The 129,727-nt window shown below is 32.4% G+C and overlaps 13 protein-coding genes and 3 non-coding genes across 19 annotated transcripts; 7 read left to right on the top strand and 9 right to left on the bottom strand.

The window, feature by feature from the left end:
• The first annotated feature begins 11,022 nt into the window (after positions 1 to 11,022).
• On the top strand, positions 11,023 to 13,358 carry LOC105771068 (putative receptor-like protein kinase At1g72540). The gene is made up of 5 exons (XM_052630931.1): positions 11,023 to 11,646; positions 11,749 to 11,884; positions 11,996 to 12,132; positions 12,226 to 12,349; positions 12,428 to 13,358. The coding sequence occupies exons 1-5, from the start codon at positions 11,266 to 11,268 to the stop codon at positions 12,991 to 12,993; spliced, it is 1,344 nt and encodes a 447-aa protein (XP_052486891.1). The 5' UTR covers positions 11,023 to 11,265; the 3' UTR covers positions 12,994 to 13,358.
• A 2,575-nt stretch (positions 13,359 to 15,933) lies between these two features.
• LOC105771069 (uncharacterized) lies at positions 15,934 to 16,633 on the bottom strand. The gene has a single exon (XM_012592475.2). It carries the CDS (start codon positions 16,568 to 16,570, stop codon positions 16,121 to 16,123), a length of 450 nt encoding a protein of 149 aa, XP_012447929.1. The 5' UTR covers positions 16,571 to 16,633; the 3' UTR covers positions 15,934 to 16,120.
• A 4,632-nt stretch (positions 16,634 to 21,265) lies between these two features.
• Positions 21,266 to 21,347, bottom strand: TRNAS-GCU (transfer RNA serine (anticodon GCU)). The gene has a single exon. It is a non-coding gene; the product is annotated as a tRNA-Ser (tRNA).
• Positions 21,348 to 23,536: 2,189 nt separating this feature from the next.
• Positions 23,537 to 23,618, bottom strand: TRNAS-GCU (transfer RNA serine (anticodon GCU)). The gene has a single exon. It is a non-coding gene; the product is annotated as a tRNA-Ser (tRNA).
• A 502-nt stretch (positions 23,619 to 24,120) lies between these two features.
• LOC105768796 (subtilisin-like protease SBT1.4) lies at positions 24,121 to 26,689 on the bottom strand. Its single transcript, XM_012588974.2, has one exon. The coding sequence runs from the start codon at positions 26,619 to 26,621 to the stop codon at positions 24,315 to 24,317; it is 2,307 nt and encodes a 768-aa protein (XP_012444428.1). The 5' UTR covers positions 26,622 to 26,689; the 3' UTR covers positions 24,121 to 24,314.
• Positions 26,690 to 28,230: 1,541 nt separating this feature from the next.
• Positions 28,231 to 31,043, bottom strand: LOC105768798 (cation/calcium exchanger 4). Its single transcript, XM_012588975.2, has one exon. The coding sequence runs from the start codon at positions 30,741 to 30,743 to the stop codon at positions 28,767 to 28,769; it is 1,977 nt and encodes a 658-aa protein (XP_012444429.1). The 5' UTR covers positions 30,744 to 31,043; the 3' UTR covers positions 28,231 to 28,766.
• Positions 31,044 to 53,479: 22,436 nt separating this feature from the next.
• On the top strand, positions 53,480 to 55,914 carry LOC105771342 (protein NEGATIVE GRAVITROPIC RESPONSE OF ROOTS). Its single transcript, XM_012592775.2, has 6 exons — positions 53,480 to 53,683; positions 53,838 to 53,910; positions 54,555 to 55,114; positions 55,210 to 55,390; positions 55,481 to 55,520; positions 55,596 to 55,914. Exons 1-5 carry the CDS (start codon positions 53,678 to 53,680, stop codon positions 55,498 to 55,500), a joined length of 840 nt encoding a protein of 279 aa, XP_012448229.1. The 5' UTR covers positions 53,480 to 53,677; the 3' UTR covers positions 55,501 to 55,520; positions 55,596 to 55,914.
• A 5,382-nt stretch (positions 55,915 to 61,296) lies between these two features.
• LOC105768782 (sm-like protein LSM1B) lies at positions 61,297 to 64,109 on the top strand. Its single transcript, XM_012588945.2, has 5 exons — positions 61,297 to 61,801; positions 62,519 to 62,587; positions 62,672 to 62,787; positions 62,896 to 62,958; positions 63,779 to 64,109. Exons 1-5 carry the CDS (start codon positions 61,741 to 61,743, stop codon positions 63,854 to 63,856), a joined length of 387 nt encoding a protein of 128 aa, XP_012444399.1. The 5' UTR covers positions 61,297 to 61,740; the 3' UTR covers positions 63,857 to 64,109.
• Positions 64,110 to 65,337: 1,228 nt separating this feature from the next.
• Positions 65,338 to 68,466, top strand: LOC105768781 (uncharacterized). The gene is made up of 5 exons (XM_012588943.2): positions 65,338 to 65,683; positions 66,189 to 67,107; positions 67,190 to 67,285; positions 67,536 to 67,672; positions 68,050 to 68,466. The coding sequence occupies exons 1-5, from the start codon at positions 65,475 to 65,477 to the stop codon at positions 68,225 to 68,227; spliced, it is 1,539 nt and encodes a 512-aa protein (XP_012444397.1). The 5' UTR covers positions 65,338 to 65,474; the 3' UTR covers positions 68,228 to 68,466.
• Positions 68,467 to 69,059: 593 nt separating this feature from the next.
• On the bottom strand, positions 69,060 to 71,744 carry LOC105768780 (exocyst complex component EXO70A1). The gene has a single exon (XM_012588942.2). The coding sequence runs from the start codon at positions 71,263 to 71,265 to the stop codon at positions 69,427 to 69,429; it is 1,839 nt and encodes a 612-aa protein (XP_012444396.1). The 5' UTR covers positions 71,266 to 71,744; the 3' UTR covers positions 69,060 to 69,426.
• Positions 71,745 to 78,730: 6,986 nt separating this feature from the next.
• LOC105775969 (pollen receptor-like kinase 3) lies at positions 78,731 to 80,907 on the bottom strand. Its single transcript, XM_012598450.2, has 2 exons — positions 79,488 to 80,907; positions 78,731 to 79,367 (listed from the first exon to the last, which is right to left on the bottom strand). The coding sequence occupies exons 1-2, from the start codon at positions 80,779 to 80,781 to the stop codon at positions 78,787 to 78,789; spliced, it is 1,875 nt and encodes a 624-aa protein (XP_012453904.1). The 5' UTR covers positions 80,782 to 80,907; the 3' UTR covers positions 78,731 to 78,786.
• Positions 80,908 to 98,754: 17,847 nt separating this feature from the next.
• Positions 98,755 to 103,170, top strand: LOC105768721 (protein TIFY 11B). Its single transcript, XR_008195774.1, has 6 exons — positions 98,755 to 98,791; positions 101,091 to 101,274; positions 101,446 to 101,641; positions 101,815 to 102,128; positions 102,245 to 102,302; positions 102,572 to 103,170. It is a non-coding gene; the product is annotated as a protein TIFY 11B (transcript).
• A 2,060-nt stretch (positions 103,171 to 105,230) lies between these two features.
• Positions 105,231 to 110,565, top strand: LOC105768719 (oligouridylate-binding protein 1B). The gene is made up of 12 exons (XM_012588836.2): positions 105,231 to 105,493; positions 106,881 to 106,942; positions 107,320 to 107,422; positions 107,580 to 107,656; positions 107,733 to 107,794; positions 107,900 to 107,987; positions 108,181 to 108,256; positions 108,352 to 108,382; positions 108,698 to 108,817; positions 108,972 to 109,057; positions 109,472 to 109,648; positions 110,003 to 110,565. Exons 1-12 carry the CDS (start codon positions 105,392 to 105,394, stop codon positions 110,285 to 110,287), a joined length of 1,269 nt encoding a protein of 422 aa, XP_012444290.1. The 5' UTR covers positions 105,231 to 105,391; the 3' UTR covers positions 110,288 to 110,565.
• A 517-nt stretch (positions 110,566 to 111,082) lies between these two features.
• On the bottom strand, positions 111,083 to 113,835 carry LOC105768720 (protein FLUORESCENT IN BLUE LIGHT, chloroplastic). Of its 2 annotated transcripts, none has more exons than XM_012588839.2 (5): positions 113,677 to 113,835; positions 113,203 to 113,363; positions 112,679 to 112,841; positions 111,906 to 112,226; positions 111,083 to 111,497 (listed from the first exon to the last, which is right to left on the bottom strand). In XM_012588839.2, the coding sequence occupies exons 1-5, from the start codon at positions 113,759 to 113,761 to the stop codon at positions 111,295 to 111,297; spliced, it is 933 nt and encodes a 310-aa protein (XP_012444293.1). In that variant the 5' UTR covers positions 113,762 to 113,835; the 3' UTR covers positions 111,083 to 111,294. The 2 variants fall into 2 exon arrangements, with proteins under 2 accessions (XP_012444293.1, XP_012444292.1); XM_012588838.2 differs by having other exon boundaries at positions 113,203 to 113,366; positions 113,677 to 113,833.
• Positions 113,836 to 116,815: 2,980 nt separating this feature from the next.
• On the top strand, positions 116,816 to 125,145 carry LOC105768855 (protein PHYTOCHROME-DEPENDENT LATE-FLOWERING). Of its 2 annotated transcripts, none has more exons than XM_052630782.1 (12): positions 116,816 to 117,367; positions 117,845 to 117,923; positions 118,038 to 118,102; positions 118,190 to 118,258; positions 119,260 to 119,340; positions 119,752 to 119,913; positions 120,001 to 120,099; positions 120,181 to 121,520; positions 121,847 to 122,049; positions 122,158 to 122,315; positions 122,935 to 122,973; positions 123,070 to 125,145. In XM_052630782.1, exons 1-12 carry the CDS (start codon positions 117,239 to 117,241, stop codon positions 124,657 to 124,659), a joined length of 4,014 nt encoding a protein of 1,337 aa, XP_052486742.1. In that variant the 5' UTR covers positions 116,816 to 117,238; the 3' UTR covers positions 124,660 to 125,145. The 2 variants fall into 2 exon arrangements, with proteins under 2 accessions (XP_052486742.1, XP_052486741.1); XM_052630781.1 differs by having other exon boundaries at positions 121,847 to 122,067.
• Positions 125,146 to 126,149: 1,004 nt separating this feature from the next.
• Positions 126,150 to 129,481, bottom strand: LOC105768215 (25.3 kDa vesicle transport protein). Of its 2 annotated transcripts, none has more exons than XM_012588025.2 (6): positions 129,316 to 129,481; positions 128,480 to 128,708; positions 128,188 to 128,348; positions 127,921 to 128,067; positions 127,041 to 127,117; positions 126,150 to 126,601 (listed from the first exon to the last, which is right to left on the bottom strand). In XM_012588025.2, the coding sequence occupies exons 2-6, from the start codon at positions 128,665 to 128,667 to the stop codon at positions 126,518 to 126,520; spliced, it is 657 nt and encodes a 218-aa protein (XP_012443479.1). In that variant the 5' UTR covers positions 128,668 to 128,708; positions 129,316 to 129,481; the 3' UTR covers positions 126,150 to 126,517. The 2 variants fall into 2 exon arrangements, with proteins under 2 accessions (XP_012443479.1, XP_012443480.1); XM_012588026.2 differs by having other exon boundaries at positions 128,480 to 128,732; positions 129,316 to 129,469.
• Between the last annotated feature and the right edge of the window lie 246 nt (positions 129,482 to 129,727).

The following is a 129,727-nucleotide window of genomic DNA, read 5'->3' as shown; positions in this document are numbered from 1 at the left end:
CAGAAACCCCATACATGAATTGTAAAACGGACATAGAAAATACTCAAAAAATTTATACATTGAGAATATTTTCTTATCATTTATTTTATTAAAATATATAGGCTAAAATAATTATATTTATTAACAACTTCAGGAACATAATTTATAACAAGTCAATCTATGCAATCTAATACTTATATTTAAATATTTTATTAAATTAGTGTCACTCTTAATCGGATCACAAATTAAATTAGGAGATTACAAAATATTATTTCTTTAAATTATAATTATAATTATTATATTGATACTTTTTATTTGTTCATACTTTTATATCATCTTTAAATAAAAAATTAAAAATAATTCAGTAATATCAGAATTCATTATTACTCTACCTATATTTGTTATATAATAAGATTTAAAATAAGTTTTTAACATAAATTACATTTTTAACCTCACGAAGACAAAATCTAATTTCTTTAGCACAGGTTATTTATATTAAAAGGTTTGAAGATATTGGCTTCATGGCAAGTAGCAAGTAGCATAGTAATTATTTTAAATTTTAAATTTTTTGTTATAATTTATTGTATAAATATTTTAAAATTTCAAGCTAAGTCACTTCTCGTAGTGTAAAAGTCGATGTAAATATTAATAGCCGCAACAGTTAAACACATAAATGTGATCGAATTATTCAAATTTAAGTGATTATTGTATCTCTTTTAAATTATGAAATTAACAGTGGATTGCATTAAAAATAATTTTTATACATTAGATTAAATATTAAATTAATATTTATGTTAATAATTTCATTTATTTTATTATTATAAATTTATCACTGTACGTTAGTAAGAGGTACGCATGATATTTGATTATTCCATCGTTAAGTTAATTTTTAACGACATAAATGAATGAATATATTTATAGAAAAATAAATTTACTCTTTAATCGAACATATAAAAATTAAGTTACTCATTTTCTAAATAGAAGAGATAAAATAAAATTTAATTCCTATTACAAAGATTTTCATGATACTTTTATCAAAATATTTTAATGAATTAAAACTCTATTTTCAAGCTATTTGACTTAATCAAGGAAAATAAAAATATATAATTGATGATTTTCTAGAAAGGGCAGAATGGGAAATCAACAGTGAAGCGATTTTGTTGTGATGAATTCTTTGAAGAAACTCAAGTCCACGATAAGGACTTCGCAGCTTCCCACACACGATTCCTCCGCATTTTTCTTCCTTTTATTAAAATTTTGGCTAAAACATTGTATTGTGATACTGAGAATTGGTTGGCCGCGCGTGGCGAGTCACCAGCAGCTGGCGTGTCCTCATAGTCAGTTTACGCGGCTGGCACGTGTTGTTTATGCATAAGGTAGGTTGGGGCACGGTCACGTCTGTGACTGTCTGCTTCTGTCCACGTGTCAATTCCGTGAATTTAGGGAGTTCCGTCCAATATCTGGATCTCGTGAAATAAATGTATAAATATATATTTTAGAGCAATCACGAATGTAACAGAAGATGATGCACCCGAAATATTCGATAATGATTATGGTTACAATTAGATGAATAACCCAATGTTTGACCCCATAAGGGAAAACTTGCTTTTATCTTTGAATAGATTTGGTGTAAAGACAAGGTTAGATTTGTAAATTGAGTGGGTGGTTTTAATTTTCGATGGATTAATCTAATTTGGGTTTAGAGCTTTTACTATGGTATTTAATTAGGTTTTATCATGGTGATTTTAATTACCTTCCATGTTTCCTTAACTTCCAAAGGAGCACTTTGCGCGCATGTAGTATCGTTTAGGAAAACAAACCACTTTACGGTAGTTTGTAATTTATAAATAAAAAAAGGTTAAATTCTGTTATTAGTCCCTGAGAATATTGTGAATATAAATCCTTGTAATTTATTTTACCAAGTTTTAGTTCTTACACTTTTTAAATTTCAAAATTTTAATTATCACTAAATGATAACTATTGAATTCATTAAGTTCGCTATTTTAAATATTTGATGCGGTAAACATATTATTATATCTCTATTATCATGTCGACTTATTATTTTCACGTATTACTCACTAAAAGTTCAATCAATGAATTAATAATTACAATTTAAGTTAAGTTTGAAATTTCAAAATTTGAAAAATATAGAGACTTAAAATGATCTAATTGGAGAATACAGACTAAATCTTTGGTGTACACATAATGCATGCCAAGTGATTGAAATTAATTTCTACTATTCAGTTAGGACTAAATTTTCAAAATATACAAGAACTAAAATTGATAAAATTAAAATATAAGAACTAAATCCATAACTTTCATGGAATATAGAGTAACACAAAAATTGTACATAAAATTTCACCATTAGTTTTTAAAAAAGAAAGAACGAAAGAAAACATCGTTGGAATAAGTTGTATGTAATGTGGATGTTGGGTCAAACAAAAGTAGTTAAACGCCGCGAAGAAATGTGATACAAGCAGGAGTTACTTGTGAAACACCAACACTCTTGGGTTTGTTTGGGATCTCCCTGGATTGGGTGTCAAACAACATAAGCCGACCCTCCATGAAAATCAGCTTCAAAATCCCAACTACATTTTCAGTTTGTGTTTAGTAAACCCTCCTATTAATTGCTGATTTCAACTCATTTTCGTCATTTACAATTTTATTCATCACCTGAAGGATTGGACGTTTTAAAGTTGTAGTATGATGAGCCCCTGTAAAATGATATGCTCCTAGGGGAGATCTAAATGGATGGTCTTAACGCCTTTTTATTAGCTATCCAAAATATTGAATTAATTGAAAAATATTTTTTATTAATTTAGTACTTTTGTTAATTTAAGATAAAAATTATTTAATAAAATATAATAAGTAGCATTTAATAAATAACATGTTCAGTTTAATTTATAAAATTTATAAAATTGTATTTTAACATTCTCAAAATTTTATAATTTTACTTTATTCTTGAGAAAAAGTCCTTTTAACTTTTAGGATATTTTCAATCATCCAAAATATTATTTAAGTGACATATATTATATTTCACTTTAATTTAATTAATCTTTTTATTGTAAAATGTTTGACTAAATTTAATGTCATAAATTAAATTATGCGTCATTGAATCAATCATAATTTTGGATTCTACCGGTGTCAAAATAGACCTAATTATCAAGGCAAAAAATTATATTATCCTTTAAATATTAGTGAGCTGACTAGGGAGTTAGTAACAGTTAACAGTTAGTAGTAGCTAGAGTTCACTTTAGTCAGTCATGTTAGTTGAAGGTTTGTTAGTTCTGTTAGCTAGTCATTTATATAAACACAATCATTTTCCATTGTACATATGATTTTTGAGTTGGAAATAATAGGTTCATTGTTTTCTTTGTTAATATGGTTTCTTTGCTTCATTTCTCTGTTAGTAATTTTACTAGTTCTTCTGTTTTCGATTATGGTATTAGAGCTATAGCATAATAGCCAATCGAGTCCTGTTATGCATTGTTTACGTTGATTGATTAGTGTTGTTAGATTCTGAATTTTTTGTACGTGTTCAGATTGGTGTTTTAGGAGATCTGGTTCAATGGCAGTTGTAACTGATACGAGCCAAAATAATGAACATTCTATAAATTGAAATGACCTTGGTGATCATACGACAAGGAGCTTCAATGGACAGCCTTCTTTTCAACCAGGTACAAGGGTGTTGCCTCCTTTTCAACCATGTATAACGATGCCTTCTCAGAATGTTAATGAATCTCCTTCCTTTAATTCATTTTCATGTCTTCTTTTTCGTCGACTTCTTTGGTTCACCAGTTCCCAAAGCATGAGATTGTAAAGTTGAATTAGGACAATTATGTCCTATAGAATCATCAAGTTAAATTGATAGTTGAGGGGGATAAATTGCTTGCTTCCTGGTTATCATCTACTGTTAATGATGATATATTACCTCATTTGATTGGTACCAATACTGCCTTTGCTGTGTGGAATGCTAGAAGTAGAATGTTTGTTGCTCGTTCTTGCACCGAGATATCAAGTTTAAGGCATTCTAAATTAAGGGTAGTCAATCTGTTAAAGAATGTTTGGCTAAGATTAACCTGATTGCTGATACATTAAATGCATCAAGGGGTACAGTGTCTGGGTAGGAACATGTGAGTGTTGTTCTTGCGAGACTGTCAGTTGAATTTGAGTCTATACTTGTTGTTGCTTCTTTTAATCGTGAAAGTTTAACTCTAGATTTACAGATGTTAATTGATTGTGAAAATAGACAAAAGAATTTGCCTTGAGTAGTTCCATTCATGATATCTGGTTTAGCATTTGTCTGGTGTTAAGTCATCAAAGGGTCTGCTAGATTCCTCCTCTCAACAAGATTATTCTTACGAAGGTCATGCTCATTTTCGACAGTCAGATGGTTATCAGGTGAGAGGTGGTAAGAGCTCTTATAGGGATTGTGCACGTGGTCGATATGGCTACAATAGGTCAGAGTGTCAACTTTTTGGGAAGATTGGGCATCTTGTCATTAAGTGTTATTATCGTTTTGATCATACCTTTTAGGGCCAGTATTCCACTAATTCACAACATTCTAATGGTGAGTATCTTAAAGGGTATCCAAATCAATCTATGCAGGTCAATCATTGTCTCCAGTTTCTTCCCTATGTTTTCTCCTTCACCTACCGGTGTAAATGCTCATGTTGGTTGTTCATTACCTATGTTTGCTCCTTCTCCTAGTGAATTTCCAGCTTCTCTAATGATGCAACATGCTACTTCATATTTTAACGTTTTGAAGGATCACCTAGGGCTGGTCAGTCTCAGCAAGTACAATATATTCTTCAGCCTTTGTCTCACTTTTCATCAGGTTTTGCTTCACAATCACAGATGTCTACTGCTATGCCTCATCAACCTTATGGTGATTCTATACCATATAAGAGTTGGCATCCAGATTCTAGTGCTACAAATCATGTCACTAATGATTTTCATAATCTTGACACTGGAATGGTTTATATAGGTAAAGAAAAACTCTTTATAGGAAAGGGTTCAAGTGTCTCTGTTACTCATGTGGGTAATGTTTTGTTGTCTTCTACAGATAAAGTTCTAAAGTTGTGTCATGTGCTTCATGTACCTAGTATTAAGAAAAATCTACTCTATGTCTCTTAGTTTGCTCGTGATAATAACGTATTTTTTTAATTACATCCTTCTTATTGCTTTGTAAAGGATATCAAGACAAAGATGGTTCTGTTGGAAGGGCACGTACATAACAAATTGTACAAGTTTGATCCAGTTCGAGTTATTAAGGTTTCCTCATCTGCTGGTGGTTCTGGTGATGAAATGCGTTGTAAAACAGAGTACCGAATAATGTTGAGCTAAGTCATACAAGTAACTTTTCTATGTCTTCTACTTTGATGTTTGATTTGAAGCATAACAGACTTGGACATCCATCTACTAAGGTGCTTCAAGCTGCTCTTAAGAATTGCAATATTGTTGTACCTGACAATCATAATGCTATTAGTGTTTGTTCAACCTGCCAACAAGGAAAATCGTATAAACTTCCTTTTCCAACTTCTAGTACGGTATATGATGCCCCTCTTCAATTAGTTGTGTCAGATTTGTGGGGTCCTAGTTTAGTGGCATTTGATGGCTATTGGCACTATGTAGCATTTTTAGTAGACATTTGGTCATATATGTTAAGGAAGAAGTCTGAAGTTGTTGATTACTTAGTAAATTCCAAAAACTTGTTGAAACACAATTTGGAACAAAAATAAAGGCTTTTCAAAGGGAATGGGGTCGTAGCAGATGGCAATACATTGACTGTTGAAGATGAGAAACTCTATCGCAGCATAGTTGGGGCATTACAATACATTGTTATCATTCGACCAAAAATTGCTTTTTCAGCGAACAAGCTTTGCCAATTCATCCAAAATGGCAAACATCATTTTTCTGTTGACTACGAGATTGTCTGGGTGTTGTTTCTTTATCCACCTTAGCAGTAACTCATAACATTAAGGCCTCTCACCACATACAAGATCAGGCCAGTGGGTGAATATTATTGAACTGACTAGGATGCCTTAGTGGTAATTAGAGATCAGTTTAATCAGTTATGTTAGTTGAAGTCACCTATATAAAAACAATCACTTTCCATTGTACATATGATTTTTGAGTGGAAAATAATAGGTTTATTGTCGTCTTTGTTAATACTGTTTCTTTGCTTCATTTCCCTGTTAGTAATTTTACTAATTCTTCTGTTTTCGATCATAAAATAGTAATCACAAATATATATATGCGTGTGATTTAATCGAATACTATATAATCACCTTTACCGATCAAATTACATTTTTTTTAAATTCCTTAAAATAAATTAAACTTTGGAATTTGACAAGTTTGAATCGGTTGTTAGATAACTTTTTTCTACTTTTTAATTAAGGTAAATTGGATGGTTGAATGAATTAGTCATCGTCAAAGTATAAAGTATCATGATTGAGCACAGGTTTCTGGTCTAAGCAACTAAGTATGTTTCGCATTTTGTGGGTTCATGACATGGACGACTAACATTAAATAACATACTTCACTACGTCTGAAATGTCCTATAATTAATATGTCGGTATATTACTTAATATTATCTAAAGTAAAATTCTTTCTCATCTGCAATGATGTGTGTTTTCTTCATTATTATTCTTTTAATGAAATATTTCTTACTTTCATTGTTCAAAAATTCACATGTCAAATATCATTTAGTAAAATATACCTTTTTTAGTTTCTTCCTTCATTTAGTGCACCTTTCAAAGATTTTGGTAATCCAAAAATAAAATTTATTAAAAAGATGTAAACGATTATATATCTTGTTTATTTATTAGATGTTTGAAATAAAATCATGATTCCCTTATTATTTTATTTTGATTATTTTGAATGATTTTAGAAAAAGTTTGTAAATATCTATATATTGGTTCGTCAACCAAGATTTGTTGAATTTCATTACAAAATTCAGGTTTACCGTTTACTCCATAGTCGTGATTTTTGTCCAAGACTTGCCTTTTTTTTCTAAACATATAAAGTTTAGAATTTAATTCATTTTAATACATTATTCTCATTTAATAAATGTTAAAATTATTTTTAACAATGATAACTAGAGATACATAAAAAAGTTATTGGATCGAGATGCAATAGAGAAAACAAGGTTAAAATTAAATTGTAATTTTTATGATAGTAAAAATATAATTTCACTATTTTAATAGCTTATATCTTTATAATTTCTAAAGAATTATATTAAAATTTTATCATTTTTAGGGGGGCAAAAATACAATTTTACTTTTACTCATTTAAAATTTTAAAACTTTTGAAAAACTTGGCCAACCCTCGATTTTGCCCATGAGAGAAGAATAAAGTTTGGCCCTCCTTTGCTAATTACTACTATTACATTTCAAGGTTGTTAAATTTAATTGGCTTGATTTTCGGTATTGTTTGTTAAAATTAATTCAATTAAATAAATATTAAAACATTCAATTTAGTTTAGAAAATTTTATTTCTAAAATGGCACCAAATTTACTACTTTATCTCAACTTCTCTGTTACAATATAGTCCAAATGTATAAACAAGAAAAAAACGTCAAGTTTGACTCTTTGTATAAATATAGATTTATCTTTTCTAACCATTAACTACCATTAATTTTGTAACCACCTATATTAGTTTTCACGTTTTCATAAATATATTAGGTACAATATGAGGAACTACTTTGGATGGTGATTTGTACGGGATGAAATTATACTTTTGCAAAAAAAATTTATGGGATATAGGTTATTTTTAGTAGAATTATTTATGGTGTGAAATTTAAGATTGTTTGACAAAAAATCAGGCCTAAATAAGTTTGGGCAAAAAAATTAGGTACGTTTAAAACATGGATCAAGCTTGGGTTTTAACATTAAAGGCATGAACCTAACTTGTAATGTTTTAGATTATGTTATCTTATATATTATATAATTTATAATACATAAAAAATTAAATCTATAATGTAAACATTAAAAATGTTAAGATGACTATATAAAATTTCAATAAATAAAAAAATAAATCATTAAATATTAAATTAAAAATAATATAAATATATTTTAATTTTTTTAAAAATATGAACAAGCCTAAAATAAGTTTGGGTTAACTATTTACAAATATGGATAGACTTGAGCAAAATTTTAGGCCAATTTTTTCGGGTTAAGTCAAGCTTGGGCAAGCATAAAGTACATTGATATCATGCCTAGGCTTAACCCTACCCATTATCACCTCTATCTCTGAGGTTTCTCCCTTTACCTTGATGTTGACAAGTATTTATTAAAGTTAAATCACATTTTGGAGCTTGAACTTGGCATCTCTTCCCACATTGGGGCTTCAATTTTTTATAAAGGAAAATTGTCAAATTCAAGCCCCAAATAATGATTTAACCCTATTTATTAAGGAAAGATGGTTGGGCATGGGTCTCTTCCATTGAATTCTCTACTTCGTGAGTGCCGTGATAGGGCTATGGATATCAAACTAGGGCACAGCTGGAGTCAACCTAAAAGGATTAAACGAGATGCATGTTGGATGAAATGGATTGGCAAATGTTGTAAGGAAATCTTTCCGATATATCTTTTATGAATTGCGTGGCCATGCTTAGGCAAGGTTATAAGGTCGAGCTTTTCTCACGGAGTCATGGTGAGGTTCGTCTTGTTGGGTTTTTATAGTGATAAAATGTTTTAGGGTATGCTTAGTTGGGTGAAAAGTGGAGGGATGGGAGAACGGAGTGAAAAAGAAGATAGAAAATAAAATTTGAGTGTACTTAGTAGGAAAGAAAAGTTAGAAAAAATAAAATAATAGAGATGGTCATTTTCCATCTTAATGCATAAAAACCCGTCCTTCTAAATGTGAATGATAAAAGGACAAAAATATAAAAAATGAGTGAGAGGTGTAAGTTTTAAATTATGTATTTTTCAAATATTTTATTTTATTCCTTTCATTTTCAATTTATCAAGCAATTGAGAGAAATAAAATTAATTCATCTTCCGTTTTCCTTTTCTTATATTTTCTTCCGAAGTATACCTATAGAAAGAAAAAATAGATTTCCTATCTTTCAACTCTACCAAACTAAATCTTAATGAAGAGATAGAAGGAGAAGATATAACACAACTTTAATATTAATAATTTTCCATCCAAGCATATGCCCTATTTTAGTATAATTTTGATTTTGATGTACACTTGTAATTAGAGATATTAAAACAAATTAGCTTTATAACATTAGCCAGCAAACAACTTGTTGAGTGACAATAACTTGTATCAATTGTACAGGTTTTAAGCTCATTGACAACTTGTGTAAAATCTGTATGTCGTTGTTTCGGTAAAAAAGAAGAAAAGAAAGAAAAAAAGGTCATGGTATCATTGGGTATATTGTGATTTCATCAAGTGACCTAACCAAAATTATGAATTCAGAGTCAACAAAGTACAGACCCAACAATTAAAATATATTGATGTCAATAATAGAAACATTTGGTAAATTTTGCGTTGCTGGACTGTAATTTGCAGGAGCTACTCACAAAATCTATTTCAACGACTCAGTTACGCGCACCCCCCCAAAGTTGGCCATATTTAAATTTGTTGCTTAATAACATAGAAATAACAAAAAGGTAGAAGTTACAAGGCAAAAGGCAGAGTCAATGGTCATTCCCTTAGTGCCATAGTCTCCCCTTGTGAAAATAGCAAAAGCGTGGTCCGCTAGATTGATACTTCTTATCCTTGCAGTTGTGAACAATTCAATATTCAACCAAATGTTTCACCGAAAAAGATAGAGAGTTAGGAGACTTTTCTCACCCAAGATATTTGGTAGTATAGAGGAACTGGTGGTAGTGGTGATGGTCTCCATTTATATATTGTCAAGTCACGGTGTTGAAATGCATATTAGCCATAAGTCGATGAGCTAGGTATTCAAAATAAATAAATAAAACAAATGGTGGGGACTTTGAATAGTATCTTCCAAAACCTGACCAATTATCAGCAATTTGAGAAACAAACAATGGAGAAGGTGAAAACTTGCCAGAATTAACGAAGTTGATGAGCTTCACTGTAAACGCAGTTTCAAGTTTCAACCCTCTTGAAAGCAAGGCATTTGCCGTTCTTCAGGGTGGCAAGAAGCAGGAGAGGTTATAATATAATATATTACACAGCCAACTAATAACCTGGTTTTTGGAACTGTGGTCTTGGTTTAAATATGCCACTAAAGCCGTATGTTTTGGAATTAGATAGGAGTTATTGTATCAAAATTACAGGCTGCTTGTTGACGGTTTTCTTAGAATACTCCAAGTGTTTAGGTAAATTATTAGGTGGTTGATCAAGACGTGTATGTATGTATTTGTTTAATTTATAAACAAATTGTAGGAAAATGTTGGAGTCTTCCCTAACATTTGATATATCAGTTAATTAATATAAACCATAATTATATCAAAACATTGGGAAAACCCTCAGGTTTTGATGTTTACCCTGTTTTCATATTTCTACTTCAGTTTCAATAGCTGTGGTTTGGGTATAAGAAAGTCCAAATGGCAGAGATTATGGGGCAAATGGTTGAGTGTGAAAACAGACCCAGCATGCCCAAAGAATGGCTCATTTTTTTGGCTTATGAAAAGTGGAGTTCCGACTTATATGCCCCACACTCCCACCCACACAAGGGACACATGAAAGTGCAGGGAAGAGCCAATAGCCACGCGCCCACATAGGCAAATAGTACGCACTTTTTATAATATTGGGATTATACCCTAACTGTTCACAATCATCAGCTTGTCCAGATTACAGCCCTCCAAGAAACCTGTTATGAAACTGCATATAACCTCAAATTCATGCATGTGCCACAAAGCAAAAAAATTGATGACATAACGCTTCTGTTTTTAATAATATGAAACCCGCCCAAAACCTTTTCTGCTGATAAATTATAGTGTTCTTTTCTGCCAAGTCTTCGAGGCTGCAGGGCCCAAAGTCAATCTACTTTCTGGTCAGTTTTGGGACTCTGATTTTCAGATTTCATTATTTAAATGCAACTTCATTATCCATGAGCTATATAGGAGAGAATACTAAGAAATTTTGGGATCAAAGAAGAGGTGTTGGTTACTGTCTGCTCATCCATCTTTTAATCCAAGCACATATCTTATATTATTATTATTATTATTATTATTATTATTATTATTATTATTATTATTATTATTATTATTATTCTTTCCTATCCTGCTCAGCCTTATTTAAACACCCTTTGAGCTTCAACTGGAAGCCTAACACACACCAAAAGAAACCATTCTATTAAAAATGATCCTCAAAAGGTACTTGTCATGGAAAAATATCCTCCCCAATTGCATCAAACCCCAGGTGCCATCCTCAGGGCAAAAAGTTCATCCTTCCAAACGAAGTCCTAGCCAAAGGCTATCTCTCTCTGATATTAGCCACTTTGGCTCTCCGTTGTCACTAAACGATCTGTCGAATTCTCTTATAAGCCTTCATGTGTTTACCCTCAAGGAGCTGGAACTGGTAACTCACAAGTTCTCCAAGAGTAATTTTCTGGGTGAGGGTGGGTTTGGACCTGTTTACAAGGGGTTCATTGATGACAATCTTAGGCCTGGCTTGAAGGCTCAATCTGTTGCTGTGAAGGTCCTTGATTTGGATGGCACACAGGGACACAAAGAATGGCTGGTGAGCATTTATATGTTTCTATTTCAATGCTGTTCCTAATGTAAGTTGAGTTGCAGATAGTAAAATATGATCAGTAATTCTGAATTTTCTTTTTCCCCACAGGCTGAAGTTATTCTCCTGGGGCAATTAAAGCATCCCCACCTGGTGAACTTAATTGGATATTGCTATGAAGATGAGCACAGGCTTCTGGTATATGAATACATGGAACGTGGCAGCTTGGAAAACCAACTATTTAAAAGTTCGTTTTGCTCTTCCCTTTTCAAAATTTGCAGTCAGCTTTCTAACATTGGAATCAATATAATCTTGTACTCAGAACTGATAAATTGTATAATTCTTGCCATTTATGCAGGATATGGACCACCATTGCCTTGGCTAACAAGACTGAAAATTGCTGTTGGAACTGCGAAAGGACTAGCTTTCCTCCATGAAGAAGAGAAGCCGGTCATTTACCGGGATTTCAAAACTTCAAACATCTTATTAGACTCGGTAAAAATACACCCCTTGGCCCTCCCTTAATAGATTATAATCATTAAAGACTAAAGGAGAAACTGAGATGATTATGGTTTGCTTCATTGTCAGGCTTACAAAGCGAAGGTTTCTGATTTTGGACTGGCAACTGACGGTCCAGCAGAAGAAGAAACCCATGTTACGACTTGCGTCATGGGCACCGAAGGCTACGCTGCCCCTGAATATGTATCGACAGGTACTTCAACAGTTCTACTGACATTAGTCTTGATTTCATAATTGTTTATATGAATTAATGTGGTTGCTGATTTTCCAGGGCATTTGACGACCATGAGCGATGTGTTCAGCTTTGGAGTGGTACTCCTAGAGCTGCTGACAGGGAGACGATCCGTGGACAAGACCCGACCAAGTCGAGAGAAGAACCTTGTGGAATGGGCACGGCCTCTTTTGAAGGACCCTCATAAACTCCACGGAATAATGGACCCAAGAATTGAAGGACAGTATTCAACCGAGGGGGCTAGGAAGGCTGCTGCATTAGCTTATCAGTGCCTTAGCAGCCACCCCAAATCCAGACCAACCATGCGCAATGTGGTCAAAGGATTACAGCCTCTCCTTCACTTAACAGACATCCCAATTGGCCCCTTCGTTTACATAGCCCCAACTCAAGACAACAAGGAGCCAACTGTTCAGAAAATTGAAGAAATATACGAGAAGCAATTCGATGAGGTAAAAATCGAAAAAAAGGAAGACAAAAGCCGAATTCCGCGCCGAAAAGGTCGTAAGCATAGACGTCGGGTTAAACCATCAAGGTCTCGAGCTATGTACTCAGACACTGACTTGTATAGATCTCTAGGGTCTAGTTTGTATTCTACCAAGCACTAGATACACGCAGGCTAAATAACCCATACTTTCAATCACACTGTACATTAAGGTTTTGGTTCTCTTTTCCCTCCCTTCCTTTTAGTGTTTCATCAGTCAGGAAATCAGAGGGAACATACAAGTTTACATTTTTTTGTTTGTTGTTAGATTTATTGTCACGTTTTTGCCATAGGATCCTGATCCAGGCTTTTCTCCAGCAGTTTGTTCTTCATCCCCTGTACCAGAAACATCGATTAGCCCAAATTGTTGGCCAAGGATAAGGTTTGACGATAGATTATGTATCTGTGTACGATTCACGTATAAGCTAAATATACGATGTTGTAAAATTTTCCACAATAACTATTTCAGGGTTTGTAACCAAATTCTCACTTTCCCTCTGAAACTTCTTCTTGAAATTACTTGAATGCAATTCCTTTGTGTTTTCTTGGAAGCTAGTTAATTAGTGCAAACATACCTAAAACTCTTGTGAATTGTATGTTAAATCTTCATTGGCTTCTGCTGTGGAATTGTAAATGGTCAAATGTACAATCCCACCAACCCCATCCTCAGCCTCAGCCTCTAGCCAAATGCATCGCACAAGTTTTTCATCATTTCTTCATCCTGGTTCAAAAAGTTCGGCGAACAGAAGAAATTACAGTTCACTTTTAAATTCTTGATGGCTAATAATTCTTTGTAAAACAGGAATTTGCCGGCATCCAGTAGAAAATAAGACAATGAACAAGCATGAGTTTCATGACTGGCCGGTTGTTATCCACCATTCGTATGAAATCAATTTATGGACAGGTTACCGATAACTTATTCTTAAATCGGTACATAAAATATAAATAAGATTTTTTTTCGCATTTTTTGTCTGGCTTTGCATCATTGTAACTTGAGGAAACTCGTTAACGTCAATATTGTTCGCAGAAAAATATATTCTGCTAAATTGTATTGCGACATTTAATTTGCTAAATCATGTAGATTCTTTGTTAGGCTTATAATGTGATTAAATTCTATTATTTGATCACCAGATAGAGACAGAAGCAACTATTGTGGATGACACAATGAGAATAAGAAAACAATGGTTGCCTGGGCTTAACACTTAGGGTGGGTTTAGATGGGAGATGTGTTTATCTGCGGTTAATGTTGAAACAGAGGTGACGGTAAGATTAGATACTGTAGCGTGAGATAAAAAGTAAATTAAATGCACCGCACTCAATCGCCCATCCAAATCCACCCTTAATTTCCTGTTGAGGAGGAGGTAGCCCAAATTAGAAGCCGGTGCTACAAAGCGTAGAGCAGCAGTGCAAAGATTCACATAGAGCATATAATATAAGTGACACAAATATTTGGGCATTCACCGACAAAACAAAGTAATCTAAGCAAATTCTGACTCGGCTGCCTTTTTCCATTTATATGGCTGGTTCACCTACTCTTGTGGTTAGTCTATATAAAAATCAGAATCTTCAAATTTTAAAAGGAATTTGTAATTTTTATATAGAATCAAGACTAAATTGATAAAAAGAAATAAAATTAAAGATTAAATTTATTATTATATCAATTAAAAAATAGTCAAATGATAAAAAAAGTAATTTGAAAAATATTAATTATCAAATAATTATTTTTAAAATTAAGTGACCAAAATGAAAATTTATATATAAATAACTATTGATGTAGTTTACTTTTCTTTAAATACCTTCTTGTATAGTAAGTATATGTTTATGGATTGTATAAGAAATTCATGGATTTTTCTTTTGAAATTTATAATGTATTGCACAAATATAGGTTTAATATATTATTTCAATATGCTTACATTAATAAATATAATAAAATATATAAAGTAGTCTTAATTGTTCTTCGTGTGGTTTCATATCATCACCAAATGAATTATTAACCGTCAATATTCATACTTTGATATTTTAAGGATTTTATAATATTTAAAACTTAGATTATAAATTTTAATTCTTTATAAAAAGAAAGTGGGGTTAAACTGGATTTCGAAAAGATACTAAAATATACACGTGACAACTAATAATGGAAACAAGGCTAAGATAATGAGGCAATTGAGCAGAATGTTGAGGCTAGCTAGCTGTATGTATATATTGAGTTTATATTCATTGAACCATCCTCAGTGGGATCTGATTTGGAGATAGTTCTATATTTTGTTTTCCTTGGACAAAATCATAAACATCAACATGGTGGTCAGTACTCCATGTGGTTAACAACACCAATATATTGTTTAATGAATATTTATAAGATATATATATCAGCACATGATCATAAAAAGGCATGGCACTTTCTTGATCAAGAAGAATTCAAGGAAGGAATCCATCCATCATGCTGCCTCCGACATTGTCCTCTACGAATTCGTATGAATGTCGGCTTTCACTCGTTATTGTGAAAGTTTTGCTGCTCTAATATTGAATTCCTTTAGCAAATGATGTTCAGTTTTTCACCCTAAATGCAATTAAAGACATTAGGGTTGCGATAAGAAGACGGCATCATATATTTAATAAACAAAGTAAAAAAACAATTGCTAAATACCAATGGGTTTTCCCCCTGACGTAGACGTAATGAATATATGTTTATAAGTTGTCAAGTAATTCTCCATGCCTTGGAATTAGTTGTCAAGTCAAATACTGTTTAAGTTGTATAAAGAAAGCAAAAGGATCCTTAGAATCCTATCAGTACTAACAAAACAGCCAATGCATTGAATTCGTGGGTTTCCACCGTGAAAACAGCCCTGCTTTTAAGCTTTCTTCACTAATCAGTCACTGTAAAAGCGATTTTTTATATATCAACAATAAAATGAACTTGTTAACGTATATTGCACTCATAAGTCCTATCAAACCCATTCATAGCTTGGCAGGCCTTGGAAAGCTAACAACTCTCTTACCCCTTCTTGTTTACTATTAAATTAATTACCAGTAAAAAAGTAACATTTTCTGGAAAAGCAATGGAAAGTAAAACACGTAAAAGCGAAATTATTTTATCTAAAATAAACATCATCGTCACTATCTTCTATAGAGTTTGATAACATGAGATGAGGCTGCGAAAGATCAGAAAGAAAGTTGGGAAAAAAGAGAGTAAAATAACCCCCAAAAGAGGGGGGGGGGGAAGTAGTAGATGAGGAAATTAAATACTAAAATGTTCAAAAGAACAAGGGTCGAGGACGATCTGAGGCAGTAGCGGAAGGGACGGTGGCGAAGGAAACACCCATAACCGGGATAGCGAAAGTGGACTCCATAAACATTCTTTGCTGTAAAGCCTCCACGGTTGAACCTGCTTCAACAATATCCTTGATCAAATCTCTGTAATATTTCTTGATCTTCCTCAACATGCAAGCATATCGCAGCTTCAGCCACCTTAGCCTCATTTTCTTCAAAACCCTGGCTATGGAAAGCCCTCGCCGTGGTTTCTTCCCACCGAGTCGAACTGTGGGTAACTTGTTGTGATGCCTCAGGCGTAGAAAGAAAATCCTCCGCCGTGCCTGGCATTGGAATGCGGTGGCTAAATGGGTCTGAGAGGGAGGTTTGGTGGTTTTATTCTGATCGACAGCCATGTTGGTGGAAGGTTGTGGAAATAGAGAAGAGAAGAACATTGAGAGAGTTTGTTTATATGGGACAAGAGAAAAAGAGTCGACTATATGCAGACAAAAGCATCTCAACCTGGCCTCCTGCTTGAGTTACTATTCACGATTTGCGTCATCATTTTTTTAACCTTTTTACGTTACATTATAATAATATATATATTTAACATAATGTTATAAATTTTAAAAGATTTATATTTAGGTATGAAAATTTAGTTACGAGAGCTTGAATTGATTACAATTAAATGTATTTATTTTAAATATTTTTATGATGCATCAAATCTGATTTAGCATCATACATGATGCTTATGCATCAAATCGTTTTCAAGGATTAATTGTTATCTCAAAATTTATTGGATTAGATTAATTGGCAAAATCGATTAGAATATTAATTCAAAAATAATATCACATCAGTTAATTGTAAATTGATAAAGATTGGTTTAATTAATTAAATCGGCTTTTTAACAGATGTATTATAAATTTTAATATTTTTAATCGAATTAATTGAATTGATCCAACTAATAAATTAATAATCTAACTAATTCAATCATCACTTTAGTTCTAAAAATATTAGTTTAAACGAGTGATTGAAGTAGTATGAGAGAAATCTAAGAGCAAGTTGATGCTTATGATTTTCTTTATGTTTTCTTCTTTTGTGGCTGGCCATATAGGGTGGGTTTGGATGGGCGATTGGGTGCGGTACGGTACGTTTAGCTTACTTTCTGTCTCATGCTACAATATTTAATTTCACCGCCACTACTATTTTTACACTAACCACAGGTAAACGCACCGCCCATCCAAACTCAGCCATAGTCTGTTAGTTTTTATTTGTAAAGACCACCTTTTTGTCATGGCCTTTTCCGTTAAAAGAATCATCATCTTTGTGGACTTAATTAAATGGCATAATTTCAATTTAATCTCTCAAAGTAATTAACTATTTAATCTAAGTTATTTAACTTTATGGTTAGTGAAAAATATCATATTTGTTCCCTTAAAAAAATTAACAATTCAATTTAAAGTTTTTTAAATAAAAACATTTAATTGTGCTTTCTAAATTTTATATCCTAAAAATTTAACTTCAGCTTAAAATTCTCTTATAAATTTAAATATATTAAAACAAATAAGAATTATTTTATATATACAAACCTGTTTAGTCGAGTTATCTAAGTCACAGATAAGGTTGGTTAAATTAAGATAGAATGACCTCTCAAGTCTCTTTTTTTTCTTTTATATACATACAAACTATGCCTAGAACTATCCATAATTCCTCCCTAACTCTTAAATAGGAGAATAAATGAGTTTTAGCGTGCTCAAACACACGTTCTCTTGCATAGACAATAATGCCAATACCAACCGAGATAGGACTTAGTTGATACCTCTCTAGTCTCTTTCAATTTCGATATTAAGCAATTTAAATCTTTTAAAAAATCAAAGTAATTTAATTTCTACTAATTTCAAAAGAAAGAAACTAAGAACTATGGTACAAACGTTTTTTTTAAATATTTATATTGTATTAAATTAAATGCACGAACCTTCGTCATTGTTCTCAGAATCGAGTCGAACCGATCAGTTAGACTTATTGGATCGAGAATCGGCTGGGGTATTAGTCCGAAATAAGAGGTCAGTTTGGTTGACTCGTAAACCGGTCGAATCGATGGTTGAACCAGTTTGATTTTTTAGAATATATATTTTTTATTTTTATTAATTTATTCAATCGAACTGATTGAATTGATCGAACCGGTTGAATCGATAGTTGGTGGTCTGATAGGTTCGCCCCTTAGTCCAATTCACAAAACCTTTAGCTTCATTGATGATATATTATAAATAAAATTAATTATTTATAGTTTGGGATTTGAAGAAAGTGTGAAAGAAGTCTTCATGTTTTTTTTTTTAATCAACTTAGATTTTAAAAATTCCAAATTTTAAAATGGATTCTAAAATTCAAAATTTAACTCTTATGAAATTAGACTTGGATTTACCCAAATTCAAATTCAAATCCAATTTTTTATTTATTACCCAAACTAAAAGTTAGGATTTTCAAATCCAATCTTTTTTTACCCAAATCATGGTTTCCAAAAATGCGACAACGAGATTTCTCTTATTTTATTATTGTCTTATTATGAATAATAATATTAGAAACATAACATGATTAATTGTCACATTTTCACTTTTCATTTGTACTTAGCCCATAAGTAGATACTGAATAAATAAGATAAATACACAAGAATATAACATGAGATTCCCGGAGCACATAAGTACTAGTAATATGGGCACTAGAGTGGTAGACACACTAGTGCAGTAAAACACATAAGCACTTAAATATTTCTACAACATGTCAATTACATCCAACAAATTCAAATATCATCTACATGAACAATCTATTAACTCGAATTTCACATATATTATTGTTTCACAAATTTTCATATTTTCATAACATTTTACTACACTTACAAATTAATGTACTATATCACATCGATAAAACATATATCATAATTTCATAACCTGTTTCACTACTTTCTTTACTTCATTACTTCACTTATTTTTCTTTTCCATTTTAATCATTCATGTAAATATATATATATATATATATATATATATATATATATTTATGTGATAAACATAATTAAGCAAGACATATTTTACACTTTAGTACTTAGGTATCAAGTAGAATTCTTTGAGTATTTGTTTCTTGACTTAAATATGTTACTTGTGTGACCTTTCTTCTCGAATAATATAAAAAAAATTAATTGCTGAAATAGTATGAATTCTTTTACCAAAATAATATGAATTACGCATGAAAATCCCAAATCGATTTTACGGCTGACAACTTGAGATGACGATGATACATTTATTTTATTATAATCAGACTTAGCAACATCGTAAACCCAAATCAACAATTGACATGCCGATTTGTGGATCTCATGCACAACCCAAAATTGTGTGCTTCTTACTAATTTATGCCGTACCCATATTAATTAATTAATTAATTAATTAAAATAATTGACCCGCTGATCATTGGTAGACTACACTTAATTGCCATGTCACCACCTCATCCATGTGTCAACATCTCTATGCCTCCCTTCTAGACAATTTCATGTTGGTTAAAATACACCATAGGTTTCAGTGCTAAATTTGCAGTCCAATTCCTCTACTAAAGGTTATGTACAATTATTAATTTGTCAAAATTATTGGTGTGGCATTGTGAACTAAAAAAAAAAACCTCACTTGATAGTAATGTAACTAAAAAATGATATCGTGTTGAACTTGAATTTAACAAAATAATCTTAAAAACATTAACAGAACCTAAATTTTAAAATCTAAAATGCAGAGGCACAAAATTTTTAGAAATAAAAGTACAAGGATTAAATTCTAAATTTACAAAGAGTAGAGGGACTTATGACATATTTTAACCTTTCATTTTCTCCTAAAAATATGATGTAATTTAACTAAATCCATGGTTTTAAAAACTAGATTTGTGGCCGAACAGGTCAGACCAACGTTTATCGATTTAATCGGTTCGATTATAAATAAATTATTAAAAATTTTAAAATCAAAATAAAATAAAATCGGTTCAATCATCAATCAATTTTTTGTCTTGGTTCAATTGATTTCAAGTAGTTTACTAAAAAATTCAATCCTATAACATACCAATCGTTCCGTAATTATATATTTACAATTCAAATTTAAGAATAAATAAAAATAAAATATATGCTTACAAAAATTAAAAATAAAATAAACCAACTCTTGTCTGCTCCACCTTTGCTAACACAGTTTGGCTATATATATGCAGTATTCTTAAGAATTTTCTCTACTATCATACTAATTAGACGATAATATATAGATACAGAGACGCGGTGTGGGAGCCGAAGACAACAACTTTTTTCCAAGAGCTTTTTATTTCTTGATACTAATAATATTGTGACTAAATGGAGGCATTGCTTTTACGTCAATGCTCCTACACAATTAAGCGGGTAACAAAAAATCTAAACGATTTGAGGTAAACAAGTGGAGCATTGTCGTTCTTTGGGCATGGGGTTTGTAACCATTACATTCATGGATTCTACTCTAATTTCTCTTCTTCATCTTTATTTTTTTGGTGCGGGAGAAGTTTAACATTATATTGTTTGGTTTTAGTGCATATATATTGTGGTTGATAACTGCGCAATTTGTAGGAACTATATCATGGATTTTTGTAAGTATTTTTGTTAGTCTCTTTTTGTTTATTATTATTTTTTAAAATATGGGTTGATTTTTAAACCACGTGTATGTTTTTCTTAATTAGCTATTAAATGCCAAGTCAATCAAGCTAGTGTCACAAGCGAGGAGTGCATTGTTTTATGGGGTATCAAAAATTTCTCATTCGGAAATCCTTTATACAAATATGATCAATAGCTTTCGTGCTTGTTGTTCGTTATTTATTTATTTTGATTCGAAACCCAAAATTGAAGCAAAAAATAGTAGCAAGTTGGAACCAAAGCTTTGTTGCTCTTTAAGTTAACATTTAAAATTTACTTGGATTGCCACGTAAGCCCACCGTTAGGGAGGTAATAAAGCTTAATAGTAGAGTGATCACTTCGTAACAAAACGATAACGTAAGTGACTAAAACGTAATATTTCAAACAAAAATGACTAAAATGTAATTTGAGGTAAACAAAAGTGACTATTTTTATAGTTTACCCATAAAAATTAAAATTAAATAAAAACAAACGACGCCTGAGAGATTCGAACTCTCGCGGGGAAACCCCATGTACTTAGCAGGCACACGCCTTAACCACTCGGCCAAAGCGTCATTGTTGATGGGAGCTTATCTATAAATTTAAATGGTTTATTCCTGGAAAATCCGTGAAAATGTGAAGTACAACACGTTTGCCTATAAATTTTAAAATCATAATCCCCAAATCATTTTTTGTTAGGTTAGATTATGTTTTCAAGTTGCTTCATTTTCTCAAATTATATGGTTCAGTCAATTAGACAAATTTGATAAGGTTTTTAGGTAGCTCTTATTTATTATTATTTATACCCTTCAAAACTTGAACTAATTATTTAGTGCTGATTTTATACAGTTTTAAATTAAATAAGAATAAAATATCACTCAAATCATTTTAAATATTAATTTGTTTGTTCTATTAATAGAGATTGATGTTATTTTTGAGTTAAAGATTTATTCACTTTTTATTATAAAGCCTCCAATGCAGCTTCATCTGTGAGTAACAAGAAATCCAAACAATTTGAGATAAAGAATAGCGCTGTCGCTCTCTAGACATGGGGTTTGTAGTCTAGTTTCTCTTCTTCATCTTTATTTTTTTGGGTGCACAGATATTGTGGTTGATAATTGCACAATTTGTAATAATCATATAATGGATCTTTTTGTTTATTAATTTTCTTTTAAAATATGCTTTGATTAGACATTAAATGTCAAGCTAATCAAGCCAGTGCCACAAGCGAGGAGTGCACTGTTGCATGGGGTATCGGATTTTCCCTTTAAAAAACCCTTTGTACTGATTTAATCAGTAGTTTTCATGCTTGCTGTTCGTCATCTATTTATTTTGATTCGAAACCTAAAATTGAAGTCGAAAACATTAGCAAGACGGAACCAAAGCTTTGTTTCTCTTCAATATAACTTATATTATTAATTATACTTTACTTATTCTACATCGTGTGTTAGTAACGTAGATCTAGCCTCTTACTTGTTGGTTCAGTGCAGGTATTGATGGTGATATTGAGATTGTAGATAAACTTGATATTGTTTTACGAAACTAAACAAATCATGCAGAGCAGCTTGAAGTTTTAATGACTCGAGCTTGCAGGGTTGTGGTTGTTTATCCTATCACGTCAACAATTTCTTGTTCAACTTAGATCAATCTGTCTCACACAATAGATTTGAACCTGCTTCATAACTTTGTGTTGGCATAGGTGTCTGTAATCACGCCTTCCACTTTCACTGTATTAGCAGATGGCCGAAAACTCGCCAAGTTTGCCCACTGGGTATGCATACTCTATTTTTAAAAAATATTTTTTTACTTGATCTGTTAAGTTGGGTGCCTGATGTTTCATGTTCTCGTATTGAAGTTCTGTCTTTGCACAGATAACAGGAAGTTAAAAAGAGGGCACAGTGTATCTTCTATATTAAACAGAAGTCAAGTGTGCAGTTTCCCGAGTGTAATTGATCGGTTTTTTGACGCAAAGTTCTCATCAATTAAAGTTACAAATAGTTTTAATATTATAAATATTAAATTGAATAATTTAACGACCATATTAATTTAAACCAATTAAATGGACTAACTAGAATTTGGCCAACATGATTGACAATTAAGAAATCAATATTAAACTGGATGCACCTCAACCTCTTTAAAAGCAAGAGTTGTGATATTAACCTTTCAAGTGTGGAGTTAAAGCTGATTCAAATTTGCATACCATTATTAATTTCAAAAGATTAAAATTAAATATAATTAGTGATGTCACAGTGCGTGATACGTATGTCACTTAAATCCCATATACTTCATGTGGGCAACAAACTAAAAATTTTGGCTACTTCCTTCATCCAATAGCTGTTAGTCTCCGTTTTCAAACTTTCTTAACCAAAACTATGTGCTATCTGATCTGCATCCCGTCCAACGTTTTTCACAATGCTTTTCCAAACCCCAACCACCTGCAAGCAACCATTCAAATTTTCACTTCATTAATATTGTAGTTTTCATTATCAATATCAATATAAAAAGGCTACTTGTGTTGACATCCCTACATCAGTAAAATTACATTAAAATTTAAACTAAAATCACAATAATAAAAAAACTAAGAGATTTTAATAAATGAAAAATACTTTTATATTACGTAATTACTTTCTCTATTTCGTCAATTAATTTATTTTCACCCACATAACTACCATTGTATAGTTATGCCTTCAATTTTGCGCAATTAACAACAGTCCAAAGAGAAAGCGACGCCTTCTGAGGATGGGATATAAAAAGAGAAGAAAACCGACGCCTGAGAGATTCGAACTCTCGCGGGGAAACCCCATGTACTTAGCAGGCACACGCCTTAACCACTCGGCCAAAGCGTCTTTATTAACAGAAGCTTACATATGACTATAAATAGCTTGTTCCTGACCTTGAAAATGGGAAGTACAACACATTTACCTGTAAATTTTAAAATCATAATCCCCAAACCATTTTTTGGTATAAGTAGTTAGGTTAGATTATGTTTTCAAGTTGCTTCTTTTTCTCAAATTAAATGGTTCAGTCAATTAGACAAATTTGATCACGTTTTTATGTAGCTCTTATTTAATATTATTTATACCCTTCAAAACTTTAAACAATTATTTAATGCTCATTTTATACAGGTTTAAATCAAATAAGAATAAAATATACTCAAATTATTTTGAATATTAATTAATTTATTTTACTAATAGAGATTGATGTCATTTTGAGTTAAAGATTTATTGTTTTTATTATAAAGCCATATTAGAAACATCTCAAATGTAATAAGTGGTTGTGGATGAATGATTGAGCTGTGACATCTCCTATACTCTAAAAAATGAATCCCATTTTTAATGGTGGAAAAACTTGGCAATAAATAACTTAAGATTTTCATTTCAGAATGGTCCTTGGATAAATTATCAACATTACAACCATGGATCTATGAGGATAAAATTGCCAATGCATATTGATAAAAAAGGTACAGGCGCCTCCTCGTTTAAGCTACGGTAGACAAGGGGCATTCCTACTTTATTTACACCATCTCCGACCGAATCCGCAAATCAAATGGAATCCTTGAGTCCCTGAGCCCACCTAACAGCAATCGGACTCCTCACGAGATGAACTCCGTCACTCCACTCGATCGACCCGAATGCTTGCAAGGAATCAACAGCATGCAACCCCAAGCCATCACTTGCAAATGTGATCTCATAGCTCAGTGTTTTGTTTTCACCGCTGAATTCAAGCTTACATGGGGAAACATTGATTTCAACACCAGCTGGAGCATTCACTTTCGCTGTATAAACAACATCGACTGAGGTTCCGACATTCTTCACAGTCCTTTTATACTTAACTACATGATCATTCGAATAAAAAACAACAGAGAATGATGGGTAATTAAGGTCTCCCGGTGTAGCCAATTTCCCTTCACATATATCTGAACCAGTAGGTCCTCTCACAAATACCGCAATCCTGTTTAAGTCGTAGCCGATGGAGCAAAGGAATGCAATGTAGTCGTCGTTGTCGATATCATACACCAATCCCGGATTAAGAGCTCGGTTGGGGTCGACATGGCCGGCTCCATGACCAAAAGGTGATGATTCTTCTCCGGTTGCAAGATCCTTAATGGTACTTCCCGAGTTATCTAAAGTGTAAGCGGTTGTCATCAAGGCAGATTTTATGGCAGCTGGTGACCATTTGGGGTATGCCTTTTTAAGCAAAGCAGCCAATCCACTTACATGAGGGCATGACATTGAAGTACCTGAAATTATGTTGAAATCAACTCTTCTTGGATCGATGTCCAAATCTGTTGGTGCAGCGAAGCCAGTCCATCCTGCCAAGATATTAACACCAGGGGCAATGACATCGGGCTTGAGAATTTCCGGAGTCAAATGGTTTGGACCGCGGCTCGAAAATGCGGCAACCTTTGGGGCTGGTGGTGAAGGGCCAACCACTGTACCACGGAACAAAATTGTAGCTGTTGGAAACGGACTTTTTTTGACGTACTCCCGGATCTTATTACCTGCTATCTCGCCGACCATGGTGGCCGGTACAAGATGAGCATCGGCTATGAGTTCTTCACCACTCTCAGCAGTGTTTGCCTGTATCATTCCTAGCCCACCAGCAAGCTTCACCGCAGCTCCTTTCTCAACTCTAGCGTTCCCTCCCCTGTCACAAAGAACCATTTTGCCTTGGACCTTTGATGGACTTATACCCCCCATATAGCAATACCTGTTTCCAGCATCACCAGCATAAACCAAACGAAGCTTGAAATCAGGCAAAGGGGGACCATAGTACAACGAAACCCCACCGAAAATCCTACCATCACCGAGAACCACATCTGCTGGAAATTCCCGGTCAATCGTGGAAGCCCCTACTGTTATGATCCAAGGCGCAATGTTAACAGCAGTGTACGTTCCAGGACCGGAATTCCCAGCAGAACATGAAACAACAATACCATGAGCAGCGGCACCAAAAGCCCCAATTGCAATAGAATCATGGTCATACTGAGGAGCATATCCAGTGGCTCCCACAGATAAAGAAATCACATCAACACCATCTGCAGTTGCTTGGTCCATAGCCGCTAGTATATCGGAATCAAAACAACCGAAACTCCAACAGATTTTGTAAGCAGCGATCCTAGCTTTGGAAGCCATACCACGAGCCTCCCCGCGAGCAAATCCGAAAAGGCTGGCGTTAGAAACCACAGATCCAGCAGCAGTTGAGGCAGTATGCGTGCCATGACCTTCAGTGTCTCGTGGAGACGTGGATTCTTTCGTTTCATCAATTGAATGGCCAAGATGTGACTGGTAGCCTTTGTAAAAGGCTCTTGCACCTATTACCTTCCGGTTACAAGCTGAAGCAGGGAAGTCAGGTCCTGTTTCACATATACCTTTCCAAGTATCAGGAACAGGAGACAGCCAGGAGTCGGTAAAACTGGGGCGTTCCGGCCATATTCCGGTATCTAAAACTCCGATTATAACACCGTCGCCATAATAGGAGTTTTGCCAAAGACCAACACCATCGGAAAGGCCTAAAAAGTGAGGGGTTCGAGTAGTGTGGATCTGACGAACCTGGTCCGGAATCACTGAAAGGATTCCGGGAAGTCCCCTGAGCTTATCTGCCTGAGCGGCCGTAAGGCGAGCGGAGAAGCCATTGATTACACGTTCGTAGGTGTAGAGGAGCTTGATGGGGTGAGGGGAAGGAGGGAGGGAAGCGAGGATAGAAGAGTACCAGTGATGGTGAGAGGAGAAAAGGGGCGGCTTGTGTGATTTGGACACGTGGATGATGAAGTTTTCTGGACCGTCTGATGAGGGGGAGGAGAAAGGGATGCAAAGGAGGGAGAGGAAGAAGGAGAAGGAGATAGCCATGGGGATTGCTCTTAAGTTTAATTATCTTCCAGGGAAATTGGAGAGATAAGTATAATTGAATGACTAGCCTAGCTCAGTCTCAAAGTAAAGAAAAAGTAGGATGTAGAGTCTAGCATTGTCCACGTTACACAAGCCGACAAAACTTGGTAAATTTCAACGGGATTTTTGTTCTCTTTACAAACAATTTCCCGTGTTTCTTGTAAGACATGGATTTCTTTTGTACTAACCGTATTGGCTACCATTTCGTGGTGGGTCCGTCCACGATGAATATTGCCTCTAAAAACCATTACTTAGTGTAAAAAAAAAAAAAAGTGATATTAAATATTATAATGATATTGAATTGAGATTAAAAAATAAGTTAAATGTATCGTATTGTATTTAATGGTCTATTTAAATTCACTTTAAATAATTATAAATATTTTATTATTAAGTAAATATTCATTATAAATATTTATATTATTATTTTATTTATATTTCTTATATCTATAAATATAATTTTTTTAAAAAGCATTATAACTTTTATCTTTCTTATAACAACCACGTCATTCATTCTAACTGCAAAATTTACGAGGGATAAATTAAAAACTTTAAAAGTGAAATATTAATTTGGTTGAGAAATGGGATAAGATATATTTAAACTTTTTGATGACAGAAGGCAAGGTTCTGGGATGTCAAGTATAATGGATGATTTTTACAGGGAAGAGGACAAATAAAATTGATAGGCTATAATCATGCAAATATCTCTTGGTTAATCACAGAGTTAATGAAAGTTTTAACCGCGACTGCGAATAGAGAGAAGTGCTGAGTTTTGCGTTGAAAGCAGGCGATTAATTCTCAACATCTTTGATGCTTAGAAGACTGATATTTTTCCGGTTGGTTGGTAAGTTCTAAAACCATAATAAATTGTTATCATTAGTAAAAGAAACCCAGAAATTTAGATCAGTTGTGATAGTGGAATAGCTTTATCAACTAACTATGTGCTTTACACAGTGACCATACTTCTGTCGCTTTTATGCAGTTATGGCGTTGGGGAAGGTTGATAATACTTGTGCAGTTGTGGGTCCAAAGTCACCATAAAACAGCTAATATTGCAATTCCATAACCAGTCACCATAAAACTGAAATATGGGCCTCCATTCCATCAACCAAACAGAAAGTTGAGGGTTTCATTAGGATGAAGGAATGAAAAACAACTACTTTCAAACTAAACCAACAAATTTTGCTGCTTGATTCATTGAGATGCAATTAAAGGGGGCGTAGAAAGCTTCTTTGACTTCTTCGTTTGCCCACCCACAATAAATGAGCTAGACTCAATCTTGAAGAAGAGATTACAGATACTCGAAATTGAATCTTATACATGCTTGATAGTACGAACTAACTAATATGAACCTGAAGCAGAGTTTTAACACAAATGAATATACAGCACGACAAGAAGTTATCCTCTTTAGGCACATTTATTCAAGAAGATACTTGTATTTTGTTGTCGGATATGACGTTCTAATATTGGTATAATTATCAGGGATTTATGTCCTCCATCTTGCACCTCTTATTTATGCCGTTAAGCCTAATTTTCTGTAAATGAATGAAAAGGAATGATGGGAGCTTATGAATACGAGAGACAGTCAATTTTCATTCTATTACAAGAAATTTATGCACTAAATACTTAAATACCTGACTCTCTCAACAGAGGATACATGCGAGGAGCAGCTCCCAGTATATCAGTAAATATATTCACTCTACACGGGCTAGTTGAAGCACAATCTTGCCTCTTTCCTTGCACAACCATTAAATCGGTTTATCAAGTGAAAGAACGAGCAATGGGAACAATAAACATGACTCAGCTCAAGAGAAGGGGGAGAGGGACATTTTCCTACAATTACTAGAACATCAAATACAGTTTTAACTCGATGACAGATTTTTCCAGCAAATACTGGGACACGATGAATTCAGCTAGGTCACATGACTCACATCTGTTGCGTTCGCCTGCAGTTGTTGTGTCCAGAGATATAACAATACCTTTGTCTTCCATAGAAACATGACGGTCAATGGTTGTAGGAAACTGGGACATTGATAAGTGATTCAATCTCACCATCTTTTCTAACATGTTGGTAGTACGTGGTCCTTCTATTTACAACCAAAACAAAATTCAACTCAAACCACCAACTGATACAAATCCCACAGCACTGCTCAACCTGAGAGAAAGAAATATCACATAGAGCATTATAAGACCTGCTCCTAAAATCTTGCTAGGCCGCATGTCGCTCCGAGGCAAAACTATAAGTGCCCAGATTAGTCCTGACATGAGGAACCCTATGGTAAAGAACAAGCTGCTATCTACTGGAATCAAGTATGGAGAAGGACTCTTTGACCAAGCTCCGAGCAGCATGGAGATACCCAAGCCAACAAGTGTGTTGAACATGGGACCTGCATAGCAGCCAGAAAAGGCAATCTGCACGCCATCATCACCATTCATTGCTAGTGCAACATTTGAAACCAAATCACCCATTGAATTGCCCCATGCCAGAATAGTTACTCCAAGAATGGATGGATTAATTCCAAAAATTACACCAAATGTTACCAATAGAGCAACAAGCTCATTAGCGATAATATAAAACCACACAATGCTCATAAAAAAGCCACCCAGTACCCAAGGAATTAAAAACCTCTGAGGTGGATGATCAGATAATGTATGCTTATGTGCAAGGATACCAAGAATGCAACCAACTGCAACACCAATACACCATGCAACAACTCGAGTGTGAGAGCCCACATCACCCTGGCTATTCCACAGAAAAGCCATTAGAACAGGAGCCAATGAAGCACTAGCTACAGCATATGGTTTTGACCATGATTCCTGCTCAACTACAGGAATTGTTAGTCGCCTTGGAACTGTCAGTGGCAACTCGAGGAGAGAAATTAACTTGGAACATGAGAATGACGAGCCATTAGTTTCCATGCCCTTTTCTGTCCAACCCCATGGAGGCCTTTCTTCATCGGCTGAATTGATCTTCATGAAGTTATTTGAATATATGGCAACATTTGAAGCCCACATCCACTGTGGAAGGGAACTAGGGAGTTGGGGTGGCTCATTTTCTGTGTCCATTTCAAGCAGAGAACTATAAGCAAACGTCTCCTCTTCGCTTCCTTGTAAAAATGGACTTCCATGTACGGGAAGCAAAGGTGTAACAACATCCAGTTTCAACCCCCGTGCATGTTTTCTCAAAAGCTCATTTGCAGCCACAGAAAATGCATATATCACATATATCATGACAAATGCAATGGCACCAGCAACACTCACCTTACCAATGATCAACATCATCATAAGCGAGATGAGTGTAAACAGGAAGAAACAGATATCTCTAATAAAGCATCGTGTATCAATCTGGATCCTCTTCTCTGCTACACAGAGGGAGACAGTCCCTACAACAACGCAAGTAACAAAAACTGCACCACCCAACACACTATTAAGACCCACTTCACCTGTATCTGTCCCCAAAAATGCAGCTATACTGGCAAACACATCCGGTGCCCCATTTCCCAGTGGAAGGAGTGAAACCCCAGCAACAGTTGGAGGCAACCTAAGCAGATGTGAAAGCTTCTCCAATGAACAACAAAAGTAATCTGCTGCCGTGTTGCCTAACAGATAAAACAAAGCAGCAAGCCAAACACCCAATACCACATACCCCGCTATCCTAAATTCTCCGCAACCACAATAGAAAAACTTAATGTAATCAAAGAATCCATCCGAAGAACATTGGGGATGAGCTTTCAAGAATTCACATGGATTAGCAAAACCCATATGATCTAACAATCCATAACACAAAGCGGGGTTGCTCGAGCTTACGTTCAAATCATTCTCTTGAGCATTCTTATCGGCTAAAGTTGATGAATTTGCATCAAGTTCACTAATTTTTCTACGAATAACACTAAAATGATCATACCCATCAGTGAAACCAGGTCCTTGAGTCACATGGTTAATAAGCCGAGACGACTGGCGAATATGAGGGTTTCTTAAGAAATCAACCCGGGTGTAGAATAGGAAAATCAGAATCAAAGCAGATAATCCATTGAAAATTCCACGAAATTTGGGATTTTTCGGAGCATAGAGACAATGATTCCTCATTGAGAAACTACTCCAAATTTCCTAGAAAGTGGAATTAGACTAGGGTTTTCAACAAAAGGAGCTATGAAACCCCAGCCGTGGAATTAAGAAGAGAAATTGAATTAAGGGATTCGATCACTTACCGATGGCCAAAGCAGCAAACTTAATGATTTTCGAGAGGAAAAAGAAGCGAAGATCCCAAGATTTAAATGTAAAATGAAATTTGATGATTTTTTTTTGGCGGCTTTTAAACGGGTAAGTTCGTTGTTGAGAGAGAGAGAGAGAAATGAAATCAGGAAGAGAAGGAGAGTTGGTCGGTAATTTCTCAAGATTGTGATTTATTTGTTTATTTATTTATTTATTGGGTAAAACAGACCCAAATCCGGTTTACCTGTTAATAGTCGGGTTATTCATAATCAAGTAAATTTTATGTGTATGGCAATGGCATGCAACATTAAACAAGAAAAAAGTTAAATATAATATTTATTTGATAAAAAAATTGTTATAAATATTTTATTATTAAGCAGATATTCATTAAAATTAAAATAAGTTTAACGTACTTTAATATTAATTGGAAGTTGAATTTTATTTGGTTTTATTTTTATAGATTGATTTTAGAGATGCATTATAAACTTCTTTATTGATGAAATCAGGTCTCAAATATTTGCTTTCTCAATATGAAAAAAAAAAAACAAAGACGAGAATACGATTTTATTATTGATGGCTACCAGAATCTTTATTATTGTTACGGATGATAGTGAAAATTGCTTAAATTTTTCTTCTTGTTTCTTTTCTTTTCCCTTTACTTGTTTTCTTTTCATTTTTTTAATAAAATATATCATTAAAAACTCTTAGTCACAAGTTATATCCTCTCTCATTCGATAAAACTCTAGAACTCAAAGCGAATAGACAAACATTGCCATGGTAAACCCCTCTTAAATAAAATTAAAGTACTTCTAGGGTTTTTACTTGTTTCTTTGAGTTTAATTTATGTTTTTTTTTATCAGGCGCCTCCCGCAAAAGCAATAGTTAGTCTCGTGGTTGATGTGTGCTATCTAACCCTAGTCCTCTTCTTTCTCGTCGTTGAAATATAAAATATTTTATGAAATTTTCTTATTCGTAGGTTGTGCTATGCATTATGCAAATCAAATAATAATATATATTTTAAGTGTTTAAATTTATGTTTTGATGGATTAATTAATGGTTAAAACATATTACAAGTTTTTATTATATTATATATTTGGAATTTATCTTTCTTATTTTTATTTTTAAGAATTTAATTATTTTATTTTATAAATTTTAAGTTTAATTGTTAATATTATTATTATCTTTCTTAAATTAAAATTTATTACAACAATTGTTTATTTTGTTACAAATAAATTTAACAAAAATTTTAATCAAGATTACCAATTGGACCTAAATTTAATGATGCATCAAATCAAATCGGATTAATTGGAGTTGGGATTGAAATCGTATGAATGTCGGCTTTCACTCGTTATTGTCTACTCTAATATTGAATTCCTTTATTATATGAGGTTCAGTTTTTCACCCTTTTAAGATGTGGTTTATAAACAAAGTAAAAGAACAAGTGATAAAAACCAATGGTTTTTCCCCTGGGTGTAGACGTATTCTTTTGTGTTGTTGTATTGCTAAGTAATTCTCCATGCCATGGAATTAGTTGTCAACTCAAATACTGTTGTAGTTGTATAAAGAAAGCAAAAGGATCCTATCGGTCCTAAAAACACAGCCAATGCATTGAATTTATTTGTTTTATTAATAGATTGATGTTATTTTTGAGTTAAACAAGAACAAAAAGCAATAATAATATCCTGTTCAGGAGAGGAAGATTTAAGTGGTTTGATAACAGTATCACATTCGAACTCAAAACTAACTTCATCTCAACATTTCCCTTTTGCTTTCAAGCTACCAACTCGTATGGCAACAAGATGTTCTGCGGCTTCAATGGATGCAGTACCATACCCCGTGGCCCCTAAATACAACTCCGACACAAATTGACTCCAAGATAGATTGAAAAATTACAGTTGCATTTAATAAAATGAAGAGAGGGAGGAGACTTGATGTCGATCCCAAAGAGAAGAATCTACCACAGGGTCAAGTAGTCATTTCGAAACGTGAAATCGTGAAGCGCGACTTCCCATACCCCAACCGGATCAGGTGAAGCATTACCAAAATCCAAATGGTTGCCTGCTTTTCACAAGTGCCAATAGAGATAAGCCACAATGATCCAAAAGAGGGGAAAGGAGGTTGAGATGCTATCCCACCATTCTTTAAGGCTAGAGGGTACTGTTTTTCAAAATTAGCAAAAAGTAGTTTTGAAAAGCTAAAATTTATAGCTAGAAAAATCACTTTTGAGCTAAATTATCTGTACCTATCAAAGGTAACTCCATTTCATTTCCCTTTTAAAATTTTGTTTAAAATATTTGAATTTATAAGGTTATATTTGTAACCCTAGCTCAAAATTTAAAAAGAAAAACGCACATTTCAAAAGCTTTTGTTTTTCACTTGCATTTTTCATATGAAAGAAGTATTAAAACAGCAGTTTAAGCAGTAGATGTGCCTAAAGCATCTTGGCTTAGCAAATGCCGAATTCCAGGCAAAGGAATATCAAAAGTTTGTAGTTCCAAACCCATATCAAAGCCCTGTTTTGCAATTTTTCAAAGCAATGCTAAACTGACGTGGGTGTTGGGAAAATCCCAATCTTAGCCTACTTTGTGCTTCTGCCATTACCTATCACTGTTACTTGAGGTGGGTGTCCATGGCATGAGGGTGAACTCCGTAACAGTATTGAATAATCTTTTCAGCTGGGAAAACCTGTTTCCTTGAAACCCCAGCTTCTTGTAGTTCATCATCATTGCCACTGGATAGTTGGGCATTTGAGCTATGCTTGGAATTATACTAACAAAATTCAGCCAAGTCAATATTTATTCGGTGCCTTCTCCCGAAAATCTCAGAATCCAAATACGTTGTCGCTTGAAAACCTTCACCCAAAACCAATTATAAAAGTTCTGTCCAAGGAAAAAGAAAAACCCAAGGTGAGAAATGGTTTTTATAGGTGAAAAAAAGATTCATTTTCGTGAATTCTTCTGTCAGCTCAATGTAAATTACAACAGCTCATGCAAAATACAGAGAAATACAAATACCAACAAATTATGCTTTAATTTTCAGATATCAAGTGTTTGTTTCCCATGGAGGCAAACCCTCTAATTTTCAAGTTCATTATGCTTATCTAAAAAGCAAACTGTATACTATCTTCCTATATAAATATGTACAATTCATGTTTATTGAAAGGGGTCAAGTTTGGGCAGCTAATTAATGAAACTCATCTTGAAGCCTAATTTAATATGGGTGGAATTTGATTGGTATTTCTTTTTTGGGATATAAAGAGAGATGAAGGCCTTGACTCACAAAAATTTATATACAAACCTTCCTCCTATAAGTGATTTCCATACGATCGCTCAAAAGTTTGTTCCCTATCCTCACACGTGGTTGATCAAAGATGAAAAAGCTCGATAATTTAGAATTGATCCAATTAGTCATGTGATTAGCTACTGAATTTGCTTCTTGGTATATGTGTCTAATGATGTCTTTTTACTGTTGGCTTAAAGCTCGTGTAAACTCTTAACTATATTGAAGTTGGAGCAAGTAAACAAGAGTGCTACTATCGGGTTCTAGGATAACTTTCCTATATCTTTTATTCCAGTGATAGGATAAGTCTGGCATAGCACCCTCATAGTTCGGCTTGAGTAATTGGATAGACGCCAAGGTTTCAACTAAAGCTAGCAATCCATTGTCTGTTGAATTAATCTCGAAACAAGCCTCCAATCGACACTCTTTTATAGTTCATTTTGACCGCACCATTTGCATTGATTTTAATCCACCCAAGTTCGGGAGGAATCCAATGATAGGTGGTAAATTGATGTATATAATTACAATCTTTCCATACTTGTTTTAGCTTACTTTTGAGTGAAACCGAATCATTTTAGTATTAAATTGTTTCATGGTTTGCATATAAGTATAGTTGCGTTTTCATGTTTGTTTTAGCATTTTAACGTCATTCTAGTGGTTAGATGGTAAATGGTGCTTAAGGTGTGTGGTTGAATGTGCAAGTGAGTTAGAGGCCAAAGCTTGGAGAGTTGAGCGAAACAGAGAATCACATCACGGCGTGAGGGAGCTTGGCACTGCGACATGAGAAACTGTAACAGCCCGATTTTGGGTCTAGTCAGAACAGTGGTTTTGGGACCACAAATCCGACGATAAAAAATGTAATGACCTGAATTTTTAGAGGTGTCGGAACGGTGATTCGAGATCACTAAATTCGACAAATGGGTAGAAAATATTATTAAATTAGTGAGTATAAGTTAAATGTGAAGTTAGGAAAATTTTTGAAATAGTGAATAGTACACTAGAAATAAATATTAAAATAATTAGAATCGAAAATGAGGTATCGAGACCTCGGGGATTTTAAACCGAGACATAAATATTTTTATAAATATTTATGTAGTGTTAAACAGTTAGTATTAAACTTTCGTTAAGAAATTTTAAAGTTCTGATAATTAATTGAACAAAAAGGACTAAATTGTAACAAATGAAAAATTATGGAAAATGATTAAATAGCTTAAATGATAAAAGGAAGAGGGCTTAAAAGGAAAATAGACCCAAGGTCTATTTGGGCTGGACGGCAAAGACATGAAATCAGCAACAAAGTAAGGAGAATTAAGGGCAAAATTGGAATATTGCAAAATTTACTTAATAAAGTTAGGACCAAAGTGGAATTATCTAGATTTCTCTTTATTTTTTTGCATTCTCATCAGAAAAAACACCATAGAAGGGTTTCCTTAAGCTGGTTCTTCCTATTTTAACTGCAAGTAAGTTCAATTCTTGATTATTTCTTGAAAACTTTATGTTTTTGTGACTTTTACAACTAGGCCCACTTGTTGAATTCATTAGTTTTTGATCCTATGAAAGAATTTGAAAGTTGCTATGAATATGTGCTGGAATTATATGATGATTTAGAATGGAATTAGAGCTTTAAATTATTCATATGCTGATTTTATTGAAAGAATTGAATAGAAAGTGAATGTTTGGGACCTAATAGTAAAAGAGTTTGAAGATAGAGTTATATGTGGAAATTCTGAATTTCAATAGTTGTGTAACAACTTATAATGTCTAGGTAAAGTATTAATTGAGAAAATTATATTAATTGAGGGGTTAATTGAGAAAGGACCGAATTGTATAAACTGTGAAATTTGGGGCAAAATAGAAATCAACATTTTGCACTAAAGCAGTTTTAGACAGCAGCAGTAGTCTAACTTTAAAAAATCACCAAAAATTGTGGGAATTGAATTAGAGGATGAATAAAATATGAAATTAAATTTTGTTGAGTCTAGTTTCTCATAGAAGAAACGTTGTAAGTAATGGAATTGTAAATTTTGAGATATTTGAAGTTTAGTTAGACCGAGTCAGAATGAGTTTGGAATCCCCTGTTCCAACTTTGGAAAATTGTTAAAAATTGTAAAAAAAATAATTATGAGTTATATTTTATATTCTTAGAATCCTTAATGAGTCTATTTTCAAAATAAATAAACAGAAACATCATCCGATTTTTGTACAATGAGATAATTATTTTTTAGTGAAGAGAGGTCAGAACTATCAGACAGCGAAACAGGGGAACTTTAAAGAATAAACTGTACTATTTGGCTAATCCAAAAATTCTGAAATTTTTATGGTAAGAAGATATGTGAATCTAGTTTCAGGGAAAATTTACAGATCTTAATTTGAAGTTCTGTAGCTCCAGGGAAAAATAATTTAGTGACTCTAACTCAGACAGACAGCTTGAATTTTACATACAAGAAAATAGTGAAAGTACGAATAATATTGTTTAAATGTGTTATACACATTAAGGATGAGGAATGGAGAGGAGGTGGAGGAAAATTGAGAAATATATGAATGATTTGTGTATAATTGGTCATATGTTTGATTATAACTGATAAACGATGAAATATGAATGATGCTTATATTTGTGTATTATTGGTCATGGTTTAAGCTCATGTGTGAAAATAAAATTTCACAGTATGTGTGTATGGTATATTCAGTATATGATTTGGCATGAAATAATGTCATGAATGGTTTATCATGTGGTTAGTTCCAAAAAGAGTTATGTTTAAATACACTAGCTTGCACCTATGGTTGAATGATATGTTTATATCTTGTGTGATGTGCATAGGAACAAGTGTGGAAAGATAATGAAATAGTAAGTTCATATGGCTGAAATTTAATGATTAAATGTTAATTTCATGAATTATATAATGTATGATGAAATATATATTTATTGTTGAAATGAGAATAGAATAAAAATGTGAAAACTGAATAAATGATCAAATTGAGCGAAACGCCGGATTTGAGTACTTCTGATCAAGTGACAAAGTGATAAGTGGTAGCTTTAGCTACACTTATCTGATCAAGTGACAAAGTGATAAGTGGTAGTTTTAGCTACACTTATCTGATCAAGTGACAAAGTGATTGTAACAGCCCGATTCTGGGCCTAGTCGGAATAGTGGTTTCGGGACCACAAATCCGACGAGGGAAAATATGGTTATTATTATATTTTTATGGTCTAAAATTTCACGGAAAATTTTTGTAAAAATTTCGTTCGAAAATTTCGACGTTTGGGCACTCAATTTAGTCAAAATGACTAAATTGTAAATAGTGCAAAAGTTGAGTTCTACATCTTAGAGGTGTCTAATTGTTATGAAATTTTAAATTGGAGGTCTTTACGTGGTAATTAGACCATTAGTTAGTTGATGGACAAAAATAGACATAAGAAATGGGTGAAATAGATTTTTTTTAAATGGGGGCATTTTAGTCATTTGGTTATTAAATAGAATTAAATGGGAAAAAGATGGCAAAATATGCTCATCTTCTTCATGGTGAACGAAATCAGCAAGGAGGAAACCATATTTAGGGTTTTTAAGCTTTCAAGCTCCATAGTAAGTGATTCTAAGCCCCGTTTTTAATGTTCTTCGTATTTTTGGAGTCCAGGTAACTTGGTTTAGCTTATTCTACAATTAATTCGTGTTAGGGTTCATATTTGGAAAAATACCCATAGGTGAAATGTGTTTATTTTGCTGTTTTATGGTGGAATATGAAGCTATAGATTATGTTAAACAACTTTTGCTAAGCAATTTTAAGCAAAGCAGGTAAATAGACATAATCGGTAAAAATAATTAATATTCAAAAGTATGTGTTGGAGTGGGAATTTGATGTTGCCATAGAAGGGAAAATGTTCAGCATGTTATAAAACTTAAGAATAAGTGATGAAGTTTAATTTCGAGCTTAGGGACAAAAGTGTAATTATGCAAAAGTTTGGGGCAAAATTGTAATTTTCAAAAAGTTGGGTGGTGGATTATTTTAATAAATGTGAATATTAAACGAGTTAAATTTGCTATTATAGATCAAGAAAGACGTGAAGAGTATATCAAGCGGGAAAAGAAAAGATAGTGGAGTAAAGTGCAAAATTACGATATTTTGCACGAGGTAAGTAAACACGTGACTTAATGTATTATTTTGATATTATTTGATATATGTTGAGATTTATTTGGAATTAAAATAAATGTTTGACAATATCCTAAAAATGTTGTTAAATTGGGAAAGGTGATAAAGGGTTGCAATATATGGTTTATGGGTTGAACACTGGAATAAGCGGAGTATGTTGTATATAAAAGGGGTTGTTGTGTGCTGATTCCCCGATTCATGGGTGGTGCTATGTGCGTGATCCACCATATCTTTGAAATGTGAAAGGGGGTTGCTATGTGCTGATTCCCCCGAGGGGTTGCTAAGTGTTGATTCCCCGATTTCATTGGTGGTGCTAAGTCGATATCCACCATATCTTTGAAATGAAAAGGGGTTGCTATGTCTGATTCCCGAGGGGTTGCTAAGTGTTGATTCCCGATTTCATTGGTGGTGCTAAGTGCGATATCCACCATATCTTTGAAATGAAAAGGGGTTGCTATGTCTTTGATTCCCAGAAATTGCTAAGTCTTGATTCCCGATTCGGTGGTGGTGCTAAGTCGGGATCCACCAATAACGATTAACATTCAGTGTTCAACGAAAAGTGTGGAAGTTGAATATTGCCATATGGTGGAAAATTTTATGGGGTAAATATTGAGTTGAATCTTGAATCGACCCATGTATGAGATGGGAGAAAATATCAAAAACACAAAAGGAACGATTTAATTATAAACTGTGTTGAACAACAGCAATTGGGTAACTTTGAAAAAATCACCATAAATGGTGGAAAATGAATGGGAAGCTGAATAATATATGAAATTGAAGTTGACTGTATCTATTCTTATATGAAAGAAATAGAATAAGCAAAAGAGTTCTATTTTTGGAGATATCTGAATTTTACTGAAACAGGGCTGGATTGATTTCGAGATCCCCTGTTCTAACTTTGGAAAATTACCAAAAATTGTAAAAAAATAATTATGGCATGAAATTTATATCCCTGGAATCCTTATTGAGTCTATTTTTATTATAAACAAGCGAAACCATTTTTCAAATTTTTTACAGAGAGTTAAGTGAATTTTAGTGAGGAAGGGTCAGAACCGTTGGGCAGTGAAACAGGGGAAGGTTTAATGAATAAACTGTACTAATTGGCTGGGTCAAAAATTCTAAAATTTTTATGGTGAAATGGTATATGAGTCTAGTTTCAGGGAAAATTTACGGAACTCAATTTGGAGCCCTGTAGCTCCAGATAAAAATAAATTAGCGACTATGACGCAGAAAAACAGCTTGCTGGAAATTGCCTAAACAATAAAGTTATTCATGAATAAGTTTATATTTTGGTGTAGTTATGGGAGTAATTACTTATTTATCATGTGTTTACTTACTAAGCTATATGCTTAGTCGATTTTATTTTCTCTTGATTATAGTGACTTCCAACAACTCGGAAATTGGAGCGAAGTCGGACAATCATCTACACTATCCTTCACATTTGGGGTATTTTACTACTAGTGTTCAAATTTTATGGCATGTATAGACAATTTATGTAATGTGGGATCATCATGTAAATATATGTTATGGTTCCCTTTTAAATGTAGTGTTTATTAATAGTTAAACTGTATGTGTGTTTATACAAATGAAATTGGTTGGTATATTGGAATGTGTTCTAAATTTGCAGAAGGTTTAAGCAAAAATAAGTAGGAATGCTGTCGAAATTTTTTAAAAATTTAGTAATACCTCATACTCTGTTCCGGTAAGGAATACGGGTAAGGGGTGTTACAGTGATAAGTGGTAGCTTTAGCTACACTTATCTGATCAAGTGACAAAGTGATAAGTGGTAGCCTAGCTACACTTATCTGATCAAGTGACAAAGTGATAAGTGGTAGCTTTAGCTACACTTATCTGATCAAGTGGCAAAGTGATAAGTGGTAGCCTAGCTACACTTATCTGATCAAGTGACAAAGTGATAAGTGGTAGCTTTAGCTACACTTATCTGATCAAGTGACAAAGTGATAAGTGGTAGCCTAGCTACACTTATCTGATCAAGTGACAAAGTGATAAGTGGTAGCTTTAGCTACACTTATCTGATCAAGTGACAAAGTGATAAGTGGTAGCCTAGCTACACTTATCTGATCAGGGACAAGTGATAAGTGATCATACGTAAGACCATAGTTATACTATGGCCAAGAGGAAGTGAAGTACTCAATTTTCCGTAACCGTTCCCTAATTTGATTAAGGATGGTAAGTGACTAATGGGCCCAAAAGGATTAAAGCAAATGGATAAGTGGTTGTGTATTTATAATAGGATGATGTTGTTATTTAAGCTAAAGTGATATTTTTATTGCAAAATTGAGAATTTCAATAAATGTGTTATTGAATGGTATAATCGATAAACATTGAGATAAATGGTAAATACGTATTAGTGTTGAACTTAATGTCATTGAATTGTACGTGAATTAAATGGAAATTGCTAGTGATATGATTTAAATTGTAAGCATGAGAAATTGCAAATTGAATGAAATGGACATGAAGCATTGAATTGCATGAGTATGTATCGGGTCTCGTAGGCCCTAATTATTATGATTATAATATTTTGAGGATATATTGTGAAAAGTTATAGAAGCATGTTAATTATTTTGAAAGTTTTAATTTAGATGAAATTTTATAACTCAGTTTAATACGTTTACAAGTGTATGTGTTTTGGTAATGCCTCGTACCTTATTCCGGTGTTGGATACGGGTAATGGGTGTTACAGAAACTGTTTAGAGATACCCTAAAATGATTAAATTCAAGGTTACGACATTGAAGAATCTTCAGGTCGCGACCTGACTCTGCTTAAATATGAAGGAATTGAGTAAGCAAAGCAACACCCCGTCATTGTCAACCTGAGGGCTTGATCTTGAATGAACAATATTTAGAGGTGTAGCAAACAATGAGTGACGCCACGACGTGGAGTTGTTGGAAGCGAACGTGGAACTGCTGGAAGTCACGGTGTTGTCTTCTTAAGTTGTGACGTGTAAGCCCTGAAATCGCAACGTCGGCATCTTGAACTTTGCTTGGGAGAACATATCTTCGTCACATCGCAACATCGTGAAAATGAAGATCGCGAAGTCACGTTGCAGATCTATAGTTACTAACAGTTACTCTGGGGCATTTTAAAGGAATTGGACATTTCAACTTATAAAACACTTAAATTTAAAGAGGGTCAAAAGGTCTTTTAGCTCATGGAAATGAAAAAACACCTTTGTATCATAAATTAAGAAGAGATGGAAGAGATTTTTTAGAGAGAATTTGTAGGGTCTTTTCATATTTCTTTGTAAAGACTTTGTAGAGAGTAAGATTGTTGTAGCATTTGCAACTCTTTCTTATTGATGGCAATGTAAATGGAAATCAAAACAAGCTCTAGCTTTGCAATTGGACTATTGTCCATGAATGAGCATATCTAAACTCTTGTTCTTATTTATTTTGTATCAATTGAATGTTTAGTATAGCTGCTTGTATTTTGAATTCCATGTTGTTCTAAATTCTCTTGATGATTGATTGTGATACTAGCTGTTAATTGAGGTTAGTATGCGTGTTTTTAATTAATTGATTGTTTAGGGGTATTAAATTGCTTAGTAAACTAGAATTGAGGTCTCTAGATGAAGACTTAGATAAATGAGATGGAGAGGAAATTCTATTGTGTATAAATTGATAATTGGACATTTCAACTTATAAAACACTTAAATTTAAAGAGGGTCAAAAGGTCTTTTAGCTCATGGAAATGAAAAAACACCTTTGTATCATAAATTAAGAAGAGATGGAAGAGATTTTTTAGAGAGAATTTGTAGGGTCTTTTCATATTTCTTTGTAAAGACTTTGTAGAGAGTAAGATTGTTGTAGCATTTGCAACTCTTTCTTATTGATGGCAATGTAAATGGAAATCAAAACAAGCTCTAGCTTTGCAATTGGACTATTGTCCATGAATGAGCATATCTAAACTCTTGTTCTTATTTATTTTGTATCAATTGAATGTTTAGTATAGCTGCTTGTATTTTGAATTCCATGTTGTTCTAAATTCTCTTGATGATTGATTGTGATACTAGCTGTTAATTGAGGTTAGTATGCGTGTTTTTAATTAATTGATTGTTTAGGGGTATTAAATTGCTTAGTAAACTAGAATTGAGGTCTCTAGATGAAGACTTAGATAAATGAGATGGAGAGGAAATTCTATTGTGTATAAATTGATATGCTTGTGTCGAATAACTCTTAAATTAAGATGAGACTAAGAGAAGATTTCTACTTACGAGTAACAATCAATGTAGCCAGGACATGTATGTTAGTTGTGTGAGTAGCTAGTTAACCAATCGACAATTGCTTTGTTTAATTGCTTAGTCTAAAACAAGAAAGAGGGGAGTTAAATTAGTTTACTTGATTGATAAGCTAGGTTAGTTTTCTTCATGAACTTTATTCGATTTGCACTAGTAATTTTTAAGTTAATTAGATCAATAATTGTTTAGCTAGTATTTCACTTGGCCTAAGCATAATACCCAATCAATCCCTAAAGAAAAACAATCATTGGAATACTTACTTGAGTGTTTCATTGTAAATCACTATATTATAACTTAAAATCATCATTATCTTGGTTTAATTGTTAAATCTCTTTGGTTTGTAAGTATGTGCATGAGCAAGTCATCTAACCAATTGATTTAACCACCCGTTTGAGCTTCCTTATAATGATACCTTCATTACAAAACGTTATTCTTGACCGAGTGAAACAATATACAATTAGATCATAAAGTTAAAGCTTTCATTATTAAAAATTCAAGCAAAGATCATTCTCAAGTAATTATAATCAACTTGAGCAATGAATTCAAGCTCCACAAATTGTGACGACCTAATTTTCAGTGATGTCGGAAATAGTGATTCGAGATCACTAAATCTGACCAATGAGTTAAAATTTAATAAACTAATAATTATAGGTCAAGTGTGAATTTATAAGAATTTTTGAATTAGTGAATTTTGTGATTTATTGAATTTTGTGATTTAAAAAGAATTTAATAGGTAAATTGGGTCTAAAATGAGGTATCGAGACCTCGAGTTCATAAAACAAGCCATAAATGTTTTTATAAATATTTATGGAGTGTCATTGAGTTAGTGTAAAAGTTTCGTTAGAAAATTTTAACGTTTGGATAGTTAATTAATTAAAAAAGACTAAATTAAAAATAATGCAAAATTCGTTAAATTGTGATTAAATAGCTTAAGTGACTAATAAGGAGGGATTTAAAAGGCAATTAGGCCCAAATTATATGGGCCGGATGGTTGGGCAAGAAAAATCAGCAAGAAAGTAAGGAGAAACAAGGGCAAAATTGGAAATTTTACAAATTAAATATATAAAATAAAGATAAAAGTGAAAAATCTAGAGATCTCTTCATAATTTATCAGTAAAAACGCCATAGGCGGTCTAAAACAAGCTGCTTTCTCATATTTTTATACCATGTGAGTTCAATTCTTGCTTTTTCCTTAAAATTTTTATGTTTTGTGACTTTTACAACTAGGTCCAACTATTGAATTCATTAGTTTTATATTCCATGGGTGACTTTGTAAGTTACCATGAATAAGTTCTGGAATTTTATGATGAATTATTATATATTTTAAGTTTTAATTTCAATATATTATGATCTTATTAAGTGATTTTAGTAGAAAATGATTTTAGGACCTAATTGTGAAAAAGTTAGGAATTGGGGTTTTGTACTGAAATCATGAATATAAAAGGCTGTTTAGTAGTCTAAAATGGTTGTATAAGGTGTTAATTGAGAAAATTAGATCAATTGAAGGGTTAATTGAGTAAGGATCAAATTGTAAAAATTGTTAATTTTGGGGTAAAAGTGTAATTTCAAAAATTGAAAGGCATAAATTGTGAAGTAAATTAGTATTGAATTAGATGCTAATAAATGGAAAATTTTATATTATAGATCGGGAATTCGAAGATAAACGCGGAAAAGAGAAAGTATCGAACTATTTTCTGAACTTTTACAACTTCTACGAATTGGCCCAGTTAAGTTCATATGGCTGAATTTTTATGATTAATTGTTAATGTGGGAATGATATAATGTATCAATTTGTATATTGTTGTTAAATTATGATTATGGTAAAAATGAGAATAAGATGAGATTGTTAGTTCAAATTAAGAGATACGCAGGATTGAGTACATACGTTCCGTAACCAGTGATGAATTGATGGATAAGTCCATGGTGGATCCATGGCAAAGTGTGAAACGTAGGTATGGTATTTCAGTGAAGAAAACCATACTGAGTTGTGAAAAGTAGGTATGTTGTTTCAGTGAAGAAAACCATACTGAGTTGTGAAAAGTAGGTATGGTATTTCCATGAAGAAAACCATACTGAGTTGTGAAAAGTAGGTATGGTATTTCCGTGAAGAAAACCATACTGAGTTATAGCAATGTGAAATATTCAAGCAAATCGAGGCACCGGGCAAACGATGTACTCAAATCCGTAAGACGATCCTTAATTTGACAGGTATTTGTAAGTGCAATTGAAGCTAAATGTCGGAATTGAAGTTGACATCTGATGTAATGACCCAAAATTCACGGGCATCGGAAAAGTATAATATCGGGCCTCCATCTTAGTAAATTGAGTTTGAAAATAATTATTAGAAATATTTACTAGGCTAGTTGTGTGTTTAATTAGGTTTTAGATAGGTGATTTAGTCTGATTAAGAATGATTAGGGAAAATGATCAAATTGAATAAAGAGTGAATGTCTAATTATAGATTAAAGGAAAGTAAAAAGGGCTAAAATGGAAATTAAGCCATTTATATGAAATGTGGCATATATGCATTAAAATTTAATATTTTATTTAAGTTATATATAATTATTATAATTATTAAACATTATTATGGTTTTATATTATTATTACTATTATTATTATTATTATTATTATTATTATTATTAAATAAACCAAAATATGCCAATTGTATGGATATGATAAAATACATGTGTAATATAAGTATTTTTACATTTGTAATATAATTGTATATTTTCTTATAATTGAAGTAAAAGATATTTATTAATTAAATTATTATATTAAAAGATTTTTTTATGAAGTAGTTAGATTAAGACAAGTGTAAGGTTATGATATGGTAGAAATGTATTAATTATATTTTTATTAAAATAGATATTTTATAAATATTAATTAATTAAATATAAAAGAAATAAATCAAATGGTGCCAAATGTAGGGTAATAAAGTTGTACAAATGCAATAAAATATGTATATACACTTGTATTATAATTAAAAGATATTTATTAATTAAATGGTTATTAATAAATTATATTAATGTAATATAAAGTAAATGAAATAAAAGGAAATAAAAACAAAGCAAAAGAAAAGAAAGAAACAGAATAAAAGGGACGAAACAGAGAAGAAACAGGGGAGAAAGAAAGAAAGAAAAGAAAAAGGAAAAGGAAAAACTAAAGGTTTAAGGTTTAAAGCTTTGATTGGTAAGTCAATTAAGCCTTTTTTTATTTAGTTTTGATGATTTAGAAACTTTAAAACAAAGTTTTGATGGAATTAAGTTGATATTTTGTAAGTTCATAGGTTTTTAAGCATGGTTCATGTTGAATAAATTGTTGAATTAGGGATTTAATTGAATGAATTTTAAGTTAGAATTTATAAAGGGATTAAATTGTAAAAGAAACTATAAGTTTTATGTTTTAGGGACTAAATTGAGGAAATTTGAAATTAGGAAAATATACTGAAATTTTAATAGTTACATTTGAGTTTGGATGAAATTTGAATAGAAATAAAGTGTGAATTGAATTAGAAAAGTAAGTAAACTTAGTTAAGATTAAATAAAGAGTAAGGTAAAATTGATTAGAAATTCAATTATTTATTTTAATTTAATGCTGTAATTAATAGCAAAAATTATTATTATTTTCGTAGCTAACAAAGAACCCGAGACATCGGCATCAAAAGGAAAGGAGAAAGCTATCGAGGACTAAAACGAGAGATTTACGGTTTGTATTACTATAACTTAAACTATTTACTAAATGCTATATTGAAATTGTAATCATGGGACATTTAAAGTAAGGAAAGTAATAAATTTTGAAATTAAGTAAGAATATGTGTGAATATTGAATTATATGTGAATTGAAATAATAGATATTTTGATTTGATCGAATATTTGAAATTGTTGTGGAAATGAATTTGAAATTGAAAAAAATAAAATAGTACCCTATTAACTTATCGGACTAGATTGGATACAAATGGCATGCCATAGGATTTGTGATGTGATTAGGAGATTTGTAGTTCGGCCGAGAAGATGATTATGTTATTATATGCTTCGGTTTATCGGAAGAGGCATTTAATGTCTTATTGGTGTGTTTGGTAGGACATGATATACTGGTGTGTTATGGAGCATTTATATTATTCCGGGTGTGTTTAGGTTGGATATTCTGGTGTGTTTAGGTGGAATCCGCGTATCTGTCAGAGTCTGAGCCTTGTTAATAGGGTAAATATTTGAAATGAAAATTTGATAATGAGATTGAATGATTTGGCACTATTAAAAAGTACGAGAAAGAATGTATGAATTGAATTAGTATATGAATATATATATGGATTTAAGATTTATGAAGTGATATATAATTATGTATAATTAGTTTAAATGATTTATAAAGCTTATGGTTGATGTTTGTAATTTATTAATGTTAAATAGTTTAATTTATAGTAATACCACTGAGTATGAAATACTCAGCGTACGGTTGTTTTCGTGCGCAGGTTGATAGAAGTCAAAAATTTCGATTCAGCATCCATATCAATCCCGACTTCAGCATAACTTTGGTGATGTATATTTTCCTTTGGGTAATGTGGCATGTACATAGGATGTGTATAAAGGTTATTATGTTTTAATATAAATGGTTAAAGATGTTAGTATTATAAGTTTATGAATGATAATGAAAGAAGTTTATCTATTTTATTTAATTAGTACATAGTTAAATTTAAATTGATATTATGTTGATTGAGTTTGATTGGAAGGTATTTAGAATAGAAAATGAGAATGTGACATGAATTGGTTGATTTGATTATATTTGAAAATGATATGGTTTTTAATTGTAGGGGGTTTTATGTAAAAATAAGCAGAAGTGCTGTCAAAATTTAAAAAAATGAATGAAGTTAATTAGTAAAATATTATATGAATTTATAATTTTATTTTAATATGTTTGTTATTTATTTAAGAATTTTTGTAAATTATCTGATATGTCCGGTAATGCCTCGTAACCCTATTCCGACGATGATTTGGGGTTAGGGGGTGTTACATCTGATATTGAGTTCGATTAGATAGATTCATTGTTTGAGGTTGTGGTTGGCAGGAAATGTTGAATTTTTATTTGTTTATTAATGTTGTTAGTCAAATATTGGTAAGATTTATTATGAGCCTATGAACTTACTAAGCTTTCTGCAAGTTTACTTGTGTGTGTTCATTATTTATTATAGATTGATATTTATATGTTCGGAGGATCGGATCTACATCAACGATCACACTATCCAGATTTCCTCCGGTAGATTTTGTTAAACAAATTTTTGATTTATACGGCATGTATAGGGAATTGAAGTAAAAAGTAATAGTATGAATGACTAAGTAGGCAAGTTAAATCTGAATGTGATGGTTGTGTTAGACATTCAAATATACATGTTTTTAGCTTCAAATGGTTGATTGGTTGAACTTTATTAATATTTAAATGAAGTAGTTGAAATACTGAAATTGGTTGTGAATTGAAATTTGCAGGGAATGCTAGATAATTATAAAGGGGTTATATTGAATTTTAAAAAATAAAATAAAATAAAATTGCAATGGAACAGTTTTTGGATAGCAGCATTGATGTAACTTTGAAAATCACCAAAAATAGTGTAAATTGAATTAGAAGCTGAGTGAGATATGAAATTAAATCTGAATGAGTCTACTTTCACATGAAAGAAATAGAGTAAGCAAAAAGTTATATATTTTAGATATTTGAATTTTAGTGAGACAGGGTAAGAATGGTTTTGAAGTCCCTGTTCTGAATTTAGAAATTCATTAAAATTATACAGAAGGAATTATGAGTTATAATTTATATGTATAGATTCCTTAATGAGTTTATTTTAAGTAGAAATATGTGGAAGCACCATATGAAATCTGTACAATGAGATAATTGAATTTTAGTGACGAGAGGTCAGGATAGTCGATCAGTGAAACAGGGGATACTTTAACTAATAAACTATACTAATTTGCTGAACCAAAAATTCTGAAAAATTTATGGCAAAAAGTATATGAGTCTAGTTTCAGGGAAAATTTACGGATCTAAATTTAGATTTTCGTAGCTTGATTTATAATTAATTTAGTGACTGCTGCGCAGGTGGACAACCTTATTATGAACAGTGAAATAACTTTTAAAAGTAAATTTTTATGCCCCGAACTTTTAAGTTAAGTCAAATAACGCCTCATGCTCGACTCCGGAAACGGTCTCGGATAAGGAGTGTTACACGATTAGGGTTCATGAATCCCAATAATTTAATGCGTAATGAATCACAATATCTGGGTTTTCATTTAACGACCACTTCCCTTTGGTATAAGAAAATTAGTAGATTATAATGTATTGTTGCATGGACGTGCAACAAAAACCAAACACATGTTACTGTCCACGTGCTATTGAACATGTGGACACATTGCGAATTATATATGGAGATTCAACTATCCATCAGTTTTATTAATTATGAGAATAAATATTGTTTTATTATTGGACGTACGTATTTATCATCATAAATCCCTTTCGAATACGAATTTAAGTCATTGTTAGCACTTAAAACCCTTAAAAATAATCCTAATTAGTGGCCTCAAATGAAGGAATTTACCTTTCATTATTGAGGACAAAAGGATGTGCTTTCTTACAAGTTGCAATCCCTATGTGTTTTAATAAATCTTAGGATTAGTTTAGCAATAGTTTTGAAAAATATTTTTAAAAATGCTGTGAAAAAGTATTTGTAAGAAGTATTTTGAAAAATTTAGTTTAAGATTTGAGTGTTTAGCATTATTGTTAAAAGTACTTTTGAGAAATAAAATGTCCATTTTAAATATGGTATTATCAAGTAGCAAATATGCATTTAAATAATGTTCAAATTAGTTAATATTATTATATTTTAGTAAGAATATAAACAGATTATTATAACTTGTTAATATTTTAATATATGAAGTATAAATTTTAATTAAAATAAATAAACTATATTTAAAATATTTAAATATAAACATTAAATATTTGTAATTAGATATTAACACATTTATATTATTTTTAAAAAATTTAATTAATGATTTTAACACAAATTAAGCATTAAGAAAAAAAGTATTACGTTGTTGGAGGGCTGAAAAATAATTAAGTACTAAAAGTGTTTTGGGAGAGAAAAAGCTAAAATTTTAGTTTTTCCTTCTCAAAGGTGCTTTTAAAAAGTCAAAATTTTAGCCAAAAACAACTTGCTTAGTATAACTTTTCTTCTAAAAATATTTTTAAATCAAAATGTTTTTAAAATACGACTAAACAAACTCTTAAATTACTTATTACGCTTAATTTTGAACCTGGAAGATGTTAAATATTTATATTTTCAAGTTATAATAAAATTACCAACACTTTTATATTCTATAAAATATATTAAAATAATATTAATTGTATATGTGATATATTCTCATGCTAGAAAACTTAAAATTTCTGATTAAATTGAATCTCATTTCCAAGGATAATTTCTTTTAAAATTATTTTTATATTAAATATTATATATAATACATTGATAAGTGTTGGATACGGTGATAAAATGCATTATATTTTCAAATGAAAATGTAAATTTAAAAATTTAAATTTTAAAGGGACAATCTTAAACCTCGAATATAGACTATAAAATATTTATAAAAATATTAAAAATTAATATTATATACAATATATAAATATGCAGCAGATTCGTAATCATGGCCCTTCTGCCAAAACACAAACATTTGCTTAATCTTAATGGAAAAAGAAAGACCTTATCTTACTTTTTGTTTAATATTTGATTAATCAAAAGAACTGAAGTAGATCCAATAAAAGGCGAGTTAGTCAAAGCTCCACTTCCATCGAGGATTGAGCTCCACATCTCCGGAGGCCTTTGTTTACGTTATCCGATGTGTCCTAAACTTTCCATATTTGGTAAGCTTTGCAATTTTTAGTTTGTTTCCCAATACCCAAGAAAACTAGTTGCCATCTTCAAATTTCTTTTTCTTTTTTTAAAACTAATATTATTACTGTGTGCTCTAATTTTTTTACTTTTAATCTTGGTGGGCGTGTTCCTTGAATTTTGTTACCCTTTTTCATTTCCTTATTATTTATACGAATCTCCAGGAACTTCACCAAAAAATATATCTTCAATTTATTAATTTAAAACTTTTTTGTTATACTATCCAAGTCCAAGTAAAATCTTTTTAGTCCAAAACATTCTTAAAATATTTCCTAAAAAGACTTAAAACTTGTTTGATTAAAAAAACTGTCAATTGACAAATGTAAATATATTGGAAATGACGGAAGATTGGTTGGTCTGTGTCTCACGAAAACCGATTTTAATAATATGTCAAATGGCGGGTCTGGATTGGATAGTTGTGGAAAGTCAACCCTGCCCTTTTGGTACACGTGTTGGACCGACAACAGATGATGGGATTTCCCTTTGTCTTTCACTGCTTGACACGTCGCCTACTAACCCATTCCTACCCTTTCAGACAGCCACTCTGTGATTGGCTGGTTGGAATAACTTTTTATTCAATAATAATATATTGATTAAGGAGTATCCAATGTCGCATTACTTATTTTATTTTTATCGGATAAAAATATTAATATCATTAAAAAAAGAATATAAATGACATAACATCTATATAATTTTTTCTCGTAATAACAATTTATAAAATAATGAAAAATTGGCGCACTCAACCAATCCATTAAAATAATACTCTCGTTAAATATGATAATTATTTTCTATATATCTAAATTAATACTATTTCTTATGGAAAAAACAAGAGTAAAAACACATAAAAGTTCATGTAATTGCAACAATAAGATTTTACATTCATTTGAGTTTTACTTTTCCCTTATAATATACGCATTAAAGTCTGTTTTTCTTTATATTTAAACTGAACTAAATATCATCCTTATTTCTTTATTATAATGCATTCACCATACTCAGTGTATTCTTTTTATATTACTAGCAAATTCATGACCCTCAGAACAAATTCCTTGTATTTTCAATATCTTTTTCATAAATAATTCATTTATCTTCGTAAATTAAAATAATATATAAGGATTAAAAACATAAAAGGAATAATTTATTTATTGATCATTAAACAAGTAGCTTGTATGAGTTTTACTGTAGTTATTTATCAATTTAAAAGCAGAAGTCAGCTTGTCGAGTATTAGACATGAAAATATGAAAAATTGAGGAAGCTACGGTGTTATAAAAATTTGATTAGATTTAAATATCGTCATTTACAAAATTAAATATTTAATCGAGTTTATAGTTTTTACTTGTCTAACCCTTTTGTACAAATCCACCCCGAATGGCACAAATGAAAAACTACACTTTGTCTAACCCTTTTTGGGTGTAAAGTAAAGAAAAAGACACAAATGATGTTACAAATCGAGAAGCTTTATATACCAAAAATCTTATTGAATGACAGGAACCAAGTTTTGGTTTCGACCATTAAGTGTTTTGTTTCTTTTTGGAGTTGGCCAATTTCCTGCTGGAAAGTTTATTGATGATGTGTCTAAAACTGTTCTTTGGTCCTTGTCATTTTTCTTCCTGGAATCAAACATTAATAGTAGACCTACGCCGTTGTCTAGAAACGCACTTGAGATGAAAGTAGGGTTCCCTTAAACCTCATCCTTAATTAAGGTTCTCCGTTGTAAACCATGTTGCTTCCTGCTTACATGTCTGGTTCATTAGCTTTTAGGTCCTACTCGGATGAATTTGGCAGATAATGGTTAAAAAAAAAAAAAAAAACTGAGACAGCTAGTGATAGTGAATGATTCCAAATACAATGCGATGATAAATGGATTGTTTTTTAGTTTAAGAACACGGTGGAGAAAACTCATATGGGTTTTGATTTGAAAGCTCGATGTCACTGAAAACAAACAAGAAAATAATTATTTTACGTATATCTAAATTTAGAATGACACATAAAGCACTCCGTTAAATAATATAGGTTGTGATAAGCTGCCTAACTGTGTCAAGCTTCCGTTTTCAAATAGGCAATAATTTTAAGTATAAACTTTTCCAGGCTAGCTTCTAGTTGATATAACATGAGCAAGGTGAAATATATAAATATATAAAACCTATTTGGACGATGATTGTAAATATTTGTTCCTGCAAGAATTGACGTGACGGACCATGAAAAATTATGTTATAACATCAGAAGGAAACAATATATATAATTATATAAGTTGTACGAAAACCCTTGGCAGCAGTATCTTCGATAAATCTTATTGTGTCACGACTAGAATAGTCAGGTGTTAGAGTTGCGTATAATTATATAAGTTGTAGAAAAACCTTTGGCAGCAGTATCTTCGATAAATCTTATTGTGTCACTACTAGAATAGTTAGGTGTTAGAGTTGTGTGATTCAAATTCTAAGAGATTGTTGTAAGTCAAGTTAAACAAAATAGATTTTCTTTCTAGAAGATTTAGTATTTATTAGTATATTATATTTAGCATTTATTAGCATAGTTTATTTTACAGTCTGCTAATTTAGCCTAATCTAGAGAATTTTGTGTTTATGTTTTGAGGGTTCTTTGTTTTCGGGTTTTAGTTTTTATCTCCATTTTTTGTAATCTTCATTCTTTTGCCATTATAGTAAAATTATCTTTGCCCGTGAATTTTTATCCTCTTTGGGGAGCTTTTCCACGTTAAATTTGTATGTTTAATTTCTCAATTTATTCAGCTATTTTTTTTACTTGTTGCTTAATCGAGTCGATCCTAAGAGTAGGTAATAAATAAAAAGAGATTTGATTCTTACATTTTTACTAACAGTAGAATATTTTTGTCTTGAAATCATCATTTTTTACGCGATCTAATGGACTAAATCAGAGCCACGAGGGCGCCAGGAGCCGGATGTTCTTGAACCCTGCCCATTGTATTTCCGAATCACGTGTTATTACATAGATATGGACATACATGCATTGATTATATAATATATTATTAAGGTCATTAAATTCATCAAAATCTTAGCTAGCCATTTTCTTTTATATATTTCGATGCATAGCTCTATTCTCATTGGCTATTAAGATACGCCTCCTTTGCACCCGAGTTTTTGCAGATTCACTTTTCCACCACCATCTTCTTCCAAAGGCTCGGTGCAGAGTAAGCTCTCAAGCTCGTTCCTAAAGGGCACATCTCAGAATGAAAGTAAGTTTCTATTTACTTGGTTCTCAACGTACGCTTGCTTTGTTGAGAAAGAAAGCGTAGATTTGTGATTAAATTTACATCTACAAGTGGATTCCAAACCGCATGATTTTGATCAAGGTTTTCTTTTTTTTTTAATTCAAATGTTTGATTGTAGTTCTTTGGTTGGGTCCAAAATAAGCTTAATGGGAAACCGGGGCGCAGTAAACCACAAACAGATTCTGCTACTAGTAAGCATTCTATTTCTTTATTTTTTTTCATTGTAATCTGCACTCGCGCACTATAATAGTTTTTATTCGAATCCAAATTTATCAATGGTGACTTAAAAAAGGTGACTGAAGGAATCAATCCGAGATTTCTTTTTTGACTTGAATAATTATTCACATTTATTTTTCATATATCATATCTTTTCTTATTTTGATAATATATATGGGTTAAGGTTCTTCTCATTTCATCCCCTCACATCCAATATAATATATAGAAATACCCTAGATTCAGTTTGGCTTGAATTAAGATGTTAAAAAACAACACCAGGGGCTGCAAACAGGGGTGTGAAAGTGAAGTAATTTACTAGTTTCCACAAACATTTGAGTCAACAGGGATACGCACGTGAAATGTGATTGTCCGATATTTTGTTTACGAGGGGCCCATTCTAATTCAATTTCCCCACAATAAAACTCTTCGAACTTTGTTTTTAAAACCAAAACAAGAGACAGGGCCACAGGGGATCTAAGTCTTTGATAAACTCATAGTCTTTGTTGTTAAAATCTACAAAAACAAAATCCATGGGACAAGTAGGACATGTTGCACATGTGATCTTTCGACAACCTATACTGTTTAACATCTCGTTTCCTGTTGTTTTTTTCCTTGTAAGATTACATGAAACAGGAGCCTCGACAAGAGTTCAGCGATTGGCCTCATGGATTGTTGGCTATAGGAACGTTTGGCAACAATAATGACATGATAGAAAATCCTCCATCCCAAAACACCGCCCGACAAGATCCGTTTGATATTCGCGAGGAACACGAGCCGTCCTCATCGGAGGATTTACACGAATTTACGCCCGAAGAAGTCGGGAAACTAGAAAAGGAATTAACCAAACTCTTGTCCCGAAAACCGGCTTCCGATGTTAAAAAGGAACTAGCAAATCTACCATTGGATAGGTTTCTTAACTGTCCATCGAGCTTGGAAGTTGATAGGAGGATTAGCAATGCGGTTTGTAGTGATTCAGGGGATAAATCAGATCAAGAAGACATTGATCGAACCATTAGTGTTATTCTCGGCCGATGCAAAGACATTTGCGCTGAAAAAAACAAGAAATCCATCGGCAAAAAATCGCTTTCTTTCCTTTTGAAGAAGATGTTTGCTTGCGGCAGTGGATTTTCACCTGCCCCGAGCTTGAGAGATGTGCTGCAAGAATCGAAAATGGAGAGGGTAAATTAAGCAAGAATTAAACATTGATTTTATGTATTAAAAAACTTTATGATTAGCTGCGAAATATATGTATAATGTTTTATTTCATTCAACAGCTTTTGAGGGTAATGCTTCACAAGAAGATTTACAATCAGAACCCTTCTGGAGCATCAGCTGTGAAGAAATATTTAGAAGACAGACAGTCTCCGAAAAGGCGAAATAAATTAAATAATGAAGATGAAACCCAGGAGAGGAAGAGTGAAGATGGATATAAATGGGTGAAGACAGATTCTGAATGTATGTTCTCGTTGGGTTTTCATCCATTATTATTAGCCAAAAACATGAACAAACCATGTTATTTATTTACTCTCTTTTTTTTTTTTGCAGATATTGTTCTGGAGATCTAAAAAGCACCGAGATTAATAAGGTTAGAGGAAAACCTTCCGTTTTTCACATAAATCCTTGCCAAAGTCTCCATTAATTACTAACTCAAACTTTGCAGGTTCCTATGTCAAGAACTTGAATGGCTACCTTCACTGATTCAGGACAGAAATTTTAGAGTGAATCTATGAATCATTCGTGATATGTGGTGTCTCAAAAAAAAAAAAAAAGTGTATAATTCAAACAGGGATCTGTATTTTGTTCTAGCTGTGCTTTTCCATTTTTTTTCATGGTTGTAACTATGGATGCAGACATGCATTGCAATGCAGCCCATGTTCATGAGGTATCTGCAATAGATATCTATATTTCCGTAGCGGAGCTTGACAGTTAGACATTATTTGTTTTTATCCCTATTTTCTATTCACTCATTTTCTTTTTCTCCCCGTGGGCTAATTTAGGATTATTTTTGAAAATCCTATGCTTTAATAAATTTTGAAATAACATTGTAGAGAAAATGCATTTGAATATTATTTAAATTAATTAATATGATGAGATTTCAATAAAATATAAAATAATATTCATGATATATAAGTATAAATTTTATATACTTTTAAATCATTAATATTATTTATTTATAAAATTTAATTGAATATATAATTTTATATTAAAATATAAACATTATAAATTCAATTGTATAATTTATATACATTAGATTATAAGTGTTAAAAAATATTATTTGATTTCAAAATGTTTGTACAAATGCAAAAATAAAATTTATAACATTTGCGTGTGGGTTCAAAAATATTTTTAACATTAAAACCATTTGTTTAATAATGTTTATGATTCTACAGCAATTTTGAAAAGTAACGAGAAACAAAGTCTTAAGAGTCAACAGTGCTTTTGAATATGTTGGTTTAAATATATTAGGAGTCCTGTATCCTTTCAAATTTAAAATTAAAATCCTATGCTTTAATTATATATATATATATATATATATAATTTTGATGCGTTCATCCAACTCTAAAATTATAAAAGGTAGAATAACTTTTCAATTCCCAATTTTCTAGTTTTGACAATTTGGTCCTTATTTTTAAATGTACATAAAATTACTAAAAAATATTTTTCTTTTGTATTTTCAATTAAAATCCTAAAATAAAATATTTATATAAAAAGTAAAAAGTTTCCAGGAATTGTTATTTATTTCTTGAATGATAATAAATTCTCTCAAAATTTTAAGCTATATTCATTTAATAGTATGAAATTGGATTTCCATAAAATTTTTGAATTAAATTTAAAATATTTGTTCAAATCTAATTTTAATACGTATTGAATTAATAAATCAAAATTTAGAGAGATTTTTTTTTTTGAAACAAAAAAACAACCCAAAGGGTCAACTTCAATTAATAGAATCACGAATAATAATGTTATGGATATCCATCGGATACTCCATATCAAAATACAAATCATTTTCATTCCTAATAGCTAATTTACACAAAGAATCTGCTGCGTAATTGCTACTACGATTAGTCCACTTTACTTGAACCGACTCAAAACTGCTAAAAGCATCACATTCACTCCTAATGCACTGGCCCAAAATAGTAATGTCCAGCCTTCTCTTGTTGACCGCATTAACTAACATTGCGCCTTCCAACATTTAAGCTTTTTCCCAACTTTAATCCCACTTTAAAAGCTTCCACTTCAGCCCAACTAATATCCATAGCCGCTTTCTGGAAATTATAGCAACCCCCAATAACAAAGCCATCGTGATCTCTAGCGACCGCACCAACCCCTGTACATCCGTTCAAGACAGTAGCATCCACATTAACTTTAACACAGTCCACAGGAGGTTTTGTCCATCTCTTTTTTACATGATTCGTTGAAAAACCGTAGGCTCAGTAAGGTTGAAAATTCTGAAATCTTTGCTTAAGGTTTGCGCTCTTTCCCAGATCATCACCGCAGCTTCCATCTTCCCTTTAAACACCATATTATTTCTGTCATTCCAGTTGTTCCAGAGAAGAGTTAAAAAATCCGCAGCAGCCTTATTATCAAGATCCCGAAAAATATCCTCACAGTTTATTTATTTATTTTTGGTGAAAGGAGAGGTTTTATTTTTATTCAATAAGTAAATAACACTTTTTTTCTTAGTTTAGGAAATTTTTATAAATTTATGATTTTTATAAAAAAAAGTAAAATTTTAAGTAATTTTTATTGTTTCTATAACACCCCTTACCCGAGACTTTTTCCAGAGTCAGGCACGAGGCGTTACCTGACTTAACTTACCAGTTCGGAATATAAAAATTTGCTTTTAAAATTAATTCACTCGCGTTCAATCAATATGTCCCTAAAAAGAGCACTCGAGACCTTAAAACATACAACGGAAACGATTCGGGTCCAAACCGGGAACATTAAAAATTTTCCGAATACTTAAACAAAACAAAATAATTTATTTCACTATTCACAATAAAACTGTCCACCTGCATAATTGTCACTATTTTAATTATAACTCGAGTTACGAAACTTGAAATTTAGATCCGTAAATTTTTCCTAAAACTAGACTCATATATCTTCTTATCATAAAATTTCTAGAATTTTTGGACTAGCCAATTAGTACAGTTATTCGTTAAATTCTCCCCTGTTTCACTGTCTGATGGTTATGACCTATTTTCACTTAAAATCAATTATCTCATTGTACAGACTTCATATGGTGCTTCTGCTTGCTTCTATTGAAAATAGACTCACTAAGAAATCTAGACATATAAATTATAACTCATAATTCTTTCTGTACAATTTTTAATGATTTTCTAAAATTAGAACAGGGACTTCAAAAACCATTCTTACCCTATCTCACTAAGATTCAAATATCTAAAAATATATAACTCTTTTGCTTACTCTATTTCTTTCATGTGAAAATATCTAAGATTCATATCTCACTCAGCTTCTAATTCAATTTTCACCATTTTTGGTGATTTTTTAAAATCACGCCAATGCTGCTGTCCAAAAGCTATTCCATTGCAATTTTTTTTACTCTTTTACAATTTCTTTGTATTAACTATCATTTAGGCATACACAACACCAAAACACGTTCTTATATAGCCATTTCAATAGTTAATCATTATCGAATATTTACTTACTACTCCTTAGCCATATCATAAGGATACACACAAAATGACCAAGTCCCTATACATGCCATATAAATCAAAAAGTTGTTTAACAAAATCTACCGGGGTAAATCTGGATAGTGTAATCGTTGATGTAGATTCGATCCTCCGAACATATATATATACGTCAATCTACAAGAAACAATAAACACATACAAGTAAGCTTGCAGAAAGCTTAGTAAGTTCATAGGCTCATAATAAAATCTTACCAAAATTTCACTAACAATATTAATAAAAAAATAAAAATTCAACATTTCCTGTCAACCACAATCTTAAACAATGAATTTACTCAATCGAACTCAATATCAGATGTCAACTTATATTCCAACATTTAGCTTCAATTGCATTTTTAAATACTTGTAAAATTAAGGATCGTCTTACGAATTTGAGTACACCGTTTGCCCGGTGCCACGATTTGCTTGAATATTTTACAATGCTATAACTCAATATGGTTTCCTTCACTGAAATATCATACCTATTTTTCACAACTCAATATGGTTTTCTTCACTGAAACACCATACCTACTTTTCACAACTTAGTATGGTTTTCTTCATTGAAACACCATACCTACTTTTCACAATTTGCCATGGATTCACCATGGACTTATTCGTCAATTCATCACTGATTACCGAACGTATGTACTCAATCCTGCGTATCCCATAATTTGAATTAACAATCTCATTTTTACCATAATCATAATTCAACAACAATATACGAATTGATACAATATGTCATTACCACATTAACAATTAATCATAAAAGTTCAGCCGTATGAACTTACCTGGGCCAAATTGTTGGAGTTGTAAAAGTTTAGGGACTAGTTTGATATTTTCTCTTTTCCGTGTTTATCTTCGAATTCCTAATCTATAATATAAAATTTTCCATTTATTAGCATCTAATTCAATACTAATTCACTTCGCAATTTATACCCTTCAATTTTCAAAATTACACTTTTACCCCAAAATTTACAATTTTACAATTTAGTCCCTACTCAATTAACACTTTAATTGAACAAAATTTTCCTCCAATAGAACTTTATCTAATCACTTTAGACTACTATACAGCCTTTGATATTCAGAATTTAAGTACAAAACCCCAATTCCTAACTTTTTCACAATTAGGTCCTAAAATCATTTTCTACTAAAATCACTTAATAAAATCATAATATAATGAAATTAAAACTTAAAATGTATAATAATTCATCATAAAATTCCATAAATTATTCATGGTATCTTACAAAATCACCCATGGAATCAAAAACTAATGAATTCAATAGTTGGACCTAGTTGTAAAAGTCACAAGACATAAAAATTTCAAAGAAAAGAAAGAATTGAACTCACATGGTATAAAAATATGAGAAATAAGCTTGTTTCTGACCTCCTATGGTGTTTTTCTGATAAATTATGAAGAAATCTCTAGATTCTTCACTTTTGTCTTTGTTTTATATATTTAATTTGTAAAGTTTTAAATTTTGCCATTGTTTCTCCTTACTTTCTAACTGATTTTTCTTGCCCAGCCATCCAACCCATATAATTTGAGCCTAATTGTCTTTTAAACCCCTCTTTATTAGTCACTTAAGCTATTTAATCACAATTTAATAAATTTTACACTATTTTCAATTTAGTCTTTTTATTTAATTGACTATCCAAACGTTAAAATTTTCTAATGAAACTTTTATACTAACTCAATGACACTTCATAAATATTTATAAAAATATTTATGGCTCGACTTATGAATTCGAGGTCTCAATACCTCATTTTAGACCCAATTTACCTATTAAATTCTTTTAAATCACAAAATTTACTAATTCAAGAATTCTTCTATAATCACACTTGTCTCATATGTATTTATTTATTAGATTTTAAAACTCACTGGTCGGATTTAGTGATCTCGAATCACTGCTTTTACGACACTACTAAAAATTAAGCGATTCTGAGTTTCATATTTAATGAGTTTTTTAAATAGAGTTTAATTGAAAATATAAAACTTTTTATGTTTTATGATTTTTAAGTAAATTTAGTCGTCTCAAAATTAAAATATAAAAATTAAATTTTAAATTTTAAAAGAATATTTGGAAAATTTACGTATTTACTTGAAGTTTTTGTTAATAAATTGATCATATTTTACACAATGAAAAGTATTTTGATAATCATCAATTATATTGGAATAAATAAAACAAAATTTGAACGCTTAATTGTGAATTTAAACTTTATAAAACTTTTCTATGTTCTTTTATAAAAGAAAAATGGTGTTAAGTATTTTTTTGTTTGGTGGGTTTTGGAGATGCATTAAAAATATTTTAAACTATTTTTTGAAATTTTATAATTAGATGACAAAATTTGTAATTGTTAAAATTAAATTTATTGAATTTTTAGAATTTGAACTAAAAGGATAAATGTTATAAATATTGAAGGTTAAATTTGTTGACTTTTTAGATCTATGATTAAATTGATAAAATGTATAAATATTGAGAGTTAAATTTTTTATTAGGTTAATAAAAAATTACTTGAAGAAGTGATCAAAATATTTAATTTGAAAAGTTAAATAGATAAATCTTAAAAATTAATAGTTGAGTGATTAAAATGAAACCAAAGTCATAGTTGAGGGACTATTATATAGTTTACTCTTAATTCTATGTAAAGAAAAGGAAAGGAGATCTTTAACAGCAACAACTTAACCTAATTCCCAATCCGTTTTCCTTTAATTTTCCCGCATTTTCTCGGGCTTCCTCTCAATTTTCTCTCTCTTCCGGCGAGATTGGATCTAAGTGCTCTGACATATATATATTTTTACTCCAACCTCACTTGGTCCCTTCAAACCGGAAGAGAAAAAGAAACCCCAATTTCTTAATTTCCGAGGGGTTTCCAGTTAGGGTTTTACTGGATCTACCACTATTGGAATCTTTGGTTTTTGGATAATTCGTGATATTTACGGCTTTGGGTTGCTTTTGTTTTTCTTGGAGGGGTTTTATTTGTTAGATTTCTGGAGCTCGGGGTTAGATTTAAAAGGGAAGAATTTGAATAGCCAATGCCAGATTTGGGTAATTGGTATTTGAAAGGTGTATTTTTAGCGTAATTTTTTTGGAGAGACCGAAAAAACAAGTGATCAATGTCTTGGGCAGGCCCTGAAGATATCTACCTTTCTACTTCTCTTGCCAGTTATCTTGACAGTATGCTCTTTCTCTCTCTCTTTTGTTTTTGCTGTTAAATATATGGTGTCTTGGGATTAATTATTTGCAGAAATTGTCTTGTTTTGTTTTGGCATTGGCTTTGAGATTTTTAGTAATTGCAATTATTCTGCCTTACCCTATGTTTATATGATGATGGGTTGTTGAATTTCTTATGTATGGTTAATTTCATTTAAGTGTTTTACTATTCTGCAATCTGCTGTGGAATTTGGATTTTGTTTATGATGTTTTCTAGGATGGTTCATGTTTTAGTTTTTAGTCAACAAGAAGTTTGGATAAGTTATCAGTTGGAAGTTTGATTTGATTCTATAAGGATTAAGTAGGATTTGGAGATGGATAAATCTTCGGGATTTCATGCGGAAGAAAACTGTAATTTTTCAATTTTCAAGGAATTGGCCAGTTGCATAATTATTGTATTGATAGTCATTTTTATCAGCCATGTAAATTATGATATGCTGATGGACTGTGTTGAATTTTGTCTGATTTTATGCTTAATTGTTCTTTTTTTTTTTTGGAGCTTTCTAAAATAAGATTTTCAAATTTCCTTGACATCTCATTATTTTAGTCGTCGTTTTCTGCAAAGCATAGATCTTTTGTAGAGCATTCAGAGGTAGTATTAGAGTCTAAGTTCAAACATATGTTTGGAGACTATTCTGTGTTGCCAGTTGCTGACATCTCACTCTTTCATATATGATGCAGGAAAACTTTTAGTTCTGCTGCGAGATGGACGGAAGCTCATGGGAACATTACGTTCATTTGATCAATTTGGTACCTAGTTCTTGTCACCTAACTCTTCTGGGCTTGACATGCTACCATTTTTATCTGTTCCTCAAAATTTTAAACTTGTTTCAGCCAATGCTGTTCTTGAGGGTGCTTGTGAAAGGGTTATTGTTGGTGACCTTTATTGTGACATCCCTTTAGGTCTCTATGTAATCCGTGGGGAAAATGTTGTCTTGATTGGTGAACTGGTATGAGTATGACTTAGCTAAGCTATCTTGTTTCATTGACTTCCATGAGCCTTTTGCTTTAATTTGTAATCTCATTTTGGTGTCTGTAATTTGCATTTGATGTGTTAGGACTTGGAGAGAGAGGAACTTCCTCCGCATATGACTCATGTTTCTGTTGCAGAAATTAGAAGGGTAAGTTTTTAAGTCATTTTGCTATAACAGTTTCCCCAAGAAATATTTGGTTCACTGAATACCCATAAGTTCCTCATCTTCTTTACCCCTCCCCCCCCCCCCCCCAAACAAAAAATATATATATCTTAAATGTTTCTATGTGGAAAAACAAAAGCATAAGTATTGATAAGTTTTGAAATCAAGATGTTCAGATTCTTAGATACGTTTAACTTTTAAGCTTTAAGCATGGGGATGGTGGAAGGTAATGATCCTGTGCTGATAAATGATGTGGGTAAATGGGGAGCTTAACCAGGTATTTCTTATGTTTCTGTCCATAAATTCTGGTGTTTGTAATAAGGAAGAATAAGTTAAGGAAATTCTAACTATTTTTAATCGTAAAATATGGAAAATCATTTGTTTGGAGAATTATCATCTTCATTGCTGATAGATGTTTGTACTTATAGTCTGTTCTTTTGATGGTATTTTTATCAATATGGGGTTAACTTTCTTGGTTAACTTATTCAACCATAAGAAAAATTGAAGTTCGAAAGAAATTCATTGTACCAGACCTCATCTCTGAACCCAGTTTCTTGGGAGGGATTGGCATGGTTCCTAATGATATGAGTAATAATGTTTCACCGGATGCCCATTATACATACATGCATACATACATATACAGATTTCTAGTACATTTTACGTATCAATTAAACTAAATGTCTGAACACAATTAATTATTCTGCTTTCTGGCAAAAAGAAAAAGTTTATTAAATAGATATATATGTTAAGTAATTTGTAGTTGGATATTGAGTTTCATTAATAAATAGCATTGTAACTTATGCAGGCTCAGAAAGCAGAAAGGGAAGCAACAGATCTTAAAGGTACAATGAGGAAAAGAATGGAGTTCCTTGATTTGGAGTAACTCAAGTTTCCTGCATCCCGTTTTAGTGATCCGCAAGTTTTATGGCGGTTGATGGTGTAGGAGATGTGTTGTGTAGGCTAGAAGATGGTCCATCTCTCTTTGTTCCTCTCATTCCGTTCTCAACATTCGGTTCTGTAACATTTGCAAACAATGCACCTGCCTTTAATTTAGTTTTGTTTTTGCTTTTAGTAAACACTAGTAAGATATTTCACTTATGGGAAGTCTTCAAGTTATTGTGTGTTCTCTGATATAAGTACTTTGCACAACAGTAAACCTTCGTCTGTTGGTATTTGCCGCTAGACTAGACAAGGGTGTCTGCATAAAATAAAGGCAGCGAACCAGTAAGGAACGTACCTCTTTAAGAAAAACAAACAAAAAGAAAGGGTTTATGTACTGTTTGATCGCTAGTACAGTTCTTCCGTTTAATTGGAAATGGTATAAAAAAAAAGTTGTTGAGAAAAAAACTCAAAAGAATCAAGAACTGGAATCCACAGGGTCAGTCGCATTCGATCTAAATTCAGGCTAATTTACGGGGAACACTTGAAAGCCAACGCATGGTAAGGAAAACGAGAAAAACAAACATCAGGTTGGAAAGAATGTGAACTCTGGAACTTCGAAGACAGTATTGTTGGCACGAAGATGGACCAAAAATACAGAGGCAGTGAGAAAGGATTAACAAGAAGGAGGAGTTTCTTTTCTACTTTCAAGGCGACCCAGTCAAAAAATTAACACTACATAGTGGGAAGTAAGTTCAAGGTTAAATTGTGCTATTAGTCCCTGTATTTTGCAAAATTTATGGATTTAGCCTCTGTACTTTAATTTGATCAATTTTAATACTTGTACTTTTTGAATTGGCCAATTTTAGTCCCTGCACTTTTGAATTCCCGACCCAAACAATAATCCTTAAGTTTGCTTGTTTAAATTTAATTATTAATCATGTACTATACGTAAAGTTGTAAAATTTAGTTTATATTTTAATTGGATCATTCTAAGTCGTGAATTTTGAAATTTCAGTTTTGACGCAAATGGTAGTCGTTAATCTATTAACTGAATTTTTAGTGAATAATATATGAAAATAACAAGTGACATAGTATTACATATATGATAATATGTTTGGCATATCGATTTTAGAAATAACAAAACTTAATAAACTTAATAGTTATTATTTGGTGGGAATTGAAATTTTAAATTTTAAAAAGTACAAGGACCAAAAGTGACCAAATTAAAGTACATGGATTAAATCCACAACTTTTGCAAAGAATAGGGACTAATAGCAAAACTAAACTTAAGTTCAAAAGTAAACAGTATTATTGGGAACAAGATTCTTGTCATGGTAAAAGCTCTATGATCTTACATTTGACCCAGAAGTATTTATATCTAAAGGTCAGGATTGAAATTGTCTTGAAATTTGCTAGTTCCCCACTGTATATTATCACTCTCACTCTTACCACTATATATTTCTAGTTATACGAATTACCAGCTCCTTTTACTTTGGTCTTTTAGCTGTCACTAGCTGTCCCCTGAAGGAACTAATTTCTCCTTTCACACTGCAAGTCAGCAGATCCAACCAAAGTATCCATTTTTCTTTTCTGTTCAATAAATAGAACTTTGGATAGCAATGCCGAAGCTTCGAAATACTCTTTTCCTACTATACCTTTTGTTTTTCTGCTTTGTTTTCTTCAGTGAAGCTTCAGTTCATGAGTACAATGGACAGAAATTCGTCAGTAAAGGCAATGCATTCGTCGTCCATGGCGGTAGCGAAGGCATTTATTCTTCTTTTGCTGACACCCTCAATGTAACTGCCACTGCTGGTGACTCTTTCGTCCGGTAATTTCTCGATTTCCCTTTTCTTTCTTCTTTGGAGTTCACATTTTTAATGAACTATCTGCTGATTATAGATTTTAGATCTCTTTAATTTTCTGATGATTTTAGTGGGGTTTTGTTTTGAATTGTGTGGGATTTGAGAATTGGTAGGATCTAGTGAATTAGAATTGGGTGGCAAAACGAATTTGAGTTGAAACAGTGCTGACAAATTTGAAGTTCATTATATTTTGAGTGAAACGAAACAAAAATATCAAACTTTTTGAACCTAAAGGAATGAAAGATCTAATTTTTTTTCTCAATCTTGCTGAAATTTCTTTAGTTCAGTGGTCTGCTTAAGTCAATTTTGACTTAGTACTAACTATTAGAGAGGCTAAAAAAAAGGTTATTTTTTAGTACATTCCTAAATTGCTATCGACATGTATTTAGTATTTGAAAGCTGAGGAACATTGAAGATTTTCCTCTTTCGCCTTTTTTTGCATCCTGAATTTGTGGCTAAATCTTGAAACAGTTTTGAGAAAATTACATTCCGTAGACCCAAAGAATCTTCTAACTTTAGCTCACACTCGATCCAAGCAATCGTTTTTGAGGTGGAAGATAGAGAGGCGATTGGGGGTTCAGCTTATGGGGGACAAAGAGCTGTTTGTTGCACCGCAGATCTTGCAAAACTCGGTGTCTGTTCAGAAGGAGAAATTATTCATCGCCCTTCCACAAAGAATCCTGGCTGGCCTAAAGTGTTCGGCGTCTCATTTAGTGAAGATGATGAGGCTACAACATTGCCATTAAAATCTATACAAATTACTAAAACCGGGATGTATAACTTGTACTTCATTCACTGTGATTTAAATCTTAAAGATTTGACTGTTGAAGGGAAAACTGTATGGAAAAACCCTACTGGCTATCTGCCTGGTAGAATGGCACCTCTGATGAACTTCTATGGCTTCATGTCCCTCGCTTTTGTGATCCTCGGAATCTTTTGGTTCCTGCAATATGCAAGATTTTGGAGAGAAGTTCTTCCTTTGCAAAATTGTATAACATTAGTGATAACCCTTGGCATGCTTGAGATGGCTCTTTGGTATTTTGATTATGCTGAGTTCAATGGGAGTGGAACCAGGCCTGTTGGAATCACCATGTGGGCAGTCACCTTTGATACTATTAAACGTACAATTGCACGGATTATTATTTTGATGGTTTCCATGGGTTATGGTGTTGTGAGACCTACTCTTGGTGGCCTTACTTCAAAGGTAACGATGCTTGGAGCAACCTTCTTTCTGGCATCTGAAATTCTTGAGCTGGTAGAAAATGTTGGTGCTGTGAGTGATCTTTCTGGAAAGGCAAGACTATTTTTGGTTCTTCCGGTTGCAATCTTAGATGCCTTCTTCATTCTTTGGATATTTACTTCTCTCTCTTCAACTTTAAATAAACTTCAGGTATTCTTTTTCTTTCTTCAACTTCATCGGCAGATCAAGTTAATAACAATGTATGAAATTTTCTCACTAATGGATGCAACAGACAAGAAGGATGGTGGCAAAGCTGGATATATACAGGAAGTTCACAAATGCATTGGCAGTAGCAGTTATTGTCTCTGTCGGTTGGATTTGCTACGAGGTAAATCAAGTCCATTATCTTTGATGCTTTCTTTAGGCTGCTTTATCAATAGACTTCAGCATATAATGTAGAAGAAAGCAAAGAACATGCTAGCAATTTAAGTGCAGTCTGGTATCTTTATGATGGGAAGTATAAGGTAGAGTAATCAAAAACTGCAACATATAGTGTGACGAAAATATAGCATTTTAGAAATGGCATCATTATCAAAAACCTGCTGCACCTTACAACTGCGAAACTCTTGCCTTTTCAGATTTACTTCAAGGCAAATGATGTTTACAACGAGCAGTGGCAGAATGCTTGGATCATCCCCGCCTTCTGGCAAATCTTATCTTTCTCTCTGCTATGTGTCATCTGTGTTCTTTGGGCTCCTTCTCAGAATTCTACGCGGTAAATATCTAACTTATTGAGCCCTAAGCTTCTCTTTCTGCCTTTCCTTTTCTTCTATGGTTGTTTATGAATTGTTTTATGGACATTCAAAATGAAAGAAGAAAAAACTTCATACTCACACCCTCAATTGTTTAAGATATTTCCTGATCGTTAATAAAGGTAAAACTCGGCAACTTGAGATGTCTGTGTAGGCTTGATTACTTGTTTAATTTGTAGCTAGTTCCTCTGTGTTACGGAATTTAAAGATGTATGGCTGTTTTATATTGTGGTTGATGTTCCCGCATATTTTAGTTTCAGTGTCGATCTTTGAGAATTTTATTTCAATGTCTTTGCAGTTTCTTATACGTTCACTGTTTTTGTTATTCCGATCTTAATAGGTATGCTTACTCTGGTGAAGCAAATGAAGATTTTGACAAAGATGATACTAATTTGACACTCATAAAACCCTCTCCAACACCTTCAAAAGATTTTAGAACTGCACCAGAAACTAGAACGGTGCAGGGCAGCAACGGAGCATCCTCTAATGGTGATTTGGAAGAAGACAAGACAGAGTGACATAGAAACCCCACCTGTGAATCTGTGATTCTTAGAACTCGATTCAATACTCGGATTCACTTAAATCAAGGCCCTGTTATAGTTGTAACAATGATCCCACTTTTTTTTTTTTTTTTGAACTGTAATGATATCAGGGTGGCTACCATTACAACCAAACATCAGATGTTGAGCTTTATCTTTCCCTCCTTTGATTTTATATTTTATATATTTTTTTGGTTTTACCCCAAAAGTTTTCATCAGTTAGTTGTTACCAGGGAACAGACAATCCTAGTATGCCTTTTTTTTTTTTTTTTTTTTAATGTTAATATAGTTTGTGACATGTTATTTAACATGTTTTTTTGTATCGAACATTATCTACTAATGTTGCAGAACAATGGATACCATACTTAACCGGGAAAGCATGTACCATGACAATATAAAGCAGGTTCCAGCAATTGAGAATATTGGAAAGGATTGTAAATGCTGGTATTTAAAGTTTATATATCACCTCTTAAAAGGTAACTATAAATCAACTATATACTAAATTAGACTAAATTTCGGATCCATTCAGTCGTCCATGATTGCTAAATTTCAGATCAACTATTCTTTGAAATTGGGCTGATCTTTGGTTCCTAAACCGTAACATGGTTTTGTGATTGGGGAATTTGAGGAACTTTCCTGGACCAATATTTATCTGGCAGTTGTCTAATAATGGAGCTTTTTGAGAGGCCTGCCTAAGGAGCCATCATATGGTTGAATTTTTCAAGAAAAACTCAGTTCTCTTGGCCAACTATTTCATATTTAGCCAAGTTGCAGACATCAAATTGTGATCAACCCAGTGTGAGAAAACATCTGAACAGGGGGCAAAATGCTTCTCATATCATTAAAACACGTACAGAATTACAAGTTTCAAATACAACAATAACCATATGAACAAATGGAACAAAATTTAGAATGGGGTTAAATGAAAAAAAAAACACCAACATAATGCTGACGGTGCAGAAAGCATTCAGGTTCCAGGAGGCCTGGCTATTCTGGAATGCTAACACCTGATCTTTGTTGCTTCCTCAACAGTGGAAATGATTCGATCAACAATTGTTAAACAAATTGGAGAGCTCAAGGCAGCCACAGATTTACCAGCACCACCATCACCCGAATACCCTCCACAAAAGAATTGAAAGAATGTCTCCTAGTTTCTACAAAGCATCCATGATCAAGTGCTAGGACGCAGGGTATCCCTCGAAGAAATCCAACACAGCAGTTTCCAAGTCTTCAGCTGAATACTTGATGTAATTCTCAGGGTGTTTCCCACTCTCTATATGGCTCCTGAACCGCCCCAGAAATGACCGATATGCTGGCAGCAACTTCTCGGATATAGAAATCCTTAGTTCCTCCCTAAGCTGACCATCGGGTATCAACCACATGGATTGAGTCCGATGAACCTCCTCGAACATAGCATTGAAAGTCTTAAACCTTTCCCTCAATACAGTCTTGGACACCCCAGAAGAAAAACTCCCACTCACATGCAACCCTTCATCTCTCAAACAATACAAAACACTGACCCAGGTTGCTCTCTGGTAACTCGTGGCGGCCTGCCTAAACTTCCCAGTCAACTTCCTCAAACAATTATCCCCAGTCATTTCCCTCAACTCGGGTGACCCTTTAACCTTCTGTACAATGTAATGAACATTATTCATCATAAACAGATGTGCCAAAGATACATCTCTGTAATGCTTGGACTTCCCATCCAAATTGAATTGCAAAACCACAATAATCCAAATTAAATGCAAAGCTAAAGGAGTTTTCCCTTCCAACTCAGTAAACTCCATATCCGGGGTTGATGGATCACCAGAATACCTCGAACCAGTCGATGGTTTCGACATTATAAGGTCAATCAATGTCTGTTTATAATCAGATATTAAACTGATGTAGTTCATGACATACCTTGTCAAAGGGTGAATCGTCCCACCAGGGACAGGGACCCTAGAAGGCTCTCTTAAAACTGCGTTTTCAAATTCAGATAAAATCCCCCGGGCGGCCTCAGCTAACCTGGACAAAATCTCGGCAGCCTGAACTCGAATTGAATCCGATGATTTCGAATCGAAAACCGCCTCAATATCAGGCAATAACTCCATCAAAGCATCGTGTAAATCGAGTATCTTGAAAAGCTTTTCAGGAGATCTCCTACTTATACTTATGGCTTCTGCGAAGTTAAACAACTGAATTGCAGGCCCTTTAACTGTCTCCATGAAACACGCGTCATCAATATCCGTTCCCACACAATCGAAGATTTGCTCGCAAAGCTTCTTCTCGCTCGCAAACAAAATCCTGACGCAAACTCTGGCGGCTCGAATCCAGCGCCGAATTTTACCCTCCAGAGCTTCCCATTCAAGCCTTTGGACATCTCCTATGCTTAGCTTCTCGATTCCGAGTTTCCTGAAACTGGAGTCAACGGACGATTTCCTCACGCTGCCGTACACTTGAATACATTCGCGTAAGTACCCAGCCGCAATCATCCTCATCGCAATCGCTTGTAAATCGCAAATCGCTTCGGCCGGCATCAGATCCACTTCTCGGATGCTGCTCGACGTTCGGTAAGTCGAGCTATCCGAAGATTCACAGTGGTGAAGCTGAAGGAGATTGTTCCTACTACTGCCACTATCGTCGCTTATGCAGTCTTTATCATCTTCGAGTTCGTGATGAGTGGGAGTAGATGATGAAAACGACGTCGATGAATCGAAGAGGGAATCGATTTCTAAAGCGGAAGTGTGAATGATGAGGATGTTGCGGAACTCGTCTTCGAGACGAGCCATGGCGATCTGGATTGTGGTGTTGACTTTTGACTGATCATCGGCGTCGACATTGTGGGAACAGTCTGAGATTGATGCGCTGGATAATGTCCGTTGGATTTCATCGACAGCTTGGAGGTAAACATCAGCTTCTTGACGATCCGTACCGAAGATCATCCTCTCTCTTCCTTCCTCCGATGCCGTTGAATCCCACCGTAAGATTATTTTCTCCGCCGATTCGTAGCCACTATTATTCTCCGGCGTCTCCATAACTATCTTTCAGGAATCCAAAATAGAAAATGTAAAATTTGCAGAATTTTTTTTTAATTCCTCCTTTCCTTTTTGAATGCTGGAAAAAGGTTTTAGCAAAAGTAAAATAATTAAATTTGCAATTTCTTCGATTTCTTTAGCAATAATATTGCAAAAAGGTTATAGCTTTAGGTGTCTACGGCGGTGTAAACGGTGGAGGTCATTGTCGGGACCAGCGGAGGATTTGCTTTTCTAGAGAGCTTTTTCTTTTTGGGAAAAGAATGCAGTGTGTGTGATCCAGTATGGCAGCTAATGGGGATTTTTGTCTGAACCTGAATTTTTTGAGAAAAAAATAGAGAAGTAGGTTTCGTTTGTGGAATTTTTGGAGGATTATTTAATTTATTTCCTATCATTATCATTATTGTAGTACTGTATGATTTTCAATTGACTTTCTCTTCTTCTTTTTTTCCTGGTTCCTGTCTTCGCCGCCGATTGGGAGGATGGTTTTTTGTCAATTACCGGCACCATTGGCATGAATTCAGCTCCTTCTGCCTTTTTAATTGAAATCATAGAATTTTGGGTGGGCTCACATTATAAGATAAGGGGTCCCAAACCTAACCCAAGCGGCCCTTGTTTTTAAGGTTTTAATGGGTCCATGGCCCATATTTTACATTCCCTGCACGATTGGTTTTGCTTCTCCCACATGTACCTACCTTTTGTTGGAGTGAACATAAGATTATGATATTGAAAAAAGAAAAAAAAAAAAACCGTAAGTATGATACTGTTGATGCTGACCCGACTCAATTTTAAATTTAGATAAAATTTAAAATTAATTGTATTAAATATTTTTATATTTTTATTCATTTTAACTTAGTCTTAATTTTTAAAATATTTTGATTACATCTTTCAATTGTCGATGTTATATCAATAAGGTTCTTCTGTTTTTTTTAATAATCTCATTATAAGTTCTAATAATTTCTATTCTTTCTAACATAATATTTAAAGCTACTCATAGCCCCTCCCCAACTCATAAATAGGAGGATAATGCACATCAACGCACTTAAACTTACATTCTCCTATATTGGCAACAATATCCATGCCAATTGAGTGACTCAATTAGTTATAGGTTTTTCTATTTTCAAAAGAGCTTTACTTTAACAAAGTAATAGATGTTATTTTTGTAACACCCCCTAACCCCAAACCGTCGCCGGAATAGAGTTACGAGGCATTACCGGACATATCAGGTAATTTACGATAATTCTTAATTAAATATTAAACACATTAAGATAAAATCATAAAATCATATAATATTTTAGTAATTGACTTCATTCTTTTTTAAAAAATTAATGACATTTCCTTGTTTTTACATAAAACCCCGCAATTAAAACCATTTCATTTTCAAATCACAACCAATTCATTTCACATTCTCAATTTCTATTCCAAATACTTTCTAATCAACTTAATCAACATAATATCAATTTAAATTTAACAATATACTAAACTAAATAAATATAGATAAACTTCTTTCATTATAATTCATAAACTTATAATACTAACATTTTCAACCATTTATATTAAAAACATAGTAACCTTTATACATGTCCTATGTACATGCCACATTACCAAGGAAAATTATACATCACCAAAAGTTTGCTGAAGTTGGGTCTGGCTTTGGATCTTTGGTTCGGACTTGACTTCTACAACTCATGCGGAAACAACCGTCTGTTGAGTATGCATATACTCAATGGTATCACTATAATTCAATTATCACTACTAATAAACAATTCAACCTTTTATATTATCAATTAATTAAATATATAATTATCATTCTTATTTCTTTATTTCAAATTTCACTCTTCACATATACTATGTTACTAAATTTAATTTTATCAGTCAATTTATTTTTAATTGATCAAATAAATCATCAATCCGAGGTAATGGATATTTATTTTTAATTGTTACCTTGTTCAACTGTCGATAATCAATACATAGCCGCATTGACCCATCTTTCTTTTTAACAAACAATACCGGAGCTCCCCAAGGTGAAATGCTCGGTCTAATAAATCCACGATCTAGCAAGTCTTGTAACTGTACCTTCAACTCTTTTAATTCAGTGGGCGACATTCGGTACGGAGGTATAGAAATTGGTGCTGTACCCGGATACACTTCTATAGCAAATTCAACCTCTCTGTCAGGTGGTAAACCCGGTAATTCTTCAGGGAATACATCTGGAAACTCACATACGGTTCTGATCTTACTGCACTGACTACCAACCGAATTAGAATTAATAACATATGCTAAATACGATGTACAACCCCGCTGAAGCAATTTATTAGCCTTTATTGCCGAAATAATACGTGCCGGCCCATTAGTACAAATACCATTTACTTCAATCCGATCTCCACCTTCTGTCTGAATACTGAATTTCTTTTTATAGCAATCCAAAATCACTTCATGTTCAGATAACCAATCCATACCCAAGATTACATCAAAATCACCGAAAGGCATGATTAACAGGTCAACAGGAAAAGTTTTATTTTGTATAATTAACGGGCACCTCGGACATACTTGATTCACTAACACTGTTTGCCCCAACGGACTAGACACCTCTATAGACACTCTAGACATCTCAGATTTAAGTTTTCCCAATTCAACTAATTTTGAGTTTATATAAGAGTGTGAGGATCCAGGATCAATTAAAGCATAAACAGGCTCAGAATACAGTAAAAATATACCTGTCACCACATCATGAGCATTGCCTTCTTCTCGGGTTCTGACTACGTAGGCTCTAGCTGGAGCTCGCTTCAGATTGTTTGTAGCTATATCACGCCTCTACCAACTCCTCCTCTCCTCAAAGCAGAACCTCCTCCGAACATTCCTCTACCTCTAGCAATGATATTGATCTCGAGATGTAGCAGTGTACTACTCAATTTTCGGACAATCTTTAACAAAGTGTTCAGTAGAGCCACAGCGGAAACATCCTCCGATTTTCTTCCAGCATTCACCAAAATGTCTTTTCCCACAATAATCACATTCAGGGTTTTCACTTTCCCGGGACGGAGCTTTTACACTACCGGTGGAGCTAGTAATCTGTTTTCCTCTATTTCTGTCATCCCTATCAGACCGGAAGCTTGATCTCCATCCACCTCTTGATTCTCTGAATATCTTCGGTAATGGATTAGAACTAGTAGTTCCCGTACGTTTCCCAGCCGATTTACCCATCTCTGACTTCTTATCCAAGCCCAGTACTTGTTCTATCATTTTCGCTCGCTCAACTAGATCAACAAGTTCAATAATTCTGAGACTTACTAAATGAATCTTGATTTCTTCTCGCAGTCCTCGTAAAAATCGTTTATAGCTATCGGTCTCGGTTGGAACATATTCTGAAGCATACCTGCTCAGTCTAGAGAACTCTCGCTCATAGTCCAAGAGATCATATTACCTGTTTCAACATTAAAATTCTTGCTTTTCTCTTCAATGTATATTTCTCCAATATACTTCTTCGAAATTCTTTTGAAACAAGTCCCAAGTTACCCGATCATCGGCAAATGGCTAACCATGATTCCCACCGAGATACGCTTCTCCTTGCAATGATGATAAAGACATATCGACTCTCTCGGGGTGCAATCTAATTGTTGCAAAACTCTTTTATTGATCGCATCCAATCTTGATGGCGGATGGATCAATTCCTTTAGTCCCAAAACTCCGTGGCACCATATTTCCGTAGCTCTTTAATCGGGGCCCGTCGACGGTGGGTCTTGATGTAGTAATAGGTACGATTCTCTACACACTGTAATGCATCGGCTATAGTTCTTAACAATTGTGAATCATCTCTTTCTCTTCCTACATTAGGAGGTGATTATTTAATGGATTCACACTAGGTGTAGCAGATTCGGTTTCTTCAATTCTCGACTTCCAAGATACATTTCTGCTCATCATCATGCATTCTTTCATCGACATTTTATCTATAAAACAAAATCAAATAAATATATTAGCATCCAAAACCCGACTCAGCTTCAACTTAAATGTGGCATGTACATCTAGACTCTATTTCGAGCCCAATTTAGGCCGAGAATCGACTAAACTTTAGCTCTGATACCAATAATTGTAACACCCCCTAACCCCAAACCGTCGCCGGAATAGAGTTACGAGGCATTACGGACATATCGGTAATTTACGATAATTCTTAATTAAATATTAAACACATTAAGATAAAATCATAAAATCATATAATATTTTAGTAATTGACTTCATTCTTTTTTTTTAAAAATTTCGGCAGCATTTCTGCTTGTTTTTACATAAAACCCCCTGCAATTAAAACCATTTCATTTTCAAATCACAACCAATTCATTTCACATTCTCAATTTCTATTCCAAATACTTTCTAATCAACTTAATCAACATAATATCAATTTAAATTTAACAATATACTAAATTAAATAAATATAGATAAACTTCTTTCATTATAATTCATAAACTTATAATACTAACATTTTCAACCATTTATATTAAAAACATAGTAACCTTTATACATGTCCTATGTACATGCCACATTACCAAGGAAAATTATACATCACCAAAAGTTTGCTGAAGTCGGGTCTGGCTTTGGATGCTGGTTCGGACTTGACTTCTACAACTGCAAGACGAAACAACCGTCTGTTGAGTATGCATATACTCAAGTGGTATCACTATAATTCAATTATCACTACTAATAAACAATTCAACCTTTTATATTATCAATTAATTAAATATATAATTATCATTCTTATTTCTTTATTTCAAATTTCACTCTTCACATATACTATGTTACTAAATTTAATTTTATCAGTCAATTTATTTCATTTGCCCCTATTAACTCGACTCGGCCTCGGCGGATACACGATTCCAACCAACACACCAAGATATCAAGAATCGATAAAGATAAAGATTCAACACACAAAGTCTTTGAACCGTAATGTGATAAGATAAGATTCGACACACAAAGTGCCGAAGTTGAATAAGAATAAGATAAGATAATGATTCGACACACAAAGTGCCGAATCGAGAATGATAACGATGAGTCGGCACATAAGTGCTCGATCGAGAAGTCGGCAAATACCCCATACACTTCCATATCCTATGGCATGCCAACTATATCCGACTAGCCCGACTAGTTAATAGGGTATTTAATTCACTTTTCAGTATAAATTTCCATCTTAATTCAGTATCAACTATAATTCCTTAATTCAATCGGTTTCACAGTATTACAGTAATTCTTTACTTCAGTAATTTCACAATTCAATGCATTATGCATAACAATATTCAGTATTTTCACAATTCACTCAGTAATCAAGACAATATTCAAGATTCCATAATTGGTTCAAGATCGGTTTCAATTTCATTACTACATTATAAATTTATTATTTATTAAACATTTACCTTAAAATACTTACCACACATAATTAGCAAATTAAACACTTAATAATAATAAAGTTTGAATTATAGTGATACAAACCGTAATTCCCGTGTCTATTCCTCGTCCACTTTTTCTTTTCCTTTCCTCGTGGATGCCTCGGGTGCGATATTAGCTACGAAAAGAAATTAAGATAATTTTCATAATCATTAGCACAACACAATTTACTTGCTGAAATTTTTATCTAACTTTTACTTTAATTTCAATTTAATCCTAACTAAATCTATATATTTTCTTTCTCAATTCATACCTTCTTGCTACTCAATTTCTTGCCAAACTTATATGTAACTATCTAATTTTTATCATATTTTCATAATTTCGAATTTATTTCAATTTAATCCCTAAAATATAAAACTTATAGTTTCTTTTACAATTTAATCCCTTTTTCAATTCTAACTTAAAATTCATGCTATTTAATCCCTAATTCATCTCTTTTGTTCAACATAAACTATACTTGAAAACCTATGAACTTACAAAACATCAACTTAATCCCATCAAAACTTTGTTTTAAAGCTTTTAAAACATTAGAATTAAGAGAAAAGGGCTAATTTGACTTACGAAATTAAATTTCAAGCTTCAAAACCCTATTTTCCTTTTTTCTTCTTTTCTTCTTTCTCCCTGTTTCTCCCCTGTTTCGTCTCTTCTATTCTGTTTCTTTCCTTTCTTTTGCTTTGTTTTTATTTCATTTTATTTCATTTACTTTATATTATATTAATTAATTATAAATATTACAAATGTATGTATTTTATTAGTACACTTGCATTAAATCATTACCATACACTTGTTTCAATCTAACTAACTTATCAAATAAAAATCTCATAATATTATTATTTAATTAACAATTATCTTTTACTAAATTTTCAAGTAAATAAATAAATATAATACACTTGTATTTTATTTTTACCACACACTTGGCAAAATCATAATTTATTATTACCCAAAATCTTATACTAATTATTTAATTACTAAATATCTTTTAATTTAATAATAACTAATAACTAATAATAAATAATAAATATCATTAATTATATAATAAACAAATAAATTCTTAAATTTTATTCCTTTATGCCGCCTCAATCATTTTAAATGGCTTAATTGCCATTTTAGCCCTTTTACTTTCTTTTAATCTATGATTAGATTTTCACTTCTATTGTAATTTAATCCCTTTTGCTAATTACTCTTAATTGAGCCAAATTCACCTATCTAAAACCTAATTAAACACACAACTAATCTCGTAAGTATTTCTAATAATTATTTATGACTCAGTTTACTAAGACGGAGGCCCGATAATACACACTTTTCTGGTGCCCACGGATTTTGGGTCGTTACAATTTTAAGTACAATTTTATTTTTCATGTAAAATCTAACATGTTCATGACGCCTTAGCTCTGCTGGCAAAGGCAAAATTCTTGGATCTTGTATCTAAGTTCAAGATCTACCATACCCAATTATATGTGTAGGTTTTTGAGTGCCATCATCTGCAATTTTCATGATTGGTTTAATTGAATTTGTTGATTTTAGTTTTAATTGTATCAGTTATTAGTTTGTTTATGTTATAATAATTTGATTCTACGTAATGATTAACTAAAATAATATTTTTTTTATTTTTTAAGAAGCATAATTAATTATTTAAAATTTATTACTTAAATTTTATAAATTACCAATCGCAACATCGTTGCTTCTGTAAATTTCAATTCAGGCGGTTTTTATTTTATGTATTGAGTTTTTTATTGTTAAAGGTATTGGTTTTAGTTGAATTGTTTTATCTGATCTAATTTTGATAATATTGTATTATGTACATAAGCATGCTTAAATTTAAGCTTTACAATCAGCAACTTTACTTTTATTATTAATAAATTATAATAAAATTGAATTAATTAATTTGTATGCTTGTGCCAATTTTAATAAATTAAAATATTTTAAATTATAATATAGATCAAAGTTATAATAAAAAAAAAGGTTTAAACTGTGATAATAACCCAATAATTTAATTGCAACCTAAAAATTCTACAGTAATGGCATTGTTGAAGCCACTGCAACTCAATCTCCGTTCAGAATTATATACTAAGTTCAAATCACAAAATCCAAAACTCACTCTACGCTTCCTTCTACTTGTATCTCCTCTATCATTCTAATGGTTTCTTTAATGTCTAATCGCTTCTCGGGACTAGTTTCAGTGCAAAGTGCGCCTACACGAAGGAGCTTCTCCATGCTGCCCACTGAATTTCGGCACCCCTCCATCCCTGTATCAAGCAACTCAGCCTGTCTCCCTTCTGAAAATGCGGACGCCACCCATTGGACTATATCAGTTCCGCCTTTGCTATCGTTAAGACACTGGCAAGGGATTTCTCCTGTGAGGATCTCCAGAATTATGATTCCTAGGCAATATACATCACTTTTAGGAGATACTGTTTTTTGTTGCACGGCTTCTGGGGTTTTATAAGCACATAGGGCCTGTAAACCGTCGATGTTTACTAATGGGTGAAATCCATAGTCCGAGAGAAATGGATGATTATCGGGGCCGAGTAGAACATTGCTTGATTTGAGATTACCGTGAGGCACGTCACGTAAAGGAAATTCCTTGTGGAGATAATCGAGTCCCTCCGCTATTCCTCGCACAATCTTCACTCTGGTAGGCCAATCAAGTTCACCACCAGATTTCCCACCATCACCTGGATGATTTCATTTTTTTTTTCTGTTAGAACCCATGAATGGTATGGTATTGCGTTTAAGGAACAAATGCAAAAGATAACCAATAAAAAAAAGGTGCAAAAGATGTAGATGATTCATACCATGCAATTGGTAAAACAAACTGCCTTTAGAAAAGTACTCGTAGACAAAAAGCTTTTCTTCTTTACGGTAATGGTAAGCTAAAGGTGGCAAAACATTAGGGTGTCGTAGATTTCCGAGCTTTCTAACTTCTGCATCAAACGCATCATTCCCTAATGCATTCATTTGGCGCATCCTTTTCACCACCAATGCCACTCCATTCGTCATCTTAACCTTATAAGAAGACCCCAACGATCCATTTCCGAGCACTTCCGCCGCGGATTTCAACAAATCTGGCAACCCAATAACACCCTTTTCATCGTTCACCATGACTAGTTCTGTTACAGTGCTGAGCCTTCGAGGATTAGAATCTTTGCGGGTCGAGCATGCACTCTTTACGCTTTCTTCTTTTTTATCAGTTATAACGGAAACCGGCACCTCCACTGCGTCATTAGAGTTTCCGGTTTTTAGCTCCTTTAAATCGTTTTGTTGCTTCTTTTTCCTCCATCGAAACGCAAAGAATATAACCGCGATAAATAGAACGGCTCCTAACGTAATCAATGCAGCAACAATGGTTTTGGAAGTATCATTTGGAGTTGGCTGGTCTGCCTTGCTACACTCAACGCCGACCTGTTCTCCGCAAAGTCCCGGATTCCCCGCGAACGAATCTGCATTGAATTTCGACAAACTAGAAGGAATCTCACCTTCGAGTTGGTTGTTTGATACATTGATGTACTTCAAAGTTGGGTTATCAAAAGCCGGAATTTGTCCACCAAATTGATTGTTTTCTAGATGCAAGTCAGTGAGACGAGACAAACGAGACAATGAAACTGGAATGTTCCCCGTAAATTTGTTGTTTGATAACCAAACTTTCTTCAGCGAACCCATGTTGTCAAAATACTCGGACGGAATCACACCCGAAAATTGATTCATCGACAAGAACAATACCTTCAAACTACCCAAACGATTGATTTCGGGAATGACGTCGGTGAAAGAATTGTTAGCAACACTGAAAACACGCAAACCCTGGATCTCAACCAACGCTTCGACATCGATATACCCCGATAATCCCATCCCTTCGAGACGCAAACCCGTGACGACGCCATTGGAGCAACGCAATCCTTCCCAAGTTCCTTGGGAACCATTGCAAGGGTTGGAGCCTGGCACCCAAGAATCAAGAGCACCGGCACTGATTAAAGATTCCTTGAGCCTCAACAAGGCCTCGGAATCCGACGCAGAAGATGCCAATGGCGATAGGACGACGAAAGATGACGACAACAAGAGGGGAAATAGCCTGAAAAACCTAGCCACCGCCATTAATGAGGCCTGGGGATGGTTTTTGGCAAAGTATTTTTAGTGGTATGATGGTGGGAGCTCTTGTTGTGCAAATTTTTCGTATTGGCTTTGTTATCATCATAGCGTCCGTTCGTCCGTTTTTCGTAATGGCTTTGAATTTTTGTTGTTGTTGTTATTGTGCTAATTTTTCGTATTGGCTTGTATTATTGCTCTGCTATTTTTAGTAGACCATCAACTAAAGCTGCCGAGGGTTAAGTCCAACTCAGAGAAATTTATTTTTACTTTTAAATTTGGTTTCCTACATTTTCATTCCTTAATTAAATACCAAATCAGTGAACTCATGAAGAGATCTGCGTACCCTCGAATCATTTACTTTTTATTCAAATTTTTAGATTTTAGGGATTTAAAATTTTGTTCGCAGTTTAAGTTTTTTTTTTCTTTTAATTCATCTTATTAAAACAAAGACCTGAGAGAGATTAACATATGTTCTCATATTAAATTTATATCTATATTTATATTAAGTCGATTCATTTATATCGGTGTAAAATTAAAGTAGTTTTATATTTTCATATCACTTCTAACCATTAAATTTATAAATATAATTGTACTTGTCATGCATGTAAACTTTTGAACCGATCCGATATATCTATCATATTTATCTAAAATACTATATATATATCAATATTTTTAAACCGTTGAAAACTATTTACATAAAATAAATAATTAAAATTTTTAATTTATATCAAATTTGACATATATCTATATAAATGAAATGTAAAATATGATGGTTAAATTGTTAAAATATTAACTGTACAAATAAATATGAAAGGATATAAAACTATTTATTACAAAAACAAGTCTATTTATTGGTTTTTCATCTTGTCAAAGTGATGGGCTTCTTTCTAGCTCAATTAGGTACTAGTGTCATAGGCTAAAGTGCAAATCTCGTGACCATGGCACAAGATGCACCCTATGGAGGTTTATGATTAAATGGAGATCATTTAGCCCACGAGAACTAGCCCAATTTAAAGAACTATTGAAGAAACCTGTCAAATTGAAACCTAGTTGGCCCAATAATGAAGATATGGCAACATAGAATATTTTTAGTAAATATGGGAATTTAATTTGATATGGTGTATCTTGTAAATCACATAATTTAAAGGATAGGTTAATCTCGTCAGTCGATGTAACTTAATTTAGACCATCGGTTCTAACTTAATTTAGACCATCGGTTCTGGGGGAACTCAACTATAAATAAAGAGCCTCCCCTCACTTGTAATTAAATCCATTGCAACTTGAATTCTTAAGAGTAATAGAATTCTTGGAGAGCATTTACTCAAACACCTCTCGTGCATTCTTTTCTGTGGCTTTCTGTTGTCCTTTTGTGGCTTCTTTGGTATAAATTGTTTCGGCTATACAAATTGGTGCCTTGGAGGAATTCTAAAGGAATCATCACTTTGGTGTTTAGGCTGACTTGACAAGTTTAGAACGAATGAATCGCAAGACGAAAGATCTAATCCCGTAATACTAGAGTCTACAACCATATTTAGACAAAAGAGGGTTTATGGTATGATTAAAAGCCACAACTTTTTACTAAAATTTCAATATGCATAAAGCGAGGTTAGGATTGCTGGTAGGGTTTAGGCCTCCTAAAATCAAAATATAACATTTTTTACCTCATAAAGTTTATAAAATTATAAGTTGATAAATGATTAAATTGCACCTTTACTCTTAAAAGATAAAATTTTAATTTAGCCCTTTTAAAAATACTATCCATTGGTTCTATTTTGGTCACTTAACTATTAATTATTTTTATTTAGCCACTAGATTTTTCAAAATTAAATATTTTAGTTAGTCTCCGTTGTTAGATGTGTGATGAAAAATTGATATGAGCTATTTTATTGATCTAATAAAATTTTAGCCCTCAATGTTTACAAAATTTATCATTTTAGTTTAAATTCTAAAAAATTCAATAAAATTAGCTTTCGGCATTTCAGATTTTATCAATTTAGTTATAATTCTAAAAATTTTAAATATATATTAAAAAAAGTATCCCATAATAATTTATCCGATACTTAATGGTTATAGCAAAGCATATTATTTTGTTTGATTTTGTGCTGTTAGAAGTTACGAGATTAGAGTATCAAAGCTTCCTTGCATTTCTTCATTTGGACATGTTTATACTTCTAGTTCTTCGAATCCTTTTTGTTATTGGGATATCATCTTGTTGTCACAGGAGAATGATCAAATTCTACAGGGAAGGGTTAAGAAAGGTGATGCTCGTGAAATGCTACACTTATACAATATATATATATATAGTCTCGAGAATCTGAGGATCGGATTGGTAATGAGATATTTGTAATTTGAAAACTTAAGTTTGAAAAATTAATTTGAAAATTTGGAAACTTAAAATTAAATTTTGAATAAGTTTTTTGGAAAATTTGGAGAAACAATTCAAATGGCCAAATCGAGTTCTGTCTTTCATCTCAAACTGATAGCCTTTTATAGAGGGCTATTCTCTCTTTACATTATCTGAATCGGGAAATCATTACATTTGAAACTTTGATTAGAACTTTTCAGAGAATTCTCTGATTACAAAAATACAAATTACAGAACTATTCACTTGTCTTTTCTTGCAGGGAATATTTCCTGTTTACGCATTATTTTGTTGCAGGGAATCTCTCCTGTTCACACATCATTTCTTGTAGGGAATCTTTCCTGTTCACGCATTATTTCTTGCAGGGAATCTTTCCTGTTCACGCATTATTTTGTTGCAGGGAATCTCTCCTGTTCACACATCATTTCTTGCAGGGAACCTCTCCTGTTTATACATTATTTTTGGTATTATTTCTTTTTAGACCTGGTGATAGTTACCGAAGTGGTATCATCTGCAAGATTCACCGTCTTGATTGAGGATGCTAAAGATTCATCTTCAGATTCGGAGTCCAATGAGCTGAGCATTTCAGCCATGAGTTTTTTGTATTCTTTTTTGGTCTTGGCTTGAGCTAACATTGCACTAGCTGTCGACTTTGCTTGAAAAAATTTTGTTGTGGTTTGATCCGGTGCTGCGGACTTACATAATCTTGGATTCTTGTTGAAAAAATTATCCAAATATTTTGAATCATATTTTTCATCATTAAATTTGTCCCACCATTTAGTCCTGTAGTTGCAAACTAATAATAGAATTATTGTATGTTGGTCTTGCTCATAAGAATAATTCCATGAGACAATCCAAGAAATGCATAGTTTTGAGAAATAATAGATTGTCCTGTAAATGTGTTTTTGATCTGGTTCAGGATGAAATTTGTCAAAGAATTTTGGCCATAAGTTTTGAATTTTTTCTGGTAGTATCTCAAAGGATGATGGTCCATACCAATTCCACCACTCTTGGAACCAGTTTGGGAATTTGAATTGGGTGGCATATTTGAAATATATGAGCCAAGAATGTCTCATGTGTTGGTTGTTCATTAAGAAGGCATTGTACCATGCCATTTGGTAATCCCAATATGTAAAATATGGGTAATGGTCTATTTTGGTGGTAAATTTGTCTGGGAATTTCTTTGGAGAATTTGGGTTTTCATTCCAATCTCTTGGTCGAAGAATTTTTAATATTTGGGCTGTTGAATGAGTAATAAAATTTGGATCTTTTGGATCTGTTTAATGTTTGAACAATACTGATCCAGTTTGGACTAGTATATTTTCATAATACTGTTGGGGTTTTTAAGAATCCAATGGTTTGAAATGTCATCCATTGAAAAGTTCTTTTGCAAGTATTTGTGGAGGTTTTTCTGAAAATTCTTCCTCTATAACAAGAATTTTTTCAAAATATTTGTTTGGAAAATATTGTGAAGATTTTTGTGTAGCAGTCTGGGAAGACACTGCTATCTCTTTTGGAAAAACATCTTGGAGAAAAGTCTATTTTAAAACATTTTTAAGAGATTTGGTTTGTGTAAAACAATCTCTTTATTTTTTGAAATATTTGCTGCTTCAGCAGCAATTTGTTTGAGAGGAGTTTCCTCTTTCATTTGTGAAAAGGCCAATGCTACTTCTAGAGATTGAGATAGGGACTCAATCCATTTTTTGATTTGAGAACCAATCTCATTTGGATCTTGTGCATCTTGAATTATTGTATTTTTGGAGAATTTTGACGATGATGATGATTTCTCATCTTCTTCATGGCAAATTTCATACCATGACTTAATTGGTTTTGAAGTGATTTGGGTTTTGGATGATTCTTCTATTTTCCCTTTTCCTTTGTCTTGAAGTTTGGGGGGCATTTTTGAAGAAACTCTCTGGTGAGAAAATCAGGCAAAAAATTAGTTTCTCCTTTGATGTATTCAATATCAAAATCAAATATGCTCAAGATTGCTTGCCATCTTGCAAAAATCTGTTTTGATGCAATGTTTTGAACATCTTTTTGTAAAACTTCTTTTGCTGATTTGCAATCGATTCGTAAAAGAAATTTTTGATTTAATAAATCACTTTGGAATTTTGTAATGCACAAAACAATTGATAAAATTTCTTTTTTAATGGTACTATAATTTTGCTGAGTAGGATTCCAGTGTTTGGAAGTAAACTGGACTATTTGCTCTTTAATTTCCTCCTTTAACTTGTTTTAGGATCCCACCATATCCTATTTCAAAAGCATCTATCTCGACTATCTTGGGGGCATTTGGATCAGTTAAATATAAACAAGGAAGCTTAGTGATTTTTTTTTATTTGGGTGATAATATTAGTATGGTTATTTGTCCAAGGTTGTGGATTCTTTTTGAGCCTATAATATAACGGTTTACATAATTTGTTAAGACTTGGAGAAAAGTCTATGACATAATTGAGGCTTCCTAAGAACCTTTGTAATTGGACCTTATCAAGAATTTGGTCTGAGAATTTGCTAGCAAACTCTATAGATCGTTCTATTGGGGTAATGGTTCATTGGATAATATAATGACCTAAAAACATTACTTTGGTTTGGAACAAACTTATTTTGGGTTTAGAAACTACTAAACCGTTATTTCTTATGACTTTTATAAAGATCAATATATGTTTGAAGTGTTTTTCTAAATTTTCTGAAAATACTAAAACATCATCGATGTATACAATTATGAAATGAGAATATTGGTAAAAAAATATCATTCATTATTCTTTGAAACTCAGATGGAGCATTTTTAAACCCAAAAGGCATTACATTCCATTCATATTGTCTAAATGGTACGGTAAATGCTGTTTTATATCTTTCTTCTTCTTTTATTTGGATTTGCCAAAATCCAGATTTCATGTCAAATTTTGAGAAAATATTTGCATTACAAAGTTTTTGTAACAAATCTTTCTTATTTGGTATTGGGTATCTAATTCATTTTAAGGCTTGATTAAGAGGTTTGTAATTAATTACTAATCTTGGTGTTCCTTTTTCAAGTTCTGCATTTTTTATTACATAGAATGCTGAACAACTCCAAGGGGAACTACTCTTCCTAATTAAATTTTTTTTAAGAAGGTCTTGTATTTCTTTTCTACAAAATTCTTCCATTTCTTTGTTCATTTTTATGGATCTTGCTTTTTGTGGATATTTGTCTTACATCAAAATCGTTTTCATATGGTAATGTTATTTCGTGTTTTTTTCTGTTCCAAAAGGCATTAGGAATGTCAGAACAAGTTGTTGATTCTATTTCTTTTTTGATTTGATCTATTCTTTTTTGTATTTTTATTTTTCTTAATTGTTCCGTTAATTTTTAAAACATATTTCTTTTTTAGAAAAGAGATTTGCTTCATTTATAATTAATTAAGTTATTAATTTGCCCATTATGAATGGATAAAGATTTTAACATGTTGAGATTTCTTATTTTCGGTTTTTCTACAAAAGGAAATTCTATCTTAGTATTTAAAACTTTGGTGGAGATAGAATTATTTGTTACTTTATAATGTTTGAGTAATGATATGAATGGGGTTCCTAATATGACATCTTGGGTAATATCTTTTACCATTAAAAACATGTTTGATATTTTATACCTTTGTTGGATATTTCGCATTAGGTAATATCTTTTGTAAGTAATTTTAATTTTTACCATTTGCGACTTTAAGAGATTCGATGTTTTATTATAATATTTTGTTGGAATTATTCATTCTCTAATGCGCTTTTGGTCCGCTTCGTATCAAAAGGGCTATTGTTTCTAATTGAAATCCATTATTTATAACAATATTTATTTTATTAAATATCTTTGAATAGATACTTGATTAGAATCATTATATATTCTTGTGTATTTTCTTGAGTTCGAGTTACATTTCGATTTAACTTTTTCTCATGATTTCGTGTTTTAAGGACCTCATTTGTCCTTTCATTTCTTGTTGTTCTGTTTTAAGCTGAGAAAGTTCCAATTTAATCTGTTTTATTTCCAGCTGTAATTTAGAATTTGTAATTTGTCTTGGTTTTATTTTTTCATATTTATTAAATATTATGTCTTGTATATTATACATTTGTGATTGACTATAAATGATTTCTTTTTTTCTTTTCGTGTTTTTCTTTTAATGAGGATTTTAATTTCAAAATGTATTCTCTTTTAAGCTCTAGGTCTTGAATTTTATCAATAACTTTAATCATAAATTCTTGATATTTGATTAACATGTTAATTGAAGGTTCATTTTCATCACTAGAAGACCGAGATGTTGTATGTAATTCATCTATTTGTAATTCATCTGTTTGATAGATGTATCATTTTCGAAGAAGTTGTTTCTAATAGGATTTCATCTAATTGTTGTTCTATCTCTTCATCTAAATTTAAATTATTGATTTTTCTTTTGATTTTACAATATTTTGAAATATGTCATGGTTTTCCACATCTATAACATTTTATTGTTTTATCAATTTTGTTTTCTTTTTTTGTTGTTTTTCCTTTTCTATATTTTCTATATTTAGGTTTTTTATAATATTCGAAATATTCTTTTCCTATTTTTTGGCTTTTCAGGGCAACATGTTTTTGAAGAAGAAGGTTCATTTCGATGTCAAATTGGTGATGAATGATCATAATTCCTTTCTACATCGATATCTTTCTTTCTTAAGTTATTTTGTAATTTTAAATCTTGACAAATTTTAATCCTTCTTTTGGGTGAAACTAATTAGTTCACCATATGTAAGCTTTTCATATGGAATAATACCTTTGTAATTTTCTCTTATTTGATTCTTAACTTTTCTCCTAATAAAGTGGGAAGTTCGCTAGAAATTTTTCTTTCCAAAATGGTTGTTGGTTATCAGATCTTTGCATAACTCTAGTCATAAAGACATCTTTATACCATTTAAAATTGGTTAATTTTTTGCATTTTAAATTTGATAATAATTCTGAATTTCTATCTTTAAGATGAGAAGAATCTCCAATAAAGTGTTTAGAGATTGAGAAAATTAAAGTTGCTACTGCATCTTGGATTTCTCTTGTTCGTCTAAAATAATTCTATCTTGGTCATCTTTTTTTATTGCTTTTAGAATTTCTTCCTGTTGGGTTTTAGTGAGTGCATGATCCCACCATCCTTTTAATTGACCAATAAATCCAGCAACTAAAAGATTAGCTATAGCATGATCACTGATTAATCCATTTTGGTTTTGGGTTTTATAAACATTTGAAACCATTGTCATTTGTTGTAATAAACTAAGAATATTGTATTCAGACATTCCATCTATATTCCATTCATAGATTGTATTAGTATTGTATTTATTTTGAAAAATAGGTTTTTCTTCTATGTTAAGATCAGGTGCTGTGATTTTTGGATAATATAATCTTTTTGGTTCTTTCCAAGCCATCTTGTTAATTTGTTGTTCATCTGACTGATCCATGTCAGATTAGGAAGATTGGTGTAATGTATTTACTAAATATTGGGTTTGCATTGGGGTATCAGGGGCAATTAATTCAGACTTGTAGTTTTCCAAAGTATTAAGTCTATTTTGGATTTTTGTTAGAAATTCATTTTGAGATTTTTGGAAAGTTTTTGAAATCTCATATATATATATATATATATATATATATATATATATATATATATATATATATATATATATATATCTCCAGGCCTTGACAAATGCTGCTGATAAAGTTGATGGGTAAGTCATCAGGTTAAATTAAAATTAAGTTTTAAAATTAAACATAAAATTTGTTTTAAAAAAAGGTAAAGAGAAGATAAAATGCTATTCATTAAAATCTTTAAAACAAACTTATAACTAATAAAGTTTAGCTTAATGGTAAAGTTAAAACTTTACCATTCTAAATTTGAGTCTCCCTATAAAGTATAAACCATATGTGGTTTCTAAAAATTCTATTTCTTTTACATAAATAAATACATAACTTTTTTTGCCATAAAATACATTATGTTTAATACATGGTTACTATTTAGATTATTTATTATTAATTACAAATTCTTGAATATAAAGATTGAAGATAATAAAATAATTTATATATTTTAAATTTAGTCCTCCTATTTTTATTTCGATGAATTAGTTCATCTGCTTTTAATTTAAAATATAAGTCTAATTGTTAAAACCAATAAAATTCTTATGTTAAATTTATATTCATTACAGTGCCATTATTATACCTAAAATTTCATTTCTAAACGTTACATCAAGAATTTAATGAATAACTTTAACATTGTTAACAATTGGACTTAAAATTTAAAATCTGAAAAGTATGAAGACTAAATCCTAAATGTTCAAAGAGTATAGAGATTTGAGCATGCTTAAAATTCATTTAATAAACAAAACTTTGGAGGCTAGTGTATTTTCTTTATCAAATCCAAAGAGATAAGTGAAGAATTTCAGACTCGTAAGTAGATATTTTTTAATAAAATATCTAGGGAAATGAATAATTTTCCTTAGAGAATGTAAAACAATGACAAAATGGTTAGATGTGAGAATAAACGTTTTAAAATTGGATATGTGGTTAAACCGACTAGACCATCAATACTTAATTTGATCATAGTCTAGCAATTTAAAAGTTAACAACTATTTCAAAAAATTCATAAACCGGTTCAATAATCGGTTTTTTATCCTACTTTTCGAATTTCTAGAAACCAGCTCAATGATATACTAACTAAATATTTATTCAACCGCTCCAACAACACTCATGACCTCTTTTCAAACAGTAAAATATACGTAAGAGTTGTATGAATGGTTTCATCTACTTGTTATGTTTTTTAACACATTCTATTCATGAATATAATTTTTAACACAGATACACCAAATACATTTTAGAAAATAAAAGAGTATATATTTGACGGATCCAGTTTTGATATCCCTACATGTAATTACATAAAATTTATTTATATTATTAATTTCGATTTTTTAATTTAATACAAATGTAAAATTACTAAATCAACAAATATCAATATATTTGTTGTTTTTATATTTTATACAGAAAATTTTAAAAATAAATATAAATAAAATTTAAACACAAAACTTTATAATCTTTACAGTTTTAACTAAAATCACTTTGATTTTTATATAAAATTTCACTCATTGCAGTTAGTGTATATCATTGTCAATTGTCATCCTCTCCCTTTCAACTGAAGCCCACAGTTTGAAAAATGAACAAATAAATACACTCACTCGCACCAAAAGTCAACCAACAATCCAAATTGCATGTTTTATTTATGGAGGGCCAAACGTTTTCCCTATTTCAGTAACGACATTCTTTCGAACTTTACTGACCTTTTTGGAGATATGATTACAATTTTTTTAATTATTTATTTTAAACTCAAATCAACTTATTTAGTTTACAGAAAGAAAATAGATTATTTGTAGTAATAAGACTTGACATTAATGTAATATAAATTTACTTAAAAGTAAAATTTTATTAAATTATCCTTAATTACAAATAAAAAAGTAATTAAACTACGATAAAGGTTAATTATAAAGATAAAAGAAAAATTAAGACAATAGTATACACAAATGCCATAGTTTTTCAACTAATAAATATTTAACAATGAAAAACATTTTAACTTAAAATAATAATTAATAAAGAAAGTAAGGCAACATCATCAGGCAAATGTTAATTAAGGTTATCATTATCATACGACATTAGGTTATGGTTTATATATTAAATATAAATAAATTCTAACTTTGCCTTGATTCTTTTCTCAAAAACGTCCCATTCATGACATTTTTTTATTTTTTATTATAAAGTTTGTCAAATTTGTCCTTAACAAACAATAAAAATGTTTTAATAAGAAAATGTATTCTTTTGTAGAATAGAAGCCTACCTGCTGCTTATTGAAATTCTCAAACTTTATGTGTGTGTGTGTTTTGAGAAAAGGAGTTATAAAAATATTTTACGAGAAAAATATATTAATTTATTAATAAAATAAAACAACCTTGAACCATTATGCAGTAGACAATTTAAAAAAAAAATGTTTTATGAGGACGTAATAGGGACGTATTTAGATTTTCCTGTTTGTTTGAAGTCTATCGACTCCGGAGAAAAGTGACAAAATCTCAGTGGCACCTTGTTTTTGGAAAGGAATAGTATTTTCATTCCAATAACATAATTTGTAATTTATAAATATTTTTTTTTTATTTTGAGATGATGAGCAGAAACGGCTTTTTTTAATATATTAAAACTTTTAAATTATTATATTTTGTTTAAACAAGTTAAATTATAATTTTTCATTCATGAAATCTATTCAATTTAATACTAAAATAAATTCATTTTGAAATTTTTAATTGATTTGCATTTTTTCACTATGAATTTGATAAGAACAATATATATATATTAAATAAAAGTAAAAAATATATTTAACATAGCCACTCTTTTAAATATTTTGATTATTTTAAAATTTTATATTAATATTGAAATTGTATAGAATTTTTGTTGTGTCAATAAAAATTAAGAGTGAAATTTTTAATATTTAAAAAAGGCTTAAAATTCGTAAGATAGAGCATTATTTATTGATAAAACAATATAAGAGTTTTGTTTTAAAGAAAGTATAATCATTTAAGGGTTCTTTTAAGTGTAGCTATCTTGTTGGTTTTGGTTTAAATTATGTTTTTTTTAAAATAAGTAAATAATCATTTTAAATTAATGTAAACTAAAATCATTCTTATTTATGTTGCATTTTAAGAGATGTACAAGTTTTCTAAGAACTTTTTCAAGGATTCGAATGTCTTTTTTTTTTTTTGTTAGAGGCCATTTTAGCTATCGAATCTGCAACTTTATTCTCCTCCTTTGAAGTCTATCTTATCCTTCAATATCCAACCCTTGAAGAATCCTCTTTACCAAGGTTGAATTTGCACGTGTTGACTAACTCTCTTGAATGACTTCAACCACCTCTAAGTTATTAGTTTGGATCAATAGTTTGTTAAGATCCCGCCTTTATAGGAGAACCAAACCATCCAAAGTCCCCTACAACTCAACCTCAAATACGGAACATACCCCTAAATAGTGATTATATCCAAAGATCCATTCTCTAATCTGTATTCACAACACCCCCAACAGAAACTATATTTGCATTAAGTTTGACCACCCCATTAGTATTCAAAAGACAATAATTACCTGCCAATTGAATATTTGAATCAATTTCTTGTTAATCAATTAATTATTTCATATGTACCAAGGTAAACTGCTTCACCCAACTAATTAAAGTTCTGTTTATTTCAATAATATTTCAAGATAAACCTTGAAAAATAATTAAATTCCTATTTTTCTAAATTCGTTAAACAAGTAACCCAAAATATCAACTAACCATTGTTTTCCAAGCTCTAATAATTGTTTTCTTTTTAATCTCTCTCTGCCATCATTTTTCAATTAACTATTTCTGAAACGATTGTTTCTTTGAATATTCATTTCTTTTTCAAGAATTCAATATTCAATTATTGAACTTATATTCATTATTATCCCTACAAACATTTAAAACGTGAACGTTAACTCATTTCTTCTCATTATGAATTTTCAAGCCTACGCCTACAAAGTTAGGTAAGAAACCACTGCCAGTTCTCACACATAGCGTATCGGGTATTTAGAATGTTGCCGTGAAATAAAATCTTGACATGCACTGTAGAACTACAAAATATAATAATTAAAACATTAAAAGATTACTCATATAAAATATACGAGAAAGTATAAAATTAAAATATTAAAGAATCCTCCCTTAGGTTTTTAAATCAAATGTTTTGTACTTAAGAACATTACTGATTGTCTGGTCCAAATTGAACAAATGTTGATTGTATATATCTATCTTTACTATTTAGTTGATGTGACTTGTTCATTGAATCCGAAATCAATTAATAAAATATTATTTTTGTTCAAACTAATTATAAAATTATAAGTGTATTTTATATTTTGTAAATCAATAAAATTTATCTATAATAAAATTTGAATAAAAGATACCATACATATGACTTTTTTATTTTTACGTGGAATTTTAATAAATATATTTATTACATAATTTTTTATGTAATGTAGTATGAATTTTTTTAAATTTACTTAAAAAAATTAAAGTTACTATATCTTTATAAATATAAAATATTATTGAATTATTAAAAAAATACGAAAACATAGAAAATAATTTGAGCGTTACAAAGAGTTGAGTGGATCCTTACCTCCTTTGCTTAGGCCCAATGAATGGGATGGGACGGCCAGAGATGCAAAACGACAAGAACGAAGGTTTGAGAAATGTAATTGTTAGGTAAATGCAAAATTTTAAATTTTATTAAAAGGAAAAATACTAGAGAACTTCTCCTATGTTTTTAAAAATAAAAATTCAACTCTAAATTTAATTAAAATAAAATGTAATTATGGTTCAAAAACTAATGTTTGTTAGTCGAAATTGAATGGTGTTAAAACTACTTCCATAATTTTTTTGACATGATGACTTATTATATCCTTTAATTGTATATAAAAAGTTATTTTAATATTTTGTTTTATTTTTCATTTTTTAGTTTTAATTTTGTGTTATTTATCAAATTATCCAAAATAAATGAAAAATTAACATTTATTAACTTTCTTGACATAAAATGCATATGAATTATCACGCCAAGAATTAATTAATTATTTAAGAATAAAAATATACAAATTTCTTAAAAATTAAAAGTTATAAAAATATTTTAAATTTTTACATTTTTTCAAAGATTGCTTAAAAATATTTTTCATAACTTAAAACTCAAAATACATTTAAAAAATAATTACACTTTATAAGATTTGAGCTTAAAATATTTTTATTTCTAACAACCCAATCTTACTATAACCACAAAAGCTCTATTGATGTTCTATATACTATAATACATATATATTTTTTCATTTGTACAGTGCGTGCTATATAAATAACATATGAATGAACAGAATCACTTTATTTTTATTCTTATCTAAATAAAACCCGGGGGGGGGGGGGGGAAGTACAGCATGTCAAATGTATGCAAATTGCAAAACCCAACAACATTGAGTGGGAGAATCAATAAAAGGATATTGATGAAAGTCTAGAACAAATTTTTAGGGTCGAATAAAATTTTAATTTTTTATAATCTATATATTTATAAATTTTAAAAGATTAAATTAAATTTTTATAATTTTATGGAGGCTGATGTGTAATTTTACCTTTACTGATTTAAAATTTTTAAAAATTTTTAAGGGCCTGAATAAAAATTTTATATTTTAGGGGGGTCGAAGCCCCTGCCAGCCCCCCTAAATCTGCCTCTGTCCATATGATCTTGCCACGTGTTTAGCATGAAATGGATTAAGTTGCCCCTGATGTGTTCTTTCGGTGTCCAACTGAGGCAATAATTGTTTACCACATGCTGTATTATACTTTTTTGCTTTCTTTCTTCATTTTTTTTCTTTTCTCTTTTTGGTAATACGTTTTTGCTTTCTTTCTTCTTCTTCTTCTTCTTTTTTTTTTCTCTTTTTGGTAATATGTTTTTGCTTCCATTTACTACAAGGAAAATAACAGCACGTAAATTCCACGTAATTGTTTGTCTCTATCGACATATAACACCGTTAACCGTTCCTATATAATAGCGCCTAACTCCTAGACACGTGAATACCAATATGCACCCCTAATTGCTTTAAATTACCAATACACCATTTAAAAATATATGTTAGAATGAATTACCCAAAAAGGCCCTTTTTTTAAAAAAAATTACTAGATTTGATCAATTTTTTCAAAATTTATTAGATTAGACCAATTTGAGAAATAGAAGAAAAACGTGTCCAGTTGGATGCTTTTTCAACAAATTTGGTAGGAAAACGCATCCAATTGGATACACTTTTCTCCTCACCAAAGTGCGTCCATGCATTTTCACACACTTTCTCTAATCTTTTTTTGAGGGTTTTTTAGGATTTTTGTTTATGATTCTTAGGGTTAGAGTTTTGATTTCTTTCAAGGGTTTTAGAGATTAAGGTATAGGGCTTTTGTTTTAGGTCTCTAAAATCGTTATTTTAGGAATTTTTTAATTTTTAATATTTTTATATACTATTTTGCATTTTTTATAATATTTATATTTGGAGGAAAATATAAATTTTAGAATTGTTATAAATATTTCTTTTAGGACCCCATTTGCAATTGAATAGTCGAAATGTACTTGTCATCCAAATGAATAAGAGAATTTGTCATTAATAATTTCAATAAAAATGAAAAAAATTGTAATATAAAATTGATTAAAAAAAACCTTAATGCAAATTTAATAAAAAATGAGAGTGAGCTGAGAGAATTTAGTGAGAATTATGAGAGAATTGATAGATGATTGAAAATGGATTGAGAGAGGGTTGAGAGTGAATTAAAAAAAAAATGAAACCTTTTGGGGTTTAAATGGAGAGGTTTCTTACCGTTGGGGGAATAGTTATCGGTGGGGTAAGTGTTAGGAAAAACGCATTTAACTAGATGCCCTTTACTGACTGAGCAAGAAAGTAGATTAAGCTAGAAACGTTTTTCTGTCAAATTCGCTGAAAACACATTTAGCTAGACACATTTTTCTTCCCTCCAAAATCAACCTAATATGATAAATTTTGAAATAGTTAATTTAATCGGGTGATTTTTTTTTTTTTTGTAAAAAAACAGCTTTTTGGGTAGTTCACCCCGTAATCTACTAGTCGGCTAGTCCTTGTCCCTGTGCACGCTCGAAATATTTTTAGATAAAATAAATATAAAATTTATTCAATGAAAGTTTTTTAAAATTAATGCTTATTAATAAATAATTAAAAATATAATGGTGATTGATAAAAAAGTTGTATCAGAAATAGGAAGGAGCTGTTTTAAAGTTTTTTTTATTAAACTATTTATTTAACTTCTTAGCTTTAAATCAATTAAACATTCATTAATATGACGCATAAACCATAATTAATAAGAAGCAAGGCACAAATTACTGATCAGGATTAAAATTTTATACGATACCAGATGAGTGAAAAGACAACATTTTCCTTAATTATTGTGGGAGCAGTTTCCTTTGTTAACTTAACAGTAACCGTTAACAATAACATAATAAATATAATGATGTAGGTTTTTACAGTTATTATCATCTAATTATATTTTTATTCATGTTTAATTATATTTATTGTTTTCTTAATTAGTGGTAAATAGATGCACGAGTAAGACATTTTCATTTAAGTAGTATTTATAGAATCATTGAAAAATATAATTGTAATTTTATTCTCGGTATTTAAAGTTGTTAATTGATTGAGCTGTCTAAATTGAATGGAAGTGTTTGACTACACTGGTCATTACAACTTAATTTGTGAAAACTATGTAAACAAAATAGCAATGAATACAGGTTTTTTACGCAATTCGGTTTCCTTGTGTTTCCGAAGCCTAGCTCTGTAAGTAATTCAACTATCTTTAATTCACAATATAACAAGCGAATCACACTCAATCATTCTCAATTTATAAAGATCTCACATTTATACCTAAAGATTAAAAGATTCACCTTTAAATTCTCCTCATGAGAACTTAGGTTGTAAACACTACTTGTTTACTCTCAATTGCACTCACAAATACATTCCTCAATGAACATATAGGTGCTCTCAATGTTCCATGCATAAATTTATACAAGTCTCTAAATATATAAAAGTTTGAAACTAGCTAACATACTATAGACCAATTATAGTTCAATTCCTATCAAACAACGGCTAATAAATAGCAAAATACAATATACTAATAAAGTCCAACATAAAGTAGATTCCTTAGAGATATGTCTTCAATACAGTCTCGATCCAATTTGATCAAATCTTCAAATATTTGTTGCTCTAGAATATAGATCTTCAAATACAGGCTAACACATGTCCACAAAATCAAGTCATTACCCAAGTGATTTGGTTAAAAAGTTTTCCAACTCCAAATAAGACAAATTATGTTGTCTGTCGAAGTGTCTGATTGCAATGGCCACTTTCGTTGGCATTTCGACATCCACTTCAAAAACATTTACCTCAACAATAAAACTTTTATCAAAGTTGATTAAGCCTTGTATATTTATAACATAAATTAATCTTTACAAAAGTAAGCTCTAATCCATCTTAATTTGCCCAAATCACATCAAATCAATTATCTTTAATATAAAGATATAAATTATCATAAAGCCACCTCATATCTTTTTGGATTGCATATATTGGCATACAAGGTAAATAAAACATGTAAGAATATTTGAAAAGTAAATTACTTGAAAATTTTTACTATTATAATATTTGAATTGTTAAATAAGTTAGTATAATTTAGTTATATTCAATAATTCAAATGATGAAAATTATTTTACACTAATTACAATGCTTAAAATACAATATTTAAAATTTTAATTAAAAATAAAAATTAAAATAACATGCAATATATGTGACATTAGAAACTAGGATGCAGCAAAAGCCCATTTTATACATGAATATTTAATACTATTTAAAATACTAGATTTATGGCACACCTCGGTGAAAACAATTATCTAATACCTTTTATAAGAAAATTTATATAAATGCTAAATATATGTTTTGTTGAAATGGTAAAATGATAGAATAAAGTTCATTACACTTTCGGTTCAAATCCTTTATATGCATATATTTTCTATCAAAATTCGCTACTAGAACTTGTACTTTATGTAAGTAGTGGATTTATTACTTATACTTTGTTTGGTGTAAAATGGTAGCAGCCAAATTTGTTTGGTTAATTTCTTCTATTAATCTTATATTATGCATAAAGTTGTAGATTTAGTCCATATTCTCCAACTAGCTTATTTTTAGTCGCTATATTTTTCAAATTTCAAAATTAAGTCCTAATACAAATAACAATCGTTAAATCTATTCACATTTTTTAGTAACATGTAAAAATAGTAAGCTAACATAACATAATTTAATTTAATGAAAATTATAGTTACCCTTTGGTTGGGACTGCAATTTTAATTCTAAAAGTACAGTGATTGAAAATGACCAAATTGAAGTAAAGGGACTAAATTCACAATTAACGATAGTATAGAGATTAGCAACAAATTTAATGTATATTTTCTAGATTTTATATAAAACATAAAAAAATAAAAATATCATCAAAATAATATTTACCCTTTATAAAACTAAATTTTTTTAATAAATTCACAATTAACTTGAGATTCGATTGAAGGTGACACAAACTATGTTGGAACTTTAAATATTAGCTCAAGACACATAAATAATTTGGAAGAGAGGATAGAGTTTTGGTTTGGCACATAGATGATTCATGTTTAGACTCTATTATCTCAACGAGATAAATCCTTATAGGGCCTAGGAGGGCTTTGGCTCTCTAATATTTTGGAAAATTTTGAAAGTTATTTTGAAAATTTTAATTAATTCTCAGCAATTTCACTAAATTTTAATTAGATCCCTATTCTTTTTTTTTTAAAAAAATTCTGTTGAGTAATAGTTTTCTCGCTTCGCATAGAGGGGAACGTCAGGGGTATTTATACACACTATTACTTGTACTATTACAACTCATAGTGGAACTCGTTATTTTGTCTTGGCCTTATGGCACTGACATTCCCTGGCTTTGGTGTTGGCATTTCCTGCGTGCCCATAGCTTGCTGGACACGTGTCTATGGAGCACGCGGTCCTTTCTGATTCTGGCATCCTTAGTGAGCTCTGTACCTGTCGGTCATGAGTTTAGATGACTTGTCAAGCTTGCGATCCTTCCCACGAACATACCTTGTGACCCCACCCAGCAAGGTGTTCTCGCGGACTCTTCTTCGCGAGCTATCTCCACGAACTTACTTCTTTCGAGTCGGGTCCATTCAGGTCATGGGTCGGAAGTCCAAATCCTTTTAAGACATCTTGGTTGACTGTTTCCGATATATAAAAATTTCATTAAACTTTTAGAACTTTTATTACAACTCCATTAACTTAATCTCGCGATCCCATATTGATCTCTGACCCCCTCACCAATATTGCATTGATAAAGGAAATGGTTAATCATAATTATAGGGTATACAAATAGTTAAACAATTGAGAGAATGAGTAGTAGATGAACAATGATCCCTACGTCAGATGATGAGTTTATCGTATAACTAAAGCGCGTCACTCATCTAAAAAAAAAAAAAAAGGACTAAGACAATTTTTCAACGATGATCTCGTGGCAGTTTCATATGATGTTGACACGTGGGATTCAATTAATCTTAAAAAATTAAATTAAATGAGTGGCACATGTTACTTGCACAAAGAACCGAACAGAATCAGAAAAAAGAAATTCTTAAAATAATCTAAAAGTCGATTTATTTTCTAAATAGTTATCTAATTTGCTATGCCCTTGGAATAAGGTAAAAAGAAGTGTGAGAAGATGAATATATATTAGATTTTGTATAGGATAATAATCAAGGAAGGTGAAGTTTGAGTAGGCACAAATATCCAATTTATTTATTTATAGATTTTAAAACATCTTTTAAATGACACTTATAATAATTTTAATTTTGTTTGTGCAATTTTTAGTTCTCAGTTAAATATATTTATGAAAATTTAAATTTTCATCATGTCTTTTATTATTTTATACTCTGTTTATCTATGAAAAATTTTAAACTCTACAAATATAGTTAAAAAGATAAAATATGTCTTATTATATATTTATATTTATATTAATTTTTATTTTTTTGGTTTTACCAATCTTTATACTTACATGTCATTTTCTCAAACTTATTTGTAAACTCTAAAATGTTTTGTATCAGTATGTGAATCTTTTAATGTATAATTATATTTTACTTTTGTCAAAACTTGGTTTTTACTGTTGATAAGACTTCATTAGTATGATTAAAATGTGTTTTGATGAGTTTCATCATTTTTATTTATTTATTAATTTTAATATATTAATCACCATAACTCAATCGAGTATGACCCAAAATTTAGAAGTTAAATTTATAAAATGGTAATTAAACTTATATTGGATAGTAATAGATACAAAAGTATGAGAGAAATGCAAAATTTGTGTTCCATAAGGCAGTGAAAGTTTTCATTGTATTGAAATATTTAACAATTAATTTGTTAGATGTGTTTCATAACAACGTTAAATATTTATTTAATAAAAAACACCAACGACAAAAATATTGAATAAGATAAATAGGTACATAACTATTTATCTGAAATTATTAAATTATTTTTAAATATAATTATATTAAAAGTGTATTATGAAATAAACTACTACATTTTAGAAAAATAAAATAATAATTTATTTCAAATATATGTTTAAAAAATAAAAATACGAAATAATTTTTTTCAAAAGATTCACTATTATGGAACAATTTAATTCGCTTTTCTTAATTTTTATTAATATACTAAATAGTTTTAAAATAAAATTTTAATATTAAAACTCTTCATTTAATTTCTTAGTTTATCAAACAACTTGTAAACTCAAATATTTTAAATAAATCAATGTTATGCACGTTCACCATGTCACTAAGTGAGTAAAACAATTAAAAAAATATGAAAAGAATTTATTTAACTTTTTAACGAAAAACTAATTATTTTCGCTAAAGAAAAAAAATGAATACGTACTCACATTATATATGGTAGTTTTAAGGAATATTGTTGTATACGGAATTTTAAAAACTTTACAAATAAATTACTGAGACATATTTTAATACGTAATAAAATAATAAAGAAATATTTTTTTAAAAATATTATAGTACTAGTAATATTTATTTTAACTTTTTTTTTCTCAAGCAAAAAAACGTGCTCTTGAATCAAAAAAATAAATAATGTTTTCTCATAATTCCAAGATAAAAGCAGGACTACTCATTGCCCATCAGATTCAAAGAAAGTGGTGAGTTTTGGAGAAGCCTGTTTGTCATACTCTTTCAGCTGAAAATCTCTTTTGAGTGGCTGGCAAAATGATTTTGATTATACCATGAAACTTGATCTTTGACAGTCGTTTTATTCAGCTTTTGTAAGAAACTTTGAGAGCTTCTCCGACAACAAGGAAAGGAAGCAGAAGAAGCAATGTCCAATCAGGCCAAAAATCCGGGAAGGCTCTCGGGAGAGCAAGTTTTGTCAATCTTCTCAGTCAGTTCTTGAAAGCAAAAAAGGAATCTTGGGAGTATCAGCGTTCGGTTGGCTTCAAAACCTGAATCTAAAGGTACCTTCTTTTACTTTCTTTCTAGGCTTCTGTTAGCTGTTGACGAAAGGGAGCTTTCTTGTCTGGGTTGATTTCTATGAAGAATTTTTTGGGTTTTTGTTTTCTTATGTGGATGCTTGGATATGGGAAGAAGGGTGTTTTATTATATTTCTTTGTTTCGTGATGTTGCAGGGATTGAAACATCTAGGCAACAAACAATGACGAAGAACTTTTTGCCCAACATGGATAATTCTTATGAGAGTTTAAAACCGAATCTCGGGGCATCTACATCGAAATCAAATGCGAAACCTTGTGGTTTTTTCCCAGAGATTAGGAGTTTTGGTGCCTCCAGTTCCAAGGAAGATACCAACATGATGACAGATTTCAGGTGCGTGTTAGATATTTGGAATTTCAGATGCCCCTAGTTTGATCTTTTCAAGTATATTTTAGTCGATCAATTGTTGCAAGTTTAATGCCTTGCTGTTAAAAATTTTTTATAGGATTGACAGAAATGTGTTAAAAAAAGTCTATGGAACTAAGATATAGTGTTGTTTAATTCAGAAAACCAGCAAAAGTGGAACCAAAGAATTCCCAGATGACCATATTTTTTGGTGGTCAAGTGGCAGTATTTAATGACTTCCCAGCTGACAAGTTCAAGGAAATCATGGACTTATTAGCTAGCCATGGATGCTCAACCGCAAGCGGTGTTGTTGTTGATACTGTCATGGAAAAAGTTAAGTCTAAAACAGTCCAAATCGAGCCTAGCAATCATGAAATTCCAGACCTGAATGTTTCTACCGCGACTGGGAATAGTCCTCCTCCCCCTCATGATTCTTCCGTTGAATGGCATCAATATGGCGGTTCAGGACCTTCAGGTAATTGATAATGTGGCCTCGAATCAATTCCTGCAAGTTTCTGTTGGAAAAACTTTGCAAGTTTTTAACCATCAATGATCAATTCTGAGTTGTTTGCTTTACTTGCTTCTTTGCAGATCTTCGAATTGCAAGAAGAAATTCACTTCACAAGTTTTTCGAAAAGAGAAAAGAAAGGTAAGAAAATTTCTTCCACAACTCGAAAACTTTTGGATGTTGCTAAAGCTTCATATAAACTGCTTAGTTCCCCCTAAGAATACAATAAAATCTGGTGCCTTAGATTGCAAACTATGATTAACCCTTGTTTTATTTTATTCTTTTACTTTTATCCATCAAACATTCAAACACCAGATATAGATAAAGGCGATCTGGTATTGTTATTTTAACTTGTTCTTGACTCGGGATAAATTACATCACTAAACTGTCACCATTGGCTTCATATTCAGGGCAACAGCTAGAGCGCCATACCAAGTTAACAACGCAAGAGGATCGACTCTGCCACCTAAACCCGATGAAAACAAATCATCTCACGAGGAAGGTCAATCATCGAAAGAAGCCTCAAGAGATCTTGATCTCAAGTTATAGTAACATACATTTTTTCACTTCACTTAGGACCACCTTAGTGAATATAGGTTTAAGGTTCTTCTGTTTACAATCAGATTAAGATCTGATTTCCTTTTTTGTGCGAGTTTCATCCATTGATAGCTAGAAGAAGGAAAAAAAAAAAAAAACCCACAAGAAACTGTTTTCTATCGTCTTCACGATGGAACTTCACCAATGTTTGGTTATTGTTGTTGGCAAGTAGGGAACCAGACAGAAAGCAGATGACAACTTCATTAAATGGTTTCAAGATTGATGAATCAGAAAAGGTTCCAAGTATGTATTCAAGTTCTATCTTTAGTCATGTTACTTGAATTTTCTATTTTTTCGGTACCTTAAATCCTACACAAATTCGAACATATGCGAAGATATCTGCCAAAATGTATAAAGAAATTTTGAGACACTTTACCCATTTCAGCAAAAGAATCTTTCTTCATAGAATAAATTTCTTTTAAAAAAGGAAAAAGAACGTGCAGAAATTTGACAGGCAAAGGATACTTCAGCAGCAGAAAGTACGTGAAATGCACCGTATCATTCCCAGAAACTTTGAATACAAAATAGCAAACAGTGATGGATTCCGTTTCTTTATATGTATATTTTGGTAACAACTTTTAAGTTACCGTGATTGGTAACTAAAGGCCATCAGGTTTTCCGTATGAAAGGGAGAAGATTATTTTGATTTGGATTTTTGACCTTCCGATAGCGGAAAACGCGTAGGCGATAATGATAGGACAATGTTCACGAAATGTGTTTTCTTTGATTCACACTGTGTACTTGTGGCTGCTTGCCTGTTTAGATGACAACCACTACTACATGTGAGACATTCAAATTCAAAGCCCTAATCATTTACATACAAACTATCTCAACACACCACGATGCTTCCATGATAAATCGATGAAGGTAGGAAGAAAGAAACTTAAAAAAAAAAAGAAGATAAGAGTGAGAGTAAGGTAAGAGAGAGATTCTTTGGGTTGGGCTTGAAAAATGATTGCACCAAATAATTACTTTACATCGATGTATATTATTTTTATTCAAATAATAATATTATGCCAACATTAAAAAAAAAATCAACTATTTATTATAAGTTTTAAAAAGCTGATATGGTTCTCTAGCTTTATAAATAGATTAGATAAATACATTTTAGGAACTTAAATTTATTTTAATGTTAGATTAAACTATTACAAGTGGCACACATGTCAAGTCATCAATTGACTATACCTACTATCAGCAATAAATAAATAACGAAAAAATTATAAAATAATCAAATAATAAAAATATTTTAAAATAAATATTGATTTTTAAAATAATAATAAAATGTTTTTAAAATAATAAAATTTTAGAAGTTTTCAAAATTTCAAAAAATACATAGAAAAGGGAAATATATAAGTTTTCAAAATTATATAATCTTTTACTACCTTTTTTATTTTTCTTTTAATTCTTTAAAATTTTAGATAAAAGTTTTAATTTCTTTTCTTTATATTTTTTGTTATTTTAAGTATTTTTAAACTGTGTTGCAAAAATAGATCTAAATGTGTGATGAAAGTAAAATTTGAGTGCTAAATTGGGCCAAAAATAATTCAAGTGTAATTTTGAACATTAAAACCAAATTCATATAATGAAAAGTATATCTACCTAAACAATTTTGAAAACACATTAAAAAATATTTATACTTAAATAACACTAAGATAGTTGCAATTTAGCAAGCAAATGCTTCTAAAATAGTAGAAAAATTAACAACAAAATAAGAGTTATACAATACTCAAATAATAACAACAAGTAGTAGTAATATAATAGCAATCACAACAACCGTAAACAATAGCAAAACAACAACAACAAAAAATTTAGCCAAATTTGAGCCAGCCGAGCTTGAGCAAAAAAATCTTACGGAACCTTAACTCATTTAGAAAAAGAGCCTTATTTTTTTTTACCAAATCTATTTTTCAAGCTTATACTTTTGTCCAAACTTTCTTACTTTTTAAACAAACCTTCAGTCTTGAATAAGTTATCCAACACATACTCAGATCTAGCTATAATAGTTTACATTACCAAACAAAAACCTATATTTCCATGGGCATTGACAACTAAAAAAAATAGACCTTTCTTATGAAAAAATCCAGTTTTTTAAAACTTACTGGAAACCCCTAAACCATATTAAATAGAACATAAAATTTGGAGGTTTATATTATGAATTTTAGTTTCATTTCCAACAAACTAAATTCTCTAAAACAATTATAAACCAATTTTATGATGAGACGCTATCAGTCGACTTGTAACGTGTGGCCTATTGGGCCGAAGCTTTTATAATTTTCTAAGCCCTTATTGCCTACCTATTGGACATGGATTTTGTATTTTTCTTCGAACATAAAATAACCTGTAATAAATTCATGTGCACGTGTAATTTTACGATTTGTTTACAATAAACAATAAGAAGGTAAATTTCTAATTTTCCCACTCAATCATAATCCCGCTATAAATACTTTTCTCGGATCCAGTCATTTTCTCTCTTTAGAGGCCTTTTTTTTTTCTTCCTCTTTCATTTTTTTTCCTTTTCTCGAGGTCCCCTTACACTTCGAACCCTAGCAGAGGAGAAGAAGAGAATAAAAAGGGTTCTTTTCTCGCATACCAAACATACAGATTTGTTTTTCCTTGAAAATCGCCGAGGAAAAATGCAGCACCTGAGGCTGAAGCAACAGCAACAAGCCCTGATGCAACAAGCTCTCCTCCAACAACAGTCTCTCTATCACCCTGGCATCTTAGCTCCTCCACAGGTTTTTTACTATTTTTTTTACCTTACCTCTTTGATTTTTCGTCAATTTCTCTTTTTATTAAGTATCTGCTAGTTTTTGATCCGGTTTTCAGGAATATCTGTTTTTTTTTCGAAATCGTGTTTGGATCTTCGGGTTCGTGTTTGGTTTCTTGTTTTTGAATTGGTGGAGATTGGGTTAGTTTTATATTTAATGCTGTGATGTTTGACCTTTGAAAGCTAAGCTTTTACTATCAACTTTGCTTGAATTGATGGACCTTGCTCCTATTTCGCGATTTGAATGTGATTTTCAAAAGCAAAAGTTATTTTCTTGATTTTTGATGGGAGACGTTTCTGGATTTGGTTTCCAGAAATGAGAAAGCCTGTGACTTTAACATGCTTCTTGTATAGAGTGAAGCTCATTGTTTTTGGTTTGAATTTTGATAAAAGATTGTTTTGATTCTGAATATTTTACATTTTCATTTGCTTGAAGTTCAAATGTTGTTATTTCTCTTATACGAAGTTCAATGGGAAAGCTACTAGGTTCTCTGTTGTGTTTTCTTTCTCATTTACTTGTTGTTCTCATTTCTTTGGTTTTATTTAGTTTACTTCTAATCTTAATCTTCATTTTGTTTTGCAAATGTTGAGAAATGATTGTGTTTGGATAATGTTTAGTTGCCATCTCTCTGGCACACATGCACAGTCAATCAGTCTTTTTGTCCATGTCCATGTTTATATTTTTCTATATCTTTATCTCTAGTTTGTAAATATTATATAAAAAAACGTGCAATTTATCTGTCTCTTGTTTGAGTATTGGAGCTTAAGGTGTGATTCCCGCATTTCGTTCTGGGAATTTTTAGGTTTATAGTGTTGAAATTTAACAGCATGAAGCTAATTTATAAAGTCTATGGTGCTTTCAATGTATTTGCATTCTTTCTGAGTTACATGTCCAACAGTCCTTTCTGTTTGAATCATGCAGAAAGATATAGATTTGTTTTTCACTTTGGAGGAGGGAGTTCAAGGAACTTTGGACTGCATTACACTTGAATTTGGTCCGATCTGCAGTCTATTGTTCTGCTGAAGTATGTCTTATTTAGATGAGGCTGAAATAATTTTTTTCCAGTCGGCACTGAAAAAATGAAGGGGGAAAATGTGATAATAGTAAAAGCAAGGAAGTCTGTTGTCTTTTCAAGTGGAAAGTGTTTTCAAAGTAGGAGAAGTGGTGCTCACATTTGTCATGGTTGTAGTTAGCATTTTGTTTGTTCTTTTAGGTTGACTATTGGATTTCTTCAAAAACTCACCCTTTTTCCTGGATATGGAGGCTTTAGAATTGAGTTGAGTGGGACCTGACTTTTTTGTACATCGTTTCTTCTTTTCCCCTCTTTTTTATTTTTCACTTTTCTATTCTGCAGATAGAGCCAATCCCAAGTGGAAATCTGCCTCCTGGTTTTGATCCAAGTACTTGCCGCAGTGTGTGAGTGTTTGCCTAGATTTTTTTTTACTTCTTTTTCCCCTTTCTCCATTTTGTTTTGTTTGTATATTGTGAGTCGCTTATTTCCCCTTCTTGCTTAAGCACCTACCCTAGTCACTTCTGTGCTTATAACTGCATGAATTAGAGACACTTTCCTTCATGAGTCTGCTGATTGGATACGTTGCTATGACCCTCTGTGCAAAATTCTAAGCTAATGGCTCTTTTAATTGATAGTTAAATGGTTTTTGGAATGTGATAGATGCTTGCATGTTCTTGCATCTTTTTAACAACTTAGAAAGTTACTTATATAGTTTTATTTATCTCTTCTTTTTTCTGTTTTTTATTTGACTTTTAGTTTTTTTATTTTTGAGAAACTGCAGGTATGTGGGAAACATCCATTCACAAGTGACTGAACCACTACTTCAAGAGGTTTTTGCAAGTACAGGTCCTGTTGAAGGTTGCAAGCTTATCAGAAAGGAAAAGGTATTATTTTCAAGATTTTCCCTCTTCTTTTTTTTCCCTTTATGAAGCTGTGAGGGTGCACTAATTGAGCAATGGTTTCTTGACTTTATCTCCCTTTTCCATTCACATACTGTTGTCAGATGATTGACAAATTTTCTTTCTCCTCCTACTGGAACAGTCATCATACGGATTCGTCCACTACTTTGATCGTCGATCAGCTGCTCTCGCTATATTGTCTCTAAATGGAAGGCATTTGTAAGCATTAACTTTTAATGTTTTCCTCTTTACTTTGTTTTGAGTCTGTTTTGACATCATATCCTGTAATCTGCAGATTTGGACAGCCTATCAAGGTCAATTGGGCATATGCTAGTGGTCAGAGAGAGGATACATCAGGTTTTCACATTATCTTGTTTAGAAAATTTTGCTCAAGAATATTCACAATGCACTGAATTTTGTTTTTCGTAATTATACTGTTTGGTACTATCCAAATTGGTGCAGGTCATTTTAACATTTTTGTAGGGGATCTCAGTCCTGAGGTTACTGATGCAATGCTGTATGCATGCTTTTCTGTCTATCACAGTTGTTCGTAAGTGTGTTTTTTTCTTGTTGATCTTGATTTAAATAAACACATTGCCACTAATCTAACTTATTAAAAGTGAATGTCTAAGCTATAAGGATGGTCAAATTTATTAGTAAACCTTGATTAATGTTTTTGTGCTGCTTACAGTAGTGATATATTAGTTTTAGAATTAACAAATTTGATGTCTTAACTGATTCAGGGATGCGAGGGTTATGTGGGATCAGAAAACTGGGCGTTCAAGAGGATTTGGGTTTGTTTCATTCCGCAGTCAGCAGGTACTGTTCCTTGGTTAAGGTTCTGTTGTCCCTTCCTCTTCCGTTATAATGTTGTTTTGTCTATTGTTATTGACCTTTTTTTCCCCTTTGTTCAGGATGCACAAAGCGCAATTAATGACTTAAGTGGTAAGATTTTTGCCTCATCAAATAAAGCTGTTAGCTTCAAAACTTTTATTTTATATCTTTCATGCTTTAGAGTGTTCTTAATATGTTGCTGAAGTTCTTGTGCAAAAAGTCTTCCCTTTTCTTTTCCCTTTTATTCTTTCATGAATTTTTTTTTCCTGTAAAATCTCCGTGTAGAGTATTGATTCATTAGAATATTTTGGCCGAGTTGGAATAATTGTATTTAGTACTACTTTTTAGACAAATGATCACTTGCATGAATTGCTGTTATTCAAATTGCAGTAAAAATTCAAATGTGCTTTTGATTTATTTTTCTAGGAAAGTGGCTTGGCAGTCGACAGATCCGTTGTAACTGGGCAACAAAAGGTGCTGGTAGCAATGATGACAAGCAAAGCTCTGATGCCAAAAGTGTCGTTGAACTTACCAATGGTTCATCAGGTATGTTTGTTGTAGCAAGATTCTCTAAAAACATTCACATCAAAAGCTACTTTGTTCAATAACTCAAATTATTAGTATTTTTTTTTACCTTTTATGGATCTTCAAATTTGTGCCAAATGGGAAATAAACTTACATCTGTTACCTTGACATGCAGAGGATGGTAAAGAGACCACCAATAATGAGGCTCCTGAGAATAATCCTCAATATACTACTGTTTATGTGGGCAATCTTGCTCCAGAGGCAAGTAACTATATGCAACAGCTCTTCTAATTATTATTTTGCACATGGAAATTGGTTTCAAAATGGGTGTTACCAAGCATTATGTGAGCTTACTTTACATAGAAAAAGTAAAATGGGCCTTTTTAACACTTTTAGGAGATCTCATTTTCTATACATGTAGAATACTAAATTTTATAAATTTCTCCATGTCTTTTTGAAACTCAGCTAAATAAAAAGAATATTTGGTTTTTTACCTAACAATGCAAGCATCACAACCCATGACGGTATGATCTTGAAGTCTCTTCGATATATGGACCCCTAGAACCCCCATCTTGTAATGAAGTATATTGGAGAGTTGGACTTGTGTTCTGAGAATCATTCTTTAAAGGAACATTTTAGGTTGTCCAATTAAACAATTACTTTTTATTCCTGCAGGTCACCCAACTTGAACTCCACCGTCACTTCCACGCACTTGGTGCTGGGGTGATTGAGGAGGTTCGGGTCCAGCGTGACAAAAGCTTTGGCTTTGTGAGATACAGTACTCATGCTGGGGCAGCTTTGGCTATTCAGATGGGGAACACTCAGTCATTTTTATGTGGCAAGCAAATTAAGGTTTGTTCACTGTTTTTCTCAGAATTTGGATACTGTTTTGAGAAATGTAAATATGTAATACAATATGTATATTTGAAGTTTTTGGAGGATATGTTGGAAATTATGTGCATAATTTAGTATGTTCATTAGCATTATTGACCTTTAAATCTCCTAAAATGAGTTGGATGACTGTTCTGGATGGTTGATGTTCTTTGGATACAATCTTGCTTGTCTATTACTTTCAAATATGAAAAAAAAGGAAAGAAAAATCTTGCGTGTCTACGAACTCATAGTTATTTTGGTGGCTTCCATTTAAAATAAAAAACTTTGGTCCTGGGATAATGAGAAATTGACATGTTGAATTTGTTTCTTAAGTGCTCTTGGGGCAGCAAACCTACACCACCGGGGACAAGTTCAAACCCACTTCCCCCACCTGCAGCTGCACCTTTACCGGGCCTTTCAGCGATTGACCTATTAGCTTATGAAAGGCAACTTGCCATGAGCAAAATGGGTGGCGTTCATGCTCTAATGCACCCTCAGGGACAGCATCCTCTGAAGCAAGCAGCAATGGGAGTGGGTGCTGCTGGAGCAAGCCAGGCTATATATGATGGTGGGTTCCAGAATGTTGCTGCTGCCCAGCAGCTATTGTACTATCAGTAATAAAGATAGAGTTTGTGTGATAATATCCTTATTTCCTGCATTTGCAGGTTTTATTTGAGTTCTTAAGCATAAGATTTAGGAGGCTTTTTTTAGCAGTGAAGCTGCATCCTGCTTTTATCTATAGCATATGTTTGCCTATTGTATCCATCTTTACTTATGTTTATTGAGTTTTAAACACGGCTAGGAAAGCTTTTTAATGTATTCTCTCCTATATGTTTGATACGGTACCGACTGTTTCATTGGATATATATAAAGCATATTTATAGCTTTCTCTGGAATCGACTGCTACGTATTTAGTATTTCTTCTTTTCTCGTCATATTGTTTGGAATTTAAACATTTTCATCTTGGGCAATGTTAGGTACTGAAGACTAAAGTTTTACGATACGTTGTTTGAGTGAGTTTGTTTTAATTGTACTTGTAAAAAGTTCGATTAATTATAATGCAAAATTTAATCAATACAGTACACATTGAACGAAGAATCAGACGCAAGTTGAACTAAAGAATCAGACACAAGTTGAACTAAAATCTTCAAGGAACAAGATAAAATCCACGTAAGATATACACAGAGTGAGGAGACTCATATGTCATAATTGCGCTCGAACATTTCAGAGCTGATGGGGCACCAACTGGCCGGGGATTGACAAATTGACGGGCATTTTCTGTTGCATTAAGTAAAGGAAGCATTCCAGCTGTAATGCCCTTGATGCATGATTTAATCAAATAATCATTAAAAAATTCAGAATCTCAGAATCCGAGCAAACGGGGATGCCGAAGATTGGAGGAAACAAAAAGGGGAAAGTGAAATGGGTATTCTCTTTGGAAGAAACATGAGTTACAATGCATTATCCAACAAAATCAATTTCAGTGCCTGAAAGACTGCACTTAGCAACTAACAACAGTAATGCTAAAATGGGAGAAAAGGAGATGTCAGCAAGCTGTCTATAGTCTCTATAATTATTTAGAAATACATTAAAAGGTGGTAGAACTGGTGGATTATGCAGCTTCATTAGTCTGTTTCCAACCTAGCAATATATTTGTCATAGAAAATCCCTGCTTTCTCAAGGTCTCCTAGCTCGGTGTAGCAGTCAGCAATTGCTCCATAAGCTTCTGTATTTCCAGAGTCTTCTCCTTCTCGATCAGATATTGCTAAAACCATTGAGTGGTATTGAATGGCTTCTTGATATTTGCCTTGCCTTTGCAACGAGGCACCTGAAATCAATCAAACTTAAATGTTAAAAGTTTCTGCTACCCTTCATGGAAAGGGATCCCAGCTGTAAGAAAAGAAGTTTTTTGCATCACTCCCCAGAAAGAAACACATAAATTAATTAGCTGGTACAAGTTTTAAGGGCTTTACGATTCATCGCTTTATGCTTTAGCACTGCCACTTGGTACAAAAAAGCGACATGGGATTTCCTTTGATACCAAATATAAGATTCATAATGAAGTCACTTCTCTGAGTATCTAATAGATTGATGCACACAGATCCAAGGGAATTCCATAAGGTATCATAATCCTTATCTCTCTTTGGCCACTTGGTTTGGCTCAAACCATAAGCATTTTACCATACTAAATTAGGAATAGAGACTAGACAGGCAAATAAATGGAGAAGATACAGACCTAAACCCCTGGCAGCCTTCTTCTCCTCGATAGGATCTTTTAGACTCTTAGCAAGCTCCAGTGCTGTCTTAAACTCTAGAAAAGCCTTCTCAAGTTCTTGATTTCTTAAAAAGTTCTTCCCGCTCTTCAGTCGAGAAATCAACTCTTCCTTTCTTGGATCGACAATTACTTCCTTTTCTGATATTCTACCACCGATGGGAGCATAACTCAGGCTGGGAGCATATGACTCTATCTTAGCCTGCCTTCTTAGAGCAGCATTGATCTGGCGCAGCTGCTCATTCACTCGCTGCAGCTCCCCTTTCCTCTGCCGTGCAAGCAATCCTAAGGTGCAAATTGTGGATGATCAAAAACAAAAAAAGTCCAACATAATGTAAAACAAGGCATTGAAAGTTCATTTTCATTAGTTATATAGACTGCTCAGAATAGATTCCTGTGTTTAAAAGTGGAAATTGTGTAGTTAGATGTTTCAGTCACCCATTTCAAATTGGTATTCCCAACTGAAAACAGCTATCTTATTTCTAGGCTTCTGCACGAGACAAGTTTTCTAACATTTTAAATCGGCCATTTAGAATCTCTATTCATGATATGTTGGGATCAATCCAGTTCTAGGTATTTTAGGATAACAATTTCTTCAAGCACATCAAATACAGTTTGAACAACGAAAAACGTCAATAGCTGGATGTATTTGAATTGCTGTATGTTCATTTGAAAAGCACACAAAGTGGCATGCCATTATGGACCAGAACCAAAGATGAGGCTAAGTAAAAAGATACCTCCAACTGTGGCACCAATAAGGGCTACAAATAGCAGTAAAGGCATGTTGAAAAAGGAGTTATCAGCTTCACAAGTTTCTGCCAGGGCTTTCATAGGAGCAGTAAATATCAAAATGTTGGCGGCAAGAAATGCTGTCACCGGGACTCTTAACCAAAATCCTCCCTGTCCCAGCATCATCAACTTCAATCCATTAGAACAGTTGAGTGAAAAAGGAGAAAATCATGTTAATTTTCAAAGAGTGACTTGATACACCATAAATGGCCAAAATACAAGTAGTTTAGGCATAGGGATCTATCTTGAACTACAATTATTGAAATTTAAGCATTCTATAAATCTTATCATGTCCAAACAATATATATATTCTCTAGCCTAAAGGTGATCGCGTAGCTTAGATTCTTAGAATCATATCAAATAAACTTAAAATAAGAAGCTAACTGCTTGGACTTTGCTAGAATCATATCAAATAACCAGGATCAGAAATAATAATAGCAAATAAAGCTGTCCAGAGGACTCACCATCATACCTCAAGTGCATTTAACTCGTCATAATGTGATGAAATCCGCTCCAAGACCCTCTTTCCCTCTGGCATTTGGCAGCGTAGCAAGGACTGTTTACCCCTTTCTCGCAACAGATGATGAATCTCAACTGCTCCATTAACATCTTCAAAGGATTGTCCAAAGTTTCCTACTTTACATACAAAAGATGCTAAAATTTTAACTCCGAGATTATTATACAATCACAGTTCACTCCACCATTAACTCAATTCTATAAGTCATTTGAGTCACTGTTTGAAACTTTTCCATCCCTTATTTAATCATTCTTCAAATACCCATTTCAAAACGTCACATTTATATCCAGTTTTGCCTCAAAATTCAGTTTTTTTGGGGGATAAATACATGAATGAAGAGCATATTGCTAAATTAAAAAGAAACCCAAAGCTTACATTAAAAAGCAAAGAAGAGTAAAACAAAAATGAGAAGATGAAGTGATTACTGACCAGGAAATTGGGTTCTGCGGAAGAGTGGAGATGGAAGGGAGCATGGGCGAGTGAGGAAGCAAGAGAAATGGATTATCTTTGCCATTGCTTTGGATAAAAGTTGGATTTTCCCCAAAGCGATGTGTTTTATATAGTATGTGCAATGGAGGACGCATATGACCTTAGAATTTTATAAAAATAACACTCATGTCATTCATTATAATTCTGATTATTCAGCGGATAAATAAAATCTCCAATAATAAAACAGGAGCAAAACAGACCATTAAACCAAATTCCAATGAACTAAAATTTCGAGAAGCTCAAATCAGGTGGCGACCCTGTAATATAATACCCTTTTTTATTGTTAGCTCCAAAACCTTGTTCCAACAAAGCCTGGAATCACTCAATACTATATATGTTCTGCCCTTTTAGAAGCTTCTTGATGCTCACATTGAGTTTTCCGGGTACAAACTTTTAAGTTCTTGTTCTTACATCATTCTCTTAACACAAGCCTCCTATATCTCGCCGCAATTTCGAGTGCAATTCTCTTCTTGAGTGCCTTCTGTTATAACTGTATCGAATCAGATTTTGATTAACATCAAAGAAAAGAACAAGAACTTGGTGACTTTTACTATCTGGAACCGAGATACCAAATATCAGTCTAGCATGGATATTGCAATCGCAGAGATGGTGCACAACATCTAAGATGCTTTTCAATGTCTTGTTTGCATGCTCTTTTATAGACAAGTGCAGTTTGATGTATAAGATGAGCAAAGGCAAGGCATACATGCATACATACATACATACATACATACATACATACATACCTGTGTTATTGATACCTTGGACGTGGTCTGCAAAATCTGGTGGCATGTTTGTAAAGTATCAATTCCCTCAAACTGGTGGTCAACTGGTATAATGCAACTAGAGTATTACTAATTTAACAATACAAATTTAACAGTAGAAGATGAAAATAGAGATGGTATGAAATTTGAATTATCAATTACTTATTGCAAATATATTACTAATTTATTGTATACCCGTATCCACCAATTAATTTATGTTTAATTAAAATATATTAAATAAAATTTATAAATAATATGAATACTTTTATTATTGTAATTATATTACTAATTATATGCATATCCATGTGCACGGGTTGATATTGAGTTGTAGACTTAATTAAGTTTTCATTTTAAAATGTTTAGATTTGATTTTGAGAAAATAAAAATTAATGAACCTCGTATGTTGGCATGATAGGCATGGTGTTTACCGTTGGTTTGAATTGAATTGTACTAATCACACTTTCTCTTGTAATTATATAAAACAAAAAACTAATAATATAATTACAATAAATAGTGCATGTAATTTTATGGAAAATTAAATAATATGTTTTCATGAAATGGTAGAATTTGATAATAACTTAAATTATATACATGAATTACGTTTGCAACATTAATTATTATGTACTAAAATTATAATTTATACAATTACGAAATATGAAAATATTTTATTATTGTAATTATATCAGTAATTTAGACTTAATTAATTTTTTATTTTAAAATGTTTAAGTTTGATATCAAGAAAACAGAAATTAATAATATATTTGCAATAAATAGTGTATGTAATTTTATGGTGAATTAAAAAAAATGTTTTCATGAAATTGTAGAATTTGATAACTTCTTAAATTATATACTTGCAACATTGATTATTATTTACTTAAATTATAATTTATATAATTATGAATACTTAATTATTTTATTACAAATAATTTTCCTCTAAACCCTAAAAATCTCACATTATTTTAAAATATAAATAAAGTGCCTAATTGAATTTTAACTTCGAATGTGTGATATAGTTTTTAATTTTAATTTTTATGAAAAAATATTATAATTAAAAGTAATAAAAAGAAGTTTATTATGAAAAATATTATGAGAAAGATTAATTAAAAAAAAGGCGTATAAATTGTAATATACATATAATAATTAAGTTATGCTTAAAACAAATTATCTAATATAATTTAAAAGGGCAATGAATAGAATAGTAATTTACTTAAAAGTGAAAATAAATGTTTAAAATGAGAAGTACTAAGTGTTAAAAATTGTAATGTGAATACATTTATTGATTTATTTAAAATTGTATGAGTATTGTTGTCAATGCAGGAGGACGTGAGTTCGAATCGTTAAATTATATTTTCCTCCTATATATTATATCAAAAGAGCATAAATGATCCGTCATTAAAAAAATGAATTCAAAGAAAGATGAAACAAGCTTTTAACTATTTAAAAAAATTAGATTTAACCCAATCTCACAATATTATCCAAATATGTTGTTTTTCCAATTTTATAATTAATGTTATATATTTTAATTAAATTTTAAATTTTATGAAATCTTTTCACATACGTATGTATGAAAAAATAATAAATTTAGAAGATAGATGTGTGTTCAAAAAATAACATATAATAAATAATGAAACATATAATTTAAAAATAATTAATCATAATAACATATGGAATATGTATAATGTTAAAATAAAATAAAAATCAAATTAAAAGTAATATGACTTTATTCTAAATATATGATTTTCACATGTATATGTCACAGGACTAGACTTCCTGTCTCGCAATCTGAACAGAAAAAATCTCTATTTATAGTTGAGGTCTCCAAAATCAACAATACAATTTGAGTTGCATTGACTCTCAATATTAAAATTTATCTACAAATGAGAGTGTTAAGATATTTAAACTCTATATAATCTTATCCCTTTAGGATTTATATTATTTACGTTGATAATTCTAGTTTTACTGTAGATGAGTTTCTCCACGTATTCCACAGGTTAATTTATGTAAGTCAAATGGGTCAATTTAATAAATTGACCTCTATGAGTTATTCTGCGCACAATAACCACAAATTTTGAACCGCGATCTGTGACATATATGCTTATGATAAAAATTCTAATATAAAAAATATGTAATTTATCGAAACGAAACAAAATTATCCACAAGTGATGGAAAGTATTAGAATGAATTTCTTCTCCAATAATTTGAAGTAAATTCAAATCCTAAAATCAATATTATTGAAAGGGTTGGGCTTGGGTATGAAAAATTCATGTAAAATCGGGTCGTTTGTTCGGGTATAAGTCAGAAGCGGACCAAGGTCTATCTCTTTGTCTTCCCCATAAAATGCAATTGCTCTTTTTAACACAGTTTCTAAGTTGGGATTCTCAGAAAGGATTCTGAGTTTAGAAACTATTTGGTCGCATCAGGAGAACTTATTAACATTTGTTTCACTATGGGTTTTTTTCTTTCTTTCTTTTTCCCCCAAAAATTGTCTTCCTTTAAGTTCCTCGGTTTTTTTCACATCCAAACACGTCCTTATATTATTTCATTAATACCCACCAAGTTTTACTTTTTACGAATTTGTTAATATTTTTTTTCTCGACTATTTACTGAAAAACGCAATCTGGGTTCCTAATTGTGTGAAGTCTCAATATTTTCCTAATTTTCTCTTGATCCAAACAAAAACCCTTTGAAGGTCAATTTTCTCATGGTTTAATTCTGATACAGTAGAGAATAGTTTTTACATGGGTGTTTCGTTTAAGGTTTCAAAAACCGGTACTAGGTACAAGTCTAAGCATTGTCTTCAATCGGAGGCTTCAGTTGATGTTGTCTCCGAGAATTCTAAAGAGAGCTCACGGCCTAGAAAGCTCCAGGTAATTTCTATATTTACCCATTGGCTCTTTACGTTGTTGATAGAAAAATAAACTATTGTTAAAAAGGAGAAATCTTGATGGAAGGATAATTCCGCGTCTGTTTCTTTGTTTTGCTGAACAGATCCTGCTGCTGCTACCACTTTCACTTTTTAAAAAAATACAATCATTATAATTGTACTTTTATTCTGTATAACTAGATTTTTACTTATTGGTTGGTGATAGAAGTAGAAGCTAGGGATATATTGAATTGCTGAAGTGTTTAATAAAATAGGTACTGTAGTTGAGGTTTGTATAGTTTTAATTTTTTTTCTTAAATTTCCTTAATAATTGGCATAACTTCTGATTTTAGTATAATTTCTTAGTTTGATTCACATCCCACAATTAGAGAAAAGAATAGAGAAAATAAATTAGTTTCTTTTCTTTTCTTTTTTGTGATATTGTCTGATTATATGGATTTTTTTGTGTTGATCTGTCCAGGGTGATGTTGAAGGCGTTGAGCGTGTTCCTGGGGTGTTTCAATCAATTAATTCTGATGAAACGGTTCGTGTTCCTTCAGGTTAGACTCAAAACCTCAAAAGTAGTTTGGGTTTTGTTTTCATTTTCTGCTCTCCAGATAGTTGATAATGTTTGAATTGTACGTTGGTTTGTTTGTTCTTCCTTGTTTTTGCAGATCATGAGATTTCCTTCACCTTGAATCTTTACCCAGATGGCTATTCTATTGGAAAGCCCCAAGAGGTTCTATCTTTTGTTTGCTAAAATGACAGATTCTTTTGTTTCTACCTTGCAAGTCACTTTAAGTTAAAGCAATTGTTGAATTTTCAGGAGGCTTTGCATACTGTTCCGGATGCTCCAAAGCATCCATATGATAGGTCCTCTGAAACTCTCTTCTCAGTAAGTGTTTAATGGAATGTATATATTTTTCAGTTTTCAGTTTCTGTCTATTTGAAATAATCTTTCATCTTCATTGTTATTCCTATGTTGTTGTAAGTTGGGGTCTTTTAATCAAATATGTTTGAGTCCACATCGGAGAAATCTTCAATTTACATGGTTTGATCAACCAAGGTCTTTGATGTGGTTGGCAAAGAAATTTGTCTTACCTTCATTGAGCCTTGGTGGGTGGGGTAGCATGATCTCCGTTTTCCATTTTATAGTTCATTCTTTGCATCAATTGTCTGTAAATGGTGGGTTGACTAGTGGTTTTTCCTATGATCATGTTCCTGTTTTAATGATCTGAGGAAGCTTTGTTCAAAGATGCCTGGCCATAGTTCTCTGTTGCCTGGCAACCTGACTTAGTCTTCAGCTATTTTGGCTGGGATTAACTCATTCATAAGTATTCTTCAAAAGATAGGAGAAATTGACCTTCGATAAATGTTAAGTTTGCTTGTTTCTTAATTTTGATATTTTGAAAAAAATTCTTTTTATCCACCAGAACAATATATTTTTAGGGGGGAAAAAAGACTTTCATTGATGCAGAAACCATGGTCTTTTCGATTTTTTAAGCATGATGGAAATTTTACTACATTTTAGCCATTTATTCATGTCTAGTCAATTATGATTTTGCTTTTTACTATTTACTTTCAATTTTTTTACCGAAACTTAAGTTAAAAGGAAAAGACAAAAAGCAAGTAGTAAAAGTGACATCCAAATCGAATCTTTGTGATTTTGATTTGTTTGTTGGTGGAGTTAACCCACCCATCTCTCGGGACTTGGTTTGAGAAATGAAATCATTGGGGGTTTAGGAAGAATTTTGTGTTAATTTAATGGGGCTATTACTTGATATTTCCTTGAAACTGCACTGTTATTATTACTCCAATTTGCTTTTACCAAAATTTTTCCTCTAACCAGAAGCTCTACTTTCAAGTTCTCTCAATTGTTTCTGAATGTGCTTTTAGGCAATTGAATCTGGCCGATTGCCAGGAGATATTTTGGATGATATACCTTGCAAATATGTTGATGGAATGCTTGTATGTGAGGTGAGTTATAAACTTGTTGTACTTATCCTTTTATCTAATAAGTCAATCATATTCTAGGCCATCCATTGAATCTGTGCTACTTCCTTCCAGTTACTACATGTCTTAACATGTACAAAAGCAAGTCTCACTCACCTAAACTGCCCATAGTGCAGTCTGTGACAAAGATTGTTCTCACAAATCACTCACAAGATCACCATCTCTACTTTTTTTTTTCCCTTCTCTTTCTTGTTTCCCACCTTTGTTAGTTTGTGCTCATTTAACTTTTGACTTATTTGTTGGTGTACCTGAAAGAGACCTTTGGGTGTATTGGTTTGTGCTTATTCAAATACTTGCCATCTGTAACTATTAGATCATAGATATTGGGAATATAATATAATCATATTTAAAATTTATGTTTTTTTTCTTTTTAAGGTGCGTGATTACCGGAAAGTTGCACCTCAACAAGGACCTAACACCCCACCTATTGATGGATGCCCTATCATCAATAAAGTGTGCCTTAAGATGTCTTTGGAGAATGTAGTGAAGGATATTCCATTGAGCTCAGATAATTCATGGACATATGGTGATTTAATGGTACATACAGACAGCTCTCCCATACTTCGAAGTTGGCTGCTTTACATGTTGCAAAGAATCTATGCATTTAATCCTTTTTGACTGCAGGAGGCGGAGTCTCGGATATTGAAAGCCTTGCAACCACAACTTTGTTTAGATCCTACCCCCAAACTGGACAGACTCTGTACTAACCCTGTTCCAACTAAGGTAACAAGTTCAGAAAGTAATGTGTATTTCTTCTACTTTGAGCATCCAGTTGTGTCTTTCTTAACCATTTCCGAATTGCAGCTTGACCTTGCTTCATGTAGTTTGCGGCGAAAGAGATTGAGGCAAACTCCAGAAGTTAGAGTCACCTCTACTAGTAAGTTCAATGCCAAGAAGGTTGGCAGGTTGAGAGAGGCTGGAATTGTTTCAGGGAGTTTGATGCTACAACAGGAAAATCTGATTCCTCAAAATATTGGTTCAAGCAATATTTTGGCATTAAGGCCTAAAAGTTTTGTGCAAGATTCCTCTGTTTCTGCACTTCCCATGTCATCTCAGTCACCAATGTATCCAATGGGGCTTATGAATTCTAGAAGCATGCAGGATCATGGATCTAGCTCTGTTGTCAGTGCATCAGCTGCCTCCCCTGTTGGGCAGGACATGCCAATGTCATATGCAGACAGCATAAACTCTGGTGCTTCTCTTCTTGGGAAGCGGGAGAATGCAGACGGTCCAATGTCACCCCTATCTGGCCTTAGTAAAAGAACTAGGCTTAATGCTGTTGGACCAGATGGCATTCCACAGCATCAAGTTGGGACACATATGGATGGCCTGCATGGACAGGATATGAGCTGGAAGAATATGTTACTTCCCCAGCAATCAATGGCTAGAGGAATTCAGTATGCAAATTCGGGCATGCAGAAGTATCCTCAGCAGGTTTTTGAAGGGGTTTTGAATCAGGAGGCTGGTGCAATGCCATTTTCTGCAGGACAGCAAGCATTGAGATACAGTGCCAAGGAAGAGCCATTTGATCCTACTGACAAGTTGGATGGCTCTGAGCTCAACCGGGAAGCTGATGCAAACCATTTGGACCCACAGCAGAGGCTTCAACCAAGATCATTCCATGGATTTGCAAGACCTGGTTTCTCTCAAACACCTTGGAACAATATTAATCAGCATGTTGAGAAAGATGTGAGAAAGGAAGAACAGTTCCAGAAAAGGAAATCAGTGCAAAGTCCACGTTTATCAGGTGGGGCTTTGCCTCAATCTCCATTATCAGCAAAATCTGGGGAATTTTTAGGTGGTCCTGTAGGACCTCACTTTGGAGCTGTTGCGGCAACCACTTCCCTTGGAGCGACTGTAAAGGAGAAGGGAGCTGTTAACTCAGTACCTATTGTTGGAGGTACCCCATCTTTGACTTCAAGTGCAAATGACTCTATGCAACGGCAACACCAGGCTCAAGCTGTTGCTAAGCGAAGATCTAATTCCCTCCCTAAGACCCCTGCAATCAATACGGTTGGTTCTCCTGCAAGTGTTAGCAATATTAGTGTTCCATTAAACGCAAGCAGTCCTTCTGTTGGAACCCCACCTTCGGTTGATCAATCAGTGCTCGAAAGGTTCTCAAAGATTGAAATTGTAACTATGAGGTATGATGCCAATGAATTATTTATCCATTGGAGTTTTTTGATTGATTTCTAGCCATGGAAAAAGTAAGTTTGTGTTTCCATGCTGTATATAGTGTTAGCATCATCCTTTCAAACTTTACAGCAGGCTAGTGCTACCTCTTCTTTATATGAAACTTGCTCTACTTGCTTTTTTAATTTGTCCTACTGGACAGTGAACACCATAACATGAAAGTAGGCACCTGCTTGGTTATGTTGTTCGTTGTTTTCAAGAACTAAAATTCATGTCTTGACATTTGCTGTTAAAAGTTGTATAGATGGCTTTATTCATGTTATGGTTCCAATTGCAGGTGTCAACTCAACAGAAAAAAGAACAAGGTTGATGAGTATCATGTCCGGAAACCCAGCACACATTCTACTGAACTAGTATCACCCTTTCTAAGCAATTTTTCCAGTAATGAGGATTTCAAAGACGAGTCGAAGCCATTATCAAAGTCACTTTTTGGTGGCAGTGTGAATACCTATAAGACAAGAATCTTGAATTTTGTGCAGGGTGAGCATGTTGTTCAAGGTTTGCTTTCTTGCTATTTGTCAGGTTCTGGTCCTTCAAAAATATTTACAGTTCATTTCCCTTGCTTTTAACTTTGCTCTGCTTTAACAGGGAATCTCGTTTCTCTAGTTCCTAGGGCAAGAACTAGAATGATTATGTCTGAGAAACCAACTGATGGGACCATAGCAATGTTTTATGGAGACATAGATGATGGTGATATTCTTAGTGCAGAGGATCATATTCCTCATCTTCCTACGCTTCCCAATACTGTGAGTTTACTTCTTGCTGAAAGATGAATATGCCTTATAGACAATTAAAAACTGTCTGGCCCTGGGTGGTAAAAGCAAATCTCTGCCCGTAATTTATTTGAGTTTTTTTTTGCTAGTTTTTCCCTCTTTCTACACTCACCTCCTAAATTTTGATTGTGGTGCTTCTGGGTGCTTACTGGTGTCTTGAGAACATATTATCTTTGGTGCTCATTCAACTTATTGTTAGTTTTCATTTGCTCATCCTGGAGATTGTCAGGGTCTAACCGTCAACAAATCTAACTTCACTTTCCTGTGAATTTAGATATTCCGCACCATGTTCTTTTTGACTCATGTTCCCTTTTGGAGCCTACGTTGTGTTCTGTTTAAACTCTGATGCGGATTTTAACTATGTTGAGAAGACAAGGACTGTCAGTTATGCCTTGTTTTATATAGAATGTTTCTCTTAGGCTGGTATTTTAATATTAAGCTAAAGGGATAATCATAACAATACAATGAACATCTGCTACACTGCATTTTGAAGTTTGTACAATTAAACCTTTATATCTTCTACTTTTCTTATCCATGCTAGAGTTCCTTCATTGTTGTTCTGACATGTTCACCTCATTAAATCCTGTAACAGCACATGGCGGACTTGCTTGCAGCACAGTTCTGTTCACTGGTATGTTAGCTGAACAGTCTTTGATATTCAGGGTTTGAGATTTTTTAGGTTACAATTATGATTTTGCTTCCATTTTATTTGAACTTGTTCATGCAGATGGTGCGTGAAGGACATCACCTTGTGGAAGATGATGTTCAGGCAAAACCAACAGGTGTGCTTGCCTCGAGCAGTCAACCAAATTCTGCTGTAACATTTCCCAACAATTCTGCATCCGATATGCAGCAGTATGCCGAAAATGTTGCAGGTCAGGCAACCAATGAAGTGGCAAAGCAGAATAGCAGTAACAATATGTCTATAAATCCATCTTCGAGTGCTCTAGGAAACACAAGGATGTTACCTCCTGGAAACCCTCAGGCCTTACAGATGTCTCAAGGACTTCTGTCTGGGGCTTCAATGCCTGCAAGGCCATCGCAACTAGATCCACAACCACCACAGCAACAGCCACAACAACCGCAACAGCAGCAGCAAAGTCAACAGCACTCCTTGCTTCAACAACAGCATCAGCAGTTCCAGAGATCACCAATGATGCTTGGATCAAATCCTCTCTCACACTTGAATGCCATTGGGCAGAATTCAAACATGCAGTTCAACAATCAAATGGTCAATAAATCTTCAGCTCTCCAACTTCAGATGATACAACGGCAGCAGCAGCGGCAATTGCAACAGCAGCAGCAGCAACCACAGCAGCAGCAGCAAATGCAGAGGAAAATGATGGGGCTAAGTGCAGCTGTAGGTATGGGAAACATGGTCAGGATTGGGGGCCTAGGCAATGCCACTGGAATCGGAGGTGTGAGGGGAATGAGTGGAACAGGAATATCAGCTCCAATGACTGGTATTTCTGGCATGGGAAATGTGGGCCAAAATCCAATTAATCTTCCAGGTGCAAATATTACCACTGCGATAACCCAGCAGCTTCGGTCTGGAGCACTATCGTCTCAAGCTGCTCTGCTTTCAAACTTAAGGATGGGACGAGGAAACATGTTAGGCAGTCCTCAATCAAGCATAGCTGGAATGTCTGGTCCCAGACAGATGCATCCAGGTTCTGCTAGTCTTTCTATGCTGGGCCAAAATCTGAACCAGGGTAACATGAGTTCGATGCAAAGAACGCCTATGGGGTCCATGGGTCCTCCAAAAATGATGCCTGGGATGAACCACCTTTACATGAACCAGCAGCAGCAGCAGCAGCAGCAGTTGCAATTGCAGCAGCAACAACAGCAGCAGTTGCAGTTGCAGCAGCAGCAGCAGCAGCAACAACAACAGCAGCAGTTGCAGTTGCAGCAGCAGTTGCATCATCAGCAACAACAGCTGCAACAGCAGCAGCAGCAGCAGCAATTACAACAACAGCAGCCACAGCAGCAGCAGCAGCAAGAAACAACTTCACCACTACAGGCTGTCATTTCACCCTCACAGGTAGGCTCACCATCACCCATTGGAATTTCACAATTGAACCAGCAACCTCAGCAACTGCAGGCCCAGCAACAGGCCAGCCCACAACAAATGAATCAAAGGACTCCCATGAGTCCCCAACTGAGCTCAGGTGCTATTCATGCACTAAATGCTTGTAACCCAGAGGCCTGTCCAGCTAGCCCCCAATTGAGCTCTCAGACCCTTGGCTCCGTCAGTAGCATCACAAATTCTCCTATGGAGCTAGGTGGGAATAAAAGCAACTCTGTCGGGAATACATAACATGTTCTCCGCACTATCATCTTATACTAACTCTAGAGCCCCTCTGTTCCAAGCTATCCCCAGTGGAAGAACCTGTAAAGCTAATTTTGCAGACAGTTCAGCATCAGTTGGTGAAAGCAGTTCGGTTAATTTTTGATAAGTTTGAAAACCAATACTTGAGCTGCCTTGGTGCCAATCCGTTACCAAACGATTTACAATGGTGTGCAGTTTCCCCATATAAAATCCTAGAATTTCCAAGTTTTGGTATATGTATAACTAAGTTTGTACCACTAGAGTATTTGGCTTAGTTGTTGGTGTGCCTATTTTCTATGCGAAGATGTGTTTGAAATTGAATCCCGTCTTCTCAAAAAAGTACATTTCACAGGTACTATAAATTGTAGTTGCACATTTCATTTAAATTCCGACAGTGCTTAGAGTAGCGGTTTTCTCAATTCCTGAAATAGAACCATTCCTTGGAACAGATGAATGGCAAGGAATCTTATTCAATTCTTTTTATGACAGATTAGCTTCTTGTTTTATAACAAATCTACCATTTTAAAGCATAAAATGGTGTCTCTCATGTTTAGCTGTGATATGGTTTCTGGAAATTTTCGTTGCAATATTCCTTAAAGTAAAACAGGAAAGAGGAGCATGAGCCACCTGCAAACCATAGTGAACTAATGTCTCGCATTGGTTCAGTATGGAAACGGAAGAGCAAAAATATGCTAATGCAAGGTTAAAGGTTTTTTAGCAAAGCCATGAGCTAGCAAAAGATGTTTCTAGCTTTAGAAGTACAAGCGCAGGTGATCTAATGCAAATGTTTTTATTCAGAATCTAGTTTCTGCTTCTAGTTTAAGAAAAATTCATGGTGACAAAATATAAAAGTTGCCATATCTAATGCTAAAAGCCTAAAAAAAGTTTCTGCTTCTTGCAAAACATTTGGATTTCACAGACTACTTGTCTTAAACTCTCGTCCACTTTTTTAGTACATTTTTTGTCCTTTCAACAGGGACAAAAATTTGCCATTAGAGGAGGATCGTGATGGAATTGTCCTGTAGATGGAGATGGAGATAGAATTGGATCATTACAAGATAAATTTCTTGGAGATATGCCAAGATAACTTGGACAAATACATCAATATATATGTTACATTTTAATCGAACTTTAGCCACGATTTTATCAATCAAACTATTTACTCCAAATTTCCAAGTATTTGTTTAAAATTATTTTATTTTAACCTATAATTTTTTTTAAAAAAAATACTGAAATTGAATACTAACGATTTAATATTTCAACAACTTTGTTCATAACTTTATAGAAAGCCTTTTTACCCTCTTCTTTGAATACAAGGCTTACTTGGCCATATTGTACTAGTAAGTATTAGCCTTTTGTCATCAATCTGAATGCAAAATTACTACTCATAATGACTCACTTTGCCTTGAATAAAAAGGCCATCCGCAGCTGATGGGAGCTTAAGCATGTCATTGGAACACTGAAATAAGCAATCAAGGTAAGAAAAATCTGGGTTTTCCATCTCAAATATAGGTAGTACAAACAGGTGGTGGCTCAGCACGTTAATTATCTAAAACCTTGGACAAAGTAAAACACTAGAATAGGTTAATACCTTTAAAGTTCCCTATTTGGATGTTGTATTCTGGCTTTTACATATAGAAAGAATAGTTTTTGTTTTGAACATATGCTCCCTTTCACACAATTCCACATTGCAAATTTGTAATTGTACCTACAAGGCGAATTGTGAGATGAATAAAAACCAGAATGCACTCCAATATTTGGTCTTGGGTGTGGACAAGAGGTTACTCAGCAACAGAGAAACCCAAGAAATTCTGATGAGTTCTTAACACTATGGATCACAGTTGAATCACCATAACTTTGCTTTCACCCAGAAGAGGAGGAACACAACTCCCAACACAATGGCAACAGGAGCCCACTTTCGAATCAAAGCCTACATGCAAAAGAAAACATATAACAAACTTTTGAATCAAGCTCTTGTTAAAGAGACCTTCATTTCAAAGCAACTTTTATCCATGGTACTTAACTAAGGAAACTTCATTCAAACCACATTTAGGTGCTAAATCCATTCCCAATTATGATTCTTTTACGGGGTGGGAACATTCAAACATCACAATGGATCTTAGCAAAGAAATACTTGTATGAAATCATTCCACACCGCAAACAAACTTTTCCCCCCCATTTATCCAAAGATACCACTTCAGCTCTGGGAGTCACATTGTGACACTGATAATAAATTGCCTATGTTCTAGCAAGAACAATAAGACTTTGCAGCAAACCTTAAAGTAACTTGAAAATGTTAAAGGCAAAAGCTAATGTCCTAACGGAAAAACAGTTAGAGAGAGAGAGATGCCCCCATATAAAAAACTAACCTGTCTATTTAAATCTCTTGCCTTGTCAGCATATATGCGAGATTCTGATGTCAAACGACTGGACATTTGGCTGACCTCTGTTATTCGCAAAAAAAGAGTGAAATTCACACTAAATTAGAAAAAAATACAATTAATCAGCCAGTGAAAAAGAAGAGGGAGACAACACAGCATATAAACCATCAGGAAGAAGAAAAACGATTAGGTGACTTCAATTTTATGGCAATAGTTACAAGTAAGCTAAGGTGGGTAAAAGGTATAAACATAATTAACTTTTCCCTTGTACCATATGACAATTGCTAGTAGAGAATAGAATACTAGAAGTCAAGTTCCTTAACATCAATGAGCATAATGTGAACTGATATATAAATCCAGAAATACTCAATGAGAAGCAAAGACCAGAAAAGCAAGCTTTAGCATGATTAATAAAAATCAAAGATTTATGAATGGCTAAATCTGACCAGTGACAACCAAAGGAACAAATTACAAAACCTGCACATACACTGATACAAGAAACATTGACTGTAATTCTAAAAACAAATATATAAAATGCAAAGAACTAAAATCATCCAGTCTTTTTAGTCAATGCTCCAACATGTATTACTTAATTGAGGGTAATTTACAAATTTGAAAGCGGGGCAGGTAGAACCAGATATAGAAGCAACAGGCTGGTCTTGCCTACCAGGTCCCCCCCCCCCTTTAACCAGTAGATGCAGTACAAAGCAATGCATTAAAATACTAAAACACAGTTACCTAGCTCATGATTGAAAAAATCAGCATTCATCATGGTGCATCATTAATTCAAACACAACTCAATTAATTATCAAATCAAATGTCATAAGATAGACTTAAGTAATTCTGAAAGGTAAAACGAATATCTTACGGTCCAACTTTTCGCCAACACCGAGAACTTCTTGTACATTGCGAGTCATTATTTGGTGAACTTCATAGAGTTCGTCATTCAACTTTGCAATATTCCGTTGAGTACGGGTGTCCTGGTACAACTTTTTTGTCTTCTGTATGAATGTGTCTTAAAGACAAAGAAACGATAAAATCAAGCCTAGTAAGAGAAGCAGCACAAAACAAAGTAGAAGAAATACTAGTTGGATAAGAAGCAGAAAAGGCCAAAACATACAAAAAAGGAGCCTACCAAATTTTATAAAGGCGTAAGGCCTGGCAGCCGTTTCAATTTGAGCTCCATTAACACGCTCAAATTCATTCTTGAGGTCTTCCAGATATTGAAAGGCAAGTTTCTTAGGATAAGATCGATCGCACATTGTCAAGTAACAAACACGTCCTTCAATGATATAGCTAAGAAGTTATGTCAAAGGTAACAGTAAAACTCAGACGCATTACAACAACAAAAAACACTGAGATTCATGCTCAAATAAGTTTCATTATGGCCTTCCATGATATAGCTAAGAACTGATGTCAAAGGATACTGGAATACATATGGGCCGGTTTCAATAGACATCCTTGAAGCCTCATTATGGCCTTTGGAGAGATTCTTAAATAAAGCCTTAACTTGCTGTTTGTACATTTCAGCATCTACCAGATCACGACCATCATCTAGTCCCTCCGCCAGAGGAAGACCATCAGTAACACGGGCAATCATTGTCATCTTTACCATCTTTACCACCCTATTTCTCAGCTAGACAAAGTCCCTTCAAACTAATATAGAAGCAAATTAACACCCTGATTAGACATTGAAAAGCAAAACTCAATCTAAGTCAGAACTAAAACCCAAATTCCATAATATAATATTCCAATTTCTTTAAAAAAGTATATAGATATCACAAATACCAATCGACTATATTTTGATAATTTGGTTCTCAAATCTTAGTGCTACAACTAGCCACCAAAATGATGACAACACAACAATCTTCAGTCCAACAAATATCATTACAAACAATGAAAATTAACCAAATAAAAAACATTAACTTGATTCTTGTAACACTTAATTCTATAATCCTAATATTCACTAAACTCTCATAATCGACCCAAAGCAAGATGAAGCCAATTTTTCTTTTCTAATCAAAAGGACATTAATGTGCCCAAAGACAACCCATCTAATCTATATCATCACGATCTAACAAACTAATATCCTTTTTCCCGGGATTCCAAAAAAAAAAAATCCAGAAATACAGTTGATGAAAAAAAGAAGATCTCCCCTCAAAAACTTCCACAGCATTGCTAAGAAAACGAACGGTTCCTTTCAAATAATTATAAGCATATTCAGGAATTGATGAACAAAAAGTAAGTGGCGTTAAACGAGTACCTGATTACAGAATATGGATCTTTGGATTTTCTCCTCGATTTCAACGATCTGAAGCACAGGAAACGGTCGATGGTCCGACACGACTTAAAGAGGGAAAAAATAAAAGGAGAGAGAAAGAGAGGTAAAAAAAAAAAAACAAAACAATAGGGGTTTTTTATTAGAAAAAGAAAATTAGTAGAAAAAATAGCTAAGCTTTTTTTCAGAGTTAATAGTATTAGATTTCATTTTGGATTTATTGAATAGGATTTAATATTATTAGATTTCTTTTGTAAGTTTAGATATTACATAATTGGATAATTAAAGGATACGGAAACACCATCTCAACTCTTAACTCATCAAATAATAATCATTTGTTTCAACAAAAATACAATTAAGGTTTGAAAACAAATTGCACTTAAACCCATTTTCAGTG

Source organism: Gossypium raimondii, chromosome 5 (genome assembly GCF_025698545.1).
Source record: "Gossypium raimondii isolate GPD5lz chromosome 5, ASM2569854v1, whole genome shotgun sequence".
In the NCBI taxonomy this organism is placed as follows: domain Eukaryota; kingdom Viridiplantae; phylum Streptophyta; class Magnoliopsida; order Malvales; family Malvaceae; genus Gossypium; species Gossypium raimondii.
This window is presented reverse-complemented; position numbering and strand designations above follow the sequence as displayed.

Coding starts and splice junctions, on each gene's coding strand:
- LOC105771068 (XM_052630931.1), top strand. CDS start 11,266: ATGATCCTCAAAAGGTACTTGTCATGGAAAAATATCCTCCCCAATTGC. Junction 11,647..11,748: donor AGGGACACAAAGAATGGCTG/GTGAGCATTTAT, acceptor TTTTCCCCACAG/GCTGAAGTTATTCTCCTGGG. Junction 12,133..12,225: donor CAAACATCTTATTAGACTCG/GTAAAAATACAC, acceptor CTTCATTGTCAG/GCTTACAAAGCGAAGGTTTC.
- LOC105771069 (XM_012592475.2), bottom strand. CDS start 16,570: ATGTTCTTCTCTTCTCTATTTCCACAACCTTCCACCAACATGGCTGTC.
- LOC105768796 (XM_012588974.2), bottom strand. CDS start 26,621: ATGGCTATCTCCTTCTCCTTCTTCCTCTCCCTCCTTTGCATCCCTTTC.
- LOC105768798 (XM_012588975.2), bottom strand. CDS start 30,743: ATGAGGAATCATTGTCTCTATGCTCCGAAAAATCCCAAATTTCGTGGA.
- LOC105771342 (XM_012592775.2), top strand. Junction 55,115..55,209: donor AAGAATCGAAAATGGAGAGG/GTAAATTAAGCA, acceptor TTCATTCAACAG/CTTTTGAGGGTAATGCTTCA. Junction 55,391..55,480: donor GGTGAAGACAGATTCTGAAT/GTATGTTCTCGT, acceptor TTTTTTTTGCAG/ATATTGTTCTGGAGATCTAA.
- LOC105768782 (XM_012588945.2), top strand. CDS start 61,741: ATGTCTTGGGCAGGCCCTGAAGATATCTACCTTTCTACTTCTCTTGCC. Junction 61,802..62,518: donor TCTTGCCAGTTATCTTGACA/GTATGCTCTTTC, acceptor TATATGATGCAG/GAAAACTTTTAGTTCTGCTG. Junction 62,588..62,671: donor ACGTTCATTTGATCAATTTG/GTACCTAGTTCT, acceptor AACTTGTTTCAG/CCAATGCTGTTCTTGAGGGT.
- LOC105768781 (XM_012588943.2), top strand. CDS start 65,475: ATGCCGAAGCTTCGAAATACTCTTTTCCTACTATACCTTTTGTTTTTC. Junction 65,684..66,188: donor GCTGGTGACTCTTTCGTCCG/GTAATTTCTCGA, acceptor ATCTTGAAACAG/TTTTGAGAAAATTACATTCC. Junction 67,673..68,049: donor CCTTCTCAGAATTCTACGCG/GTAAATATCTAA, acceptor CGATCTTAATAG/GTATGCTTACTCTGGTGAAG.
- LOC105768780 (XM_012588942.2), bottom strand. CDS start 71,265: ATGGAGACGCCGGAGAATAATAGTGGCTACGAATCGGCGGAGAAAATA.
- LOC105775969 (XM_012598450.2), bottom strand. CDS start 80,781: ATGGCGGTGGCTAGGTTTTTCAGGCTATTTCCCCTCTTGTTGTCGTCA. Junction 79,368..79,487: donor TTTGTTTTACCAATTGCATG/GTATGAATCATC, acceptor GAAATCATCCAG/GTGATGGTGGGAAATCTGGT.
- LOC105768719 (XM_012588836.2), top strand. CDS start 105,392: ATGCAGCACCTGAGGCTGAAGCAACAGCAACAAGCCCTGATGCAACAA. Junction 108,257..108,351: donor TTTCATTCCGCAGTCAGCAG/GTACTGTTCCTT, acceptor CCCTTTGTTCAG/GATGCACAAAGCGCAATTAA. Junction 109,649..110,002: donor TATGTGGCAAGCAAATTAAG/GTTTGTTCACTG, acceptor TTGTTTCTTAAG/TGCTCTTGGGGCAGCAAACC.
- LOC105768720 (XM_012588838.2), bottom strand. CDS start 113,761: ATGGCAAAGATAATCCATTTCTCTTGCTTCCTCACTCGCCCATGCTCC. Junction 113,367..113,676: donor CCGCAGAACCCAATTTCCTG/GTCAGTAATCAC, acceptor TTGTATGTAAAG/TAGGAAACTTTGGACAATCC. Junction 112,227..112,678: donor TATTGGTGCCACAGTTGGAG/GTATCTTTTTAC, acceptor TTTGCACCTTAG/GATTGCTTGCACGGCAGAGG.
- LOC105768855 (XM_052630781.1), top strand. CDS start 117,239: ATGGGTGTTTCGTTTAAGGTTTCAAAAACCGGTACTAGGTACAAGTCT. Junction 121,521..121,846: donor ATTGAAATTGTAACTATGAG/GTATGATGCCAA, acceptor TTCCAATTGCAG/GTGTCAACTCAACAGAAAAA. Junction 122,068..122,157: donor GGGTGAGCATGTTGTTCAAG/GTTTGCTTTCTT, acceptor CTGCTTTAACAG/GGAATCTCGTTTCTCTAGTT.
- LOC105768215 (XM_012588025.2), bottom strand. CDS start 128,667: ATGGTAAAGATGACAATGATTGCCCGTGTTACTGATGGTCTTCCTCTG. Junction 128,068..128,187: donor TTACGCCTTTATAAAATTTG/GTAGGCTCCTTT, acceptor TTTGTCTTTAAG/ACACATTCATACAGAAGACA. Junction 126,602..127,040: donor CAAGAGATTTAAATAGACAG/GTTAGTTTTTTA, acceptor TTTTGCATGTAG/GCTTTGATTCGAAAGTGGGC.